The 111,610-nt window shown below is 42.7% G+C and overlaps 6 protein-coding genes across 7 annotated transcripts; 3 read left to right on the forward strand and 3 right to left on the reverse strand.

The window, feature by feature from the left end:
• The first annotated feature begins 7,152 nt into the window (after positions 1-7,152).
• On the forward strand, positions 7,153-13,900 carry dhh (desert hedgehog signaling molecule). Its single transcript, XM_014993298.2, has 3 exons — positions 7,153-8,142; positions 11,527-11,788; positions 12,682-13,900. Exons 1-3 carry the CDS (start codon positions 7,834-7,836, stop codon positions 13,449-13,451), a joined length of 1,341 nt encoding a protein of 446 aa, XP_014848784.2. The 5' UTR covers positions 7,153-7,833; the 3' UTR covers positions 13,452-13,900.
• A 4,513-nt stretch (positions 13,901-18,413) lies between these two features.
• Positions 18,414-52,436, forward strand: kmt2d (lysine (K)-specific methyltransferase 2D). 2 transcript variants are annotated; one of them, XM_014993300.2, is made up of 55 exons: positions 18,414-19,151; positions 21,322-21,404; positions 21,850-21,958; positions 22,100-22,302; positions 22,412-22,521; positions 22,623-22,785; positions 23,209-23,380; positions 23,499-23,613; positions 24,008-24,186; positions 24,647-24,909; positions 25,006-25,125; positions 25,533-26,287; positions 26,411-26,527; positions 27,353-27,466; positions 27,576-27,680; positions 27,757-27,938; positions 28,230-28,394; positions 28,687-28,796; positions 28,923-28,964; positions 29,786-29,974; positions 30,063-30,236; positions 30,524-30,646; positions 31,020-31,141; positions 31,261-31,396; positions 31,505-31,585; positions 31,679-31,753; positions 32,091-32,249; positions 32,509-32,578; positions 32,751-32,986; positions 33,100-33,173; positions 33,827-33,877; positions 33,956-35,584; positions 35,674-35,850; positions 36,201-36,340; positions 37,332-39,091; positions 39,167-39,299; positions 39,952-40,033; positions 40,118-40,184; positions 40,279-40,511; positions 40,907-43,720; positions 44,114-44,263; positions 44,343-44,507; positions 44,586-44,733; positions 44,808-44,889; positions 44,988-45,160; positions 45,269-45,393; positions 45,488-45,623; positions 46,367-46,488; positions 46,575-47,952; positions 49,180-49,316; positions 49,485-49,615; positions 49,808-50,093; positions 51,197-51,270; positions 51,358-51,466; positions 51,560-52,436. In XM_014993300.2, the coding sequence occupies exons 2-55, from the start codon at positions 21,356-21,358 to the stop codon at positions 51,650-51,652; spliced, it is 14,907 nt and encodes a 4,968-aa protein (XP_014848786.2). In that variant the 5' UTR covers positions 18,414-19,151; positions 21,322-21,355; the 3' UTR covers positions 51,653-52,436. The 2 variants fall into 2 exon arrangements, with proteins under 2 accessions (XP_014848786.2, XP_014848788.2); XM_014993302.2 differs by having other exon boundaries at positions 21,853-21,958.
• A 3,666-nt stretch (positions 52,437-56,102) lies between these two features.
• acvr1ba (activin A receptor type 1Ba) lies at positions 56,103-76,572 on the reverse strand. The gene is made up of 9 exons (XM_014993304.2): positions 76,353-76,572; positions 61,939-62,160; positions 61,564-61,821; positions 61,257-61,487; positions 60,948-61,115; positions 60,696-60,852; positions 60,427-60,551; positions 60,207-60,337; positions 56,103-59,351 (listed from the first exon to the last, which is right to left on the reverse strand). Exons 1-9 carry the CDS (start codon positions 76,414-76,416, stop codon positions 59,226-59,228), a joined length of 1,482 nt encoding a protein of 493 aa, XP_014848790.1. The 5' UTR covers positions 76,417-76,572; the 3' UTR covers positions 56,103-59,225.
• Positions 76,573-80,142: 3,570 nt separating this feature from the next.
• Positions 80,143-94,499, reverse strand: acvrl1 (activin A receptor like type 1). The gene is made up of 10 exons (XM_014993305.2): positions 93,843-94,499; positions 88,105-88,176; positions 85,889-86,167; positions 85,115-85,320; positions 84,919-85,018; positions 84,691-84,837; positions 84,227-84,502; positions 83,919-84,116; positions 82,402-82,532; positions 80,143-80,964 (listed from the first exon to the last, which is right to left on the reverse strand). The coding sequence occupies exons 2-10, from the start codon at positions 88,172-88,174 to the stop codon at positions 80,818-80,820; spliced, it is 1,554 nt and encodes a 517-aa protein (XP_014848791.1). The 5' UTR covers positions 88,175-88,176; positions 93,843-94,499; the 3' UTR covers positions 80,143-80,817.
• Positions 94,500-99,704: 5,205 nt separating this feature from the next.
• Positions 99,705-105,337, reverse strand: ankrd33aa (ankyrin repeat domain 33Aa). Its single transcript, XM_014993307.2, has 5 exons — positions 105,278-105,337; positions 103,112-103,429; positions 102,899-103,028; positions 102,659-102,799; positions 99,705-101,315 (listed from the first exon to the last, which is right to left on the reverse strand). The coding sequence occupies exons 2-5, from the start codon at positions 103,367-103,369 to the stop codon at positions 100,492-100,494; spliced, it is 1,353 nt and encodes a 450-aa protein (XP_014848793.2). The 5' UTR covers positions 103,370-103,429; positions 105,278-105,337; the 3' UTR covers positions 99,705-100,491.
• Positions 105,338-105,543: 206 nt separating this feature from the next.
• On the forward strand, positions 105,544-107,044 carry LOC148158454 (uncharacterized). Its single transcript, XM_088007375.1, has one exon. The coding sequence runs from the start codon at positions 105,544-105,546 to the stop codon at positions 107,041-107,043; it is 1,500 nt and encodes a 499-aa protein (XP_087863501.1). The 3' UTR covers position 107,044.
• Positions 107,045-111,610: the final 4,566 nt, after the last annotated feature.

The raw sequence follows: 111,610 nt of genomic DNA on the forward strand, positions 1-111,610 counted from the left end.
TTGCCAGAGTCTAAAAGGAAAGGAGACAGACTGATGTCTTTAACAAAAGATGTTAACAAGTTCATTTAAAAAACCCTAAATAAAACCACTGAAAGAAAATGAAAAATGTGCTTGTCAATAAATTAGGGTACCATCAGAAAGCTCATTTATTTCCATATTGCAGCTGTGAAAATCATAGAATCATTACATTTAAATAGTTTTTTTTTTTGAGTATTTGCACACATGTAATCAAAACCCCCAATTTTGCTGCTTGGAAAATCAAGCCAATTAAATGTTTTCAATTCAGACATAGTGCTACCAGACAGCGATTTACACCCTGCGAGGAGGAGAACTGCCACAAGGTTATTGTTGAAGAAGCTGACTGCTTGTCGTGCATCTCAGTATATTATTAAGTGGAATAAAAAAAAATACTGTAGAAATTGCTTCACAAGTTACACAGCCCCATAAAGAGTTAAGGTGCTTCCAAGTGGCACAACCAAGGCACATTCAGGAGGACGTGAGCTGAAGCTCGACCTGAACAGTGTCTAAAATATCTTGCTGTTACTTTTGCTCGGTGGCCCTAAGTCCTCATTGCTGAAAGGACATGTGTATAAAGAGGCAAACCCAGACAGGCTGCTTGTCTGAGTAAATCTGTGTGTTGCGTTTTGCTACAGGCAGCAGAAATGTTGCCTAGTGTATGGCACTGGTGCTTCAACCCATCTTTCTGTTCAGCAAACAAACGTGTCATCTTTTTTTTTTTTTTTGTTTAGCTAGTTTGTACAATTCCCATTTCCACGGCATTCAGCTCAATTTAGCATCAAACTTCAAAAATATAAAATAACTGCTTGTAGACGGATGTTTTCATCAGTTGGGAACTGGGAATGCTGTCTGTTGCAGTTTTGCGAACAGAATCTGAATGTTCCGTTGCTGAATGAAATATTTCAGCCACCCTGGAACTTTGTGGTCGTCGTTTGATTCTCCTTTTTGTGATACACCATACATTTTTTTTTTTAAAGAATTATATCTGAACTGCAGGAAGGCCAGTCAGGCACTCGTATTATCTGTTGCTATGACTACATTGCGTCAATGTTAAAATTTGCATTGTGCACAGTAGCCCTACTGGGGACAATTTGGCACCTTCTTTCTGCCTAACAGAAGCTGTTTTTTTTGTTTGTTTTTTTAATCTTTTTAAACTTTGACTAATTTCCTGGATAATTTAACAAAACATAAAACCTGATTTTCTTGAGATTTCTGGATTGTGAACCATGACTGTTCTTTGAAAATAAGCTTATTTTATTTGAAATCTAGAGTGCTTCTAGTTAGTTGTATTTTTATTAGTGATTCTTAGGACATAGTTTATTCCTCTATTTGAAATTATACACTTGAAGCTAAGCCAAAATACAGATCATGGCCCTTTCTAAATCAGTGGATATTTTTAAAGTAAACAAAATTATATAATGTTGAACAAAAGGCCTCATACATACAGATGTACTATGGCTTTAGCTAAAAGGATGTGAATTATTATTATTATTACTGTTTAAAGCTGATCAAATTACATGTTATTGATGGCAGGTGTGAACTCACAAAGACTAAATGCTGAAACTGAATTAGAAAGCGTTTCAAGATTTAGTTTAAACACATGCGTGACCAGATTATTGCACGTTTTCACACTTGTATCTTCCTATTTTTCTTCTTCGACTTAATACTTAATGATTACGTTTGATAAAAATAGGCAAAGTCAAGACAAAAGTCTTTTTTATTATTATTATTTCTCAAGTCTCCACAAACCAGACTTGCTGCATAAACTTTCAGAGGCCATTGTAATTTAGAAATGATCCTAGAGTTGAAATGAAATGCATTCTTCCAAAGCAGGTGAGTCTGACTGCAGTGGAGTAAAACTCACTGTGTTTTCATGTGGTTTAAATACTGTGTGATCTGACACAGACGTCCATTTCTCTTAGCCACTCTTCAAAATGAGAAACACAAGAGAACATTTAAGTGAAGCACATGTGTGTTGACCTTCACCGGTCAGGAAAAGTCTCTGAGAAAATAACCGCTGGCCCAAAACTCGGTCATACAGACAGAGCCGATAATTAAAAAGTTTTAAAACGCTGGCGTGTGGTGGGCACAGCATATTACAACCTACCACAAATCAAAACCTTGGATTTATTCTTCCACGCAACACGAAGGTTACACACAGTTCAGTCGAAGCGTCCCAGCAGTCCCACTGGGCAACACAGTCCACAGGACCAGATTTCAGGCATATCGGGAACAAGGCGGGAAACTGGCAGCTTGTAATGGGATGAGATAGGCTATCTTTATTGTCAAAACATGGGAATGAAGGGGGGAAAAGAGGCTCAGATTAGCCTTCCTGACAGTCGCCCGTTTGATGTTTGTGCCAGAGTGCATTAGGGACTGTTGTTCCCTCTTTTCTGCACTTGCTAACACAAAAATCACTCAGGAAAAGGCGAGACTTGCTCGCTAATCAACAGATAATGGGCCACACTGTCCGTTTGCCGCAGCCGCCCGCCATCCTGTGTGCACGCTCACGGCACACTCACTTCACACAATCGGACGGCGCAGAAGCGCCTTTGTTTTGTTGGGGGGCGGGGGGGACTCTAGCGTGGCACAAAGGGTGGGACAGACGATATCGCAAATTCACTGGGATTCATTTCAGTGGAGAATCGAGAGCAAATCGTATGTTTTCTGTGCGGCTTCCACCGATTCATGGCCAGGGTTCACGCAGAACGGTATGTCTTATCCAAACTTTGACCTTCTTGTCTGCCGACAGGATGTTCCAGCCCTTATATTTCATTCTTCATGTCTGTGCAGCATCATCTCAGCTTCGGCTCACCGGTGCTATTTTTCATCAGAGCTGATAAAAAAAAAAACAATAAAAAAAAAAACAGAACTTGAACAGAATGGTAACCAGTAGCCACTGATAATTTGGACTTTTTAAATGCAAAACTCAACACATCACCAGAAATACCCACCCGGCTTTTATTGACGTAATACCCAATGCAAAACCACAGCACAGAAGCCAAGAATCATCCAGTGTGTACAGCCACATCAGAATGCACCACCCTGCCTCTTCCTGCACTGATAACATGGTGAGAGACAGTGGAGAGGGTGGTGTGGCTATGGGCTGAGAGCAAGGATGTGTGTGTGTGTGTGTGTGTGAGAGAGAGAAAGAGAGAGAGGGTAGGTGTGTGCGTGCGCGTGTGTGTGTGGAATATGGCAGCTCCTTGACTTTCCTCCTCCACAACCCATGAAACGGCCTCCATCGGAGGAAGTTGCTCCTGCAGAGTGTCCATTCAGCTCCCAGAGAAAGACAAACACTTGAAATGTCAAAGCCAGCAGTTTTTTTTTTTTTTTTTTTTTTTTGCAAATATAAGTTCTATTTTTCGATAAACGCGTCACGAAGGGTGGAAAGGTGGAAACGTCTAACGGAAGCTCTGGGTAGCGGGTTTGATTTCCCGCAAGTCGCCGAAAGCAAGCGGTTCAGGTGAACGCGTTTGGAAAAGAACAAAGCGGGGAAAGCTAACACAAGCAGGAAAGATCTCGTTTTCTGTGCTACGGCCGAGCAGGAAACAAATCTATTCACCGAGCCACGCACTCCCATCCTGAAATCTGGGGAGTGAAAAGTTAAGAGCAAGAGAGAGGCAGAGGGAGGGGGTACCAAAATAATAATAAAAAACGCATAATAATAATGACTTTATTTCCATCTCCAGCCCACAGATGTTTGCTTCCTTCCTTTCCCTTTCAAGCCTGATGGAAATCGTTCACCCTTCAAACGGCTTTGAAGAGGAAAAGTTGCAGTGGACGATTGTAGATACGAAAGTGTTTGTTGCCTTTATTGATTGGGTCATTCTCTGCGTTTGTTACGGAGGCCGATATCTCTCATCTGCATCGCTCGGGCCAGACTCGAGGCTTCCTCTGTGTTTACTGTAAGGACAGGAAGATGCAGCCTTGCCTTTCGCCACCCCTCCCCACAACATCCTGGGATCATCTGGAAACTTCTCCCAAACGTGGATGCCTTTCCACGATCCCCGTGGAACTCGGTGACCGCTGGATCAAACAATGTTCTTTCAATCAGTTATTTTAAGACCTCTGTTAGATAGTTGAGCCTCATGTTCAGTCAGAGTAAAGTGTTAGGAAATATAAAAGACTGCAAAAGAATTTAAACCTTTTCACATTTTATCGCGTTACAACCACAAGCCTTACCTTGAGGTTTCATGTGATATGATCTAGCAGGAAAAATTAGTGCATAATTACTGAAATGTAATAAAAATGATTTTGTGGCATGCATTTACAACGAGTCCCCTTTACTCTGACCCCCTATGAATAAGATCAAAAGAAACCAGTTGACGTTAGAAACAGCCTACGTGTGTATTTTGATCAAACGCAGCTGTCCTGTGATGGTTTCAGAGGTTTGTAAGTCAACATTAATGAATGCACAGAATCATGTGGGGTGTTATTCAGAAAAGCAGCCGAGAGGCTGATGGTTGCTCTGGAGGAGCTTCAGAGATCCGTGACTCAGGTAGCATAATTTTGTGGCCCAGTTATTTGTTTTGCTTCCCTCTGATCGGTCTTTTTAATGAAAGAGTGGCAAGAAGAAAAATGTTTTTGAGAGATTTGAAGTTTGTCTCAAGTCGTTCAGGGGACACAAGGACAAGTTGAAAGTGAACTGGTCAGATGAGTCCCAAAATTGTTTGTTTTAGTCTTCCTCCAAGACATGAGCGTCAAAAGACTAAGACAGGAATTTAACTGGAGCACACCATCTCCATTAGACTTTAGATCTAAATCCAGTTGAGAATCTGTAGTAAGGTTTTTATCTGAAGCCATTTTTCTTCGGCTCCACCACTTTGTGTTGATCTGTCACAAAAACAAAATAAAATACAAAGAAGTCTGTCAACAAAAAAAAAATGTCCAAAGGGTTTCAATACTATTGCAAGGTGTTGCACATGACCAAACCAAACCAAACCGGAGAAAAGGAAATTTAGTTCAAAAATGGAGCCTTGTGTGTCTCAGGAAACTAGAGATAGCGCTGTGAGAAACTCTGACCTTTAATCTGCCATTAATTTCAGCTTCCTCCTGTGATTGCAGATGTCTCACCCCTGGGACACAATGTTTGCTCTCTCGTCTGTCATTATCGGAGTCATTTTATGAGGCTCCCATCTATTGTCTCGAGGTGGATAAAAATAATAAGTTGGCAATCTGGCCGCGGGGCGTTCCAGTGATGAGGTCTTGGGGGGGTTATTGGGTGTCAGATGGGGTCAGGCCGGCTCCCCGAACACAGGAAGGCAACACTGTAAGTCACGGTCAGGGGTATCGAGGCAGGACACTTGTGCTCCTTCTTAGGTCCTCTCACCTTCAACTCAGTCTATTAATAAATTACTCCAGTGGGCGGGATGAGCAAGGAAAAGCAAGGTCATGTACGTTCAAATGACATGTCTCTTCAGGATGTATCTCAAAGATGATAATGCAAAGCTAGTGGGGAACCTTTGAGTTTATCGGGCACAGCTTTGCAGTTTCAGGAGTTTAAGTTTTTTTAATTCTTACAATTTTAAGTCTCTTGTGTCCAGTAAACACAGCAAAGGGGAACAACTTTTAAAAGCAGATTTATTTTACATGTGGAGGTGTTGATGATAGATTTGCATGTTTGAGCCATTTCACTGGATCAGTACACTGCCACCTACTGGGAAGGCAGAGAAAGCTTACAGAAACTTTTTATGACATCCACAACATTTTCCACGTAAATTGTAACAATCATCAATAATTAAGGACTTGCTTAATTGATTAAATTTAAAGTGCTGATACTACGTTTTGCAATTAATTATCTGTCCATTAAAGTGAACGTCATGCATCATTGTCAATAGTTCACTGAATTTTAAACCACTGCTAAAACTAAATTGTTCAGAAACAATTTAGTTTCAGAACAATTTCCTGAGATTGTTTTCACTCTTTCTAAAATTTCTTTCAGAACAATTTAGTTTTAGCAGTGGTTTAAAACTAAACCACTTTTTTGTTTTTTTTGCAGATATTTTCTATAATGGGAATGTATTTTTAGCTTATAATTGAGAAGTTGTATTCAGGTTCTACTCACCACAAATCTGGATTAAACTTCCAGAAAACCCCCCACCTGTTCAGAGTTGTTTTTGAACTATAATAAATTAAACATTAATTAACATTCGGATGTGTAACAATGGCACCTGACAAAATGTAATACTTCAACTGTTGACTATGTGTTCTTTGACTTTGTATTTTTGTGTTTTTATGATGTAAAGCACTTTGAACTGCCTTGTTGCTGAAATGTGCAATGCAAATAAACTTGATAAACTTGACTTCAGTGAGCCTTAGAAAAGGAGCTGCAGTCCGTTTCTCGTGACGTTCAGCAAATTATTAAAAGTGGTTTGCTTCACAAACCTCTCAAGGCACTTTTTCCTTCTACTCAACTTTCCATTAATCTGTCAACAGCCAGCTTGTTAATATATGAGCTTTTATGACTGATCCTCCTTGTGGACATCTACTACTACTTCCTACTGGATAATTGCTTTGCGTGCTTTTTTATTCTCCTTTATGTTTTGTTTTTCTCTTACGGTTGTGTTAATGTGAAGCACCTTGTGGTTTTATCCTGTGAAAGACGCTACATAAATAAAGTTTACCGTACCTTACCTAACTGTCAGTTCAACAGACTCCCCATAATGTTTGTTTTTTTTCTGAACAAGATGTTGAAAATGAAAAGTTGTTCTCAGTCAAATTACCTGCTAAAATAAATCAAATCAAATAAATAAATGAGCAATGTCATACCATTTCCGTTGAGAAAAAAATATTTTATTGATCTTATATAATGTTCATAGAAACAAAGTTTCACCTTTTCATAACAAAAGTAAATGTCTACACTTCTCTGTGGCGTTAATCTATATTATAAATAATAATGTTTTAATTTTGACGCGCAATTAGTGAACTAAGCTAACTTTTGAAACATATTCAAATTAAAACACGCAGCTGAACTTGAAAAATCACCTGCTTTAAAAATCCCGACTGAAATCACAAATCCCTAGTGAGGCTATCATAACTCATCCATGAAAGGGTTAACCCTCCCGAGACGGTAATTGACGTGGACGGGGTTGGGGTCATTGTGTTAACATCATATGTTCTTTGTATGGCTGAATTGGAGGCGTGTGCTGTGGCGCGCAGAGGAAGGGAGGGCAATCTTGTCCGGATGCTAATAAGACCCAATGGCTGGCGCAAGGTGGACAGGAGCGCTGAGAACAGAAGGGGGTGGACGAAGGAGAGAGAAGATCTCAAAAGACGCGAGAAATTAGGACGCAAAAAGAGGATGACAGCGCCAGAGGAGGGATTTGTAGTCTGGGGAAGCGTCGGGCTTTAGGTGTGTGCGCCTCCTAAAGGGGAGCTGGAGAGGAGAGAGGAGAGGAGCGGTAAGTGAGCAGAAAAACCCTTCAAAACACCTGCGTCAAGACAGGCACCTGTGGAGGAATCGAGAGTAGCACAGGAACGCAGCGCCTCTACTGAGAAACTTCTTCAGAAACCCTCATGCTGCATCACTTTAAATACCTGATGTCAAACTTTTTAGATACTTCGACCAGTCGGAACACTTTTTGGGACTGTTAAAAGCAATATCCACTTTGTAGTTTAACTTCTAATTTATTATTATTATTTTTTTTTTTAACAATCCAAATACCTCAAATGGGCACACTTTAAGTTTATTTTAAAATACCAGCACCAGTTATCCATGATTGGGTATGGACCAAGATCTGACCCTCATTCAGTTGCTGTCACACACCTGGAACAGGGCTGTCATCCTGAGCCTCTGAGCTCCAACCCTCCCCAATGAAGCAGTTCTGGTGGGCCCGCCTGGCACCGCTCGGCCTGCTTGCTGCTTGTACCTGCCTAGGCGTGGTCCAGGGATGCGGACCCGGTCCTGGGTACGGCACGCGTTCCAGGCCCAGGAAGCTCACACCTATGCGCTACAAGCAGTTCTTCCCCAACTTCTCTGAGAACACCCTGGGGGCCAGTGGCAGGGCCGAGGGCAAGATCTTGCGCAACTCCGAGCGCTTCAACCAGCTGGTGTGCAACTACAACCCAGACATTGTCTTCAAGGATGAGGAGAACACGAGCGCAGATCGAGTCATGACTAAGGTGAGGTTGGTGTGTTGTGGATTTACATTTATCACTTGGTCTCAGTTGGGTTACACTTCCACTCCAGGAAAATGAACAGTGTGGCCTGACAGATGGATGTTTTTTGTGTCTTTGTACTATCAATTAATAGAGTTGCACTGATCAGGCTTTACCTGGTCGATATCTGAGAGTATTTAAATCAGATATTCAGATTTGACTATAAAGTTTTTATAGTCAAATCTGATTTTGGCTGACTTTAACATTTCTGGCACAAGCGTTCTTTTATTGACCGCAATCTGACAGAAAATGGGCCAGGAGGTCGGGATTCGAACCCCAGATGACTTCTTTGCATGCGGATTCCCTCCTATGGGGCCTCTGCATTGCCATTAAACAAAGCCCCACAACACTGATTTTTGGATGTTGTTATTTCAAGGAATATAACACAAAGATGTGCTGCTTGCTCTTTGAGGTGGATTTGAATGAAAAATAAATTGAAAGAGAACGTGTTTCCTCGTCTTTAACAACGAGAGCAGAACATAAAAATAATAAATTACAAGATTATCTATAGGCATTGAAGAATACTCCCTAAACTTTCTCAATCAAAAAAAAAAAAAAGAAAGAAAAAGTCAAATCTGTGGGAGTTTTGATCGGGTCACTCAAAAATCTGATTCTATTTAGTATTTGATCAACCGCTTGCCAATCAAGGACAAATTAGTCAATTTTTTTATGTGTGGACAATTGATCAGCGTGTTGCTGTCGATTTAAAAAAAAAATCTTTTGTATTTAAACGCTGGCTGAGATTTGTAGCTCATATACTTTCTGCTATGTTTGTTACGTTCAGCTCAAATCAAAGGACGTCACTCAATGTTTGCTAAAACTCTGTACTCCCTCCTCCATCTTTTATAGATTACACAATCGGGACGTAATGCTGTGCACCAGCTCCTCCACAGAAACTCCTTTTTAATCTTTAGCCAAAGATGTTGACACTGAAAACTAAATATTTAAATTGCAGATTTTGTTCTCTTAATACAGGGGTGCCCAAAGTCGGTCCTCGAGGGCTGGCATCCTGCATGTTTTAGTTCTCTCCCTGGTTTAATGCACCTGGATCAAGTAATGGCTCGTTAGAAGGCCTAAGAGGAACATTGACAAGCTGAAAAGGTTGTTACTACCACCAGGGAGAGAACTAAAACGTGCAGGAAGCCGGCCCTCGAGGACCGACTTTGGGCACCCCTGTCTTAATAGAACAAAAATCCACTTGTGTGCCAGTAAGTTTTTGCGTTTGTATTTGCTTACTAGGGATAGAACCCCAAATGTATTGATCTTTGGGGGGAAAAAAAAAAAAGGACAATTGCGGGTATTGAAAAAAACACATTTTCAGCCGAACTCTTTCTGAATCGGATGTAGCTCTATCCATCATACGGAGGATTCTGGTAAATGTTTGGGATGTAGGTCTGTGTTGCTTCGTCCTCCCAGAGTGATTGTACGTGATGAAAATCTTTAATTGTATGTGCATACCCTCTGTGTACCCAATCAGAATGTGTGCATATGACCCCCCCTACACGTGAAAGACGCTCTTTGTGCGTCACTTCAAGAACTCCGAAGAAGTCGCCTATACTAAAATTCCCGCCTGCTGAAGTAATGGCACCGTCGGAAAAGCGACTATTGTGGTTGTGACAATGAAACGCCTCTCTTCAATGGCATTGCGAGAGAAATGTACCCAGTTTGTTTTCTGCCCCTCACTCTTTCTCACTCTTTCTGTCACATTCCCAAGTCCAAGCCCATACATTCTTCCCCTCTGGCCTCCTCGTTCGCCTCAACCTCGACCCTCCTCTGCATTGCTTTCTTCTCACAGAGCTCCTGAACTTGCTCTCATCCTCTATTTTTTATTTATTTTTTTGCCTTTCATCATTTTGCTGCACAAATATATTTTAAAATTACTTGTAAAGGCCACAAGATGACTAAAGTGATCATGCACTGAAGAAGTAGTGAGTGTATCATCCCAGATGCTGCTGCTGTCATCATATTTTTGTTCCACTCCCCCCCCCCAACTCTCTATTTTGCGACAATGCTGACACAGACTGCAACATTATGGCCCATGGGGGTGTTAAGAGTCACTGTGCACACATTTGATCAAATGTCTCAGGGGTGAAAGTGTCTAACTCGAGCCTGGAACAATCTGGAAAGGCAGAGAATGGCCTTGATTATTCTGCCACCCTGTTGAAAAGACCAAAGAATGTGCTAAACTGGCTACAGTAGGTTGCAGTCTGATTGTTTGCACAAAGCTGAGATGGCCTTTAGCAGAGCGAGGGAGGAACTGTGTTTTATCGGTCTCTATACTTAGGTGTAGATTTGGATACATGGCTCTGGTAACTGTAGCAGTTCCTTTGCTGTTTAAGGAAGCTTGCAAACGTCTGCTGCATGAGCATGAGTTCGGCTCGGACGCCATAGAAAGCTCATTCAAATTTGCAAATGGAGACGCAAGACATCCGAGAGCTCCCTGCGAGAGACGTTTCTCAATCGATCGATAAGAGATTGGAATCGGCAAGATTTCCCTTGCTCTTTTTCATTAAATGTATCATAGCTAGGTTTGCTTGATTAAAAACATCAGCCAACAGCATGTACTTTTACTCGCTTTTTAGTTTAGTAAAAACGGGGTGTGTGCCTATATAAATGCAGACCATCTTTAACCTTCTTGTCAAGGAAAATACTGATTTCTAGAGCCAGTAAGTGCCTGATCGGTGCATCTTGAGTTTAAAACTACGACCTCTAGCCAAGAACATCACGATGCACCAAATGAAAACCCATGCAAACGACTAAATATTACAGGGCGTGAATGCATGGAGCTTTAAAAGTTACAGACCACCAAATAGTACATTCAAGCAGTCCTTGCAAGTTTGTTTCCCTATGTGAGTCGATATTTTGTGCAGTTCTAGTTTTTAAAAACATGGAAACTTAACCAAAATCATATCAATTCCGTAAGATCTTTAGTCTAAGATGTTTATAAAGAGAAATATATAGTTCTTAAGATATGTCAAGACATATAATGGGCAGTTCTGGCACTCTGCCTGTTAAACTAATGCAGTGTTGGAGCATGTGCTTGCTAATGTAAAACTATAAAAAGCTCATATTGTCCTCTACACCAGCGGTCCTCAACAACGTACCTCAAACCCACTGACCTTTACGAGGTCAGTGGGTTTGAGGTACGTCTTTAGATGTGTTCCTGCTCTAATACACTTCATTCAAAATCCTGCATTTCTCCTCAGCACACTGGTTACCAATCCTTTTAATTTAAACAAGGAAGTGTCTAAAACATGAACAGTTGCTTGTGGCTCTGTACCTGCCTGAAAACAGTCTGCATTTCTCCTATTCTTAAACCTTCCACCCGTGTGTTTTATTCTCCTGCAGCGATGTAAGGACTGTTTAAACAGGTTGGCCATTGCCGTGATGAACCAGTGGCCAGGGGTGCACCTGCGCGTGACAGAGGCCTGGGATGAAGACGGCCACCACCCTCAGGGCTCTCTGCACTACGAAGGCCGGGCCGTGGATATAACCACAGACGACAGAGAAACAAAGAAGTACGGCATCCTGGCCCAGCTGGCTGTAGAAGCAGGATTTGACTGGGTCCATTATGAGTCTAGGTATCACATCCACTGTTCGGTCAAAGCAGGTAAGTTAGATTTTTTTTTTTTTTTTTTTTTTTACTTACAAGTGCATCTCAGTGAATTAGAATATTATGAAAAGTTTATTTCAGTAATTCATTTCAAAAAGTGAACTTCATTACGTTCAATATTCTGTTAATTTTGACAATTGTGACTTACTAAGCAGTGTCTGCATTCAGTCGTTGGTTATGGCTCTGTGTATTTGGAGCATATATCCGAGGGATTCTACCTGCTGCTCTGCTGGGCCGTCTCTGAGTCAATGTTGCACTAATAGAGGCCGTAAACTCATGAAGTGTACGACCCATGTGTAACTTTATGCGGCCGCAGCAGGTTCGAGTCCTGGTCTGTTGACCTTTGCCGAATGTCTTTTCCTCTCTCACAACTCACTTTCATGTCCAATCACTGTCAAAGAAAGGCCACTAGAGAAGAGAAAATATAAATGTATATAAAAAAAAATATCTCGGAATTGCATTTGTGTGCACACACTTTTTCCTTTCACCAAGCTTTCCATTTAAATGCTTGGAAACAGCACTATGAACAGACGGCTTCTTTAGCAATGAGTTTTAGTATCTTTCTTCCCTGTGGAGGATGTCAATGACTCCTGAATCGTGGACAGTCTTTCATCCTAATGTTCTTAGAAACAACATTTTGGGAGGTTGATATTATTTTTACGACACATTAAGTGAAGTTTACAGAAACAAATGTTTGAATTGCAGACCTTTGTGTAAAATGCATTTACAATAGTCTTAGTTTTTGATTTTAAAAAGCTTGAAACAAACTTTTAATTATTCTAATTTACTGAGTCGCCCCTTCTGCATGAAGAATAAAATGTATCGCCTTTGAAATATTTTTTTAATGCTAAGGACAGTAAGGATCACTTTCTGTTTCATCCTCTCTGCAGATAAATCTGAAGCAGTGGAGAGGGGTGGCTGTTTCCCAGGCTGGGCCCGGGTGACGGTTGCTGGAGGGAGGCAGAAGACTCTGTCATCACTGGCCTCTGGCGACCGGATCCTGGCTCTGTCTGGGACAGGTCAGGTCGTGTACAGCCAAGTCCTCTTGTTTCTGCACCGGGACCAGGAAAGCCGGTCTGTCTTTCTGTCTCTGGAGGCGGACGGTGGCAACCGACTGGTCGTGACTCCACATCATTTAGTGTTTTTAGACCCCGACTGTGGACGTGACGCGAATGAGTATCGGGCCGTGTTCGCGAGCAGAGCCAGAGCCGGGGACTGCGTCCTCATCGGCACACCGGGGGGTCAAACGGAAACATCCCGAATTGTATCCGTCTCTCTTACTGAAAGTGTGGGAGTGTTTGCGCCCCTCACTGAAGCTGGAACTATGTTTGTTGACGGGGTGCTTGTGTCCAGCTACGCGCTGCTGGAGGACCACGACCTTGCACACTGGGCATTTGGACCTTTACGGCTTCTCCGTTCCCTGAAGCGCTCATTTTGGGGGGAAGACGTAAAAGGGCAGCAAAAAGCTGGCATTGAGACTGCAACACAGTTTGGCACAACAGAAAAAGTAAGTATTCACAAGCAAGACAATCTCAGCGAACCTCTTAGAGTGAAAGATCAAGAGCAGTGCTCCTTGAAGACATCAGAAGTACACTGGTATGCTAGACTACTCTACAGATTTGCATGCATCTTCTTAGACTCCGACATTTTCCATGCTTAAAAGTTGAAACATACTGCAGGCCACACCTGAAGTAAAGCTGCTGTTTGTTTTCCTTCAGATAAGAAGGATGTGAGAATCTGAAATTGCTGGTTGGCTTTTTACACTACTGTCTGTATGCTAATCTACTGTCGATGCATAACATAAGCAGTCTGTAAGATATGTTGAATAATGAAATTATTGGTCAGAAAAGATTTAAACCAAATATTACTGTATATCAGTCAGTATTTGTACAGCTGTTATTTCGTTTTGCATTAAAAAGAAAAAAAGAAAAATATGATGGGATAGGAATGAATTCCCTGTACAACAGAATCTTTATTTTTGTACTTCATGAATCATAATATATAGAGGTTGCATTTTATTATTGCTATAATAATTCTACAACTTGTATTGTAAGCACTGACTTGGCATCGTATCACCAAACGAATAAAAATGTAATTCCATAAATGCAATATTTGTGTTTTCTTTAGCTTCTGCACATTTTACAGTGATTTCTCTTTGACTTGTTAAGCAAAATGTGGCTGGAGGATTAAGGTCCATGCAAGGTAAAGAAGTTAACAAAACGCTCAACTGTGCCACTCCTTGACTTTATCGCCTTGAGATTATTGGAGTAAAGGGTTTCCTCTGTGTGATGTGCAACAATTCCAGTTTGAATTATGCCAGTTTTATGACGTCTGAGTTACTGTTCTTTTACATTTAAACACTATGCTTGTTTGGAGGGCAACAAGTGTCTAAATCAAGTGGATTCAATATTTTTAGCTGTCGCAAAGTAGATAAGAAATGAAACAATTTAAACTTTTTCTTCAGCAAATGTCCTTAACTTGGAAAGTATGAAGGCGGAACGTGCTCCGCTGTGCAACCCGCCAGGAAATATGAAAACATTTTATTTTGACTATGAAATGTAATTTCATGCTTTTGTGTATATGATGAATTCTGATCTTAGTAGTTTTGTAATTACTCCCATTTTATATTTACAAAAGCATATTTGTGTGGTTTTTTTTTTTTCTTTTTGTTTCTAATATTTGAAAAGGTTTTGGGGATTTTTGGTCCTAAATATACACCTAAGGAGAAACTGTGACCCCCAACATGCACATTAAACACTTGATCTAAAATATTTTATTTGTTATCAAGACACATGCTTTAAATGTAAACAGAAATGGAAAAGGTAATGGACTTGCGTTAATAAAATGAGGATGAGGTTATACACCCCCTTGTGGAGGAATTGTGTATTGTCATCTGGATAACATAAAGTGGTTTCTCAAACGTAAAATAACAAAGTTGGTTTTTTTTCATAATACTAAATTAATTTACTACAAAAACATATTAATATATATATATACATAGCAAAATGTACCTTGTTAATCCCTGTAACTATACATCAGATGCATGCATTAGGCATTCTGTAGGATGTTACCAGAACCCAGTGACCTCAATAATAAAATATTAAGAGGATAAACCGCAGATAAACAAAACTCAGCTATGTGAAAGAGGCTTTTTATGACTTCTTTTTGCCATTTCTTTTTTTTTTTTATTGAGTGACCTTTAAATTTTAAGTGTAAAAAATAAAATAAAATTAGAAACATCCAACTAAAGACAAAAAATGCATTGTGCTTGCCAGGCTCATATTCCATTGTAAACATCTGTGGAGGTATTCCAGGGGATTATCCTTGAAGCGCAGGAGCCAGATGGGAAAGCATTGGCCTCATCGCCTGGCCAATAGGAGCACCTTGGCGTTTTAATACCACCCTCTGTTCAGATCTGTTGACCAATCAGTCAACCCGCTCTAACCAGTCTCAGCCCCCTCCAAAATCTGATCTAATTGTCTTAAAGCTGAATGGGGAGTTAAGTAATCCTGTCACTGGAACCAGTAATGCCTTATTTTCCAAATGAAAACATGTTCACCTCGCATTCAGACGAAGAGAAACTCAAACATTAGCTGACCAAACAGAACCAGAGGAAAACTGCTGGCGCAAATCTCCAACAATAAAATCTGTATGTGGGGACAGCTCTCTGAAAGAGTCAAAGGTGGCACATGCGGGGTTCATGAATGTAGGGGAAATTGAAGACATAGTATGTATTTCTACAATTTTTATGAGGCAGAAGCTGGCAAGCTGTTTTTATTCTCCTTAGACTTTGTGAAGAGCTTTAGTCATTTTCACGTTAAACCCCACAGAGGTTTAACATCTTCCACCGTACACTGACCTCCTAATTTAACAGCATCTCTGGTGTACAATAACCTAAAATAAATTGATATTTTATTGCAGAAACATAATCTCAAATAAGATAAGACTGCGGTTCTCTTGTCTTTCCCATTTTGAAGAGGGACAACTTGAAATTGAAATATGTACCCTCACATGTATGCCACTGGACGTCATGGAGAAAAATTGAGCTTCTCAATATATCAGCATAAAAAGGTAATGAAGGAAAGGTCACTTGTTTTCAATTTATAATTCATAGGTTGTTTTTTTTAACACCCTGATGTCCTTAAAAAAGAGCAGAGTACTAAACACTTCAGTTGCTTCTAGTTTATATGAATTATTAGTGTTACTTGCTACCAAGTGTTGTGCCAATGAAAATAAATGTAGAGGGTGTTGTAAATTATGTCATATTCGTTTAGTTTCGTGTTGAAAAGTTGACGTTGGAGCAACAATACCCATTAGGTTTAACTCAAACCAGAACATTTTGTTTCAGCTGTAACACTCTACATTATTTCTGTGCTCTGCTCTCAAAGTCTATCAGATTTCTTTTTTCTAGCACAACTGCAGATAATGCTCCAGCAGCCGTGAAAATTCTGTCATCTACAGTGAATGAAACTGAAGAATTCGATAAAAAACAAAAAAAACCTACTTTTACTGCGGCTCTTCGTTTTGAGCTGCTTCTAGATTGTACGTCCCCCTCTGAGACGTGTCAGGAGTGGCCGTGGATCAAACTTGTGACCTTCTTCCAGTGGGACAGGCTGTTCCCCATTTTCTGTAAGTTCACAGGGTCATTCCAAATGACATTAGAGCTTTAGTGTGTGTATTGCCTCAGGCCTTTTCACAATGGGATCAAGAAAGGAGGGTTGGGAGGAGGTTGGCGCCTTCATGAAAGGTTACCTACAAAACCAAGAGCTAACCTTGTACTATGCATGTGTGCATGTTCATAGATTATAGAAGGGCTTGGGAAATGGCTACAGTTTCCTGCTAAATGAAACGGCTTTGTAGGCAAACTGTTCTTGGATTTTAAGTGCTAAATGAGAAAGAGAGTGTTAGTCAAGATGAGAAGCAGATTAATTCTCAGAGCAGCTGTTTTGAACTTATTTTTCCCTGGCTATTTGTTTTATTTTTGAGTAATTTTCTGACATGGATAAGGCATCAGATGAAGAAAAGCAACAACTCAGACGGCGCCCTTTTGCTATTTGCGACCCTACACCTCTAGGATCTTATAGGCAACTAAAATTTACACCTACGTTTTCATACCACTCACAGTTATGGTAAACATGGACTACGATGGTGTTGAACCGAGAGAAGAACTGCCTATCACATTTATTAACTGCAGGCTATGCCCAAGCAAAAAACCTGAAGAAGTAAACAACTAATATGAGTTTTTTAGATTCCTAGTGTTACTTGGTCAAAAATATACTATACTGTGGACTAAGCATTATAAACACCATATGACCAAAGTAACCGCTCATTTTTTTTTGTTTACATATATATAAACTTGGATTATGGATTAAGAATATGGATGACTCTTCTTGAAAAGCTCTCCATGAGGTTTTGGAATTATGAAGGCTTTCCACTATTCTTCCACTAGGGCATTTGTTATGTCTTGCAGTGACGTTGGGCAGTAAGGACTGGGTTGCAATCTCTGATCTAATACATCAGGTTTAGGTCAGCACTTTGTGAAGGCCAGTTAGCTTCCTCCATAATAAACTCGCTCATCCGTCTCGTTTTGGAACGTGCTTTGAGATCTGGTGTGGAGTACTGGAGTAAAAAGGAATCATCCCTCAAGCTGTTCCCACAAAGTTGGAACATAATTTTAAAAAACAAACAAACAAACAAACAAACATCTAAAGCAGAAGAAATGTTTTCAAATTCAAAAAAGATTTGAAAAAGCGTTTCGGGTGCAGCAAAAGTATTCCTAGAAGTTGCCCCCCCCCCCCCTGTTCCCTCACTCCCCCCAAAAAGTTACTAAAGTAAATGTAACTACTTACTTCCAACTTCTGAAAATAGATAAAGAACTGTTTTTTCTTTTGCTACTTTCTCATTCCTTTTCTCATGACATTTCACAACAATACAAAAAGCCCTTTTGTTGAAGTAATAATCAGTGGTTTTTGGAGTTAATATAATAAGCCATACATATTATGGCTTATTACGGCAGTATATTTAGAGGAGACAAATTTTGTTTTCTGTATCAAATTAAATCAATTTAAACACATGACATATTTTTTTTAATTAAATCTTTGTACAAACACTGTAATTGTGTCATAGAGGGAGATGTTGAATTATTTTCCACTGATTACACCTAAGTTTCGTAATGATTCGGCAAAACGAAATGTTTCCCAACAAATTCTGGTCAGGATCAGATTTTTAAAAATCTTATTGTTTTACAACATGAAACGTTCAGTAAATCTAGTAAAAAAAAAAAAGTATAAAAATAAACTGTCGTAATACTATATTTACATTTGCTGTAATTGCTTACCAATATTAATTTGTATAAATAGGGAATTAACTCAGAAAGCGTTTTTTTCTTAACTGTGAAACCCAGCTAAATCACTCACAAACAGGGATACCAGTGTAGCTCTGCTGTTACAATCATAACAATCTAATGAAAAATGGCTTCCCTGGATCGAAAATCTAATGACCTAATATCTATTATCCACCATATTTCAGTGGCCGCGCTTTCGAAATTAAAATCCCATGTTGCGTGCTCAATGATCAACCTCCACAGGGTTTATCTCTTTAGCATCACCCCCAAGTTGTAACATATGCTCCGGTGAGGCATAATTACGAATCGCTCGTTTGGATGAATTAATTTTCGACGTAGTTGTTTATAACGTAGCACAGCTAGCATAGGCTAGCCACTTTAGTGGAACAGCCGTTTGGAGACGCAACGCAGTTTAGCGAAGGGAAAGAAGAGATGCTAGTGACCCAATACAAGGGTACCCATGCAAAGTTGAACTGCAAATTCAGTTAGATGAAAGTCAGCACTCGGCAAAAAAAAACAAAAAAAAACTTGAAGGAAACCATTTTTCCCTGGCTTGTCTACAAAGTTCAGCGCAGCACTTTCCGGATACAGACAATTTATGCAAACTTGCTGCAACGAACGACCTCTTCGAGTGAGATTCCAGAACATAACTGGAGCTTGCTAATGTTAGCCCTCAAGCTACGTTCACCATCGCTACGTGGAGCCAGGAAACATTTTTCTGGACTAGCCGGAGACTTGCTTTTGGATACAAAAGTTCCCCGACTGGTCATTACAGAAGTCCGGCCGTTGGTTAGCCGGGTAACGACGGTGTTGTCCGTGTAGTTAAACAGCTAGCAAAGCCTGCCTGCTGACTGACTTGCCTTCCGCCGACTTGCACTTCCCCCACTCTCACAACAGCCGGGGCTAGCCGCAGCGTTAGTCCGGGTACATAAAATGAAGCGAGCATCAGCATTTTCGGAAGCTTTGTGGCTCTTTAGATCTTGCTGATGCATGAGAAGAGGACATTATTTTTCTAAGGTAGGTAGGGACATGTGTGGCATGCTTTATTTCCTTGCAGCATACTGATCTAAACACACTAACCCTGACCTTAGACCGGTGTTAGCGCTGCTATCTGTAGCATTTAGCTGCCAGATGAATCTATCTAATTGCTGGAAAGCTAGCTGTGGTACCCTGTGTGTTCTCTTTCGGTTGTTCTGCACTGCTTGTATTCACATGGAGATCCAAGTAAAATCCAGTTGACATATTTCAAAACTACACGTCCCTGAGCGTAGTGTAGTTTCGGTTCTTGGGATTTCTTCGGGAAAGTTTGTAGCTGCGCCACAATAGGTAATTGTTAGCTTTGTAGAATTTTCGTCACTGACATGGATGCGTCTAATTGCTGGTTGGAACCAACCCTTTGAAGTCGGTGTTTACATTGAGAAAGTGCTTGGCTCTGCTATTATTCAGCTATAAACTCTTTATTGTAGTTCAGCAGCACACCCCAGTTTCTGATTATTACCATTTTATATCCAGATTTAATACTGTTCGCAGTTAGTTTGCAACACTAACTATAATGTGAAGTCTTGTGGACATCGTGTTTATTACTTTTGCTTCGATCAATTCTGTTTTTCCTTTATAGCAAAGCATATGGTATATCTTCGGAAACGTGTCGTCTTAAAGCGTGTTAGTGCTGGGGTATCGGATTGTGAAATGTGCGCCTTGTTTTGGAGTGTGTTTCGAGTGTTTCTCGCTCCCGATTGAGAACAGCGATGCAATGTTAAGACTGCTAAAGAGATTGTGTCCATTAGCTCAGTTGCATTCACACTCATTTTGATGCAGTTCGGGATGTTTTTACTGTGTATGTCTGTGGAGTCTTGTTTTGGTTGTAGTTGTAAAAAAAAAATTAAAAAAAAACCTGCTTTAAGATCGTCCAGGTTTTGATCGGGGAGCATATCTTTATTTGAATTCGAGTGATTTTCATTTAAGGCCCCAATACAGTATTTTGACCCCACACATCACTTCCCCTCTGTTCGTATTTCCTCCATGAAAATGAGGATATGTTTGTAATATATGCGTGATCATTCAAATAGATGTGGCAAAAATCTTTGCTTAACCTTAACTGTTATCCCCTGATGTTTATTCGTATTAATTACAATTTTTAATTTAAATATGATCTTTTTTGTTAACGTCGTTTGCTTTCAAACTGTTTAGGAGTGGTGCTTTTGAGTGAATTCGTAAAAAAAAAGACAGAGCAAAGAAATCAAAAACAAAACGATGTCATCTACTTCCATTTACTTTTATACAATGAAAAGGAAACATTACGAAATGCATGTACTCAGGGCTTATGACACAATTGTTTTGTAATACACGAAGAGCCACTTGGAAAATTAATTACTCGTGTATTTATATGCACACGAGTTGTCGCACTTATTGTTCTCTCCTTTCTCATCTATTATGTGGCTAAAACCGATTCGCATTCATTGTTTGTTTTACGGCGTTTCGTTGAGCGCTTCAATCCCATGGCGGAACTATTATTTCTCAGTGACCGTGTTCTGCACGAAAAGGGCTCCGCTGCAACAGGAAGCTCTTAATAAGGAAGTTGTATTTTCTTTGTGTATCCCGTTTTGTGGCTGTTTAATTAAATAATACACAGCTTAGTTGCGAGCTCGAGGGCTTTTTGTCCACGGAGGCTTCATCGACGTGGATTATGCATCGCTTGGTAAATAAGTTGGATCGTTAAAAAGCCATTTCTGAATGATCGCTCGTACGTAACCTTCGCGGTATTTTCATGAGTTGGCGTTAAATCTCGGTTGCATTAATAATAAAGCTACGAAATTAACACATGGGGATCACAGGAAAGTCTAAATGTGGCTGTCTTATTAAACTAGCTGTGTCGCTGATTTAGTATTTTTACGTTGAATTGCTTAATGCAGTGTTGTGCATCCGATGCTTGTTTTTATTCTAAATATTTGAGTTGTTTGGTTTTCAGATTGCAATCAGTGCCTTGCATTTTTGAGACGTGTGACTTTGTAACACTTTACTGTCAGTGTTTTATCCAAGTTGTTGGGTATTTCAAGTAAGCAGACTTAATCTCGATGGTTTTGCCCATTTCTGAAGTAAAGGAAATCATTCCAATAATTTTGATATGTGCTAAAAGTTTTCTCGTACCTGCCCTGTTTGTGATCCACAATTTTGTTTTGTTTTGTAGATCTCTGTTAAGGAGGTCAAAATTTGTACGTGGAATGGACGAGCAGAAATCGAACTGCGAAGAGAATGACTCTGAACCAACAGGTAAAGTTATCATGGTATTCCATTTCATACCTGCTCCAATTAAGCTTTTTCTAATTGATACTGATTTCCAACTTTCTTTCTGTTGAGTATTATTATTTCTTTAACCCTAGGGATAATCCTAAGGATTATACCAAATAATAGGAACAATGCTTGTTATGTTCTCGGATAGATGCACTGAATTTTAATCCAGCAGAAAATTGTTCTGTTGGTTGATGTGTTTATGATCCAAAATGAGTTGGGAGTTCTTGAATGTGATGCATTTAATATTTAAAAGAACAAGAAAAAAAATGCCTTTTTTTGTTATGTTTATTGATGCATCTTTATTTTGGATATAGTTTTTTTTTTATGGGGAGATGGATCTCTAATTTAATTTGAACTAAGCAGTAATAAATAATTTGATATCTCTATATATCTGTTTTATTTATTTATTTTTTGTATTTGCTAGCAGATGATAGCGCCTCTGGACACCAGCCCGTCTCCCTCCAGGAGTCGTCCAAAGTCTCTCCTTCCGCAGACGAGTCTGGTGTTGATGCAACCTCCTCCAGCACACCTGTGTAAGTTCCCTGTTTGCCTCAGAATTGCCTGTTTCTTTAATACAAGATTATGTTCATTTTTTTGTATCTTCTCATTAAAGTGATTAAAATGTTTGTTTTTTTTTATTATTATTATTATTTTTATCATTATTATGTGGACAGAGAATGCATTCGTGCCTGTGCCCTTTGTAATTGTGTGGAGCGGAGTTTGCTTGGACAGCGGGAACTGCGACACTTCAGGTCGTCGTTGGAGCGACCAACTCAAAAGCCATCAGCTTTCCCACTGCCACTGCCCGGAAATGATGACCTGTCTTCCATTGGTTTTTCTGACTCTTCTTGTCTGACGGCACTCTTTGACGACTCAGGTTAAGCTCAAAATGCGTTTCTGTGCCGTTTCGACATCGCAAGGCAGTCACGCTCTTCTTTTTTATTGACATTTGTGAGGTATTTTCTGTTTATTGTTGCGATGAGCAGGGGGTTGTTGGGTCCACCACTGGTGTGCGGTGTGGTCAGACGGGGTGAAGCAGACGAAAGACGAGGAGCTGGAGGATGTGGATAAAGCTGTTATCTCAGGGACTCAACGGGTGAGTCTGCGCTCCATCAACTTTACATGGAGTGTAAGAGAAATATTAAATGATCACTTTTGTCAGGAAATTGAGTGTTTTCTTCTCTTGGTTTATTTCAGCTTTGTGAGTATTGCAAAAGACTGGGTGCAACCATACAATGCCATGTAGAGGGCTGCTCGCGATTCTACCACTTCCCGTGCTCTGCGGCCAGTGGATCCTTCCAATCCATGAAGCAGTTGGTCCTCCTCTGTCCAGAGCATATAGACAAGGCTGAGGAGTTGGGTAAGAGACTTTCTCTTCATACCTTACTTATAACTTTGAGTGTGCTTGTAGTATAGGAGTTATGCTATCAGCTATCCGGCAGCTACTCTCCTTGCTCCTGTGTTTTGATTAGTGACTGTGTTATTACTGCCTGTTATTATTTTTAAGTATGTACAAGGTGGACATCCAATGAGATGTGAGCACAGTTAGCACTTAGCAGGTTCAGAATTGACTTCTTTTGACTAAATCTTAAAAGGATTTGACTGTAATTTTCCATTTAAAAACAGCTGAATTCTCTGACACTGTAGAAAATCTCGTTCCATTGTTCCAAACTGTCCCACTTAATAGATCAAGTAACTGAAATTCATTCAAAAAGCAAAAAAAAAACAAACTGATGATGCAATTTTCCCTTTGCAAATCTGTATTTGTATATTTTGCTTACAGCTGGTGAGGAGGCCTGGTGTGCAGTGTGCGATTCAGTTGGGGAGCTCACAGAGCTACTTTTCTGCACGGGTTGTGGCCTCCATTATCATGCGTCCTGCCTGGAAATCGGTGCCACGCCTGTCCAGCGGGCAGGATGGCAGTGCCCAGAGTGTAAAGTGTGCCAGACTTGCAGGTAAGTTCGACATGTGGACAAACTACATCCACACTTAAGATTTGGGCTGCATATCTTTGTTTGAAATGACATGTGTATTGTTTTCAAATAACACCAAGTTCTTTAATTTCACTTTTAGACAACCAGGAGAAGACTCCAAAATGTTGGTGTGTGATGCTTGTGATAAGGGATATCACACGTTCTGCCTCCAACCAGCCATGGATTCTCTTCCCTCTGACCCTTGGAAATGCAGAGTTAGTCACTTTTTGATTTTCATCTCTTATTAGCAGTAACACTATCTATTACTATTTATGGCATTTTTGCTATTTATAAGATTTTGTTGCGCTAATCATCCGGCAGTGAATTAAAAAAACAAAACAAAAACCTAGAAAACCTCTACTGACATCCTCTGATTAAGCATACACACATAAACAATCTAATGTTGTAAAAGTCTGAAAATTGTACATGCATCATGTTTACAAGAATAATGATCTGCTTTTAGACGGATTAAACAGTCGATTAATCCGTCTAATCGGATATTAAAACCATATTAAAGTGTTACCTGTTAGAATTTAGCTGATGGAATGAAATATGCTCTCCACTTTGAGGAATTGGTCCTTATTATCACCATGTCGTGTTTTTCCACAGAGGTGCCGCGTATGCATGGAGTGTGGCGTCCGTGGGTTGACGCTGCCAGGTTCGGCCCAGTGGTTTGAAAACTACAACGTGTGTGAAGAGTGCCAGCAACACCGCAGCTCAGTGTGTTGCGTTTGCAGCAAAGCTGCCAACCCGTCTGTTGGGCTTCAGTGTTGCGACGTGTGCCACAGGTCCGCTTAGCACACAGTGGAGATTTAAATTGTGTTCATTAGAGACGCACCACTTTTTGCTTTTCCTTTGCAGTTTCCTTTCAGTTCTCGCCCGTTCACTCAGATTTATCCAGGAGTATAATGCGCACGAAAAGTGTGGTGAATGTTTTCTTATTTATCAGATTTTGTATTTTTGAACCTAACTATAAATTAGGAATTTACAAGGTTATATATGTATTTGCTCATGTCTCTCACCTTTTATCTGTTGTTGTTGAACTCCAAAAATGTAACCAAAGAACACTGTTGTTTGTTTGACTGTTATAGATTGAAAATTAATGGAAACTTATGTTTTTGATGCATTTGAACAAACTTAATTTTTCAATATTTGACCTGCTGATCTACTCCAGCCTCAATCAACTGGTGCATCCTGGTGCGAGCTGATGTTCTTGTAATACAACTTTTTTTTTTTTGCTTTTCTCAGATGGATGCACATCGAGTGTTCTGCACTGGGAGAGCTTTCAGAAGCCAAGGACATCTGTCTTCTTTGCAAGGAGGATCAGCAGCAGCAACCTGCTGGTCAGACCTGCATGGACGACATTCAGTCTGGGGAGGAGATGACAATCCAAGCTGACCTGGTCACTGAAACGGCAGCAGATTCATCAGAAGCAACTCCCGGACAGAAAGGTGCAACCGGGATGGACGCCGTAAAAGATGAACCTCAGAAAGACGCCCCCATGGATTTGGGTATGTTAGAATTTCAAAGAACCTGAAAAGTTGAAGCTGAGGGAAAAAAAAAAAAAAGTTCTGGCTTTTTAATGAGCTCGTTTTTACTTGGTTTAGGTTTGGAGTCTGCAGTAGTTCACTCAGCAGATGTTAAGGGGAAGGAAATGAAGCAAGAACCGCAGGCGGCAGCAGAAGGATCCACCTGTCAGGAGTCATCTGCTTCAACTGTGTCTACAGGTGAATAAAAATAATTATTTTTGAAATAATTAGAATTTTTTTTTTTTTTGTGCACCCCAATAAATTAGAATAACTGAGAAACATTTATTTCAAGTGTCAATGTTAAAACAGCTTAGTAATGTTGTGCTTCTAAATATACAATGACAATAAAGGTAATCTAGAAATGAAACTCCTACATAAACATATAAATGAATTAAACACAAAGTGTTTAATTCATTTCTTCTCATTGGTGGTAGATAAACAGGTATAAACACTTGACATGTAGCACCATCTAATAAACCTAAATGTTTTTTTTGTTGTTTTTTTTAAGTTATCTAATATGCGAACGTAAATTGACTTTTTAAAATGTTTTTGTAGTTATGTGTGTATATATCTAATGCTGATAATGACGTATTTTTTAAATCCAGCTCGTGCTACGACGGAGCAAGGAGCCGCTTGTCTTCCTGCTGATGAACGGAGATCAGAGGAAATGCTCTGCGAGAAGTCTCAAAGCCCGCCCTCTCGGGTCTTCTCAGCAGAAACTCGGCGCGACATTAACCCTACGCCAGAGCCCACCGCATCATCACACCAAGCAACTGGAAGCGTGGAGGAGCACAAGCAAGAGTCCACCCTCTCTGGGACAGAAGCCCCGGAGGAGTCGTTACGGAGCGGCCGCGTCGTGGAACCGTTCAGAAAGGACGCGCAGAGACCAGCGGCCTTTTCTGTCTCTGTGGACAAACCCGAGCTGCCGTCCGTGGACGACAAACCCGAGAGGAGTCGGTGCCAAGACCTCCAGTCGCCTTCCGCCACCTCGCCGTCGGCAGACGCACAAGACGCGCTTTCTGCCATGGACGTGGAGGCGAGGCTGCTTCCTCAGTCCGAGGAGGAAGACGAAGAGGAGGACGACGAGCAAATGAAAGGACATCATTTGGACATAAAGCAGGAGCTGCAGGCAGCGAAGCCCGAGCTGCTGCTGGACGAGATGTCCAGCAGCAGCGGCTTCCTGGGCTCGCCCGGGGAACCGGACAATCAGCTGGCCATGGAGCTCGGACTGGTTCCCGCCGGCCGTTCCCACGGCGATAACCTCACAGAGACCGATGACTCGCTTCCCTTCGATGCCCTCCGGAGCGACAGGGAGAAGGCGAAACGGAGAGGGTCGCCGGGCCGTTCACGGGTCAAACAGGTGAGGTCACCATAACGTTGATTTTAATATCTGAAGGGTGAAAGTGTTTTTTTTTTTTTTTTTTTTTTTTAATGATAAAGTACCTTTTGGGTTGTTCATTTACCCTTTTATTTTAACTTGTAGGGGCGAAGCAGCAGCTTCCCTGGAAAGCGGAGACCTCGGGGTGGCGGCGGAGGAGGAAGAGGGCGTGGCGGGAGGTCACGCCTCAAAGCCATGGCGTCCTGCATCGATGCCTTTTTGGTGAGCTTTCCAATCACCTGGACTCGGAGCTCCTGTCCCAAAAAGTCCAAAACCTCTTTTGGGCATCTATGAAATTTACAAAAATGTCAACAGTCAGTTTGAGGAAGCCTGATCAATGCATTGCTTGATATGATCCGTCATAAAGCTGAATTGCAACCAAAGCATTTTCATACACAAAGTGAAACGGAATTAAAATGTGTTTGTTTTAGTTTTTCATGGCCTTTGGAAGATGTAAAGGAAGCACAGATATTGTATGCACATATCAGAAAAAAATAATAGTAAATACTCTCACTGGGGAGACAAAAATTAACTGAAGTAAGGACAACATTTTAAACCTCCAGATATATTTTGGGAATATTTGCAATCTGAAAGCCCAGCAGAAACACTGGGACAACATTATATGTCATTATAGTTGGTAACAAAGTGTAAATCAGCAACATCAGGTCTCAAGGGAAAGCCAATCAGAGAACAGATGAAGTGCTCCAAATGGCTTCAGCTAACTTTCTGTCTGCAATTATATTTAATGCTTAGACTGGAATGTTGTCACAGTCGGGATGAAGTGAGACGCATCCATGTCCTCGTAATAATATTTCACTATGATTAGTGAAAGCAATCATGGGTCATTCATTTTTGTTCACAAATGTTTGTGTTGTAGATGCTCAGAATTGAAAAGTCAAGTCAGGAAAGGTGTGAATGTGGAAACTGTGAGACTCTACAATTAATGCTAATTTTTTTTCTTTTACATTTGTTATTCCTCCCGAGTAACAAATGAATGAAAACAAATCCGTGCTTATAATCAAACACATCTGGTATCCCTCCTTGCAGCTAAGCATGGCCTCAGACACTGGACTAAGCAAGGAAGAAGACGACGAGGAAGACGACACCATGCAGAACACGGTGGTTCTCTTCTCAAACACAGACAAATTCGTCCTGCTCCAGGTGCAACACTTTTCAATTTGCTGCGGTTTGTCACAAAAAAAAAAAAAAAAAAAAAAATCCCAAGCGGCGCGTATCTCTCTATCTGACCCCATACTCTCGTCTGTTTCAGGACATGTGTGTGGTGTGCGGCAGTTTCGGAAAGGGCGCGGAGGGCCAGCTGCTAGCTTGCGCTCAGTGTGCCCAGTGTTACCACCCTTACTGTGTGAACAGCAAAGTAAGGAACTGCGTCAGTTACGTCTATAATACTCAACTTGCCAAGGCGTAGACTTGAGCGCGTTTGTCTTCTCCAGATCACCAAGACGAAGCTCCGTAAGGGCTGGCGTTGTTTGGAGTGCATCGTGTGCGAAAAGTGTGGGAAGGCGTCGGACCCGTCCCGCCTGCTGCTCTGCGACGACTGCGATGTCAGCTACCACACCTACTGCCTGGACCCTCCCCTGCACACCGTGCCGAAGGGGGGCTGGAAGTGCAAATGGTAAAATAAGAATGACTCTTGGTGTGCAGTAGTCTTTTCAGTGCTGTTCCTTTTGAACTAGGTCAAATGGAAATGAGTACATGCACATTTGCATATTATGTAAAACGCTGAAACACAGCATCTCAGCTCCGCATTAGCAATTTCAAGTCTCCTTGCTCTGTCTTTTTCTTTTGTAGCATTGAATAAATCAAAAAAATCTTCCATTGTCGCATTCGTTTTAATAATAATAATAGTAATAATAATACACTTTTACTGGATCGGTGTAAGTGTGACCCGACTCCTTCCGTGCAGGTGTGTGTGCTGTGTCCAGTGCGGCTCCAGCTCACCAGGCTTCCACTGCGAGTGGCAGAACAACTACACGCACTGCGGGCCGTGCGCCAGCCTCGTCACCTGTCCGGTCTGCAGGGAGAACTTCATGGAAGAGGAGCTGCTGCTGCAGTGTCAGTACTGCGACCGGTGCGTGCCGCGCTCCCTACATCCGCACATGCCAAGAGAAACTTAGGAATTCACAGGGATGCGGCTAATGACGACAAGAGGGAGATAGATTATTCATGGAGTTTTCTCGTCATAAATTATTCCATAACATCTTTTGATTTTGTTGGCATTTACGAAAGGTGTGTGTGTGTGTGTGTGTGTGTGTGTGTGTGTGTGTGTGTGTGTGTGTGTGTGTGTGTGTGTGTGTGTGTGTGTGTGTGTGTGTGTGTGTGTGTGTGTGTGTGTCGGCGTGTTTTCCTGTGTGCCTGTGCAGATGGGTCCATGCTGTTTGCGAGAGCCTGTACACGGAGGACGAGGTGGAGCAAGCCTCCGACGAAGGCTTCGCGTGCACATCCTGCACGCCGTATGTTCCAAAACCCGTGGGTGAGTCTCAGAATGACGAAGCCGACGGAACCGAAAGCGAATGTCGCGGTGTCAAGATTTTCATCAGTGCACTGATGTCATGATTTACTTTTGCTTTCTAATTCTCCTTCCTGTTGTCCTCTGTAGTAGAGTCGGCTATTATGGCTTCAATAAAGATCAAAGAGCCAGGTCAGTGGATTTTATCGAATTACCTGCAGGTGCACCTCGGTTGATTAGAATATTGAGAAGTTCATTTATTTTTGTAATTTAGTTCAAAACGTGTCATTTGTATATGATTTAAATTCATCGCAAACGGAGTGAAATATTTAAACTGTTTTTTTTTTTGTTTTTTTTTTTCCTGGTCATTTTAAGGTGATGAAACGAGAGCAATAGTAGTTAACTTTTTTTTAATTGGAAAATGTAGTGTCACAGCCTTAAGCAATCATTGGCTGTGTCCAAAAATATTAACGGAAAGTTGAGTGGAGGGAAAACATGTGGTAGAAAAAAGGTACACAACAAGAATAACTGCAGCCTGATGGTTTGTAAATGAATGCTCTTTCAAGAGTTGCCAACTTGAGCTGCTGCTGAGTCAGCGCCTCGTTGCTGTAGAGCTTCTGATTTCCTTTTCCAGTCGGACTTGGCATTTTATCACAGTGCAAAATAAAATACTAAAATTTGCTTGACTAATCAGAAGACAGGCTTATTACCTCCATGTCATGCTGCATAGGTGCAGTAATTCATGCAAAAGCAGCCCTAACCAAATGACGACGTGTAATGTGCAATACATTTATGTACTTTTCAGCAGGAAATTTCTCTATTAAAAATCTCTTATGATTGGTTTTATTTAATGCACAAACTTTCTGGGAAACTTAATTTTAGGTTTTCATTACTTGCAAACAATATTATTAAAAAAAATTGAAATGCAATGGCACGTCGTAGTTTTCTCTCTTTTTTTTTTTTTTTTTTTGTACCCAGTTGCTTAGATTTGAAAAAAAAAATTTTTTCCACAGAACCCCAGTTCTACCGTCTGGAGGGCGTGTGGCTGACCGAGTCAGGCATGTCCCTGCTGCGCAGCATCTCCATGTCTCCCCTACATAAGAGACGGCAGCGTCGCTCTCGTCTCGGCACTCTGTGCTGCGACGGCGGCCCCGATGGAATGGATATGAGGGAGGTCGAAGGAGACGGCGACGACGGGAAAGGTGGGCCCGGTTTCACCGCATCTGACGGCCGATAAAACATTCGTCCGTGTTGCGTTCGTTCTTCAAGCGTTGACTTTTGAATTATTAGGTTGTGGTGAGCCAATGGATTGTGAATCCAAGATGGAGGCGCCAGGGAGTCCTGACAGAGAAGGTGGTGAGAGGGACGCTGGCGCGGAAGGCATGGGGGACTGTGACGGCCTCAAAGGCGGAGCCGACGAGACGGAGGACAGTAAGAAGAGGAAACGAAAACCCTACAGACCAGGTAAGCCTCCTGGAATGTTATGCAGTTTAACTCTGACATCTTTTTTTTTTTTTTTTTTTTCTCAGCAGTTACAAGATCTGGAATAAGTGTAAACACACCTGTAACTTTCTCACATTTTATTATTGTTGTTCCATTGTGGCCCCGGTGGAAGGCTTACTGTGTAGTTCTGCTCCACTCCAGTCTTGCACTTGATTGAAAGGGAATAAATTCTTCTGGATGTCAGTCTTTTATTTTTTTTATTTTTTTTTTTCTCAAGATAAATTTAATTTCTTATTTGTGTGTTTTAGGGATTGGGGGCTTCATGGTGCGACAAAGGAAGTGTCACACACGCTTAAAGAAGGAGTTCTTTGCCCAGCTGGCTGGAGAGACCACGTTAGACGGTCAGCCTATTGAGCGAACCATTGAAGAAGGTTGGAGTCAACAGATTGCCCGATTTTATTGTTTAGTAGCTTTATCGTTAAGGACATCTTAATGCTGTGGGCTGTTGACAGTCAAACATGTTTGCATAATGTCTGCATAAACTACTTTATTACCATATATCTGCTTTAATATTGGTATCGGCTGACGTTAGCAATTTTCTTTCTCTTATGAAAAGGCTAGCAAAATACGTATAATGTTGGTAACTATAGGTTATCAGGAGTAATAGCATAATTTATATTGGATATTGATATCGATATTGGTGCATCCCAAGTTAAATCCCATCATCCTTTGTTGTGAACTAACTCTTAGCCTTTTATGTGCATATTGTTGAAGTGAATGCTATGCGTGTGTGTGTGTGTATAGGTCCTCACCCGGACACAGACAACATAATGGATCCCAAACCAGCAGAAGGTGAAGAACAGGCCAAGAAGCGCCGGGGCAGAAAAAAGAGCAAACTGGAGGACATGTTTCCAGCTTATCTCCAGGTTTGCACACTCTCTGTCTCTCCTGTGCTTAAAAAGGTTTTGTCATCTAAATTATTCAGTGATTTTTTTTATTTATTTTTTTTAACATTTACGTACAAAATCTGCTACTGCGTTTTCAGGAGGCCTTCTTTGGTAAGACACTAATAGACTTGAGTAAGAAAGCTGTGATGGTAGCTCCAGGCCAGAGGTCGGGTGCATGCCTTGTGCAGCCCGTGCTACTAAAGCCAGCAGGAGTCCAAGCTGCTGCCCCAGAAGGTAGGAACGCCTAAATGAAGCAGCGACACGGTCCTGAATGTTACACACCGAGCTTGGCAAATGTTCATAGACTCATCTTTGTGCTTCTCTCGCTCTCTCATGCTGAAGCCAAGGATCGGGCGGCGGACGGGAGTTTTCCTGTAAAGAGAGAGGGGGGTGAAGTTCCCCAGCCTCAGGGAGACGGCACAGGTAAGACTTTCTGGGGATGTCGAGGCCAACATATTCATTACAATTTTACTAAAGCTGTTTCAAGATTGGCTCAAAAATATTTTGTGATTTTAGGAATTCCCATTCCTTCCTCGGCAGTGAAGGAGCAGTCGGCTCATCTCAAAGACTCTGAGCCAGAAAAAAGTGAAGGTGATTACCTGATTCTAATTAATTAACATATTTTCTCTGACTTTTATATACTCTGCCTGTTTTTTTTGGGGGAAAGTTTCCATCTAGCGGAAACTCCTAACGCCGCATCGCCCAGGTTTCACTCAGCGGCTCACAGTGAAAGTGGGAGTCTATCCACCGCTGCTGTTCTCAGCATTAAACCTGTTATGAATGATTCGGTCAAAGTGACTTCACTTGATAACTTGTACAGCGTTATTAGAGACCCAGTGGAAAGGTGTAATATATATATAAAAATGAAGGGTCTAGTACTGGAAACTTTCCATATACTCAGTTTTTCATTCCTTTTTGCTTGTGACAGGTCTTCCACAGGGAGTGGAGAGTCAGGACTCTGAGCAGTTCTTCAGGAAGGTTCTGGGTGTGTCAGACGGTTCTTCTTTAGGGGGGATGAAGCCCATCTTGGAGGGCACTAAGGGAGAGTTAAATCGCAGTGCTGCACCACAAAGAGCCCTCCCCTCAGGTGTGTGAAATAGACCCCTGCATGTTATTACAGAAACTGCCATTCGTTCCTACACAGGATTTAAAAGTCTGTTGCTCTGGCGTCATTTGCAAACTCATTAAATACTTCACTTCATTTCTCTTTTTAAACTCATAACCGAGTTATCGACAAAGATTTTAATATTTTGGGTTTTATCAGCAGTTTCTGTCACATGTCTTATAATGTAATAACTGAAGTACAGATGAGTCGTGTGTGTATTTAATCTTGGTTTCCCTTGCAGGGCCGCTGCCCTCTGCTGGAATGATGGATGCTTTTCCTGGCCTCTCGCAGTCTCCCTTCTTTGAAATGCGGTAGGACCAATACCGAACTGCTTAGTGCTTATTAGTTTACTGAAATGCTTCTCGTATAGAAACGGCTGTTAAAAATTGCCGTTTTACATTTCCCAGTTGTCAGGTATACCTGCTATTTATACTCAGTTTAGCTCGTAGAGTTACAAAATCAATGTTTTTTCGTGACTTGCAGAGAAAGAGGACTGTTCAGTCCCGATGGGGGTGAGGAGAGCCCCTGGGCCACCCCCTCCACCCCGGTGACGCCCTCCTCTCCGCCCACTCCCACGGAGGCAGAAGGTGATGGTCTGTCCTACAACCAGCGAAGCCTCCAGCGCTGGGAAAAAGACGAGGAGCTCGGAGAGCTCTCCACCATTTCTCCGGTTCTTTATGCCAATACCAATTTCCCTTCGCTGAAGCAGGACTACCCAGGTTAGTGAGCTGGGAAATACCTCACAGCCTAGTTTGAGATCACTCTGTCAAAATTAGACTTTCTGTAGTCTTATGGAGCAACTGCTAAAATGTTTCCTTTTTTTTTTTTCCAGACTGGGCAAGTCGCTGTAAGCAGATTATGAAGATCTGGAGGAAGGTGTCTGCTGCTGACAAGGTTCCATACTTGGTAGGTTTATTCTTGGGTAGAAATGGCACAGGTAGCATTTAAATGGGCTTCAGTAGAAATCAGAAAAAGGGGGGCGTGGGGGGAGGGCTATTGAAATTCTTCAGTTCTTATAAAACTGAATGTAAGCAATGCTCATCCAACACTAAATAGACATAATCACTTACAGCTCTTGTTTGTGTAAAATGGTTTATATCCCATTTACTTAGATTGGAAATGTTAAAAGTTTAGAAAAACATGTTATAATGACAGTTTTTGGTATGTTTTCCACCAGCAGGGCTGCATGACACTTTGGCGATGACTATATCTGTTGTGATTTGTGTTTATTTCCTGCTTTCTTCTCCATCTCATCTGTGCTTCCATCACTGTGTGGCCTTTAGCATTATGGGCCGCTTTATGCATGATCTCTGTGAGCATCTGCTGTCCACTCAGCTAAATATTACATTAACGTGTAAAATGCAACTTCATGACACTTTATTTTATTCTGTATTCAGTCACTTGATGCTTGTGAACTCTTATTTTGAAAAGGGAAACCACATATTGACTTAAATAACCTCATTCAGAAATTGCAAATATTTTAATCTCTTGGCAATCTTGTTTAGTTTTACAAAGTAAATATTTAAAAAAAAAATTAACCGCAATATTTTCCATTGTAGCAAAAGGCCAAAGACAACCGAGCAGCACAGAGGATTAACAAGGCACAAAAGGCAAGTTACATTTTCATCATTCACCTTTATCGTGCTTAAATCCCTGCCTTCTTTAACTTCGTGTTGTTGAAATTACAGCAGGCAGAGAGTCAGGTGTGCCGCCCTGTCAAGACGGAGGCGGTGCGTCCTAAAAGCGAGCGGCCGACTCTACACCTCCAGATCCCGCCCCCCTCAGGCTCCGCTTCCATCTCTTCCCACCCGAGCTCTGCAGACAGCCCCTATTCCTTTCCTCCTGATTCGGGGTCATCTTCTGTATTTTTCTCAGACGGAGCTCTTAAGACCCCGTTGTCAGCTGAAAGCCGGACTGACCCCCTGGCTAAGCTTCCTCCGCAGTCGCCCCTCTCTCACTCGCATCCCAGCACACCCTTCTCCCATACCGGGGCCAGCCCTCTGCAGGCCTCTTCCTCAGGTTACCCCGCTTCCGGCCCACAGGGTCCTCCTCAGGGACGGCCAGACAGCCTCAGCATTTTTGACATGCAACCAGGAACTCCTGGAACCCCTAGACGGGCCCAGCACGTTGATCCATACTTCAAATCGCAGCTGCAGCAACAGCAGCAGCAACAACAGGGTCTCCTCCTACATTCACAGCAGGGCTCACAGGAGGCCTTAGGTCCTTCTGGAAGTCCCCATTCACGTGGCCCCAGCATTGGGGAGTCACCAGTCTTCTCACCACTCCACAACACTCAGCATGTAGACCCTTTCAGAGGCCAGCCAGGGATGGGACGGTCGGACTTTGGTTCATCTTCATCCCCCTCCGCCGTGGCTTCCTCGCCTGTCGGTGCAGGACAGCACAGAGCTGAGTTTAGTGCACCTTCTCCTCGATCTTCTGTTGCAGGAAGACTGGAGCTTTCCACTGGGTCTCCATCTGGGATGCTTGAGGCTGGGGACGGTCTATTCAAGGCCCCCATGACGCCTCGAATGCACCAGGGAGACGGTGGACCGCCTCATCCAGGAGCTTCCCCGAACCATCCTTCAGAGGGCTACCGCCAGTCTCCCTCCCATAGTTTCTCTGACCCTCACTCTCACCCGCAGGTTACCCCCAGACCACAGTCGGGTGACAACTGTGGTCTGGGAGCCCAGAGACACCCAGCTACCCAGCAGGATCAGGGCCATAGAGTCCCCTCCAGTCCACAGTCCCAGGGTAGTGTCCCGTCTCCCCACACTCCTGGTGGCATGTCCTCCGATCCGTATGCTGTCCAGTCTCCGGCTACTCCTCGTTTCCAGTCCCCAGACCCTTGCTCCAGGCCACCTTCTAGACCACAGTCCAGAGACCCCTTCGCTGCTCTCCACAAACCTCCTCGCACTCCCTCTCATTCCTCCGAGGGAACTGGAAACTACAAAACATCACCTCACCCCAACCAGCCCCCTCCCGGCCATCCCAACAGTAGTTCCACGGTGGACCCACTCTCTGGAAAACCTGCCTTTAATCGCAGCCCCAGCACGGGGTCTTATCTAAGCACCCAGCAGCAGAGCCCGGTGGTCCCAGGTCAGCCTCAGCAGACCCAGCCTCAGCTGACCCAAGGAGCAGACGCCCTCGGTTCCAGGGCACCGCCTGCTTCTGAATCCCAGGATCTATCTGCTGTTCACCCTCCAGAGCTGCCTCATCAGCCGGCTGTGCAAGGCGCACAAGAAATGCCGGACATCTCAAATGTGCAGGAACCTTCCTTAGTTGGACTGAGCCCATCTGAACTGGAGAAGTACAAGCAGGTACCAGAACTCTCAGAATCTGTTGTTTAAAAGTCAGTCGGTGCACGTCTTCTCTCTTGTAAACCACTGCTTGCATTTTGTTTCAACAGCGGCAAAAGCTGAGGGACTTTATAATCAGGCAGCAAAGGCAGAAGATTACAATCAAACAGGAGAAAGAGGCTGCAGCTGCTGCAGCTGCTGGAAACGCTTCCCCAGGCTGGTCTGGGGGGGAGATGGGAGCTTTTCAACAAGATAAGACCCTCAGAGCTCCTCCACCTTACCCACAGGTAAACCTTCTGCAGCAATTACACAAGAAAGACACATTTTGATGATATTGTATTGTTGCAGGAAGGCTACAATGACGCAGTCACTATGGTGTGAAGAATTGAAAGCATGTAGCACAGAGACAGCAGGGGCAGATCTGCCAGCTATTGTGTGGATAATATCAGATGGTTGTCTTGTTAATTGTTGAGAGAGAAATGGGAACTGATTGTTTTTTTTTTGTTTTTTTTTACTTTGACATGTGGCAAAAATTGTTATAACATAATGAAGTTAACCTAACCATTCACAGAAAGATTCGATAGTATAAACAAACAAGAATAAATAGTGTACATTTAACTAGCGTTGCTTCGTTTAGGACCGTGTTGCTCCTGTTCCCTCTGAGGCTCAAGTTTCTGTTCCTGGGAAGATGCCCGTGGTCGGAGGAGGCATGGATGATAAGCTCATTCGCCCACCGCCTACAGGAACAGCTGCCATTATGGATACAAGTGGACTCAGGCAAGCTCTGTTATAAAGTAGAATCTTCAGTAATGTTGCTGTTATGTAATAACATCAATGACAAATTGAAAGCTAACCTTCTAAAGCTTTGATTCTCAACCTCAGAAGTGGGCTACAGAAAGCTACGGTGGGCTTGAGTTTTGAATGCTAAAATCAAACTTGATAAGATCGAACATTAGTTAGAATAAACATTCATTTTATACAGAGAGCTTCATGTCAGATTTATATTGTAAGAAATACTTTTAAATAGTTTTTTGTGATCTCAAAAAGGAAAAAGTGGAAGAAATCTGGAGCTGATCTGTTTCCTTGGGTAGGGCCATAAAACAATAACGATATCTATTGCAATCAGTATCAATGGAAAATACGTTAGATAAAATTTTGGGACTGTACAGCATTCTGGGGGATGTAGGCGGACTCGATGCTTATATCTGTCGTACACCTCTGCAGTATGGTAAATTTGTACGACTGTGGATTCATACCCAGTGACACATTGAATTGCTCAGAAAACTGCTGTGTAGGAAACGGCATCCACATAGGTCTGTTTTGAACGCAACACCAGGGTGATGATTTTGAGTTGGCTTGACGCCCAACTAGCTCATCAAACTTGCCTGTAGCATTCAGATTGTGTGAAATGTAGGAATTTGTCATGAGAAATGTAGCCAATCTGTCCACTTGATTATGAAATCTCAACCATACTTGCTCAACCATACTTGCTTTACAATAGAAACAAAACTGCAACCAGTTGCTATAAAGATCCTGTAATAAAAGGTCTGAAAAATAAACTGCAACTACAAGGTTTCCCTCACTCATTATAAGCCTGGCGGGCCACCAGGCTTTACTTGTGCCCCCATCAGGCTTAGCATTGTGAATTTAAGTTTTTAGCAAGTTGCTTAGCAAGTTTTCCGGGGGAAACACTGAACTAAAAAGTTAGTTAACTATTGTAAATTTATCTCATGGTTTTCCAACTAAACTATATATTTGTCTCTTACAGGATTCCAGGGTCCATCAGACCTCCTGGTATGTTTAACCGTCCACCATTCCCTCCTCAATGGCAACCCCAGGGTCCAGGTCAAAGAAGATTACCCCAGCCTGGCCTGGAAGCGATGGGCATTAGACAGAACCTAAACCATGGTGTTAACATGCAAGGCATGGAGAACCCACACACCATGATGCCAGGACATGGAGGAGAAAACCTGCAGACACTGGGTCAAGGCCCCCCACCGCAATTCATTGAACTGAGACACAACTCACAAAGGCTCCCCCTACGGCCTCAGTTTATGCCCAGAGCACCCCAGCAAAGACCACGTCTCTTTGTCCAACAGCAGGATTTGGCTCCGTCTTATTTCCAACAGCATCCCATAGCTCAAGCCGGAGGGATGCAAGCAGATGGAAGTGGCGTCTCGCAGCTGGGAGTACCTCAGGGTGCTATGTCCGTCCCAGGTTTGCTGCCTTCACAGACCACTGGAACAGTATCCCAACAGCCCCACTTGCAGACTCAGGCAGCCGCTTCCAAATCCGGCATGCAAAGTTCCGAGCAACAGAGAGTTGGACATCAAGGATTGGTGACTGAGCCTCCGTCCGCGAGTGTAGGGCCCTGCGAGGAACTGCCAGAGCCGGACCTTGAGGGTCTCGGTGACGGATCGGGGGATGGCGGCGTGGAGGATGAAAACGATCTGACTCTCGACTTGGATCCTGACAAAGGAGACGATGACTTGGGTAACTTGGACAACTTGGAAACCAACGACCCTCATCTGGACGATTTGTTAAATGGCGACGAGTTCGACATCCTGGCTTACACAGACCCCGAACTGGATCAGGGAGATCCCAAAGATGTCTTTTCAGATCAGCTGCGGCTGGTAGAAGCAGAGAGCGAAACACCTTCATCGGTTGCAGGATCTGCTCGCTGTAAGGTTGAAGACAGAGGTAAAGATGAGCCAGGGCAGAAGTGTTTAACGCTTTCCCAGAAGGATTCTGCTACCTCAGTCCAACCTGCTGCAGAAAATGCTGATCCTTCTAAAGTCAAAGTAGAGGACAAATGTCTCACCCCTCAGCTGCAAGCGGGACAATCTGCGATCAAAAATGAAATGAGAGGGGCTGTGTCGATACTTCTCGGAGGGACCGGATCAGCAGCCAAAACGGAGCAAAAGGAAACCCAGCAAGCCTGTCTCAGTTCTGTACGGCTCGGTAGACTGCAGTACTCCATGTCTGGACAAGGGGATCCGTTTTCCCCTGGCACCCCACATGGGGACATTGGGGACGATCCGCTGGGGCTGCCAGATGTCGGGGGCCAGCACTCTCCTGCAGTAGACCTGGCAAAAGTTGAGAGCTCTTTAGATGGTGAATTGCCGCTTCTCATCCAAGACCTCCTGGAGCACGAAAAGAAAGAACAGCAGAAGCAGCAACAGTTGAGTTCCCTTCAACAGGGCAGCATCCCCGCACATTTTCCTGGCCTCTCAAGTCAACATCCAGACCCGCAGGGAACCGAGCAACTGATTCTGCAGCATCAACAGCCTCGTCCGACGGCGCAGGGAATGATGGAACAAGCGGGAATGGTGCCGCGTGCTCCTCACATGATACAGCAACAGCAGAGGATGATGGGGCCGGGAGTGGTGCCTCATCCTCACATGGCAATGGCTCACCAGCAAGCCATGATGAGGACGGGGCAGCCGGGAATCCACGCAGGCCTCGGCCATCAGCCTCAACCGGTGGTCAAGCAATCACCGCTGGCCAACAACTTCTTCCCAGATAAAGGTGAGGACAACGACTGGCACCGGCAGTCTGTTATGTAAAGTTTTGTTTTAGTTGATTGTGAAATTTATCACCTAGTTGCAGATTTGGATAAATTTCCCGCAGAAGACATCATTGATCCCATTGCCAAAGCAAAGATGGTGGCTCTGAAGGGGATTAAAAGAGTCTTGGCACAGGATCCGACTATTGTTGTTCCTCCTGGGATCAACAGGTATTTTTGACTTTCTTTGTGTTAGGAGCTTTTCACAGTAAGTACCACTTAAGGTAAAGTGAAAAAAACTTGTCCCAATAAATATACTACCTTTCAAGTATTAATAGTTCTTCATTATCTAAGTTAGGGTTGGGGTTCAGTTAAGTTCAGTCAGATTAGAAGAGACATAACTTTTTTTTTTCTTTTCTTTTTGCCTCTGATTCTCTGGACTTTGACTAGGCCATTCTAACTCATGAATATGCTTTGATATAAACTCCTCCATTGTAGCTCTGGCTGGATGTTTGGGGTTGCTGTCATTTTGCAGTCTCTGCTCTTCTTCCAGTATTCCACTGTATTTGGCAAAATCTCACTTCCCATCAGCACCAACCAGCTTCTCTGTCGCTGCTGATGAAAAACATCCCCATAGCATGATTCTGCCACCACCATGTTTCAACATGGGGCTTTTTTTTTCACCCCCTCACATTTGCTGGGTCTCCTACTTAGCTTTTAGCCAACTACAAGTGGGACTTCTTGTAGCTTTCTTCTAGTCTGGCCAGATTTGGGAAGTTCATGTCTCTGAATACCTGAATTTTCTGGATACAGCTGTGGTCAGAGGTAGCAGCTGGTAACTTGCAATGTTTTCATTTTATTTTATGTTTTTTTTTTTTTTAAGGCAACAAGTTTCTCTGCTTGCCCAGCGGCTGGCCTCTGCACCTGGCGCAGATCCTGCTCAGGCTGCACCCGGACCGCCAAAGGTATTCACTTTTCTGTAAAGACACATTATTTTGGACGATCATTTTTCATCCAAATTATCATTAACGATCTCTTCCTTTGTTCAGGAGGGAGAAACAAGTGATCCCGTCCAGACGAGACCCAATCCTCCTCAGTTTGTGCAAGGAATCATTAGTATGTTTTACATGCAGTCTTTCTCTGTAGAAATGTGCTTTTATTGAGTTTGAGTTATCTTGAGCGCGAGCTACAGTTTCCTCTTCTGTTGCAGACGACGCAGAGCAGCACCAGTACGAAGAGTGGCTCCTTCACACCCAACAGCTTCTCCAGATGCAGCTGAAAATTTTGGAAGAGCAAATCGGAGTTCACCGAAAGTCGCGCAAAGCGCTTTGCGCCAAGCAGCGCACGGCAAAGAAAGCAGGCAGGGAGTTCGCAGAGGCCGATGCTGAGAAACTGAAGTTGGTCACCGAAGAGCAAAGCAAAATTCAGAAACAGCTCGACCAGGTTTGCAGAATAAAATCCCTGGATTTCACATCGGACAGCTAAACTGTTGTAATATGTATGAATTAATTATTGAAATAATTGTCAACTTATCTAGTAATCGATTAATTATCAACTGGAGTAGTCAAAAAGACTATTTGATGAAAAATAAAACATATTCGGGGCAGTAATTAAACCAAAACATATTTACATTTTGCGTTTAAGATAAAAGTATATTTTTCTGTAAACAAATTTTAGCCAAAGCTGCACAGGCTGCAGTTTTAACTTCACCGAGTTCTAATTTACTAAAGGAATAGGCAATAAAAGTTTTGTTTTCTCATATAAAGAATAATCATTACTAAAATAATCTTCACTTTCAGCCCTCATATATAATAACATTTTTAAATATTCTGTTGTAGGTCCGCAAGCAGCAGAAGGAGCACACCAACCTTATTGCAGAGTACAGAAGCAAGCAGCAGCAGCATCAGCAGAGCTCTGGTCTGCTGAACCCAGCTCATCCTACTCAGGGCGGGCCCTCTCACATGTTTCCTAAGATCCCGGGGCAAATGATGATGGGCCAGCAGGGGGCAGCGGTAATGGGGCAACACCCTGGCATGATGCCTCTGCGGATGCCCCAGGCCCAGCCCTTCATGGGGGGTCCGCAGCAGCAGCAGCTTCCGGCGGCTCTCGGAGCTCCTGGTCCCAGGGTTCCGGGACCCTCTGGAACTCCGGCTGGGTTTTTCCCCCAGGGCGCCCCGGTACAAGGGGCGGACCCCCGGCTTCTTCAAGAAAGGCAGCTTCAGCATAGGATGCAGATGGCAAAGCTACAGCAGCAGCAGCAGCAGCAGCAGGCAATGATGTGTCAACAAGCGATGCCACATCCGAACCAACAACCTGGTCTCATCCCTCAGTCACAGCCGGGCATGATGGGAAGTCAACTCATGGCGCAGCATCAAGCAGGCACCCAGCAGGGAATAATCGCCACGCAGGCAAATCAGCAGAGCATGGTGCAGGTTCAGCAAGGCATGGTGGGAGGTCAGCCCGCTGCGCCACCAGGACAGCCCATCAACCAGCCTGCGGCCATGATGGCAGCTCAGCCGAGGCTGATGGTTAATCAGCAGCCGAGGCCCCAGCTGATGATGGGCCAGCAGGGCGTCACCGGGCCCCCGGGTCACCCTGGTCTCCGTGGAGCCCCGACTCAGATGACTCAACAGCATCAGAACATCCTCGCTCAGCGCATGCTTGTGTCTCAGCAGCAAATGGCCCAGCAGAGACAAGTGGCGCCAATGGTTAGCCAGTCCGGCCAGGACCAGGGTGGGCACTCGCAGCCCTCCACCCCGCAGATGGGCTCCTCGCCTTCAGCAGGGAGTAACACGCCGCAGCCGCAGGGACCTGCCGACGGCCAGAACTCGGCAGCCAAAGATGGAGGGATGTTGAGCCCTGATTCAAGAACCCCGCCACAGCAGAGCGGACCTCCCACTCCCAGTCAGATCTCACAGCAAGGCTCAGTGAATAACCCGCTGGACCAGGGCCGCCAGCAACAGCAACAGAATCAGATGTATTTAACTCAGCATCACCATTCAAATTCTCAATCAGTCCACGAACAACAAGCTGGTGGGACGGTGAACCAGCAAACCGGAGTTGTTCAACAGCAGCAGCAGCAGCATCAACTTCCTGTTGGTGTCCAGAGGCAAGGCTCCGTCGGCGCCGACAAACCCAGCTTGATGAGTGTAAAAGAGGAGGGCAAACCTGTTGATTTCCTCACCCAACAACAACAAAATGCTGCGCAGAAGCCACAGGAAGCAGGCATGCAACAGCAGATGATGGCTCCGAATAATCCCGGCCAGGCTCCGCCCACTGCGATGGGCCTGAACCCGCAGCAGCAAGCCCTGATGGCGCAGCAGCAGAAGCAGCAAGCCATGATGGGCATGCTGAGAGCTCATCAGCAAGGGATGATGCCACAGAGACCCGGAGTACCGCCAGCGCAGATCCGCACCACCATCAACATCCCAGCCATCATTGCCCAGAATCCTCAGCTGCGCAATCTTCCCCCGACTCAGCAGATCCAACACATCCAGGCTCTGATCGCGCAGAGGCAACTCCATCAGGGTCAGATGCTGCGGATGCCCGTTGGCCAACTGAGAGCTCAGGCGCCGCAGGGCGGGCAGCAAATGATGGGGATGGAAGCCAATCAGATGCCTTATGGAGGCAAACCCGGAGCTCTGGCCGGTCAGCAGCAGCCGGGCATGTTTGGCCAGCAGCCTGCGGTCGCATCTCAGGTGCAGCAAGGGATGATGGTCACAGGCCAGCAGCCGCAAGCAGGGGAGATGATGCAGCAGCAGCAGCAGCAGCACATCATGAGAGGTCATCTACCGATGCCACATTCCCCGATGGAGCAGAACCGCATGCTGAGGCCAAATTCACCACGGCAACCCCATGTCAACTCCCCAGGAGATCCGCAGCGGCACGTGTTCAACCAGCCCCTGCAGCCCCCCACTCCCACCCAAACGCAGCAGCAAGCGTTAATGGCCGCCGCAGCAGGACGCGTCCCGGGCTCCCCGTCGCACGCTTATTCTCCCAGAGGTCCGTTTGGGATGAGCCCCGCCCACCCAGCCTCGCCCTACTCCTCTCACGCCTCCTCGCCTTCGGTCACCGACAACAGAGCCGGGAGAGGCAGTCCGTTCAGCCAGGTCAAGGCCTCTCCACTCAGGTCACCTGGAGCCAGGAGTCCACTTGACTGTCCAGGAATGAAAGTAGAGAGTCAGACGTCGAGCGGTGAGCCGCCTCAGACGGCCCCAGGCACGCCCAACGGGCCACAGAGAGGCATGAGCGTCCAGCAGGAGTTGAAGCAGGTCACAGAAAGCTACACTCAGCAAGGGGAGCAATGTAGGATCCCGATACAGAACATAAAGCAGGAGCCGAGGGAGGTTCAGTGTGACGGCTCCTCTGAGGCGCATCCAGGGGCGATAAAGAGAGAAACCTCGGGCGAAACCGTTTCTGCTGGGAATAACACAAGCTTTATTAACACCGGAAACGTACCCAGAGACCCAGAGACCCAAGGTCCCAGATCCGAGACGGGACAGCAGCTGCTGCAGAAGCTGCTGAAAACCAAGAACCTCCAGCTGAATGCGCAGAGGCCCTCCGAAGGCATCCACAGTGAGATCAATGGCCACATCAACAGCAAATTGGCCATGCTGGAGCAGAAGCTTCAAGGGACACCACGTAATATGGAGGTAATATTTTATTTTATTTTTTTAAATATTTGTACAGTGAGCATTCAGATCCCCACTAACAAAAGTCAAAGGTGTCTAGTTGGACAATGGCAAATTAAAAAAGTAAAGCCCAATGTCAAATTAATACATTTGGTACCAAGTTCAGGTAGATGTTCCATTATTTATTGGGGGGGGCATTTCTTATATTTACCAGCAGCAAGATTTAATGAAAAAATCAGTCTCTCCATTGCATGCATTTCCTTGCATGTGCAGAGATAATGGTGCATCCACATGTAGCCAGTTATAGCTTTCTTTGCCCCAACTGATTTCCTCAGTCCGCACTTTAACGATTAAATTGTTTCTACTTCCTCGTTCGGAGCGAAATAAATCTCTTTGTCTTTTCAAACTTTGCAGGATCTGCAGTCTCTAACTAAAAGGGCTCCAGTACAGAAGCCAAAGCGCATCAACAAGCCGCCTGGAGGCGGAGGGCCGAACTCACGGAAGAAGAACAAAAAGGAGGATGTCGGGAAAAGCGCTGAAACCCTAATAAAACAACTCAAACAGGTGAACCCGGCTTGAAAACTGCGTCTCCTGAATGATGGACTCCTAACACGTGGAAACCTAACGAACGTTTTCCCACCAGGGTCTGTCTCTGCTGCCGTTGATGGAGCCCTCGATCAGTGCCAGCTTGGATCTCTTTGCTCCTTTCGGCAGTAGTCCAGCCGGCGGAAAGGACCAGCTGAAGGGATCGTTTGGAAACGCAGTTCTGGACAACATCCCAGACTACTACTCCCAGTTACTCACCAAGGTATTTACAAGGCCGCACTAAACTCGCGCTTTGCGACGTCAAGAAGAAAGTCCTAAACGTAATTGTTTGTACCTGCAGAGCAACCTCAGCAACCCTCCAACACCGCCCTCCTCCCTGCCGCCGACTCCACCTCCGTCGGTGCAGCACAAGCTGCTGAACGGGGTGACCGCTGGCGAGGAGCTCCCTGAGAGCCAGAAGGACGCAGACGCAGCAGAAGAGCCAATGGGTAATTGCCGTTCACGTTTTAGGAGGTTCATGCTGGATTCCACACGCGCTTCATTTCTGTACCGTCGTCTTCAGATTCTGCTGCAGAGGAGGTGAAAAGCGTAGACATCCTGGCGGCCCTCCCCACGCCGCCGCACAACCAGAACGAGGACATCAGGTACAGCCGTTCATTTTGCTCCTAGTTCTCCGTCAGGTTGAAGTGAAGTGGTGTTGTTTTGGAAAGAGCTGACGAAATGGAGTGTGTCGTACCGGTAGGATGGAAAGCGATGATGAGGACACTCCGGAAACCATCATTCCCGCGTCGTCGCCAGAGAGCAACTTGGGAGACGTAAATCCACGTTTTCCTCACCTGCTGGAGCCTAAAGAGGAGGAGACAGAGAGAGCAATATCTCCCATCATACCCCTCATACCTCGCACCGCCATTCCAGGTATCTAGCTGCGTCTTCTTTGTGACGTCACCCGTGAAGATTACCACCACAAAATTGTTTAGAGGCTTTGCAGGACTGCAGTACGGAAATTTTTCACATATTTTGCAGCATTCCCAGAAAACAAACCATTTGAAGCACCTGACGGCAAGACCGTTTCCATGGCCAACCACTGGGACAAGACCAAAAGCAATGAGGTGTCTGTTACCTTGACGATGTCATCCGCTGCAGCCAAGGTAATGGTTCACAACCACATTTTTTCCCCCTAGATTTCTTTTAAGTTGAGTTCAAATTTAGCTAAAACCTGACACTGACACTTTGTGCCATCAGAAACTTAATCATGTAATGATGGCGATGGCTCAGCTGCTCAGCATTAAAATGCCAGGTACTTATGAAGTCACGTACCCTCCGCAAATTCCTGAGCTGCCTGGAGTGGAAGGGACAGAGAAAGGACCTGGTCACTCAGGTGAGCGTTTTGTATCTTTCAGGAGAAAATGTTATTTATTTTTTTCCTCATTTCAGTCATCATATTCCAGGATGAGTTGCTTTCAGATTAAATTCTAGATTTGAATAGAGCTGCACAATACTGACAGGATTCAATAATTGGTGACTGTTACATTCCCTGCGCCACACATTCAAACTGTCCCTGCCAGTGATTTATCGGGCCAGATGGATAATCTTTCATTGTCTATTATGCCAGCATCTGAAATGGCTCTTGGTGTCTAAGATACTTAGAGAGAATAAAAGAGAAAGATGCTGCAACGCTGCCGCAGATTTAAGCACACTTTTCTCCTGCTCATGTCCAGCGTTGAAACGATAAACATTAATCGCAAATCGGCCTCGTTTTGAAATCGGTTTGGTAGATTTTCTTTGCTATTATGTTAAAGTAAAGAAATCCAGCTCATATTTTAATTAAATCTCTTCAGTCGCAGAGAGACTCATATTAACTCACCGTGCCATTATATTTGTTTGGCACACCTGAACGATGAATCCATAGGTTCACACATTTTTTGATTAAACGTATATTCCTTTGACCCATTTTAATGTTGAGCGAACTTCTTGACCGAGCTGATTTACGATTTAGATTTTGATAGAATGTTTTGTTCATAGAACGGTGCAACAACTGTGAGATTGTTTTCGGGCATGCCGCATTTGGTTAATCAGCTGACAGATTAGCACTGCTAATGTCAACATTGTTTTGTTTTCTAGGAGCATTGTGCACAAAGGATAGCACTTCCCTCAGTCAGGATGAGTGGCTGAGGCAGTTTGATGTTTCTCTCCCAGGCTGCACGCTGAAGAAACAAGTAGACATTTTGGCGCTTATCAAGCAGGTTTGGCACCGTCGTTCTCCTTCAACCTTTTCGTAGGACATTGTTCCTGAAAAGCTGCACATTTCACTTGTGCATCCTTCTTGCAGGAGTTCCAGGAGACGGACGACAAACCGGCACAGCACTGTTACACGACCAATGTCAGCGATCTGGACGTCCGCCATCTTCCCGTTATACCGCTGGAGGAATCGCCACCTCCTTCACCTTCTCCTCCTCAGCCTCCTCCAGCTCTACCAGCCATCGGCGAAGAGGCCGAATCACCCAAAAAGCCTGCGTCTCCGACTCCTCCGTCCTCCAGTCCAGTCTGTGTCCAAACCAAGACCGAGTCTGAACAGGACGCAGGTTTTGCCGTCGGCGCTCCTCCTCAGCCAGCGGATGTGCCAGAGTCCGAAGTTCTGGCTCCGGTGTTGAACACTGAACCGTCTTCGGATCAGTCTGATCCCACCGCGCCGCATGGGGATGGTAGAAGTCCCGTTGTGAAGGAGGAAGAGGAGGAGGACTGCGTTACTAAGCCGGCCCACTCTCCTAAAGACTCCCCCATCGCCATGGACTCGTCTCCTAAAGCCATGAAGCAGCGCAGGCCCCTGTCGCCTGACGAGGAAGTGACGCACCCCAAAGTGAAAAAATGGAGGGGCGTTCGCTGGAAGCGCCTTCAAATCGTCATCACCATACGCAAGGGCGGCTCCAAGAAGGAGACCAGCCGGGAAGTGTCGGAGCTGATGGACCGCCTGCGCATCACCCTCCGACCCGAAAAGCTGCCCCGGGACAAACGCAAATGCTGCTTCTGCCACGAGGAAGGCGACGGCGCCACGGACGGTCCGGCGCGGCTGCTCAACATCGACGTGGATCTGTGGGTGCACCTCAACTGCGCGCTGTGGTCCACGGAGGTGTACGAGACGCAGGGCGGCGCTCTGATCAACGTGGAGGTCGCCCTGCGCCGAGGGCTGCGGACGCTCTGCGCCTACTGCCAGAAGACCGGCGCCACCAACAGCTGCAACAGGCTGCGCTGTCCGAACGTCTACCACTTCGCCTGCGCCATCCGGGCGCGCTGCATGTTCTTCAAGGACAAGACCATGCTGTGCACCCAGCACAAGCTGAAGGGCCCCAGCGACGACGAGCTCAGCACCTTCGCCGTCCTGCGCCGTGTCTACATCGAGCGGGACGAGGTGAAGCAGATTGCCAGCATCCTGCAGCGCAGCGACCGCATCCACCTTTTTCGCGTCGGCGGGCTCATCTTTCACGCGATCGGCCAGCTGCTGCCCTCCCAAATGGCCAACTTCCACTCGCCCACCGCCATCTTCCCCGTCGGCTACGAGGCCACGCGCATCTACTGGAGCACGCGCGTGCCCAACAAGCGATGCCGCTACCGCTGTCGCATCGGTGAGGACGACGGCCGCCCGCTGTTTGAGGTGCGCGTCCTGGAGCACGGCATGGAGGACCTGCACTACCGCGACACTACTGCTGAGGGTAACGACCACGGTCTCATTCAGAGCGCTGCTAACGTATTCACACCACTCACGTTTTTAAATATTTTGTCATGTAACAAGAAAGGAGAATGTTCCTTTTTTGGGGGGGGGGGATTTTACCAAGACAAAGTAGTGCATAAGGTAAAAGGTAAGGAAAATTATTAAGTCTGAAAAGTGTGGTGGGCATTTATATTTAGCCACCCGAGTCAATATGTTGCCAAACCACCTTTTTGTACCATTAACCACTGCAAGTCATTTAGTCACATTTAGGCTTTATTCGTGTGATGGATTTCCAATAAGATGATCTGGACTTGGACTAGGCCATTATTAAGATTTGCATCCCACGGTATGATGCTGCCATGTTTCATTATAGGGACGGTGATCAGTGTTTTATTTTTTGAATGTACAGTTGCTCCCCAGTATTCATGAAGGTTAGAGACCACAGCCTTCCACAGAAAACTATAATCCGTAAATACCTCACCCTCCCTCTAAAAACACTTATAACTGCTTAGTTTAATTGTTAAAGCACTAAATATACTTTATTATGCTTTAATAAGTAGAAACTGTCCTGGCACTACCCCAGAAGCTAATAGTCATCCTAATCTCTGCTCTTTGGGGGAAACAGCCAATCAGTGCCAAGGACAATCAATGTCACTCCTGGATTGGTTTCTTTGCAAAAGCCAACCAATAGCATATTAATTGGCGTCATGTCCAGGTGTTTCAGCTTCCCGAGCTGCGTTTTCTCTTAGATATTCTTTACGAGACAATTCACAGACGGGCAGAAATTCAGTTTTTATTTTATTTAAGCAGAACATCTTCTTGACTGGTTTGCCTCGCTCTGCTTTAAGCCTTTGTGCAACCAGTGAGGCCTTCGTAGAACAACTGTTCTCATGCTGAGACAAAACCAACAGGTTAACTCTTTACCAAGAGAGCCCTGTAAAACAAATTGGTTATTGCTGATTTTTTATTTATTTATTTATTTTACTTTTTGGCTACGTGTCCTCCACATTTCTCTCGGTTTTTTGTGCGGTAAAACTTAAGAAAAAAACATCAATCACTCTCCTACTTTACAATGATGATGGTTTCCGTCGTGGCAAAATATGAAGAAGTGAATTCTTCTGCAAGGCTCTGGATATGCAATTTACTGACGTTAAGCTTGAGATACTTTGCTGTCATGGAAGTAAAATCGTCCTCTCTCCTCCCCTGACCCCCTCCCCTCGTTCTGCAGGAATCTGGGACCGCGTCGTTCAGCAGGTGGCTAAACTCCGAGATGATTCATCCATGTTGAAGCTGTTCACTGAACATGTGAAGGGAGAGGAGATGTATGGACTCACCGTCCACGCTGTCATGCGAATCACCGAGTCGGTAAGAATCTGTTCCCCCCCGCCCCCCGTTTTGATCCGACGGTGACTCATTGTTGATCTGAGGGCGACAGACAGCGCCAGACTAAATCCCAACACCGTAGCCGCCACTTTTCAGAGAACTGTTTTGTCAGATTTGACGTGACTGAAAGCTGCTTTCTTAACGCTTCAGCTGCCTGGAGTTGAGAGCTGCCAGAACTACCAGTTCCGATATGGCCGACACCCTCTGATGGAGCTCCCACTCATGATAAACCCCACAGGCAGCGCTCGCTCTGAGCCAAAGGTCGCCACACAGTGCAAAAGGTAAAAAAATTTTTTTAAAAAGCCTCATGAGCTGCTCTAAAATCATAACAGTGGAAGATGCGAGTTTCTTTTTCCCATTGTCATTAGTTTTCTTTCAGTCATGTTAAAGTCAGTCCTAAAATACCTCTTCTGTGTGAATCTGTGATCACACACGACTTAAATCGCTCATCGTTCTCTCTCTCCGTCCGCCAGGCCTCATACTCTAAACAGCACCAGCGTCTCCAAGGCATACCAGAGCACCTTCACCGGGGAGCTCAACACTCCGTACAGCAAGCAGTTCGTCCACTCCAAGTCCTCCCAGTATCGGCGTCTGAAGACGGAGTGGAAGAACAACGTCTACCTGGCGCGGTCTCGTATTCAGGGCCTGGGGCTGTACGCTGCCAAGGACCTGGAGAAGCACACCATGGTCATCGAGTACATCGGCACGGTCATACGCAACGAGGTGGCCAACCGCCGCGAGAAGATCTACGAGTCACAGGTAGCCCAAGGCTTTATGGGATTGAAGGTCATGGAACGGCTTTTGTTTAAGAGACGTACCAAGCAAATATCAATTGTTTCCAGTTTCTTAAAACAATCGTTTCCCCACTGTAAGCAGTCTTTAATTGCTCATATTAAGGTGTTATGGGCAAGAGGTGACGTCACACTGTGTGTGAGAGGAAATTTATTGTAAAATAGTTTTATCATTCTGAATGACTTTGAGCTGACATTTTAAACCGTCCTTTGCACGTTGTATAAAGGGATTTGTGAAGTTAGCATTAATAAATGTAAAAAAAAAAAAAGAATATCCTTACTTAGCTTAGGTCTGAATTACCCAAAAGACTTTCAACATGTTCCATAAGAGACAGAGTATACAACGAAACTCTGCGGCCTTTCTGTTCTCTGCTGGTGTTTTCTCCAATTTGTCCCCCAGGTTTTATTGACAGTGGGACCAGGGCTTCCCCCAAAAAACATGCGAAGCCTGGTGGTCGGGGGGCACCGAGGCGGTCCACTGGGGTTTTGTATTAAAAGATGTTTAGTTGACAGGAAATGTAAAATACTACATTGTTACTGGAAGACATTGCCGACAGTACTTTAACCCACAACGACACAATCTTAAAAAGAAAAAGAAAAATACAATCAAAATAAATATCAATGATTTGCACTTCTGTTAAATCCAAATTAAGTCATCAGTTAGTCGACTGAAAAACACAACATGATGCTGATCATCACATTTCGAACCGGCACCAGGCATAAATGAACTATGAGAATATCAGTGCTGTTACATTTGATTCCGCCTGGGGACATTTTCTACCTTTTTCAACACTTCATTTTTCCTCTTATAGATCCTGAGTCTATTTGTTTATCACATCGCTACTACTGGCATGTGCTGCGTTCACTGGTCGGGAACAGACAGGATTTTTAGGTTTTCAATCAATCTCTCGCTTTTCAAGGCCAAGAAAGAAGTTATTAGCTGAGTTATTGGTGCATATGGAATGTATTTGTATTAATGTCACTCCTTTTTGCTGTTAATTATATTATTTAACTGCATGGTGTAGTAGATTATTGTCCTGCTGGATCGGTAAAGCTTCGTTTTCTTCGTAGAACCGAGGGATCTACATGTTCCGCATCAACAACGAGCAGGTGATCGATGCCACCCTAACTGGCGGTCCGGCGCGGTGAGTATCGATCGAGTAAGAAGTAAAAAAAAAAACGTTTAAAGTTTTGTTACCAACTTCTATCTTTTTTTTTTTCCGGCCCCCTAGCTACGTGAACCATTCCTGCGCCCCCAACTGCGTTGCTGAGGTCGTGACCTTCGACAAAGAAGACAAGATCATCATCATTTCCAGCCGCAGGATCCCCAAAGGAGAAGAGGTGACCTGAGATGTGCCCGCTCCCATTCCCGTTGCTTGTTGTGTGAGAAATGGCAGCGTTTTTCACTTTCTCGTTCTCTCGTTTCCCTTTCAGCTGACGTACGACTACCAGTTCGACTTCGAAGACGATCAGCACAAGATCCCCTGCCACTGCGGGGCCTGGAATTGCCGAAAGTGGATGAACTAGCCAGGAGGAAGCGAAATCGGGAGAGTGGCCCTCTGCTGCTACCACAACACTCCTGCGCCAAAGCCTTTGAATCCTACATCGCCAGTGCATAAGCTGTTCTGAAAAGACACGGAGGAAGGCAGTCCTCTGCTAATAAAAGACTAAAGTGTTGACATCTTGTAGCCAAAGGTCTGAAGAGCATTAATCGTTAAAAAAAAAAAAAAAAAAAAGAAAAAAAAACAACCACCAATCACTTTACAGAAAACAGTTTGAGGGAAGGGGTGAGGGGGTCTAACTCTGATGCTTGGATAGCGACCCCACTCCTCCACCCTCCACCTCCACCCTAATCTACTGTCTACCTTCTATAAGCTTGCAGTGGCTGGAAAACAATCCTCAACCCCACCAAATGATTCTGACCCTCCGCTCTCTCTCAGCACCGGCAGACCGGAGCTCGTCGGAGCTTTTGACAAGAAGCCATGTTCAGATACCGAGAGTTGAACTTGCGGAAAGCATTTATTTTTTTTTTCACGCTTGTAGTCGGACCTATCTCCTGTCCTCCCCCTCCCCCCTCTAGACCTCCCAGGAAACGGCACTTTCCCCTTAAAGAAGTCCTCGTCGACAACACGGACATCGGCTCGCTAGACAATCCTTGACGTAAGAACTGTACACGGATCGACGGAATGAAAATTCAGATGCTGTTCGTCTGCGGCTCCAAGCGGCCCAAGGTCGGGGTTGGTTTGACACAGTCTACCTCACTGATTTAGCGGGAAATGACTGCTTTGTATAAAAAAAGAAAAAAGAAAAATACTGTTAACTGCTACTGTGGATTTACTTTGGGGGGCGGGGGAGGGGTGTGTTTTTAACGGGCGTAGCCCTTCTCGGACAAGCAGGGAATCTAAAAGCAGCAGATTTTGCTCTGTCTACTCTATGCTGATGTTGATTTACAATAATAAGGAGCCAACGTTGTTATTATTAAACATGGATTATTTATACAGAGGAATATATCAGTTTTGATAAGATATTTCGTTAGAAAAATCAAAATTGGAAGCGTAAAAGGGCGTCATTAATTCCACCAGCCCATATGGGGGGGATATTAACTTCCCCGTTTTTTTTTTTTTTTTTTTTTAATTTTGTAAATGCATCTCAAAAGTCATATTAGCTTTGTGAAAGCACAATAAATCCACCTCTTCACTCGCTAAAATGGTGTAAATGAATTTTGCGTAGTGGATCCGTATTAACCAAGTAACCCCCCCCCCCCCTCCACCTTCCAGTCGCCTTTAGCGCAGCCAGTGGATGCATGACTACTGTCCCATTCAGTGCTTTTTTTTTTTTTAATTCCCTCAAGACGACACAATCGCTTCACACACACCTCAACCAACCAACCGACGAATCATGTCTCTTCCTCTCTGTGTTATTTAATGGACTGTTTTTAAAAACTTTACTGTAAGTAAGTCTTCCTCTGCCTGAGTCCAGCCTGCAGTGTTTCTATGCCTCCTTCCCTCCTGCTCCTCTCTCAATAGTGTGCATACTTTTAACTTCCTCCCAGTGCTGGTACTGTCTTATTGAGGCTGAACTGGCGGCAGGGAAAGACTTATTGGAATAAAAAAAAGGGCATTTGTTTTCATTTCTGTGTAAAAAAAATAAAATAAAATAAAAATAAGTCTTTAAAGGGAGCTTTACTAAAACTCCACCTTCCTATATGACTTTGATCCCTCTTTACTCCCCCAACCTAAGACCTCACATGATTTTAAAAATGCAAAAGTTGTACAAAACTGTATATATCGTATATGCATTAGAGGGGGAGGGAGGAGAGCGGCTCTTTATTCGACCCCCCGCCCCCTTTTTGTAATCAATAAAGGCGAAAAGTGCCGAAAATAATAAAACGGAAAAAAAAAATCAACCACTGGATATCATTTTAACGAAGGTGTACATAAATATAAATATATGTAAAATTTGCAAACTTAATATCTTTATGTATATGAACCAGAGTGTTTTTTTTTTTTTTTGCATTTACCTGTTTTTCTATTAGTGGGTTTTTCTTTTTTTGTTGTTTTTGTTTTGCTATGAGCTCCCAGAGGCGAGTTTGTAGAGACGGAGGGAAAACGAAGCCGAGGCGATTTACTGAGCTGTGCTAAAGAAAAATCACTTTTTTTCCCTTTTTTTTTTTTCTTTTTTTGCATAAAGCAGTACAATGGTGCATAGCATTTGTATTTATGTATTGTTTTTTTTTAGGGGGGCATTGTCTTTTTTTTTTTTTTCCTTTGGTTTGTTTTTATTTATGCTACTGCTTGTTGACTACCAAAACCTTTCCAGTAAACAGTCAGAATTGGATCTATATAGTCTTGAATGGAAAAATCTTGAACTCCCTAGAATCTTGTTTGTGGTTTGCTTTTTTGAATATCTTCCCTATAGAAGTGAATGTGTTGGTAAACCTTGTGAAACGGTTCCTTGGCCTCATGTATGTTTATTGTAATACTCAAAAGTTAACCCCATACTTAACCTGGTAATGAATTGCACTCTCATTGTATAACAGAGACCTTCTCTAAAGTGGTAGATATTGATCAAGTATCTCAAACAGTGATACGTATATATATGGATATAAATATATATATATAAATATATTTTTTGGTATGTTTCTATTTCAAGGGAAGACCATGATGAGACGACACGTGCTCACTGGATTTTAGCCGAATTAATTTTTAACTTCTCTGAATTAATTTAAGTTCTCTGCAGATCTTTTAATTTAATAAAGTTTGCTCAAGTCGAAGGTTTTTTTTAAACCTCGCCTTTTTAAAAGTAAGAGAGAAAAAAAAAAAGATATTGCATCTGTACAGCAGAGATACTTTTAGGGAATACGAATAAATATAATGATCATTTTTATTGTATGTGGCATGTTTTGTATGGATATTCTTTCCAAAATGTACATATTTTTTTCAGGACGCCAGAGGTTGCATCTCTTTATATACTGGTTTCCCCACTTCCCCCTTTTGCCCTTCATCTTCTTTCTTTGTCTGCTTTTGTTTCTTGGAAAGGAAAATAAAATGCATTTTAAATACGTGTCTGTTTCTCTGTTGATTGCAGATGTTGGAAAATATATGTAGCGTCCTTTATAATTCATGTTATGCTGCAAAACAAAAGGTCTGACGGGAAATAATCAGAAGATATTCTTTGCTTTTTCCACATTTCATGTTGCAGCCTTATTTCAAATTGCATTCAATTTCCCCAAGATTCTAAACACAAATACACTTTCATGAAAATGCAGAAAAAATGGTTTTTGTAGATTTTTAATAAATAAAAAAATTTGTAAATTTGATATAAATTTATACATTTCTTAAACATTAAATTGTTTAAATTTATTAATTTATACATTAATGTAGTTTAATTTAACAAATTAAACATATTTATGTGAATATATATGTAAATATTCACAGTCGCAGTCCATCTTAAATTTCAGCTGTTTCCACTGTTTGGAGTCCAGCTGTGATAAATTCAGTTGAAATGGAAATGCAAGAGTTTCTTAAAGAGACAGGCCCAATTTCAAGGAGATAAATTACTAAATTGTACTTGATATTGACAGCATTTTTATCACAACTGAAGGTAACGCAACTTGATTGTGCTATAAAATGGCACCATGTGGCTGGAAAACATAATACCGTCCCTTTAAAGAGTCAGGAATAAGCGACAAGAAAATTAATAATCTCCAAAGCTCACTGGTGAAGAAGCTAATGGCATGTTGCTGTGGTGAGAAATGTGAAGCTGCTTTTTTTTTTTTTTCCCCTTTTCTCATGACCCGAGGAGACTGAGCATTTTCTGTTCTTGCCTCCAAACTCTGGAGCAATCTTTATCTGCTAATACTCACTTAGCTCCATCGTTTTTAACTTTTAATTCTGTTCTTTTAAGGCTAATTTTTATCCCGTTAGTTTTTTTTGTCAGTCTTCGTATTGGTCATGTTTTATTTTATGGACCTGTGCAACACTTTGGATGTATAAAGTGCCCCATTAAAAGTGTATTGATACCTTGTTAACTGGTAAATATTACAAACAGTAACTGCAAAACTCATAAGGATGCAGAGAAGTTCTTCATTAGGACTTCTGATCTAATGCATGTCATTTACAGCAGGATTCAATTTCTTGCTGCAGATCTCTTTTTAATAATCTCAATCTTTTTCCCAAGGCACAACTGATTGAAACAAGATACTACTTAAAAAAGCAAAGGGTAAACAAAAGGCTGAAATCAAAGGCTACAAAGTTAAAATTAAAAAAAAGGAAAGCATGTAAAGCTCTGCAAATCCCCTTGGAAAATTTGGCATTTCCCCATTTTTTAAAATATGTATCCATACATGGAAAAGCAAATTCCACTTTATCCAGACACTTCAAATATGTATTAGAATCCTTGATGTAACAAATACAAAAAAAAAAGAAACAAAAAAGGGAGCAAGACACTCCAGTAATAAGCACCAACTGAACACATGTAAGAAAAAGGAGGAATTTATTGTATATTGTCTATGTACATTTTGAACTAAATCATAAAAGATCAGCACAATATCATCACTGAATTTTGAAGTTTTCACCTATGAACATGATGATCAAATACCCATGGCAACACACCAAACATGGACAGGAGTGTTTTGACAATTTTGGTTCAACTTGACATCATCATCATCATCATCCTCCCACTTTCCATCTCTCTCTCTTTTTTCCGCTACACTTCTACCCATGTTAAATAGTAGCAGCAACATTTCTGGGGTGCACAGCCAATGACCCAAAAGAGAAAGAGAAAAAAAAAAGAAAATCAATCTGTAGGACAAAACGGGGGAGGGGGGATAAGTCGACCTCAGTGCAGAGGGCCCAGTGTTTGAGACGGCATGCAAAACGGACATGACACATGGTTCAAGGTGATGGCTTCGACAAACATTAACTAACGCCCTTGTGGACATAACAGTGCAGAGCCCATAGGTGACGAATATCAGTGTAATACTTTCATAGTCTTGTCCGCAGAAGTAGAATGAAAACATGCAGTTCCCCGCTTGCGGCACGTCGGTCCTCGAAGGTTCCCCGCGTCTACCTGCATGTTCGACGTGATCCGCCAAGAGTTTGTCTGTTTTCCTGTTTTTTTTTGTTTTTGTTTGTTTTGTTTTTTTTTTTAAAAAAGGAGCCAGTGGCAGTATTTAAGATCAACACCAGGTCCTTCTGTATTCCAGTGTCAAAATGAGGAGGAGATGGAGACGTCACCCCGGGTAGAAACGGGTATACGCAAGGAGAAAAAGGATCAGTAGTACCACCAGGCTGCCATGAAAGGAACAAGTGGAGGGAAAAAAAAACAACAACCATAAACTCCAGCAATTAATGTTTGTTAGCACAGTTAGAAACCATGCAGACAGGTTAAAAACAAGAGATCTGTTAAAGTACCGTCCAATCAAAAAAAAAAAAAAAATCAGCATCATTATGTCAATCTGGACCTGTGGCATATAGAGGAGGAGAAAAGAAAAACGCACGTTTTATATACAAATAAATCACATGTACCCATAATCAGTAGTGTCTAATGTCAAAAGAAGAAAAGCCATTACGACCTCTTTACACGAAAACATAAATCAAAATGTACTTTTCGTTGCCATTTCATCACGCCTCTCGGAGCGCACGAAGCCACCGCCAGGGTTAACGGCTACATTCATACTCACACTGAGCATCACACGAAATGAATGAAATAACCCCTTTAACCTCGGCGTCTACACTCTGGTTTGTCGCGTCTCATCTCACAGTGTTCATCAACATGAATTTTAAAAAGAAAAAACAAAAAAAAAAATCTATAAACAAATAAATAAAACAGTAAAACCATCCCACCAAACATAATCCCTGCCACTTTTTTTTTTCTTCTCCTGTCCTCCAAACTAAAATTCAGGGCTGGACCACATCTCATTAATGTGATTCCTGCAGGCGGTCGGGAAGCTACAGCGGAGTGCAACCACGGGTTAAACCAGATATTTTACACGGACTGTAGGCAGACGTACAACTGTTTTTATCCTGGTTAAAATCAGGATTACCAAAGCAACGACTGCTAACGGCCAGAATTATCCAAGAGCTCGACTTGGGTTAAACGGTCGGCGCATCTCTCCTCAAGCTTCCCACAACAGTCTGCTGGCCGTTTGGCTCTTTTCTTCTCTTGGAACCGATGAAGCTAAAGTTTGACATCTGTTCAGCTCTAATGCGCTCGAATCAGGGGTTGATGATAACCACTCCAAAACGTTGACTGCTGCCACTTTGTGGCTAATTTGGAGGCATGGTGGGGTCGCCGTCCATTTGGAAGACTTTACTTATTTTTTTTTCTTTTTTGTTGTGAAGTGCACCAGTCCCTCCCGCAGGAGAGTCTTAGTACCTGAAAGAAATTACTGTTAGCTAGCTCATCTTGAAACAATGGCTTCTTCCTCTCAGAGCGGCCTTTCAGCCCGTCTGGGTAACCGACTCGTTTCCCAGTGGAAAAAGACGCCTCTTCACAAGGTGCTTTATCTTTGTTCTGAGGTCCATTTGCACCGCTGGGGCCAAAACAGTCGTCTGTGGAAAACAAAACCTGGACATATTCTCATTGTGCTTTCTTGCCTGTAGTTGTTTAAACCGATGGAGATGCGGAGGTCCACAGTTTCTCTGCCTAAGATCTTTGCCGATTTCGTTTGGATTTTCAACAATGCCACAGGAGGAAGCGACGTGTCTGAAGCGTCGACGCCTTTCGAAGCTGCAGCGTCGTCTTCGTCATCCGGGTTTCTTAAATTTCAAGAAACTTTTGAATGTTCTAGCATTTTGCAAATAAAAATAAGTTTAGCATGACGGAGAGAAAAACAGTTGCGTTTTCCTACGGCGAATGCAAACATCTGGTTTCACCCTGCGGTTTCTTTTTGCATCATACTCCAGTGGGGTAGGTTAGAAAACAATCTGGCTGTTCATGCTTCATTTCAAACGACAGATTTCTTTGTTTCTGAATAAATCGTCTAATGAACTGCAGCCTGTTTTTAGAAGGCGCCATCCTGGAAACATGCTCGACGTCCAGCCACCTTTTACACACAAACGCATAAATAGAAACAGTACTTCAGCCCCTGTCCTCTCCTTCACTCACTCACTCACACGACGGCGAGATATTGCAAAAAGAAACACAGCCGGAGTGTTATTTCTGAAACGTTAAAACCCACAAGAGAAGCTCCTCTGGAAAACTTTTAAGATCCATCACTGAACCTAACGGGTAAAAAGAAAATGGGAAAAAAAAAAAAAAAAGTCACTGTACAGTAATTCCTGCCCTGGTAAATGAAAGGAGGTTGAGTGTATGTTATTAACAGTGGTAGTGTTGTAGAGTGGCCCGTGGGTTAGGAGGAGGAGGAGGAGGAAGGAGAGGGATGGGTGACTTTCAGTAGTTTTGGCTAAAAAGGTGAGGTAGGCCTTGTCACAACTTGGAGTGTGGCTTCAAAACTGGCAGGGTTGTTGGTTTCTTTTTTTTGTTTTGTTTTTTTGTTTTTTTCTCCATTTGCAGTCTGTCTTTAGTGTTTGTTTCCTATGGGAGTGTGGTCGGGTTGTGCGTCTGTAGCGCCCCTCGCTGGCCGCCGCCTGGACGCTCACATCTTCACGTCCTCCTCCACGCTGAGCTGAGACAGAGTCTTCTTGATGCGCAGTGCCGTCAGTCGCGCCGCGCCATTGGCGTACCAGCACTCCCGCATGATCTTCCCCATCACACGCAGCGACTGCAAGGCGAAACACACACACAGGTCAGTTTGAGAACAAAACGCTTAGAAACGCATCTAAAGTTACTTTTTGTACCTATATGTAGGAAATCCATTAGAGAGTAATTTTTTTAGATAATAGACACGCCTTTAAACTTTACTTACTTTAAGATGATTAAAAAAAAAAAAAAAAACTACTGCAATTTAACTTCTTGGTCTAAAACAAACTATTCCGCAGCTTCACCGTCTCACAAAACGTCCTAATGAAACTAAACAAGAATGTTGCAGAGATTTTATACATTAAACCAAAATAAAACGGTGGCTAACTGTGAAGTGGAAGGAAAATGATTTAAATCTAAGAAGTGTGGCAGACATCTTGTTTTTCACCCCCTGGAGGTTAATATTTTATACAACCGTCCTTTTTGCTGAAATTAAAACACCAAATCTTTTGAGGTAGGTCTGGACTTTGACTGGGCCACACCAACACAATGCTTTAAACCAGTGGTGTCCCAATCTTTTGGCAAAAATAATTACGTTTAAAGCATTTGGTGGCCACAAAACTAAATAAAAAAAAAATGGCTAACTTTCTTGAAGTATTTATTTTTTCTTTTTTAAATCACTAATAAACCAATCATGCAGGATTTTATTTTAGCAAACACAATAGTAAGGGTCTTGTACATTACTGTAGATCCAAAACTTAAGTTACTTTGTAGATTTTCTTAGCTTGTGTTTCCTACTGGGAACTTCGTGTAGCTTTTGGGTCAAAGAGTTGGCAGTAAACAAATACTCGTAAAGACGAGACATTTCATACAAGTTAACCAAACCGTCTTCCTATGTGGTCTGCAACTACTTTTAGACAACCTCGACGTGAAATACCTCGTAGCTCTGCCACCAGTTGGGAACGTTGGGCCTCAGTTTCTGGTCACAAACCACCTTCCTCATCTCCTCTATGGACGGGTCAGAGGGCACTAGGTCATAGTAGGGCAGCTGGTACTCCTCATGTATGCCTGTGGAACAGAGTGAAGAGGTGGACAGTCTCTTATTGAATGTTCCTGTCCAGGTTCCTTTACCATCCAGCCGCGGCTGCAGGTCTTACCTCCGGTGTTGCAGCGGCGCGCGATCTCCCAGTACACCAGGCCCAACGCATAAATGTCGGCGCACTTAAAGGAATCAAAATGTTTCATGTTGATGGTTTCGTCTAAGACTTCTGGAGCCATATACCTGGATGGGTTCAGAGAGAACAAAGGGGTTTGAGCTACAGAGAATCCTGACAAAAATCAGATATAAAGGATGTAGCAAACCCTGAGGTTTGTCGTTGTTGACCTTTGGGATCAACAACGAGCCGCTAAAAGTGGAAGCAGTTACCTCTTAGTGCCCACGCGCTGGTTCGGTGCTATATCGATTGTGTCTGTGATGGACTCGTGGCGGACAGCCAGGCCCAGGTCGGCTATAGCACAAGTGCCGTTCTTCTTAACCAGGATATTTTTAGACTTGAGGTCCCGATGAGCAATCCCTGGCTTACCTGCAGGAGAAGCGTCATGAAACGAGACGAAGACAGAGGAGGAGGGTGTGTCGCTTGGGAAAACTAAGCGAGTTACAGACAGAGTCAAGCCTCACCCTGAGTGCCGAGGATCTCCATGTGGAGGTGCGCCAGGCCGCTTGCAGCCGAGAGCGCCAGCTTGATCATGCCCTCGATGGTGACGGAGTAGCGGTTCAAGTAGTCAAACAGAGAGCCGTGCTCGTGATAGTCCGACACCAGCCACAGCTGCGTCCATGTGCCGTTGTCTAAAGGAAACCGAAATAGGTCAAACCGGATTAATGGGTCATTTCACTCAGCCTCATCTTCAACTTTTAGCTTCTTTCCGTTTGGTTGCGTCAGCCCTTACACAGAGCTGTAAGATGGGTTAGAAGTCTGATTATAACCACCTTTATTGTCTGCTGCGATGAATCCCAGGATGTTTTCGTGCCGAAGCATGATTGTCTGGTAGATCTCGGCCTCTCTGAACCAGGAGCGCTCCTCCCTGGACGAGAAGATCTTGACGGCAACGTCTCCGCCTCTCCACTTTCCTCGCCACACCTCTCCGAAACGCCCCTTCCCTATTATCTCCTGCAGCACGATCGTCCTGGCAACCGTCCGCTGCACAAACAGCGGCAGCCCTACAAGGAGCAGGCTGTGTGAGACACGTACGGAAGAACAGACACGGTGTTCTTTAAACAGGCGGTGCGTACTGACCAGAGCCAGATCCTGAGGTGGACATGTCATAGATGAGGTCCTGCAGGGTTTTGTCCTTGGCCAGGTACAGGTGGTCGCAGGAGGGGTCCTCCACCTCCAGCCGCTGTCTGTGGCTGTAGGCTCTCTGGTGATACTGGAAGAGGAACACTCCAACCATCAGCAGCACACAGAGCAGGAACACGGGCCCCGCTATGACCGCAACCAGCTCAACTGGCCCCCAGGAGCTCCCCGAGGTCACCCACTCTCCGGTCGTCGGGTCTTCACGCAAAAAAAAAAAAATAAAATAAAAAAAACAAGAAGAGGAGGCAGAAACAATTAAAAATTAAAAACCTTCAGCTCGGAAGCTGTTAGAAGTGCATCAACGACGGTTTTTACCTGGGACTTTCAAGTCAATACTGTTGCAGTAATCTACAAAGCAGCAGTGAACGTTCAAGTGCCCTTCGGCGCTCTTGCAGTAGATGGGGGGAGTCATCTTATCGGGGTCGAGGCAGTGCCGCAAGAGCACATCTTTCCCATCGGACTTGTACGTTGAAACGAGGCAGGCGCCTTCTGTCTTGCACTCGCCCTTGTTACAGTTTGTGCAGTTGCAGTATAAAGCTGCAGAAAGAGACACAGACGTGCATCACTTACTGAGACAAAGACGAGTTTCACCACACACAGAGCCTCGCAAGGATCGCAACACACCGTGGACTTTCCCACAAACTAAGCCGTGGGGGAACTCGATGGACGGTTTTCAAACTTTTTACAGATAAAAAAAATCTGAGACCTGTTGGCGCTCACTGGTATTCAAGTCTTTCTGAGTCGACACTGTAGGATTTTAAGCTGCAATTAAAATCGCAAGGCTCTTGGTGAACGTCTCCGCCGGCTTTGGACGTCTACAGACGGATTGTTCCACTCGGTCACAGGAGATCCACAGATTCTCCTGCTTGAGCTGTGGATTTCTACAGCTCCTCCAGAGCAACTGTGAGCCTCTTGGTTGATTCTCCGATAAACGCTCTACCTGCCCGGCCTCTCAGTTTAGGTCAGGGGTCTTCAACATGAGGCTCCGGAGCCACGCGTGGATCTTTAGCCCAGCTGCAGTGGAGTTTTGCTCTATAAAACCTTTCATGTACTATTTGAAAAGAAAAATGCAAACAAGAATTTAGATAGTGGCAAAAAGAGGATTGTTTTTGCTTCTAACTAGCTGCTTTGTGCATCATTAGGCTTTTTTTTTTTTAAAAAGGTACTTTGTTCACTGGTTTTAAGACTAGGTGGTCATTCTCTCATTTACTTTATTTTATTTAAAAGCTAAATAAAATAATTCACATTTAGTTGTGCAATACCTAAAATATCTAATAAAATATTGTAATTTTTAAATCTACAGTACCATCTCTTTCTAAAAGTTGTTTAGGTTTTGCAGCTCAAAAACATTTTATTTTGCAGAGCGAGGCAAAAACCCCTCCAAAAATGGCTCTCTGGATCGACTTGTGAATCTTTAAACGCTATCGGTTGACCAGTTTTATTTTTTTTTAGAGTTTTATTAGAGTAGAGAGGATGTGTTACTTTGAACGGCTACTGACTCAGCTAACAGCGAGTAGATCGTTGGAACAGACTAGAGACATTTAACTTGGCATTTGTGGTTAAAATGCAAATCTGATAATAAGCAGGATGTGATTCAGAACAGCGAGAAGCCAGCATAGAACCTGCATACGATCACCGCAGTAATTAACCTGTAATATGTTACAACAGAGGACAAGTAATAACGGCACCGGAGAAATGCATCAAATCCGAACGTTGGTGTGAAGCAGCCACACCATTAACCATGCTGCTACTTGCCACTCTTCAAGTCTCCATTCATTTGCACCAACAGGTGGCACCCTTGAGCCAAATTTTAGCTTAAAAAAATGGAACCTGACAACTAACAGTGTATTATCTCCAATCAAATGCTAATAAGCTTCAGGATTTTGGCAGGTGACCTACGCTCTACTCTGTCACATAAAGATGCATTAAAACGTGACAAAGTGAAGACTAGTAAGAGGGGTAACACTTTTCCTCAAATACTGTACACATCTTATCCAGCAGGTGGAGACCTCACCTCAGAATCTGAACACAAATTACCGAGTGGGGGCCGTTCAATTGTGGGTAGTTTATGATCATCATCATCATCACCATCAGCTGCAGGAGCAGCAGCAGCAGCCAGACGGCCCCGGCGGCCCTGAAATCAGATCTCTCACTGCAGATGAACCCAAACACGCAGAGTGGAGACAGACCCGCCCAGAGGGACACGCAAAGTGAAATCCAACAAGGGAAAAGGGCCTCTGCCAAATCCCCGATGCAGCAGCAGGTCTTTCTCATCGTGACACTTAAAGCGGACTCTGTTCGAGCTAATAAGACAAGACTTCTGTTAAATGCAACACACTCCTGCAGAGAGACCCCATTAACAGGAACCCAATGGACGTGCTACCGCAATAAAACTAAGGTGGTCCAATGAACATGCACACACAAACGCAGTTAAATTAGTTCAATGCCAGAAAGTCTGCAAAATCTAAAAACAATAAAAACAGCTTTCTTAGTTTCCCAACCGACCAACAGCCACAAACTTGATTAGATTTTCAGAGAAATGTGATTTTGAGTCATGGCACACATGCTTCTCATTTAGGTAAGGTCAGCACAAAGGGCTTCCTCCAACTTATTCTGCTCTCTCCATGCTTGCAGGACAGTATCAGTAGCTTTTCCCTTTAAAAAGTGGGGAAAACACAAATGACAGCCCCAGAAATGATCCCTGGTAGAAATAAAGGCTCAACTTTAATCCCTCCAGACTAAAAGAAAAAAAACCCACTATCCTAAAAACAACACAGGACAATCCTTATTCTCCAACAAAAACAGGACTCCGTATTGGTTGGATGGCTGACAATGTCTGGCCCACGGGGAGGGGAAATGGGTTTAAGGTGGCAAGACTCCAGTAATCCTGCATGTTTTCTACCGAGAGCTTCTTTGACTCCATGAGCTCATTGATGTTCCCTTTGAACCAACTTTAATGTCTGTATGTAGGGGGGGAAAAAAAGTGTTGGAAGATTTTAATCACTCTTCTGTAACATCATCATTATTATGCAGGCATGGACTAGTCTTTGGTGTAAAAGTATATTACAGTTAAAAAAAAACAAAAACAAAAAAAAAACTACTGTTTGAAAAAGGTTTTGAGGAAATTTCCCAGAAAGTTGAGCCTGGAAATTTGAGGAAATGTTCCAAATTAGAAACTTTTCATGAAAATTATTAAATTATTAATGAAAATTATAGGGATGTAAACAAACTGCACGACACGCAAAGACAAATGCAAATGTTTTATTGAAGGAAGCCTAGCGTTTCCTGGTTAAACATTAATATTTGCCCAATGATATAAATAAAGTTTGTTTCCCTTTGTGTAGCCCACAGACTCAGTCACAGCCCAGGCTGCTGGAAGCCCTGGTTGTCTTAAATAAACTTGCAACTGTTCCTGCATCAGCTCTGATTGCTCAAGATGGGATTAAGTTAAAATATATAATTTCCCCAACCATGCTTAAAAAGACCAATCTTCATATTCTCACAATTTTCCAGCTTTAGAAATGTCCTGGGATTTTGTAACCCCTAATCCTGCAGTTTAAACTTCTTTAAATGAGATCCTGAAGAGAGTGACGCATCACTGCCCCTCCCCCACACGTTGCTCTAAACTCAGGTTACTTGTCTGTTTTTTTTTTTGTTTTGTTTTTTTTTTAACCGTCTGAACTATTTCCAAAGTTCCCCATTCACTCTTGTTAAGAAACCCTGTTTCATCTAAGCAGCTGACTGCAGGCTCCATCGGAGCACATAGCCTGACTAATTAATCACACTGTTACAGCTTAATTTACATGTCTCACTCTATAAGGGGCAGAAGGATAAAGAGGTATATTCTCAATCTCAAACAAACTAGGCTCTAAAATGTACAATTAAAATGTAACCCGTATTACTTTAGCAGAAGAAGGAATAAATTGTTTCTTTAGGAACATCCTGAAGGGGAAAGCCGAGTTGGATCTTGTTTTTTGTTGTTGATGAAGTGCTTTTGCTGATGTGTTCATGCTTATTCAACAATAGTGACTGGAAATACGGTACGTTGGAAGATTTCGTAACGTTTCTCATCTGCTAAACATTGGTGTGTGCGTACGTGTGCGTGTGTGTGTGTGCGCATTTATGAGAATGAATCTTAATCAGTGGGAGAGATGCAGGAACTCCAGCCCAAGTGTGACCAGACTGGCTGAAGTTTGCATGTGGATGGAATTTCCTGCAGGATAAAGGGGGGGGTGGGGGACAGGAGGGGGGGTGAAAGCAGAAAAACAAGTCACGTCACTGATTTCCAGCATTAACGGAGCAAAGCAGTTTAGCTAAATAAAACCTATGACAGCAATACAAGCAGCAGGTTTAATACAGAGGGACTGGCAGCCTTTTTCCTCCGTTGTTTACTGCTTTTCTGTGGAATACATCAATTATTTACAACTGCGCTCACACAAGATGCATTTGATCAATCAATCCCCCAGAGCAATATTTAAAAAAAAAACAAAAAAAAAAAAAACTTAGCTTTATGAGTAAATGCTTCTCCTCAAACGACTCATTAAAGCCAACAGCTGTCTGTCAGTTTCACTGTGATGCAGCTCATCTCAAACATATGGCGCCCATGCACGGCAGTAAATCAAACTCGGAGGAGCGCCACGATCTCAACCCGGCCGGCCTGCACGTCGATCACGGAGCGGCGTTGCGGCGAGACGGATGCTTCCCACATGCAAAGACAGAAGCTCAGAAAGCAAACCGAACAAGGCTCAAAACATCCACATTCACTTCCTGAACAGGCCATGGATGGTTTGTGGTCTACCAAGATTTTGGTTTGTGGAAAACATTTTTCACTTCCTTCTCTCTCCCTCCCTCTAAGACCTACTGTGTGATTACAACACGTGGAGCCTGCTCCCAAACTGAAGCACGCCAACAGCCCTGTCGTTTGCCTCTCTGGGGGAACCAACTTCAAATGGTAAATACGGTTTAGTTTCTGACAAATCTAGCCAAGTGAAAAGTTTAAACTTAGAGGTATGAATTCCTGAAGCTAGTTTTCTACTGACCAAGAGTACAGACGCAACGAGAAGTGGTGAAGCAGGGGATTTTATTCCTACAATCTCCACTATCTGGCTAGTCTGAAACTAAAAATCGGATCTTTTTTTCCCCCCCCGTTTTCAGACCATGACGACACTCTTTGGTGTGGAAGCTGTTACTCAAGGAAGAAAACTCTGAGTTAAACATCTTCTCCATCAGTGAGGTCTCGGGGGGGGTGGGGGGGGGAAGAGAAAAACTAAAAATGCAAGAATGAGGCTCTTGTCATATAAATACAGGTGTCTATTTTATTGGTGTGTCCACTTTGACACCAGATGCAGTTTTGAATTAATAAAGTCAATCACCTGATCGTGACACCCTGTAAAACTGCTCTGGTGAACGTAGGCAACCATCTTTTCTATGTGGTACATTTGAAATGCATTGATCATTGTAATAGATATCCACACAGATGGGTATGTGTGTTATAACATTTTTTTTTTTTTTTTTAGAAAATATGCAAAATCACAATTATCTCGACTAAAAATGTCTTCCTGCAAATGTGTGTGCACAGAAGTCCCGTCTACGATTAGTGTTGAGGTGTTTGTGTGTCCCAGCTGACGCTCCGTCAGAGCTACATTTTAAAAACAAACATGGTGGATAGACAACAAAGACATCAACACTGTGTTGTTTGTGAGCAGCTAAATGGACAGACATATGGCTGATGAGGAGGCAGAAAAAATAAACACAATAGGAAAAATAAGAATCGAGACTCCTGAATGTCCTGTGAAATTAGGAAAGCTTTCTTTCTGCTGCGTTTTCCCCTCAAACATGAACTAGATGAACATTTAACTGCTTGGCTCTGTGCCCGACTGTGATCATCTGAAAACTGTTGAGAAGCCCTCATGCGTTTAACTTCTTTTTAATTACACGCAACTGTGAATTTAATGTCAACATGTGATTCAAAAATAAAAAATAAATATGATTATTGTAGTTTAGATCAAGGTTTAGGTAAAAGAAGCGCATTCTGACTCATGTGGGGTTGAACTGAGGCCTTTGTTTTCTTTCAGTTCAGTCTCATCAAATTGGTCCTTCTGAATAATTAAGAAGTTTTATTTCCAGATACATAAGTAATACGGGCTTATTAAATTTATGTATGAGGAGGTACTTCAAAAATATTTTGATATGATTTTGTGGTATGCAAAAAGGAAAAAGGTTGACTACAGAGATTATGCACAGACATTTACAGTTAAAAGGCATAACGATATAAAGGGCACTGAGCATGCTCATCACCAACATGATTCAAATTCAGTTCAAAAATACTTTGATTTATCTAATAAATTATGTCAACCCTGTAAAAGTTTTTGAAACAATGCCGAAATTATAATTTATTGTAGAGGTCACAAAAACAAATTATTAAAAAGGCTTCTAGAAAGGTGCTACTATATATATATATATATATATATATATATATATATATATATATATATATATATATATAATATTAATTAATAATTTATAGGGCTGTTGTAAACGAATATTTTAGTAATCGAGTAATCTATCGATTATTCTTACGATTAATCGAGTAATCGGATAAAAAAAATTATAAAATGAAATATTGGTAAATCTGGCATAATACCGGTGTTACTATCAGATATCAATGTCAGTCCAATTTTTCATATTTGAGCATCCCTAACAGTTGCTTTTTGTAGTTTAGAAAACTAACCTGTAACAATAATAGCTCACTTTCTAAGTTAACCAGAGGAAAAGTTATAGAAAAATCTGAAATTATATTGAGTTTAATAACAAAGAGGCAGGCTCACAAATATGCTTATAAAAAATGTCTACAATCCAGCTTTTAGTTTATGTATTCATCTTCAGTGAGTTTAATAGATTAATTAAACTCACCTTGCCACCTAACCTGTCACGCTTTGGGTTTGAAAATACGGGAAATGCCGCCTGGAGTGGGAGGAGAGGGCGAATGAACGAACGAACGTAAGATGGGGTGGAGGGAGGAAATAGTCCAGCGGACTGACGAACCGTTAGACCGGGGGACGAACACGGGGGGAAGCAATACGGGATATTTACGACACCTTCACTGGTCACTCAGAAACTCATCTACCAGCCATGTACGATGCGCTCCGCCACCCGTTTCTTCAGACCGGGATATGAAATTTATTGTGCGGTTCGTCGGTAAAGCTACATTTACACGGTAAGCATCAGCTACTCAGCCGCCCGCCCTGTTCAGGCTATCCGCTCACCTCAGCGCTCTTCCCGCCGTTCGCTTTCAACCAGCAGCCCCGGAGGAGAAATGCTGCCGTACTCCAGGCATTCCCCCAGTCATTTTAAGGATGCTTATTGGTTCCCCAAAAACGATAAAAAGTCGGGCATTATCATCAATCAATAAAATCCCCACGGGCCAATCTTGAAGATTGGACTTTATGCCGCTGAGACTTAGCTTTTGTCAACAACTCAGAGGCGGAAGTGAGAGCTCCGCGCAACGCAAATGAAGTCCCGGCCGGAACACGGTGCGCTAACTAATAAAACATAAATTAACGAAGCTTCGAGGCAGGTAAATTTTCCTCGAGGAATTTTAGTAATCGAGGTACTCGAATCATTCGAGGAATCGTTTCAGCCCTAATAATTTAGCAATTAAGCAAACAGCAATGAATTACAGCTTTTGTTCTCAATTAATTCGGAAACCAGTATTTTTATTTTATTTTTAATATTTTGTAGGAAAAAGGGTTATCTTGTAATATCCCTCTCAGAGTTTAGGACAGGAATTGAGTACATTTAAAACATTTTGTTCAAAGCGGGACGAGTTTTATTTGTCAGTAAATCTGTACCGTAACCTGGAACTGGAATATTGTAGATTTTCAGTAATACAGATGGAGCTTTATAACTCTGGCCTGTTTTTCTTTTATTATTTTAATACAAACATATTATTGGTAAGATTATAAATTTATTCAAAAAGTAGAAAAAAAACCAAACTATTTTACTCTTATGTATAGTTCATAAAGGAAAATCCCAACCAGGAGGAAAGAACTTAACGATAGTAAGAGATCAGACATGAAAATAAATCTGATCAGAGCATTTCTATTGAAAAGGTTAAGACTGTGGATGATAACAGAATCAAACAAGAGCCGCTGAGCCACAAGCATCCCTTCCTGAGCCACGCTGTTTGCACAGCGCCCTGCATATCTCACTGCATTGTGAGCAGAAGTGTTACAAAGCTGCGATTGAAAGCCCCATTTTAGGACCAAAACACACAGATCTGAGCCGACGCCGGGTCTGTGTGGTTTCAGGGAGCCCTGCTCTCGTATCCACATAACTGGTGGTCTTTCACACTGGTCCTTTGTGTGGAGATTAAGGCGACATGAGGAGGGATTGGACTGGCCCTACAGGAACAAAGCCCAGAGCGGAGGGGTGGAAGGGGGGACTGCACTCCAGCAGGAGGGCGGAGGGGGTGGAGCGCTGGGGACAGTCTGGGGTTACCAGCAACAAACCCCAATGTTTTGGTGGGGCCGGTCTGAGCGAGACAGGAGGGGAGTGGGGGGGTGGGGGTGGGGGTGGGGGGCTGGTGCCCATTTGGACTGGATAATATAGAGTAGGAGGGAGAAAAGGGGGAACAGTTTGGAGGACTCGCAGCCCCCCAGCTGCTATTGAGGTCTGCCCGAGTGACCAGCTGCGACTGTCATTAAAACCCAGTCTAGACTTTGACTTACGGGAGGGAGCAGGAACAGGGAACGGTGGAGGAAAACAAGGAGATCAGGAGCACAACAGCCATTCGTCTGAGCTGCTAGTGAGTGGAGTTCCTATCATTCCGTTCGTGTTGAGGCAGGAAACGGCAGACATGGCGAGGAAGGGATTTAATAAAACATCACTGACATAAACATATTTCTTGGTCCCGACAAAAAAAAAAAAAAAAGGAAAGATGGGAAAGAAAGAAGAAGAAGAAAAAAAGAAAAGCACAGCAGAGTCGCACTCCGAGCAGATTCACCCATTAACCTCGGCGATGGCGTTCCTCCGTTGCCCGGGGTTACTCATGCAGAACAATCCTGTCACAACAGATGAAGTTTTAGGGAAAGGGAACATCAGAGAGTCTGGTGAGGATGCACAGAACTTCCCTGGGCGACCGGCAGAAGGTTACACACACGCAGTGTGTTTTTCTGGGGGCCCCGGAGTCGGGAGACAGAAAGCATGCGCTTGTGTACAGGGAGGAGAGCGCCATTACCAAAATGCACTGGCTGAAATTAGATCCATACAGATACCAGACTGAGAGCTGATCAAGACATGCAGACGCCACCAGACAGTGCGAGTGCAACACACACACATGGCGGAGCACACGGGCACACACACACCGCAACTGTGCCCTAATCAATGCTAGGGGAAGGCAGAAAGTCATTACCTTTGTCTGCATCTCGGGGTCAGATTACCGATCTGATTCTAAAGTGAAGTCTCTGGGGCTGAGGCTGCATCTACCATCCCTACCAACCCACACCCCGCAGGCTGCGTCCCATCCTGTCTGCCGGTCCTCCTGGACGGGATCAAACGCTCGCTCTGGGTCAGCCACAGGCACTCACATTGGTCAAAGTTTCATCCATAAAAACCCAGGCATAATAAATCGATGTTTCTTCCACAAAATCGATGTTTCTTCCACAAAACTTAAAAAGAAATATCAAACCTTAATACTGCTTTGCTACACCCATCTAAAAAAAAAAAAAAAAAAAAAAGAGGATTGTTTAAAAAGTGATCTGGTTATATTTGAATGAGACAATTTATGTAATTTTTCTAATTGACACAGAGTTTCGGTTAGCTTTGAGATCAGACTTGTTGATTAACGTTTTTTTTCCCCTTTGGACTGTGATACACAAGAGAAAGCCCCAATGATCCAGGTTCTCAGGCACAAAAGAGAAAATGAAGCTTCATCATCATTCATGAATCACAGAATATGCCACTCTCCATTTATACCTCAGAATAAAAACTACATGGTTGACGTGTTTAGAAAAATTCGATGTATTTAATGATTTTTGATTTTAAAAAAGTAAAGAAAAGAAAAAGAAAAAAGGGTCATCTTTTAAAAATCTGTCTCAAAAACTCCCAACCACAATGATTAATGAAATATTGGTCGATTCCGACAGACAGAAAATTGATCATTTCGTCTCCAATTTAAGTGAAACTTAGAAACTTTTTCCATTCTAAACCACGAATAGAATCAGCTAAATAAATTGACAAAGTGGGATGCACTGATCAGGTTTTGTGTGGCTAATATTAATTTCAAGTGGTCCGTTTGATCTGCCCTGGATATTCAGATTTTTTCTAAGAAATGGAGAGAAATAAAAAAAAAAAAACATCTCAAACTCAGTGCTTTATTACAACTTGCATAAATCTCAAATCATTTACTCAAATGAATCCAGGATGGCCACAAAAACAATGCAATTTTGCACGTAAGCTACTTTCTGTTCTACATATTGAAAACACTTAAGCTATCGCTACTACAGAGCAGCTACTAGGTGTATGAAATGTGTGTCAAAGAGTAGCTAAATCCCATAACTTTATCAACAGGTCTGGCCTGAGTCACACCAATCAAAGCAAGTCCTTCACGGGAAAGAGAAGGAGCTGGAAACAGCCTTGTCAAGCAGACTGCTCACATTCCAGGAGAAAATTACACAGCAAAGGAGCGTCTAATCTTTATGCCAACAGCAGCTCAAAAAAAAAAAATAAATAAAAATAACATATCAAACGCAAAGACACGCTACACAAAACAGGTTTAAGGTTTTGCGTTAGCTCGCCAACATAAACTGCTACCAAATCCATCCATCAGCGACACATTACTTTTTTGTGTATGCAATATCGTTCTCTTGCAAACCTGTGTGTGCAGCCGCTAAAAACAAAGTAAAACACTGAAGTTGGCGTGCTCGGACTTGGTAGTAAAATCCCTTGTGGTCAAACATCAATAGTGGCAGAGCCGGGTCAGAAAGAGGCTACGCTGTCTGCTTTAGCAATTAGGGCTCTGTGCCTCCGGGCCAGTGGAGGTCATTAACAATACTGGTGATTATCGAGTGAAAAGTAGACCACCCCGGACCCGAGCGGACGCCAACTGGCTCCACGCCACGCTATAGGAAACTGTTGGTAAACAACCATCGCTATGGAGAACGTGTCTGAGCCAAGCAGAGGAAAACTTTACACAAGCTGCAAAAAATTCATTTGATTAAAAGTCAGCCACAGGTCGAAGGATGTTTGAGAAGGGCGCAGGGGGGAAAATACCAAACTGCTTTTTTGTCTCAAGCCAAGAGGCAATATAAATTTCCCCCTCACCTTTCCCATCTAAAGTTTATTTTCTTTTTCAATGCACACCTTTGAAACCAATAAGTCTCCCTCTTTCTTTGCACAGTCTCTTGGCTCTGACCTCATGGGCAGGTGAGCACATGTTTTATTTGACTACGATTCCACCACATGAACTCCCGCACATCATGTGCAGCATTAAATAGCACCTGTTCGCAAACTAGGAGCTCCCCAAGCTTGATTTACACAGAAGCACACACACGAATGACAAAACCCTGGCACAGTAGGGCCAACTGTGAGAACAAAGTTCAAGAGATAGCAGAAAATTAACACACCTTCCCTGCAGCGCTTAAGAGAAAGCAGCCCAGTTGTTACTTGGCACACCGGAGGGAGCCGGTAGATGAAAACAGAAGTTGGACTACAGTTAAAGTACAGATTAAAACCCAACAAAGCACAAGGCCTTCTTTCTTTCTTTCTCTCTTTTTTTTTTTTAAACAGACAAAAAAAAAAAAAGAGATAGGGAGGGACGCACCCTGCCTCAGAGCAACTCAGCCGACAGCACATATCACATTGCTACTGGGTTCGGTTCACACACACCGACTGTGTCACGCATCCGTTTAATGCCCATAACACCAGAGGTTGGTAATCTGTATAAAGTCAACAACACGTGACAAATTCACCAAACCTGAGAGGAGATAAAAATAAATAAATGAATAATAATAATAAAGTCCCTTTCGAGGACCTGATATATCTGCTCTCACTGCAGCAACTTTCAGGTTGGGCTGGTTTGGGGCCTTCGCACAAAACAATCCATTATGAGGTGTGAGACGGCTCTCTGCGAGTCTTTAAAAAAAAAAGAAAAAAAAAGAACTTGGCCATCATGGCCCTGCCTGATTTTCACTCTAAAAGTAACCACCCCCCCCCCCCACGAACAAACACACACACCATTACCCTCACCCAACACAGTGAAAGGTTTGGAGCAGGCAGGCAAACCGGCCATGTAGGTGTGATCATTTCCTTCAAGTCAAACCTTGCTGTGCTGCACCCTTATCTATCCGAGCGGGGGAGGAATAGTTTTCTAATTCTTGTTCGGATGACTCAACTAACATATGCTTTGAAAGATGACAACATAGCCTGACTATTCCTGACGGTTATTATTTTTATTTTTTTTCCCCAAATCGCTCTGCACAGTGGCAAGTCACAACCAAGCATGAGCCGGTTACCAACCTGTTCAGACCACGGTCAGAACAGGTTGTTTCAACAATGCTACATCCATTTAATGACACGCCAGAGAAAGTGCTAGCATGACTAGAACCTTGAGTTAAGTAAAGCCACTACATTTTTCGACATTTTTTTTGCCGGTTGCTGCACACTGCAGGTCAGCTGCCCTAAAGAAGATTCCTACACAATCCCAATTCTTGCAGGAAAAACTAATTCAGCTGCCTAAAAAAAAAAATATACAGTAGCAGTTTAAACTTAAAGAACGCCATTATTCTCATAAAGGTCATCCTGCTCTAAAATTAGAAATCCAACTACAGGTTGGCTATTAGAGGAGAAGATGACCAACTAATCAGCAAATATCAGCATGCGTATATGCATGCAATGATTCTACGGCTTTTGAAGCCATTTGTGCTGCAATTAGTTGATCAACAAATATAATGTACACATTTTATTTGTTAAAAGTTGAGGTCTTGAGAATTTCTAATGTTTTTGGTAGAAAAAAAAAACTGTTTCATTTACCTGAAGATTGGTAGAAAGTTTAAGAATCAAACTAATATGCTAGTAGTTAATGTTTTAGAAATCAACAGATTTAATGTGCGACCAGATGTTTAATTACTGCAAGAACCAGTTTTCATACAAGAAGACAGTTTATCCTTCTTGAAAATCACACAACTCATGCCATGAAAAAACCAGTAAAATGATAAAAAGATGAACATTTCTTTCACTCTAGAGTATTTTGTGTTGGAGCTTATCAAAACTGAAAATTTACGAGTAACAACATTTTGGCTCAATGAAAGAATTCCTGAAGGTACAATAACATTTTTGTTTCAACCACAAGCAGGGTATTAACCCAAGAGCTTTCTTTGTCAATGTTTCAAGGCAAAATTGGTTTTTAAAAGAAATAATAGCGAGTTTTGTCTTATTTTTTTACTGTGCAAGCCTAGGACCATTAATTAGAATTTTATAATGGATACTTTATGGCTTTCCCACATATGCGGTTTTGGCATTGCTAAAATAAAATAAAAATTCTTAATAACTCTTGAATATTGCAAATAATTCTGACTCAAAAATGATTAAATAAGTTGTCAACTGACTTACGTGCAACAGTAAAAGTCAACATGTCATACTGTTTCAGCGACAGCATTAGATCATGTTACAATGCCTTGTTTGTTCTGTGTGTGAATATTACTTTAACCCACTCTTTTCACACCAGCTCATGGGTAGTTGCAACGTGGCTCCACAAAGAAGGCAATTTGCTAATTATCTGCATAAAATTTCATGCGATTAGGCTGAATCGCAAAAATTCACATTTAAATCCAGCCTCTTCTGTAGTTGTGGTCCCGGGTTGGTAGGAATCAGCTGCTCCAGCATCTGCTGGGGGGCTTATTAGGGGGGAAATCAGAACCAGACCAGCGCCTGAAAAGACCCCCAGACTCTGCACATTTCCATCACAATGAACCCAGACTTCAACTCCGACTCATGTCTGAGTCTTTTCACTCATGCAGGAACCTCCAACTGCATCTATTTGTTGCATAAAACAGATTGACGCTTCAACCGGGGTCGTCTTATGCGAACTTTCTAGCGTGCAAAGCAGCACTTGACCATATCGCCTATATTTAACCAACACGCTATCATTTACCCAGTGTACCGAGCAACACACTGATAAGCAGGTATAATAGGCCACCAACAAGAAGGTGTTTAGTAAATAACTTCGCATATCAGAGGAGCAGGGATTAACTTGTGCTTTTAACACAAACTATAGTCTGATTATCTTTATTAACGCTTCATATCCCCAAAATACAAGATAAATCCTTGCATTAGTAACGCATCTGTCCAGAGGAGGATTTTTTTTTTATTAACATTAGTCAACTTCAAACATTGGGGCTAGCGAATGCTAGCTGGCGCCTCGAACACACACAGCTCCACCATGTTGTTGTTGTGGTTTATCCGGCCGCTGCGTGTTCGTTGCCGACTAATTTCCTTTCATTCGTCGCTGTAAATCCCAACAAACAGCGAAACTAACAAAACAGCGGGGCTGTCGGTCGCGGAGAACAGCGACCGCTGATTTAGAGGTCGGCGCTAGCCAGACGCGGCTACCGAGCTAGCTAAATCCCCCGATACACGGAGCGCCATGATGATCATCAGCGACAACAGGCAGTGCCCAGTCCAGGAAAAACACACCGAGACAAAAGCCGGAGAGGCGCTCCGGTTCCACTCACCGTCACCGACGGCCGCCAGCCCGAGCAGGGCCAGCAGCGTTAGGGCCGTTTGTCTTAGAGCCATGTCTTCTGAATTCCCATGTCTACGCGAGGAAAAGCGCCCGAAGTGTGTCGTTATCAACACGGTCAGAGCTGAAACACAACCACAGTCCGACCGCACACACCACACCACCAGATACCAGCCAGCCCGCCGGTGACGTGTTTAAAGGGGGAGGGCTCCCCCTGCCTCCCTTCACTCTGCCTCCGAGGTCACGGCTGCGTGTTTGTGTGTAGGGGGAGGTAAACACAACGATGGCTGAATTACAGACCTCCAGTCTCACATTATCAAGCGAGAGTGAGATTTTCGCAGATTTTCTTATAAATACACAAAACGGAACAGTTCAGCGTGGTGCTTAGCTTCCCTTGTCTGGGTTATGATTCAGCCTCAGACAGATGTCAGAGGAAACATCTTTTTCCTCTTTATAAGAAGCAGAACTTACTAAAATGTTAAGTGTATTTTTACAGGGCTTATTATTATTATTATTATTATTATTATTATTATTGGCCTCGTATTGTTCTATTAATTTAATCGAATATCTAAATCAATAGGCATTGTCACAAAAATTAAAATAATTGTTCTGACTTTTGTAGTTATTCATACTCGTAGATCAACTTGTCTATGTTCAATTTTTTTTTGTTTTGCAGTGTGACATGGCAAACAGGCCCAATTCATATCCAAATATAATTATATAACCAAAGCTATTCAGAGGTATAGACGGATTCAAATCCATTACACATGTGAATTTGATCCTAGTTATGATGCAGTGCAGTCAGACTCTTGGTATGATGGACATTGGTAAAAAGTTACATAAGGAAGCTGAGCCGATTGCGTAGAGTCGTTGACTATGCAGCAGTTCCTCCCCCTGAATATCTATTGGCGACAATGGAAAGAAACAACTTCCTTTTAACAGGGAGAGACCTCCAGCAGAGCAAGGCTCAGACTGAGAGGCTCTCCGCTATGACTGACTGGAGTTTGAGAGGACAAATCCACAATTGTCTTCTTGAGACGCTGGATTTGTTGTTTCATCCCAAGATCAGCAGTGACCCTCATCTAGCTGGCCTCTCATTCAAAGTCTGCCTGTCTGGTTGATGATTCAGTCTGATGTCATCTTCATCTATGTGCCACAGAAAAACAGTACTTGGGTATATGTTGTTTTATACTTGCCACATTTTGAATTATGAAAATTACATGTGGAAATTAAAATTGGATTTATCCCCATTAATCTTGAGTAAAATCCTGTTAATCTTGAGATGGTTATTTGTAAAAAAGAAAAAAAAATTCCTGGGTTTTTCCAGCATGTATCAGTTTCGTGCCTGTGTTGTTTTATTTTTCTGAGAGTATATTCTTTTGTAATTTTATGACAGTTTTAGGACATTTTATTCCCTTTTCTGGGATATGGCCCATTTTTAATGAATACAAAAAAACTCCATCTGTCCAGGGATGCATTGCCCTATTAAATGAAACAGTAGAAAACCAGAAAACAGAAAAGTTTGAAAAATACATGAAATACAAAAAAAGTGGTAAACTATATAAACATTTTTTTTTCAATTGTTTAAGAATAATTAAAATGCCTGCATATTATTACATCCCTTTGCTATGCTGCAACTTTTTAAACTGGGAAAATTTTGTCTGTAAATTTTAGTTAGATGTAAATTTTAACTGACTTTTGCGACCTTTTCATGAAAAGAAACGAATAATTAAAAAAATGAAACACGCGTAACTGCAGGAGCATTTATGAAACCACAGTGGCTGAAAAAGTGAGGTGTGACGAAGTTGTCTGATGCAAATGGAAATGCTCAGAGTGGGCTTGTGAGTGAAACATTTCCCCCATGTGGGATGAAGTTTAAAGGGCAGCAGGGCAAGAACTGAAACTGTCACATTTAATATGACTTCCTGTATTGACAAACAACTGCTGTAATAGATGCACAGCTATGAAAGAAATCTCTGAAATTGTTACAACTATGCACTGTTTAGTCTATCATCTAAAATCCTGATAAAGTAAAATGAAATTTTAGTTGTAACACACCAAAATCGGAAAAACGGAAGGAATATAAATAGTTTTGTCACTCACTGAGCCCCATAGTCCAGTTCTGACTCTAAACCCACCTGTTTAGAGATTCTTTTGAACCATTATAAATGAAGCATTTACTAAACATGCTAAATATGGCGAGTACTACACGTGCTAAATATGTTTCATACTAAACTCGTGTTTAGTACTAAACATGCTAAAAGTAGTACTAGGCATACTAAATATTTAGTATGTTTAGTACTAAATACGTTATCATGATTTAATGATGTGTATTCATCATCAACATCATGAATACACATGACGTATACTTATGATTTTGTTGATGGCCTTCATTAAAATGTAATGTTCATTACCGGTTTCATCAGTTGCTGACTGCATGGTGTCTTTTATGACTTTGTGTTTTTTACGATGTGAAGCACTTTGAACTGCCTCGTTGCTGAAATGTACTATACAAATAAACTTGATTGATTGAAAGTTTCAGACCACTCCATTATCAGTCCTTTTTTATCCCCACACTTCTTAAGTAAGAACGATATTCACAGCTCTCTACTGAGTCACAAACGATGACCCCAATGTGAAAAATACAACATCAATACAGGACTTAGATATAGGGGAGAGAGTCAGCCTTCTGTGAATTAGCATAGAGAGTTTGGACCCCCAGATATCTAACTGCTCCCCTCCTGCAGCATTAAAAATAACCCTCATCCGACTGAGCAGACAGAGTGGGAGTATTATCTCGCTGAGGTTTGTTTAACATGGACCAGACAACATAGACACGCACGCATGCACACACACGCACGCACGCACGCACGCACGCACGCACGCACGCACGCACACACACACACACACACACACACACACACACACACACACACACACACAAAGCCACAGATAAAGGAGAAACGGAGAACGTTGGACTGGGGCAGAAAGAAATCTTGCAGAAGCTGCACAGCTGATATCAATATCTTCATTACATCCGTTGCAACATCCTTTAGGTTCTGGAGAACTCAGCAGCGGTTCTGATTCTTCGTCGACTGCGAACTGTTGCTTCTGTAATTCATTTTGTGCACTATTTATCATCAGAGGCCATTATTTTTGTTTATGCACATATAAAAAAAAAAATAAGATAAGCAAATGGGATAAACCAAAGACCTAGTCAGACGTAGACTTTCTGTAAAAGAAACTCACTGAACATTTTTGTTTACTCTGAGAAGACATTAAATGTTTACTTTTTAAAAGTTTCTTTTTCCACGTGAGATCAAAGAAAACTTTTCAGTTTGCCTAAACATTTAATTTCATCCTTCATATTTAACGTATTGGGAAGTTGAGGATTTGATGTTAAATCCTAAAGGTTTAAGCATATGTAACAGTTCCATATTTATTATCACAAATAATAATAATCACATGTAATTATAATGCTGTTTAACAGAAAATATTTTCACAGAACAGTAGTTTTATTTATTGAGACTAGTTTGTTTTTATCCTATTTTAATAATACAGTTTAAAGTGGAATTTACAGATGTCGCAATGATTACTTAGACATTTGTATTTGAGAAAAGGCTTTTTCCTGTGCAACAACTGAGGTAGTGAAGAGAAAATTAAACACATTTATCAAAACAATTAAATGTAAAACGTTTCCATATTTCCATAGTCATAAGAAATGCTTGTATGTTGACTCTCTGATGCCCCCTTCTGGTTCAAAATAAGACAACAAGAACTGGTTTATTTGCAAAATACAAAACCTTTATTAAAGATCTGCAATATTTCATATCATTCTGTGGTTTACTTTCTTGACCATAGTGATTATGGTGGTGCATTTTAGGTCTATTTAAACAAACAAATAAAAAAAGGGATTAAAAAAGTGTATAAAATGTGCTTTAAAATGGAAAATAACATCTCTTGAAATATATTTACACTAATATAAAGATTGTAAATAACCATTGAACCCTTACAAGGTTCAATGCTTGTAGAATATGTACAACTAAATATTTCAGTCTGTCTTTGATACCTGTGATAAATGCTCCTTTAACTTAAGTTGAACATTTTTACATTATAGTCAATACTGCTTTGGTGAGAACTTCTGTTTGTTTTACATGGGTCCTGTAAATCATAGTGAAACAAACCAAGCTTTTGTGCTGCCTATGACTAAGTTTTTGTGAAAAACCCACTTTAGAAAAGTGTGAGTAATAAGCAACGATTTCCCGTCTTGGAATGGTGAGTTAACAAAAAAAAAAAAAAAAAAAAAAAAAAATTCCCTTATGACCCCTTGCTATAAATATGCAATTGCAAAATGGTCAAACACATACGGTTTTGGGAAGAGTTGACTATGCTGATGACGTTCAACATTCCTCCTGTTGGTTTTTGTAATTTTTCATGATATTTCTTGGTGTTCTCGCTTAGATGTCACGTTTGAGTTTCTCTATGCTGAAGTCGCTTTCGACGTCCAGTTTGGAAAGAGTTTTCTTCACCCTCAAGGCTGTGAGGCGGGCCGTTGGGTTCTGGTACCAACACTCCTTCATGATCTTGACAATGGTTGATAGGATCTGGACACACAAAGATGTAATTAGAGTTAATAGCCACTGGCGACATGTCCTTGTTTTAGTAAACTTCATAGTACAGTTTCAGTTTTGCTTCAAATGAGCCAGTCTTTCTTGTAACAATGCAATATACTATAAAATACAGCGTTTTCATACGCTGCAACCACAAACATCAATATATCATATCAAGATTTCATCCAATAAACCAGGAGAAAATAGCAAATAATTGTGAAATGGAAGTAAATAAATAGATACAAGGCTTTTAATATTTTCAAAAAAATCTCACAAGTAGGGTGTTTATTTGTATTCCTCCTCAACTTTAAATTCCCTCAAATATAATCCAACATAACCATTTGCCTTCATTTGTCGACTCATTTGTGACAAATGATATCTGTCTGCCTATGCTGACATGAAATGTATGGAGAAGACTAACCATAAAAGGAGCCAAAGGGAGAACAGTAACAAGACAACAAGCTGTGCACGCCAAATATCTGCCCTTCATAGCAGAATGCCAAGAAAGCCATTAGATATTACACCTAGAGTTTGCCATTTGGAAGACACAGTAGACATGGTGCTCTTGTCAGATGAAATTAATACAGTATGTTACTTTTTTCTTTTTTTTTTTGGCTTCCAGGCAAAACGCCATCAGTTATGCATTGGGGATTTTTTTTCTGATTTTCACAACTGATTTTCAGAAGAAAAGGGGAAAGTAAATTCAGGGTTTTTCTTCAAATGAGCCAGTCTAAAAGACAATCTGTTGGAGGCTGCAAAAGACTTGAGACGGGTTCTCCTTCCAGCTAGAAGTGTGGGTCAGTGGTGTGCTAATCTTATTCACATGGGACAAAATAAAATTACTCTACAAAAAAATGTTTTTAAAACTGAAAACACAAAAACTGTTATTTTTTATTCACCTGCTCAACAATCAGCTAAAATGTAAACATTTCATTGACACAAAAAGTTTGATATTTGTACAAAAAGGGAAATACTTGTAGAAATAAAACACAAGAGTCTTGCATGTTTGCCTCATTAAAAAAAAAAAAAAAAAAGAATGATTCCCAGCTATTTTTGGTCCATTGTTTTCTATGTTGCGGCTTTACAACTTTTTTTTGCCCACATTCAGCAACAAAGAACAGGACATGAGTGACTCTGTCTGTAAAACCGGCTACTCTATTTAGCCAAGTTCAGTGAATGGGTGTGTCCAAATCTGCTATTGAGGAAAAGTTGCTGAATGTCTTCGGTTCTGTTTACTACGAAATTAAAATGAAACATTTTCATTTTTGGGAAGATTACCATGTCAGTGTAAATTTCACCTGGAACGTCTTGTGCCAGCAAATTGATTCTTCAATATAGCTGCGTGTCTGGTTATGTGTGTGTGTGTGTGTGTGTGTGCGTGTGTGTGTGTGTGTGTGTGTGTGTGTGTGTGCGTGCACTGGAAGGACTTACTGGGTGGGAGTGGAGCCTGTTGTGCAGGCTGGGCTTCTGCTGGTCCACACACACCACCTTCTTCATCTCCTCAAAGCTTGGATCGGAGGGCACCAAGTCAAAGAAGGGCGGCCGATACTCCTCAACAATCCCTGAGAAAAGTGGGACAGGAATAAACAACAGAAACTTAGTCACACCTATTTAAAATAACAACCATGACAGAAAAAAAAAATGCAGTTTATGAAAGTAAATATTCTCCCTGTCAAACTGCAAGATCACATGTCATACCTCCTCAAATTTATATCAGCTTCTTATTTATTTATCCCCCCATAAATTTACAGCACATACATTTTTCCTCTCATAAAAGGCTTGAAACAGCAAGATAAGCTTGCTGGAGATAAGCTGCAGTGGGAGTTTTTGTAAAGTATGTTTGGCTGAACAGGACAGCGGGAGAGATATGGGTTCCCTGGTGACTGCATGAAGACCTTCCCCCACATATGTATTCATCTGCACATTGTGTCCGTGTGTGCAGCAGCAGTGTGTAACCGGGTTGCACATGGGAATGTGTTTGCAATGACAACTTGTGTGCATGGGCATCTGGGCCATGTAACAGTGAGTGCTGACAACAGATAAGACTGTTTATAATTACTGCAGTGCTAATCATGGGAGAGGAGAGGAGAGACAGACACAGACGAGGAAACAAAAAACAAAAATGCTCAACTGATGAGATGCAGCCTTTTGTGCGTGCATATATACTTCCCGAACCACAACATGGTGAGGAAAAGACACGTTTGGTTTTCCGATAAATAGGGGGGAAACTAATAATTTCGTTTTATTTTATTTGGCTCAGATTTTTAAAACAACAAATCTATTGCAACGCCTGACAAGTATACTCACACCCCTGGACTATTTTCACATCACTAGGAGAAAATCACATACCTCTGTGGATTTTATTGGGATTTTATGTGACAGACGGACAAAGTAAGGTGGCAGGAAAACGATGCAGCATATGGCATTTTTAGAAATAGAAATCCAAAAAGTGCTACATGTATTTCTTTTTAAGATCACCCTGTCTCCACTCCCATCTTCCTCTACCTCGACTATATATCATTCTCCACCCACTTTGCAGATGTAGAGACTGACATCTTTTCTATTTCCTCTCTGCAGCAAAGCAGAGAGTTGATCAAGTTTTGTTCCAACTTTTTAATTTGATTTGCTCTGAACTTTGACTATGCTGTTCTAACAAGTTGAAATGCTTTCATTGTATTGTAACTCTGGTTCTATGTCTAGGTCTATTTTCCAGCTTGAATGTGAACTCTCACCTCTTTTGCAGCTTCTAAGAAGTTTTTTATCCATTTTTGTCATGTAATGTGAACAGAGGTCCCCTAAAGGGTCCGTCAGATTTTGGCTGCAGATTGATCATTAAATACAGACATTTGAAGCACCTCATCTGCTTAAAATCCATAAAACAATTTGTTGTCGTGACATGACAAAATATGGGTACCGTTGCTAGGTTCAGGGTCTACCTGCCAGCTTACCATTGACGACAGTCCTGCGGGTTATTTCCCAGAAGACCAATCCGAGGGCCCAGATGTCTGTTTGCTTGTAAGACTCAAAGACATCGACACGAATCGTCTCATCCAGCACTTCAGGGGCCATGTAGCGCTTCGTCCCCACACGAGGGTTGTTGCCCACATCCAAGTAGTCATGAGACTGAGAGTGCATCACAGCCAAGCCTGAGGAGGAGGTGTGCGTAAAATACAGGTGAAATTATTCCATCCATCACTTTGGATGAGCGAGTGAAATCAGCACAAATTTGAAAGCAGATGCAACATGCACACTTTACCTAGATCGGCGATGCAGCACTGTCCGTTCCTCTTCACCAGGATGTTTCTGCTCTTGAGGTCTCGGTGGGCGATGGCCGGCTTCTCCTGGGAGCTGACTATCTCAGTGTGGAGGTGGACCAGGCCGCAGGCCACCGAGAGGCACATCCTCAAGCAGCTCTCTGGCTCCAGGCTGCGGTACTGCAGGAAGTCGTAGAGCGAACCCAGCTCATGGAAGTGAGTGACGAGCCACAACTGGGTGCTGGAGTTTTTGGACGTCATGTCCGAGGCGATGAAACCTGAAAGGACAAAACGAGAGATGTCGGGAAACGGACTTCTGGGTTTACTTTTAGTCTCGTCTCACATTTAATTTGATGGGTATCAAAGTTTTAGGTGGCCGTACAAATGGTGGAAGGCACATATTGTAGCTTTAAAAAAGTCTTTCTCGATGTAGAAAGGTTATTTCTCACAGCTTTCGCTGCCGTACCAAGGATATTCTCATGGCGCAGCTGCACTGTATTGTAGATCTCTGTCTCTCTGAACCAGGACTGCTCGTCCCTGGAGGAGAAAATCTTGACAGCCACATTCTCCCCCATCCATGTCCCCCTCCACACTTCACCATATCTGCCTTTACCTGGATGGGAAAAGACAGAGTTAATCAGGGTTACTGCAAAAGAGAGAAAGAGAACAAAAAATAAACTGAAACAAAACTGACCGACACATTCAACAAGGGAGATTTGTCTCGCCATAGTTCTTTGGACCAGATATGGAAGGCCTGTCCCACTTCCTGAAGTACAAAACTCATCAAAAATTTCCTAAAAAAAAAAAAAAAAACAAGAGACGCAGATATATTTAAGAGCTAAAATAGTCATTTTACTCTGTCTCATTGGAAAGTATGAGATGTTGCTTACGCCGTATGTGGGGTCATTTCCGGAGGGGACTTTGACCGCGAGGCCGTGATCTTCGGGGTCTTTCACCTTGCTGGGCGCACGTCGAAATCGCAGAAACAGCAGAAAACCACACACGCTTGAAGTCGTGAACAGCAGCAGCAGAGTCACAGCGATCCACAGCTTGGGATGTGGGTACTCTGGGGGAGGAACTGTTGTCGGGTCCCCATCTGGACAGACATAAATGATTCAGTCACGAATCCTCTGAAAAATTCATTTCAGTAATGTAGCTAAATAACTATTTCAAGCTTTTATTTTTGTTCCTTTTAATGATCACAGCTAATATAGAAAGATTCGTGCCTTTCCAAACGCAATCCAATCGGCGGTTTACCAGAGGTGGAGTCTATTCAAGTTGTAGAAACGTCACAGCAATGGCTGCAAATACTCAATAATATGTGAAATCGCATTTCTTTTTTATTCTTTACGTATTAGCAAAATTACTTTGCACATGCACAGTTTCCTTTTATAAAATGAAATAAATTAACCTTTCAGTGAAGTTCTAATGTGCTGAGATAACGACTACATAATCAGACTGGTGAGAGTCTCGAAGTACTAATTTTCCGTAACTGGCCACCAGGGGGAAGCAATTACAACCTCTAGAGAAGATGAAGGCTCGCCACCAACCCATGCAAGTTGACCAAAGTTACCTCAAGCAAGCTAACCACTCAGATCCATTAGGTTCATCAATACATTTCTACGATATATAAATATTGCAAAAGTATGACTAAAGGTACTGACTAATATTTGGAGGCGGTGTGATCAGGGTGTTGCACTTGTCCGTCTGGCAGCACTGGACAAAAAAGCCGGGGAAGGATCCGAAGCACTGCTCTCTGTAGTGTTTTGCTGTGAAACATCCCCATGTCTCAGTGACGGGGCTTTCTGCTCCTGGGTCCTTGTTTAGCACCCAGGTGTAGAAACAGTAGTCTCCTCTGCACGTCTCATTGCTGCAAATGCGTGTGTTCCTTGGGTTCTCACATTTGCACAGCTGCTTCCCTTCTTCACCGCCATCCTGGTTCTCTGAGGCACAAGAACAAAATAGAAAATAGAAAACAAAATTAAATCTAAATCTTCTCACGTAACGGTGAGGTAAGAAAAATGGCTTACCTGGAGAGAAATTACCCTTCTTTTGTGAGGGGGAAAAAAAGCTATTTTTCTGAAATCATAGGCGGGAGGTCAGAAATGATTTCCTTTTAGGAGAACACAAATTATAAGTTAGCCCCATTTCCTGTGATGCCGCATGATGGCATGTCAACAGCCAGCTTGCCGTCGTTCATTGGGAGCGACCATTTTGGTTTCAAATGACAATATTGTCAAAAATGAGACAACACAATCCAAGATGTAAGCCTGAGTTTGCTATTGGGCCTTTAAAGATTCCATTTAATACCTGAACACATGGGATAAAGTGTTCAAAACTTAAAAGTTGAAGTTCTCCACAGGTACATTAGGGAAATCATCAAAAATTACTTTTTTCAGAAATGCAATTTAAAAGTGAAACTTATATATCATTCACACAAAGTAATGCATTCTAAATTTTCCATTTCTGTTTAGTTTGATGATTATGACACGAGTAAAGAAAAACCAACATTTTCCATGTGGAATATAGAATATTTTGTATCACTGCATCAGTGCAGCGTGGCATGTTGGAGATCAGTTTGTGGCTTTGCTGAAGCAAATTCAAAGCCCCAGGCTGCCCTGATAGCAGTCTGCATCGTGTTGGTGTCTCTCGTCTTCCTCTGGACATTTTGCTTTGGGGTTCAGGTCAGGCCAGTGGCCTCATTCAGTGTCATCATCTCCAGGTACTTTGGAAGTGTGAGTAGGTGCCAAGAACCGAAGGACACTGAAATTAGCGTAATCATAAAGCTTATCAGCAGAGTGAAGTGGTCTAAAGTTTCTTGTTTGGAGGCTGCACTGACTTTGGAATCAACAACACTACATGGACCAACACCAGGAGATGATGTGGCCCAAATAACACCGGACCTCAGGCAACTAGGAGTCTGTGGCTTCCCACTCTTCCTCCAGACTCGGGGACCTTAACTTCCAAATTGAACGAAACATTTACTCTCAACTAAAAATAAGTTTTTAAAATACTCAGCCACGGTCCGGTCTTTGTTCTTTTTGGCCAATACAGGAAGCTACTGAAATTGTCCTGGTTCCGGAGTGACTTATTGCAAGAAACGCGACCTTTGCCTGAATGAATCTCATCTTTCTAGGGTGGTTCTTGAAGTACCGACTCCAGCCACTCCCCTAATCTCTTGTCTCTGCTGCTTATGCACTTTTTCCTGCAGTGCTTTTTTCCTTCCACTCAACCTTCCATTAACACGTTTGTATGCAGACCTCTGGGAACAGACAGCTGGACTGTTCTTGGCTGCTACTCCTTGTTGACAGTGTCAGTGACTCTCCGCTTGGCAACTGTGAAGTCAATGGTGCTCTCTGTCTATAATAGCTGATATTTTTATAAAAACTTCTGACAAAAAAATTATATCTTCATGAGCTGCAAGCTACGATCAGATATATCCTTCAGTGTTTAGTTAATATTTTATATCAGTTTCATGTTTTGAAATAAATTAATTTTTTTTTTTTACTTCTTGATAATATTACATTAAAATACACCCATGTTGTGCACAGAGTGACACACATACCCTCTTATGAGTTGCAAAGCTCTGCAGGAATGCAACTTTGTTTAAACTGCCAGAGGCGATTTAAAAATAAAAGCAAAACAGTCGAGCATATAAGACACTTTCCTCTTGAAGTGGGTGGAGGAAATCTTCTGCCTCTCATTTACTTTGAGTGCTCATCATGTCACGAAGCCAGTAAACACTGGTCCTGTTTAAGCTTGTTGGCTGGACACATGCGGTTTCGTTTCAGGGGATTGAGCAGAACTTCGGCAGAATAAAACAAGTGAACGCTTCATGAGAAAAGCAAAAAGAAAAACAACAACTTTATATTTAACTCACCTGCATGAATGGTGGAAGTCAAGAGAAAAACTCCTGCTAACAGAACCGTGAGCAGAGCAGATCTTCCCATCACTGAGGAAATAAAAGAGAAACTGTGTTAGCAGAAGTTTTTTTTTTTTTCCCCCTTTTACTTAGAAAGGGAGAAGTGACCCAGAAGAAGCAAGAGATCTCGGCTGCGGCTTGATTTCAGTTTACAGATGGTAACTTAATAGTTGTGTCCATGAGGAGCAGAGCGGTGGCTGAAGTCGAGGCCCTAAAGGAAGCTATGAGGTCAAAAACAACAACCAGAGGATCCAGCCTGTCTGACTGTGTTTAATTGCACTGGGTGGGAAAAAAAAAGGGGGCTTAAGGGGAAGCGGACTGAAAAGGCCCTTGAGTGTGTTTGTGTTTGTGTGTTCTCGGACTGCTTGTGGCGCTGTGCTACACGGGCTCCAGGCCTGACGACTCCTCAGCTAGCCTGCTCACAGAGTAAATATTGATGGCTATGCTTCCTGCCATTGAGTGGCCCCACCCGGCTGGCAGGCGAGACTCGGGTCTGCTCATTGTTTAGGGCCATGGCGCTGGCAGTCACGCACAGTGAGAGGACTGCGATACACACACTCGTAACTTAAGAGAGCTCGGAACGGAGCTTTTACTAAAAAGTGAAGCAACGTCTTTCAACAGCACCAACTTTAATTCACTTGTATTTTGTTTTCAGCTATTTTCATTTAGATCAACTAAATGACTTTAGCTCAATTCCAATTGGGTTGTTTTTTTTTTTTTTTTTACATTATGCCAACCATAAAACAGAATGTTGCAACAATATTTGTTTCTTTTCTACAAAATGATCCACAGATGTTTGTGTTTTGGTTTTCTTTTGTCTTTTATTTTTCTAGACCTTTGGCTAGAAAATCTCTTGCCAAAATTCATTTGTTCATTATTGTGTTGGGGTTTTGTCATATAGCTTAAATCCGTTGTGTTTAGTTTCTTAATTTATTATTAATATTTATTTCCTACTTTCATCTATGCATTTAGATTTACTCTCTTTCGTTAGCTTCAGGCCTTTTCCCTTTTGGTTTGTTAATTCTTTTGAGTTCAGCTTCCTTTGTTCTAATTAGTCTCTTCTAATTAACCAAACTCTTTCCTTTGTCATGTTCCACCCATGCCTCAGTATTTAAGCTTCTGGTTTTTCATTGTTCCTCACTGGATTCTCAAATTACTCTGCCTGCCTTACTTTGCCTTACTTTTCCCATTATAATGTCTTCTGTTTATTACTATACACCCTGGATCTAAAGACTAGAGAAGAAGTTCACATTGCCGGGGGTCGAAGATCCTAAACATATAGCAATAGCTCCAATGAAAGGGCTTAGACGAAAGCACATTGGTGTCCAAGAACATCTAACATAAAAGTGTCTTTTAACCAGTTCAACAAGTTAATGTCAGCGGCACTCTGTTTCGTAAACTCTAAAAAAGGAAGGAGCTCAAAGGTGAAAGGTGTAAAAGAGAACGGACGCAGATCACCGCCACTAGACCAGTGCATTTTGATGAATGAAGCAGGTGTTTGTTATCTAGTTTATAGAATTGATAAATTAATTAAAAAAAGGCTTGTTCACTTCTACAATTTTAATCTCATTGCTGGTTATTTTGTGTTGAAATCGGCCCGTTTTCAAAACACTTGAAAATCAACAAGTTCTCAAGTGGTTCTTCATGCTTTAAAGAAGATTTAAAGCAAGTTTTTTTTTTTTTTTTACACTAAATGTAGATGTAGCAAACAAAGAGTTACAAATACCTCCTTAAGGAGGAAGGTTTTGATTGAAGAAATTAGTGTAAATGGTCCACTGGCTCTCTGGCGCCTCTGCTTCAGTCAGCATTTATTTAGGAATAATGGGTTTAAGCGTGACCTTTTTAAATCTCAAACCCAAGTTAATAAAGGCCAACATACCGAGAAGCATTTTAGCACCTGCCAAGATATACAAACCTGCCTTTGTGGTGGTTTGGTTAACAAGATGTGGCGTCAATTCCTTTCTGTCTCCAGTTTGCGTGATTTCCATGTGCTTTCACGGATTTCCTTGCGGTCTCACAACACGCCTGTTAGCTGTTAGTTTTATTGCTAAATTTAAAAAGTGTCCTTTTGATGTGTGTGCGGATGATTGTTTGTGTCTGTGTTCCCTGCCACCGGCCCGTTGACCACTAGCATATGAGCGGCAGCTTTTAGCTGACCTTTAACGGCATTACGTGAGTACAGAAAGAGGAGCTGTGGAGCTACACGCATGAATGTAACAGAACCATTGTGTTTTTTTTGTTTTATTTATATTCTTCCCATATGTGGAAAATAGCAAATGAGTTCAAGTCTTGTCCCAGTTAACTGATGTTTTAAGGATATTTTCTGTGACGAGTCATATTGTGAATTTTAGTCGCACTAATCAGAGCGGCATCCAGGAGGTGACTCTGGAGGAGCCGCAGAGATCCGCCGCTCATGTGGGAGAATCCGCTGACTGGACAGCTATTAGTTGTGTTGTCTAAATATCCGGACTTTGCAGAAGAATGGCAAGAACAAAACAATTGTTGGTAGGAAGCCATAAGAGATCTCAAAGTTTGCAACCAGTCGGACAGGAGATCCGGTAAACACTCTGGCTAGATGACACCAAAACTGATCTTTGTGGCGTTCATGTGTTGGGAAACTAATGAAGCACCTCACACTGGAAGTCTATCCTGGAAAACATCATGTTAAATCCAGCAAAAACTTGAAATCGGGAAGGAGGATTACCTTCCAGGTTAACAAGACAAACACTACAATGGAATGGCTTGAATCACACTCATGGTTTAGGATGATCCAGTCAGAGTCCAGACATCAATCCAAATGAGAATCTGTGCAAAGATTTGAAAATGGCTCTTTATATTCAGTTCAACAATGCTGGACTCTAGATGTACAGCAAAATGTGTTTTTTCAAAGAATTGTCTCAGAGAGGCTGGTTGTAAATGCATGCCACATCTCTTAGATTTTTATTTGGACAAAAAGTTGAGGAATCTTTTATCCTTTTTCTGCTTCAAGGTATATCCTTATAATACACTAATATTGTTAATCTATCAAATAACAAAACTGCACACATCTTGCAGTCGAACCAGCGAACTTCAGCCCAGGGCTTTCGATATCCTCTTTTAGATGCATCTGCTTTAAAAAAAATATCTAAGTGACAACTACAGGAAGCCATCTCGTTGCATTTCAAAGGCAGCGTGAGTTGTGACAGAACAGAAACCAGACAAACACCTGGTGTCATTGAAACTTATTTGTTTGATGCTCTGAAATTTCTAATTGTTCTTTTCCCCCCCTCCTCTCTTAAATTGCACAGTTCCTGCAAGTCGAGCTGCACTTCCTGACGAAAGCAGGCCATAAAAGGAGTTTCTTCTGGGAATCAAAGGGTGAACTGGTGTGTCACATCTCCTCCAAATCCAGAGCAATCTGATAGAAGTAAAGCAACCTCTAGCTTGAGACGTCGCTGCTCTCAGGGTTGAACTCGAAGTACATAACATGTTAAAACCACAGCCGCCTTGTCTTATCACCCGGCACAAAGTGCTTCCTGAATCATGCAGCTTTTTAAAAAATGTAACCTCAACCAAGAAAGTAAATCTGATGGTTGGCCTAAACACAAATGCCACACGCAAACTGGACTAATTCTTGATTTAAACAGTCCACTCGAAGAGCTAGCTATCGCTGAAATGTTTCAGAGATCTCAGTGAAGGGAAATCTCCCACCGCAGGCGTACAGACTTTATACTTAGCTCCTGTTTGTCTCCATTCTGTCCAAAGCTACACCCACGTGACCCAGGGGAAAACATCCACTGTCATCGCTTCCTCTCATCTGCGTGGCTCTAACGCAGGGAGGCAGATCTCTCATTCCATCTGAACGACTGTGCGGTTACAGTGGTCGGATGTGTCGGGCACCTCATCACACACAAGCTTTCCTCTTCTTTAGATTTAATGGTTTTTTTTGGGGTTTTATTCCCCCTGAGAATACATGCTGTTATATTACAACAGCATCTACCATGAGGCCTAAAGCACTAAAGCAGACGACGCTTTCCCCCCCTTAAATCAAACCTGAAATGAACGTTGGTCTGAGAGAGGAAATGGCAAATTCTTCAAACTCAGCTGCACACACAAACGCTGCTTCCCAAACAGAAGACGGAAAACAATGAAAGGAAATGCACGAAAAGAAAAATAACAAACACACAGATATTTTAGTGTGAACAGCATGCACCTGATGAGCGAACACCAGCGGTCACATGGAAAGATGACCTGAAGTGTGGAAGGTCAAATAGCTCCGGCATGTTTGTGCTGGTGTAAGTTCAGTGGGAGAAAAAGAGAACTTAAATGGAGGAGAAACACAACCACGAGGTCTTTGGGAAGTACCCAAAATATATGCCTAGATTGAATTTTTACCTATAATCACCGCAACTCGTTAAGATAAAACATGTATTCTTTTAAAACAAAGCAACAAACCAACCAACACAGATTTCCTTCAATTATAAAACTAAAGTCATATGATACACTCTTTGCACCGTCTTGTTTTTTGTTTTTACAAATTCACATTTGAAATCTGTATTTGAAATCAATGCCAGACATTTGCCTTCAAATGTCTCCTAATTAATAAATAGATTCCATCAGCATAAAATTTAATCTCAGCATGAATTCAATCATGTTCAGTGAAGATTTCAAAGATGGCCTATTTATGGTCAAATAAATAGGCTGTTACATAAAGTCTGGTTTGCAGTTTCTTACAAGCCACGAAGGGGAAGAAGATGCTCTGCTCAGTATTTGACCTTTTGACCTGCATTCAAAACACTATAAGGGAAGAAAAAAATGAGACTGCACATCATCCTGAACAAACCCCCTTTGCTGGTACACATTAGTGACTCTAAACATATAGCTAGCACTACAATAAAATGGCCCAGTCAAAGTCCAGATCTAAATATTGTTAACAGATGATCTCCTTCCAATCTGACTTCAAGTTCAGTCAATGCTTGACTGAACTTGAGCTTATAGCTAAGTTATAGCATCTTAAATTAGCTGTAAGATGTGCAGGGTTGGTAGATACTTATGCATTGTCTTGTTGCTGTAACTGCAGGAGAATACAAATACGCGCAACACTTCTCCTACTTTATTTGTGAAAAGAATAATAAAAATATAAACATGATCTGTGATCTTCTTTTTACAACGATACACTACTTTGTGTTTGCAAAGTTTGTGCTTACAGCAAAATGTGGAAAAGTTAAAAGGAAAGGCTAAAGGTTCTCTTTTAAAACAAATACACGGGAAAGGACTAAATGTACTTCTGTCTGAAGCAATTTTTAAAATTAATTTATGCATTTAAACTTGGGAATTCAATAAAAATCTGAATTGCTCTTGTTGTGAAAATTAAAATAGCTGAATATTTACCTAAAAATACAGCAAAGAAATAATGCAAATATCTTGATTAATCACCTACTTCTTCCCATGTGAGCAAAAGTCCCATTAAATCGGATAACAAATCAATTTGTGAAAAGTTGAGTTTCTGTGATCAATCACTGGACATTAGATCAAATATAGGCGCTCATAGATGGAAAACTAATAGTTTTCTGTCTACACGTGACACCTGTTCACATCTCTTAACATGTGACCAGCTTCGAAAAGTGACTTAAGGCAAATTACTTTGTGTTGTTACCTATCAGCACTAATTCGGTTATGAGGGAAGAGTTAAAAGAAAGTCAAAATGTGTTTATTACCTGATTCCTGCTCCCCTTTTAACTTGTCAGATGGAGCCGCCAGACGTAGCCCATATCACAAACAGGACGAATAAGAGTTTAAACCCGCGCAGGAGGTAAACCTGGCCTCATCGTGAGAGACTGAAATAAACCAGTTAAGAGTTGGAAGGCCCAGCTGCAGATGTTTCATCCGGAGAGATCTCACATCCTCTCCGCTGCTTCGACGACAAAACCAGCCGCGGCTTCGTGAACGCAGAAAAACGCTTCTGGTAAACCAGAGAGCGGTTTCAAACTTAAAACCGCGTCACTTCAGAGCACGCACGCGGAAAGATGAAAGTAGTGTTTCAAAAAGGGGGCGAGGTGGAGAGGGGGAAAAGCAAGAAGAGGACCTCAGAGCGGGTTGTCTGAGTCCACGGCGAGCTGAATGAAGCCTATCTCATCTGGGTCCAAATCTGCGCTGATAAAACCCACAACAGGAACATCGTCGTGGGGTTTCGGACCAGACTCCTTCCGCTTCGACTGGCTTCACAAGAGACGGCGGAGGGGACTCGGTTCCCATTAAGTAAGAATTCTTCAGCCGCCGTCCGTGTTCCCGATTAAAAGGCGAGATTAGAGATTTTTAAATAGTTGTAGGCATAGAGTTGTCCCACCCCTTATTGTTCCGTCCAGACTCTGAGCGCCTGGAATGTGTTCTCTTAGCGGTTTTCCTGTTGCTTGCTAAACCTCTCATTTTCCTTTCCCCCTGTGGACTTGTGTTTTTGCTGCCCTGACAGGAATGTGCGTCAAAGAGTTGCACCAAATTAAACCAAGAAGCAGAGACTGTCCGGCCAGATTTCCACCCTCAATGTTAGAAATGGTTAAAGTAGTGTTTATTGTGTGTGAGCCGTAACCTGCTTGCGGTGCTAGAATGCAAGCAAAAACAAAAAAACAAACAAAACAAGGACATATTTAATGGATGTAAAACAGGATCTGGAAGCAAGTATTTTCCATTTGAGGAAAATAAAGTATAGTAGTCCTTGCAGATTTCTGGCTGGAATTGATTGCTTCTGTACCCAGAAGTGATATCATTTTCAATGCAAGATCAGTGCAGACTCCACAAACTAAATTATTTCACATATTGCCAAAAGTTATCATTTGTGTGCCTTCACACACATATTTTCATGAATGACACCTCTTCTTAATCCATAGGGTTTACTATGATCCCACCCTAACCTAAAAGTCCTGGAAACATTTCCAAAACGATTAAGATTGTTTTTATAGGATTTTTGATGTTATCGTTGGTCCATATTTCTCGAGATCTGACACTGATGTTGGACGAGAAGCCTGGCTTGCAGTTTTTTCATCAGAAAAAGTGTCTCGACTTTTCAAATTATTCCACATAAAACTCACTCATCCTTGTCTTTGTAGCTCTTGAGCCAGCATGTTGAAACAGGAAGGGACCATTGCCCAAGAACTGTTCCCAGAAAATTGGGAGAATGGGATTGTCCAAAATTTCTTGGTGGGCCGAAGCATTAAGAGATTCTTTATCATGTCCTGTCCGACAGTGTAGCACTCAGAATTGTTGTCTGAACTTCCTATACCCAAATTGTCCAGTGGGAAACCGCCCCGGCTTGCATTCAAAAATCAAACACATGCCCTCGAACACAAATGCCATAAATTAAGCAGTTCTTTCACTGAAACCAAAGGAGCAACCCCATCTTTTGAAAAAAATAAAAACCTGCAGAAGACCCTAACTTTAACTTCAACATATTGCAGTCAGGTAAGTAAGTGCTATTCTCTTGGGCAATCATCAACAGACTCATCCATTGGATCTCCAAGCAGAGAAGTGTCTGCGTGCTCCACACCACTTCATGCAGCGGTTTGCACTGCACTAAGCGATGCCAGGCTTTGATGTAGTTCAAGTCATTTACCACTTAGTTGCATAGTTATTTTCTCTGGAAATATGCATGCATTGTTCCTACAGCTAGAGACCACAAGGTCTCTAGCTGTATTGACTCTGTAGAAAGTGGACAATCTGCGGTGCCCACTATTTGTGGTTTTATGTGACCCACCGCTTCAGGGTGGAGCTTCTGTTTTTTGTGAGCGTCTCAGTTGTTTATTGGAGAACACTAATGAACAAACAGCGACATGAAGACGTGAACAAAAAAAAAAAACAGAGTAAAACAAAAACACAAGCGATCCAGGGATAAAACTGTGGAGGAATTTAAAGCAGCTTGCTTATGTGACAAGATCCGAGGCTTTGAACATCTCACAGAGCACTTCTCAACCCATCACCTGAAGATAAAAGGTCCTTACCGCAACTGTAAATCTTCTGAGATATGGCCGTCAGCCTAAACTGACAGGCTGCACAAGGAGAGCATTAATCAGAGAAGCAGTCAAGAGGCCCACGATCGGAGCTGCAGAGATCTATCGCTCAGGTAGTTGGAAGAAAGAAAAGTCAGATCTAATTAAACATTTCTTAACTCATGTACACAAAAACTCATCACTCTGGATATGCCACATGAAACTACTTCAGTAAGTGCAAAAATAACAACCGGTCCTCCTTTGGTTCTTCCCAGTTCTTGTTTTACAGCTCATCATTCGACATAATTTACAAATGCACATATAAAATCAATTACATGCATTTGACGTAAAATAAAAGCCTACCAAAACACGAGAAAAAATGTGCACGCATAGCAACTGTGGGAAGACATGATGATGCTAAATTGACTTACTTTATTGCGTGCGTTTAGCGATTGTGGCAGCTAATGCCTATCATGAAGACAAATGCCAAAGGGAGTTCAGTGTGGGGCATTTCACTTAAAACAGCCTTGTGCAGATGTCTTCGTGTAATACAAATTTCCCTCCCTGTTCACAGGCTCTGTTTTGTCTCACGTTTGGCTCACGGCTGCAGACACCAGCTGGAAGCTTTCACATCGGTTGTCAAGTTGCAAAATGAGCAAATTGTTCTTTGCACTTTTGGGACTTATTTTTCTTAAACCATTAATCTCTGTAATTTGAAGAGCCATGTAATCTTGATGGTTTCCATTTGTAGCACAACTCCTTGGAGTAAATAAAATAACATTTCAGTCCAAAGGAAAAAAAAATAAATCAAAAATTAAACAGTTTGTATTTCAGCAATAAGCAGTTCACTTAAATGCTGACATGTCTTGTTCACCAAGGTGAAAATTTCAAGATATTTAAGTCACTTCTATATGCATGAACAGGTTTGAATCTTAACTTGAGAAATTGTTCAACTAAGATGTTTTTCCTTCTTAACTCTAGCGAGGAATTTATTTTAGGATTGACCCAAGGTCATCAAGTTCCCCTCTCGTGAAAGGAAGTGAGCTGCAGCTCTGAAAATAAAATAAGACAATGTTTTACACCATACCAGAAAAAGTACACGTTTTGCTTCTCCTTTTCCAACGGCCACTGTGAGCTCTTCTCACACAAGAAGCTTTATTGTGAAATATAGCGTCACTTAAGTCATGACAAGCTCAAAATGTGCTTAAGCAAAAGAGGTTGCCTTTGATCACATTTTATCACTAATAAAAGGTAATTGTTGTGTAATGATAATCTTGTGTGGATTAAAAGATTACTGGCAACCAGAGTTCAAAAGCCACCCCATGCCACAGCAGAGTCTTAAGTAGCTCAAAGAATCCTTATTTTAAAAGAGTAAATAAGGTTACAAGACTACTCAGTCACGTGTATTCTGCAGTAGAAAATACCTTATTTCTAGTGTTTCCACATATCTGGATAAAGGCATAAATGCAAGATTTTTACAGCAGTTGCAAATCTTTCTAATGTTTTTCATATGTTATTACCACATAACATACCCTTTGACCTACAATTCCCTTCAAAATGTCCCAGTGGAAGCGTGGCAGCTGAGCATTTCAAAATTACGAGAAGCATATATGACCTTGTTAAGTAAAATATTTTTTGCTATATTGATTCTGATGGTGTCAAAACCTGTTTGTGAATCTGCATTTTAGTTGACGAAATTATTAAGTTTGAAATGCTTGTATGTGCAGCTGATTCATAGGATTTTATGTCTAAAGCAGGGGTCCCCAAACTACGGCCCGCGGGCCGGATCCGGCCCGCCACGTCATTTGGTCCGGCCCCCTGAACAATGCCGGATCCGGCCCGCCTGCTCATACCAGAGAGCATTCAGTGTTTTTTTTCATATATTGTATTTTCCGGTTTATATGTGGATTTTTCTTCAACCACCAGGGGGCTTTTGAGCAAATGTGAAACTTACTTTCCCTCAATGGAATATATACTCGTCAGTCACCGTTTCACTCACGGTTTTTTCCATTTGCATTCTGGGTAAAAATCTATCCAAAAGCGCGAACGTGTCGTCGTCTTCCCCCCCCAACCCCCCCCCCCCCCCCCCCCCCCCCGTCGACAAGAATTTCTTTGTTTTTTTTTTACTGCAAAAACTAAGACCGGCCCCCGACCACAGAAAGGAACAGCTATGTGGCCCTCGCAGGAAAAAGTTTGGGGACCCCTGGTCTAAAGTAATAGCGCGTTAACATTTTGGAAGTCAAAGAGGTCTCCCTGAGTCCAAAGAATTAGTTTTAGAAATGAATAGTTGAGTCTGCTTTTCTTAGGCAGTCTAAGGTGATTTATTTAGCTCTAATGTTAGCTAAACTCAGCTTCCAATTGGCTGACCAGTCCCTCATGGCAGCTCCTCTCCAGGAAGTGCATGCTGCTGCATTGCTGTGCTCTGGGAAATAAAAAAAAACAAAACAAAAAAAACCCTTGGGACCCACCAACCAGATTTGGCCAATAGGACAGATATAAAGATTGAGATATGTTTCCTATAAATGTGTTTTTAGTTTGTTTTTGTATCTTATGTTATGTTTACATTTGTTTGGTTCTTTGCTCTATTAAATCATTGATTTTAGCTAAATAAATCCTAATCCTGAGAAAATTACTGAAATATCCTTATTCTTACCTGATTGTGTAAACCTACATAATAATAGATCATCTTTCAGATTAATTTCTTTGAAAGAGTAGGAGGCTGACTGATTTATGGAGATGAATAGTTTAATATGACTATACCACATCAAACATGATGCCTTAAAATAACTCACTCTGTGTTGCAATGGTCAAGAAAATTTATTACAAGCTTGCATTACAAACACTCGACATTGATTCCACACCTTAAATATGCCACAAAAAACCTGAGTGCTCAAAGTATTTTGTTTTTAAAGGAGTCTTCAAACTCTCTATCAAAGAAGAGATTGCCTAATTAGATTGATGTCGTATATAGATATAACCTGTTACAACTGGATATGTTTTTGGATTAATTTGCATTAATAACTGTGTTACTTTAGTCAGCAAACTGAATACAAAAATATAATATTAACACTTTTTTCCTAGTTTCCAAAAACAATCCGATTGTGAAAAGTCCATAATTTAATAACCCTGAGTAACATTTGGTGCAGGTAGTTCCTCTCAGAGGTTCCTTGGGTTCTTCTTTTATCAAGAAGCAAAGAATGTTCTGCTGACTTTGTCTAACAAAACACAAAACCTTGTTGCAGACCGACGACTTGCAAATGTACCATAAGTCCTTCATTCACCACAAGCCAAGCGTGCTGACTTAGCACTTTCAGTTGTAAATGTCTGTAATGTAATGAGGATCAAAAATGTTTTGGAGTGTCGGAAACGTGAAAAAGCCATAAAGACATTTGGTAGATGCTACATGTTTTCAGGAGAGGTGGGAACCAGGTGGGCAATTAGGAAACAAACATCAGTCAGGAATAACAATATGAACGCCAGCTTAATGTGTGTGTTGGTCCTAATATAGCTCACTGGGGCATGGACCCCTGAAGGTGTGTTGTGGTACCACAATGTTATTAGTAGACAGTACACGTTGTGAGGTGTACTGTCCATGGGCTCCATGGACAATTTGAAGTCAACACCTCATCTTGTCGTGCTTTTCTGTACACGGTCTGTGACAGTTGTTAAGTGGATGGATGAATGGTTGGTGGGGAACACCAGAACATTCCCCAAACCACCACACATAAGTTCCTTACGTAAGCCATCCACATGATGGAAATTAAGAGGTGATTCATCAGAGCAGGGCATCATCTTCCTTTTGTTCCTCTGTAGTCACACAACTGTTGTTGGCACCTTGTTTTGTCTCTTTTAGGTCCTTCGGATATAACAACTTATTTTAATTTAACGATGATGCTGATGAAATTTTTCAGAAGGCATTTGATCATATATGTCTCATTCACAGTACAGGCTATTGGCTCTTTATTTTGTATTCAGTTACCATAAAGCTTTTCACCAAGCATACATTGGTAAGATCCCCAAGAAAAAAGAAGCGTCTTTAAAACTGCAGCTCAAGCACACACACAGCAGTGCAAAAGCAAAAGTCTCCGATTCACCAGGCTTGAGATGTAGAAAGTCTAATGATGTTTAAATCCAAATGTCATTAGGAATAACATAATTTTGTGTCCAAGATGTCAAAAATTGTTTAGAAATATCCTGACCTTCAAGTGGATCACAGTTTCTGTTGGAGCCAAAGTTCAAATCCATTCATGGTATTTGTCAGATGCTCGCTCCCAAAGTTGTTTAGCACCGACTTTCTCTCATGTTACAGAAATCAGAGTCACCGTTATCTCACTGTTTTATTTATTTTGTGCGTGGCCATATCACAGTGAAATTTTATCTGGCTGACTCAGCGTTTGCTGGAGGATTTTTTGGACCCCTTGGATTGTTTCTCGTCTTCTTTTTCCTGCTCTAGTCTTTTCTTCTCTCTCTTTTTCTCCTCCTTGGCCTCCTTGTACTTCCAGATGGGCGGCTCCAGGTAGCCCTTCTGCCTCTTCTTCTTTTTCTCCTTTTTTGGTGTGGGCTCCCCAGACTTTGTCACTTCGATCTTAGGAATGCAGCCCGAGGGGAATATGCTGTTCCTGTGTGCCATGCTGCGAGGGATGAAACTTCTCATGCCGCCTGATGGCATGCTCTCCCTGCGCTCTGCCTCCTGGCAGCAGGATGTCAGAGAGACAGAGGTGGCGGACAAAGCTGTTGGAGACGCTGAGGTGATGGATCCGTTGCTGTGGGACACAGTGCTCTCCTCCAGCTCCTTGCTGCTGTGCTTTTCAAGCAGTTCTGGTACGGCGTACCGTCTCTTGCCGATCTCAGGGGGACTAGTGGGGCAAAGCGGCCGGGAACCGGTAACTACCAGCGGGCTGTGAATGCTCGTAGTTATCCGAACCATATGATCCATAACCCCGTTCTCTTGGGGGTCATGAGGGAAGCTGAAGGAAAGGCTTTCTTTTAAGCGCTGTCTCAACTTCTGACTGGTTGACTTTGAGGCAGTGGCCTTTTCCACCAGCTGTTTCAGTTCAGGCCACTCGGGCTTGTAGCTTTCACAGAACTGCCCGGCAACAGGGTGAGCCTGCAGGCGCCGTATCCTGTTCAGTGTCTCAAACCGTCCTGTCCGAAGGATCCAGTCCTTAAGCCCTCTGCCTTGGACCAGGTCCACAGCATGCATGTCTGCACCTGTGCAACAAAAAGGATGGAAAACAACGGAAAGCTGTTAAAACAGCAACATGAAAACGGGTCTACAGGATGTACTGAAACTAAACAGCTTTCATCAGTATAACAACACCACCATGTGGTTGTTTTAGTCGTGCAAAATGCTGTGTGGCATAACTTCACTTGGGACAAATCAGGTCATTTCACTGTGTGGGGGAAGTTTGTATACAACGGCTTGAAAAATGAGTCACAGCCTCTTAAGCTTTGTCGTAATTTCTCAGTTTACATCTCAAAATGGATAAAGTAGTAGTTCTACTTTTTTAAAACTTCAAAAGATGCAGTGTCCATTTGCATTCAGTCTTCCTCGAGTCAGTACTTTGCAGAGCAGCACTTTGGTTCGATCACTGATGCAAGTCATGGATTATTTCTCTACCAGATTTACCCGTCGTCTGACTTGTCATCTTTTTTTTTACTCTCAAACGGTTCAAGTTCAGTTGGACTGAACGGAGAGCATATGTGAATGATAATGTAGATCCAGAAGCATTCCAGTATTGCTCTGGCGTTATGTTTAAAGGGTTTCCTCCAGGGCCGCTCTATTTATCATGTTGCATGACAGCTAGAAAATTGTTGCACTGGATTTTGCTGATGGGCATCAGAATAAATGACACACCACAACTTTCAGATTTTCAGTTAAAAAGTATACTAAAACAATTTCCCTTCTGCTGTGTTTTGTTGAATTGGCCTGTCACATAAAATACCAATAAAGATGTTGTAATATGAAAAAAAATTATGAAAAAGTCAAAGTGGTATGAATACTTTTGTTATTGTTTGCAGACCAGAACAATGATATGTATTAATTGAGGTTAGTGGATTTCAATGGTTGTCACACATGAAAACAGTCAAAGGATTCATTTTTTTTAAGCGAGCTGATCCGTGATGTGACTGATCAGGAATTAAAATGGTCTTGGATTTGATTTGCATTTCTGTGGAATAATATTTTCTTTCTAAACTTTTCAGGCACTGTCATCTTAAATGGAATGCGAATGGAAATGTATTATTGTCCTACTCTAAATGTGTCCGTACAGGTCAGACTAATCTAATCCCTGCAGCCTGCAGAGGGTGCAGATTAGTTCCCAGATCAGGTAAACTGGTTTGACCTGTGTATCCCATGAAACACAGCATTTTAATCTTAGCCGTCTTTTATCGCACAGTGAACATTTTAAGCCTCCTACTATCATTTATTTTTTGTTTTGTTTTTGTACAATCAATTTAAAGTTAATTTTGTCTTTCCGTGTGCTCTCGGCTCGTCCTTTTTGGGCCGCACTCGTCGTTAGAGTCTAAATCAGGTAACGCATTGCTAAACTCACCGTGCATCAGAAGGGCAGTCACACAGTCCTCTCGCCCCTGCAGGCCTGCCTTGATGAGGGCCGTGAAGCCACGGGGGTCCCTGAGCTCAGTCTCCACACCAGGATAGTAGTTCAGGATGTAGTTGAGGATGGTGATGAATCCTGAGGTGAGAGACAAAAAAAGGATGATTTCGTTTGTATTCTCAACAGGATCGAAGCCGCCTCGGGTTAATCGTGTGTGGCTGGGATTTTCACCCGTACCGGCCTGTGCAGCTATCATGAGAGCAGTGTTGCCATCATTGTCTTGGTGGTTGATGTCTATGAATGGACATTTGTGCAGGAGGGTGACAATGTCTACAAAACCCTTGGACACAGCCAGCATCAGTCCATTCTGGTGCAGAGAAAACATAAATCAAAAATTGTACGCTAAAGTAATACATAATTCCTTTGTCGCTTGCTTGCTTGCTTACTCACCCTGCCATTGATGTCCAGCTCCATGGCCTCCTCCTTGGTGACCCCTCTCTCCAGGATGCTGCTCAGGGATAAGGGGTCGTTCCTGGCGCAGGCCTCGTACAGCGTTTTCGGCGGCTCCCTATAGACCGTATCTCGGTCGTAGTCGGGAAGCACCGAGTCATCAGAGAGTATGCTGCCTGAGTCGGAGTCGTCCAGGAGGATCTCTTCGTCACTCGATGGGCCCGGACCCAGGTGTGGGTCGTCGGCTGCAGCTGCCATCTTGGCCCCTTCAGTCGGGGATTACGCCTGGAGATCAGGCCCGCTGCACATCAGCCATACCTTAAAGAAAATTCTACATAAGCTGGATTTTTTTTTTCTCACCACAACCACATGCTACAAGAAAGACATGAGGTAGCTACAGTATGACTTCGTGCCCATAAGAGGAAATTTTCTTTGCAAAAACTAAATACACAACTGTTGTATGGCATATAGAATTACACCACCGATGTAAGACGTTTTTATCAAACAGCTTGACACCCAAAAGGAAGTGCATGACTATATCTTGTTGTTTTAATATGTTTTTTTTGTTTTGGTCACATCTTTTTTCATTTTTTGAGTTTAGATAATGCCACAGAGAAACGTAAAAAAGGATCAATTGGCTTTTTGTACCGAATTCCCAACCCAGGAGAAAAGACAAAGATATTTGAAAAGTCTTAAATAATAAAAAAAAAAAAGTCCCTCTAAAGGGAACTTGTTTCCATGCCCTCTGTTTGACTCATTTTCGCAGTTTTTCTAACTGTTTTTCAAACTGTTTTTCAGACTAGATATTGACAAATGTAGGACTTCATGCAGCATATGCTTCCTTCTCATTCCCTGTCAATGTAGGAAATGGGGGGGGTGGGGGGGGGGGCATGGGTGGCTGGGTTAAAATTTTATTTTTGGAAGCAAAAATACAAAAATCGCATAGTTTAAGGTTGATCAGAAAAGCATGACCAGCAGAACAGAATAAACTAGGACAAAACAGAAGCGAAATGCTGTGGAAATTCAACTAGTAAGAAATGCTAAAAGTCATGTTTCCCTAGAAAAGTTGTTTTCAGGACAGACGTCTATCTGCTTTTGGTTTGCAGAAAAAAAAAAGTGCGCTCCTCGAGTGGAAATGCACCAATAGATATGACAAGGAAGTTCTGGAGTGTAAATAAAATTGTCCTACTACATAATTATAACCAATAAAATGCTAAGAAATGATAGATGGCAGTAAAGATTAAAAATATGAGTTCTTACATGAGGGACAACAATTTCTGCACATCTCAAGTGTCGCTGATGTCGTTAAATAATAGTAATCATTCTACTTCCTCTTGCCTGGTGTTTGATGTTGATGTGCCGTACTAAGAATAGACATCTCACACTGTAAGACTCACACCTACTATGTTAAATAGATCTGTTGACCTGAAGATATGATGGCTAAAGAGGATGAGGAGCTTTACCTCACCTTAGCCCTCCTGTCACAGCGGCTGATCTGTAAGTCTCTGATTTACGCCGAGCATAGCATGAAATGCACATCTGATTATTTTCTATACAGCAAGGACAAACAAATCACTTGGTTTCTGTTCTTAGACATTAACTGAAGCATGAATGGAAAGAATAATGTAGGCCAGAGGACATTTTGCCCGTGAAACCAATGTGAATGAAGGCAGAGTGGGATGAGGGGACTGGGATGAGAAAGGCCATATGGAGCTGGAAGCAATGGGAGGCCAGTTTAGTAACAGCATGTGTCATTGTCTCTTAACAGAATCACACAGCTCTGCAGAACAAGGCATTGTGAGTCTTGCTTTTGTTTGTATGTGTGATCAATTCCAATTTGGAGTATTTTAAAGAAAAGACAAGACAAGTAAAGTCCCCATAAGTCAATGGTTCATCCATGAATAAACTTGCATTTCAACTGCTGGCTTATAAAGACCATGACTCGGCCTAAGTAGAGCTTCTCAGCGTCCAGTTTTCACGAGCGTACGTTCATGAAAATTATGGATGTACTTCAACTCTGACTCGACTTCCTGCTGAGCAACACAATCGGACCAAACTTGCATCTTAATAAACAGGAGATTCCTCAATCGCTTTCAAAATGCAAAATACTGCATAAACCAAACAAGAATTAAAACTTTATAAGACAATAAAAAATTAAGATCTCACCCAAAGGATTCCAGCCATGGTTCAGTCTTCTTCTTCTTCTTCTTCTTCTTCTTCTTCTTCTTCGTGTGAGAGGAGGGTGTGTGCGGAAGAGCGGGAGAAGAGTAAAAGAGCGAACGATTGTATATCTTTTCTATCTTTTTTTTCTTACTGTTTATTCACTGGGTGTTTGTGTTACTTGTTTAATTGTAATTTTGTGTTAGTTTGTCACGTTTTAAGGGGTTTTTGTGGGTTTGGGTGTGGCCGGCAGGCCGGCGTCTTAGGACGCCATGGTGGTTGGTGGTGGTTCTTTTTCCACGCTGACGCGGAAGAACGGCATCAAGGTGGGTGCTGGTTCTCCGTGCAGCGTGGAGGAAGTTTGTTTGGCTGTGGGTAAGGTGATCGGGCACGAGTCTATTAAGTCGGCAGCACGGATGAATGGAGCGGTGGTGTTGTTTGTGGAAAAAGTCGAACAAGCTCAACAGCTAGTGGAGGTGGGCGTTTCTGTCGGCGATTTGTTTTTACAAGTCTCGCCACTTACTTTACCTGCAACGAAGGTAACGCTGTCGAACGTCCCTCCATTTATAAGTGACGAGTTTTTGATAAAAGAGTTGTCGAGGCACGGCAAGGTGGTATCACCGCTCAAAAAAGTTCCAACAGGGTGCAAATCGCCTCTACTGAAACATGTTGTCTCCCACAGGAGACAACTGTTTATGATTCTTAATCGTAAAGATGAGGAGCTCAACTTACGGTTTCATGTAAGGATAGATGACTTTGATTATGTTCTGTTTGCAACGACTTCAAATATGAAATGTTTTGGTTGTGGTCAGGAGGGCCACATAATAAAATTGTGCCCAGGCAGGGCCGGGCCGGCCCCGCCGGTTTCGGCGAAGCAGCAGGTGGCCGCTGAGCAGGTAGGAGACCCGCCTAGCGAGAGTAGGGCAGCGGAGGAGCCCGCTGCCGCTGCGGGGAAACCCGCTGCCGCTGCGGAAGAACCCGCGGCTGCTGCAGGGGAACCCGCTCCCGTCGTGGGAGGACCCTCGGCTGCTGCGGAGGAGGCCGTGGCGGCTGTGGAAGAACCCGCTGTGGTGGTGGAGGAGCCCGCTGTAGAAGAGCTGGAGAGAGGTATGGTCGTGAGTGAGAGAGCTTTGGAAATGAGTGTGTGTGTAGGTATGGATGAGAACACGGTAGTGTGTGGTGATGGGGCGAATGGTGGGGAGGGGGTGAGAGATGGTGTGCAGGGAGAGCAGGAGGAGGTGAAGGGCGATGAGGAGCCTTTAGTGTGTAGAGGTCAGGGAGAGAGAGTAGAGGAGGAGGAGGTGGGTGGACAAAATGAAAGGAGGAACAGTGTGGAGTTGGTTGTTGGAGCAGGAGCGGAGGGAGAGACAGAGGAAGGGATGGAGCTGGAGGCTTCTGCCCCCATAAAAAGGCGTAGCAAAAGGAAGAACGTGGTGGCTGCTGTGCAAGCCAGTAAACAGGCCAGCAAGCTGGTTGCAGACAGGAGGGAGATGTCAGACAGCAGCGACGAGGACTGGTTCTCTGACACCAGTGAGGTGTCCATAACACAGAGTAACAGTAAAGAACCAAGATACCCAGTAGAGTCATATAGAACTTTTTTGCAACAAACCAAAGGATTGAGGGGAGTAAAGTTAGAAAGTTATTTTCCCAATTTGAGATTGTTTTACTTCTCCGCGAGATATCATATCAGAAATAAAGAGGCATCAGGTTTTACGGATACAGAAGTTTTTAGATTAAAGAAAATAATGTCAAAAGCTAGGAAACAACTTTGAGTAAAAATGAGGCACAGTAGTATTTTATTATTTTTTATAAGGTTTTTATGTTTTGGTTTTAGCTTCTTACCCAATATGGATTCTTTTAAGATTGCATCTTTGAATCTTAACGGGGCGAGGGGAGCTGAGAAACGTGCTCTAATTTACCAAACATTAAACCAAAAAAAAATTGACATCTTTTTTTTACAAGAAACTCACAGTGATTCTTTAATAGAAACAGACTGGGGCAGAGAGTGGAGGGGGGAGGTCATTTTAAGTCACGGCACCTCCCAGAGTGCAGGGGTGGGTTTTCTGTTTTCCAGAGCTTTCACCCCAAACTCCACAGAAGTCGAACATGTCGTTCAAGGGAGGTGTCTTTTGGTCAAAACCAAATTTGATCATTTTAGCCTGGTTTTTATCAATATTTATGCTCACAGTACCAATGCAGAGAAAAAGCGTTTTTTTGAGAAAATTGGGGAAAGGCTGGGTGATTGTGGGTCGGAAGATTATGTTTTTATTGGTGGGGATTTTAATTGTACAGAAAACGAGTTTTTAGATCGTAATCATGCAGAGCCACATCCGGCGGCCCAACATGCTCTGCGGCAGCTGGTCTCGTCTCATGGCCTGGTGGATGTATGGAGGAGGATGCATGCAGGCTCCAGGCAGTACACATGGTCCCACATTAAGGAAAACCGAATCTCTTTAGCTCGACTTGATCGTTTTTATTGTTTTAAACACCATTTTAATGTGTTTAAAACATGCCAGATTTTACCGGTGGCTTTTACCGATCATTCTTTGCTTTTAGGTAGTGTTTTTATAAGAAACATTTCACCTAGAAGCGCTTACTGGCATTTTAACTCGGCTTTAACTTATGATCGGGGTTTTAAAGAGATTTTAGGTTATTTTTGGATGGGTTTTAGACAGAGAAAGTCTGATTTTATTAGCCTGAGACAATGGTGGGACCATGGTAAAGTGCAGATAAAACTGCTGAGTCAGCAGCACACTCTCAATGTCACTCGTGACATCGCCGGATCTATTAGAGATCTGGAGATGAACATCGTGGAGTTAGAACGACTTAGTGAATCCACAGGAAGTCGAGAGCACATTGAAGCTCTCAAATCTAAAAGGCTAGTTTTAGCAAACCTGCTGGAGAATAAAGCCCAAGGCACATTGGTCAGGTCCCGGGTCCAGAACATCACGGAGATGGATGCTCCCTCTAGCTTCTTTTTCAGCTTGGAGAGGAGACACGGGCAGAGGAAGCAGATCCACTCTTTGCTGTCGGACACGGGGCAGCAATTGAGTGAACCGGAGCAGATCAGGAGGAGGGCTGTGGGTTTTTACCGTTCTCTGTTCCAGAGCGAATATAAAGAGAACGAGGGACTGCTGAAGGAGTTCTGTAGCGACTTGCCTCAGGTCTCCGAGGAGACCAACATCGAGCTGGAGCGCCCTCTGGAGCTACAGGAACTCCACGCAGCCCTCCTCGGCATGCAGGGCCAGAAGTCCCCAGGCGTTGACGGGCTCACTGTGGAGTTCTACAAGGCCTATTGGGATCTTCTGGCCCGAGACTTGCTGGACGTCTACAACGAGAGCATGCTTACTGGTTCACTCCCCTTGTCCTGCCGTAGGGCAGTGATCACCCTGCTGCCCAAAAAGGGGAACTTGCAGGACATTAGGAACTGGCGCCCCGTGTCCCTCCTCTGCACCGACTATAAAATCCTCTCCAAGGCCCTGGCCACGAGGCTGGGGAAGGCTATGGAGCAGGTTATCCACCGGGATCAGACCTATTGTGTTCCCAGCAGGTCTATGGTGGATAATATCTACCTAATTCGGGACGTTTTGGAGGTCTCCGGTTCATTGGGTTTGCAAATGGGCTTGATTTCACTAGATCAAGAAAAGGCATTCGACCGCGTCGAACACGGCTTCCTCTGGGAAACCATGAGGAGGTTTGGGTTCGGCGAGGGTCTTATCGCCAAGATCCAGGTACTGTACAGTGATATTGAGAGTGTGCTGAAGATCAACGGCAGCCTGTGTGCTCCTTTTAGGGTGCGTAGAGGCGTTCGACAGGGCTGCGCGCTCTCGGGGATGCTCTACGCACTCTCCCTGGAACCCCTCCTCCAGAAAATACGCTCGACTGTTCATGGTCTGGTTTTACCTGGTTTTAAGAGCAATATGGTTTTATCTGCCTATGCTGATGATGTCGTTGTTTTTACTAAAGATCAGCGGGATGTCACTGTTTTAACCGAGATCACGAAAAAGTTTTCAACTATGTCCGCTGCGAGGGTGAACTGGGGAAAGAGCGAAGCCCTGGCAGTCGGCGAGTGGTCCGACGGGCTCCCAGTTCTCCCTCAGGGCCTTTTATGGAAACAGGATGGTTTTAAGTATCTCGGTGTGTTTTTAGGAGATAAACATGTTGTGAACAAAAACTGGGAAAATATTGAAGGAAAAATTAAAAACAAGTTATCCAAGTGGAAATGGCTACACTCACAAATGTCCTACCGAGGCAGAGTGCTGGTTTTAAACAATTTAGTTGCTTCACAGCTGTGGCACAAACTTGCGGTGGTAGACCCACCATCTGGGCTACTTGCAAAAATCCAAACAGAGATGGTCAACTTTTTTTGGAATGGTCTACACTGGGTACCACAGTCTGTTTTGTTTTTACCGAGAGAGGAGGGAGGCCAGGGCCTCGTCCACCTGGCCAGTAGAACGGCTACTTTTAGATTACAGTTCGCCCAGAAGTATTTGACAGGTTCCCCTGTGTGGAGAGACGTGGCCAGTTGCATTCTTAGACGTGTTAATTTTCTGGGGCTGGATGCTGCTCTGTTTTTGACTGATTTTAGTTTTTTAAAGTTAAAGGGATTGCCTCAATTTTACCAGGGTGTTTTTAAATCCTGTGGCCTTTTTAAATTATGTCGTTCGCAGGCACAGAACTCTCTGCATTGGCTTTTAAACGAGCCTTTAGTCTGTGGGTCCAGACTGGACGTATGTCGTGGCACAATACCTGGACTATCAGAGGCGCTGTGCATGTCCAAGACGACAACGCTGTATCACCTGGTGGAGACGGCTGGACCGGACTTTGCCAACGCCCAGGCCGTTGCTCCTCTGCTCGGAGTCCGATCTGCTAGACTGGTGCAGCGCTTCTTGAGTCTGGTAAAAGAAAGACTGACAGCTGGGGAGAGGCATCTCTTGCAGCTGCTCAAAGAGGGAGAAGCTGCACCGGACCCGACAGACCCGATCCCTGAGTTGACCTTGGATACCGGCTTCACGAAAGATAGCGGTCCTCTCCTAGCCACAAAAAGTTCACGGATGAGCTTTCAGAGCACAAGCCCAAAAGTTATTTATAAAATCTGCGTTAAGGTCCTGAACGAAAGAACTCTGCGAAATCGAGCCATGAGCGTGTGGGCGGACCGGCTGCAAGGACAAATCCCTCAGTGGAGGACTTTTTACAAACCTCCTATAAGAAAACGAACTGGTGATCTCCAATGGCGAATTGTACATGGTGCTATCGCTACGAATTCGTATTTGTCAATTTTTAGTCCAGGGGTTTTAAACGAGTGTCCTTTCTGTGGTCTGTCGGAGAGTGTTTTTCACGTTTTTATCGATTGTAAGAGGCTGACGACATTTTTTAATTTATTGATGAGTGTTTTTAGCCACTTTGGCATTGTTTTTACCAGTTCCATTTTTATTAATGGACTGCGTTTTAACAAAGCCAATAAGTCAAAAGGTCAGATTTTAAATTTTTTAATTGCTGAAGCAAAAATGGCTATTTATTTATCTCGCAGAGACAGACTCCAGGCTGGACCTCAACTCGATGCAGTGACTCTGTGGAAGGTTAATATAAAGGCCAGAATAAGATTGGAGTTTTGTTTCCACAGAGCCACTGGAAATATGCAAAACTTTATACAGTTATGGGGTTTTAACGGGATATTGTGCAAGATATCAACTGCAGGAAAATTAAAGTTTAACCAGGATTTTTTTTAATTATTTTGAAAAAAAAAAAAAAAAAAAAAAAAAAAAAAAAAAAAACTTGTCCTGATGTGATTCCTTGGGTTTTTAATTGTATTTTGTGCGCTTCATGAATTGTAAATAAATGTATTGTTAAAAATCAAAAATCTTCTTCTTCTTCTTCTTCTTCTTCTTCTTCTTCTTCTTCTTCTTCTTCCTCTTCTTCTTCTTCTTCTTCTTCTTTTTCTTCTTTTGTTGTAGATTTTTTATCTTTTTTTCCCTTGGGTGTTAAACCATCTTCTGTCCACTCTTGTGGTTTGTGCACAGCAGCGACTGGTTAAGGTTACGTTCCCCAACCAGAACACAACTTCTGCCTCCTCCCTCCCTCCATTTCTCCTGCCGGCCACTTAGGTTGCCTCATCAGCCCGGTCCCAACATAGACTCCGCTGTCCTAAGTCAGGCAACGTGCTCTCTCCCTCTCATCCTGATTACAGAAGATTTGCGGATTAAGAGAAAGAAACAGACAGAAGCCAACCTTGCTCCCCCTGCTATCAGTTTGTTGAGTTATTCTGCTCTTTCTCTCATCTTCTTGACTCTCTCACACACTCTGCCCGTCCACAGCTCTGAGCTGCCCGTCTGTTGTGTG

The sequence above is a fragment of the Poecilia mexicana genome, unplaced genomic scaffold, assembly GCF_051168715.1.
Source record: "Poecilia mexicana isolate PSO_F unplaced genomic scaffold, ASM5116871v1 scaffold_7, whole genome shotgun sequence".
Classification (NCBI taxonomy): Eukaryota; Metazoa; Chordata; class Actinopteri; order Cyprinodontiformes; family Poeciliidae; genus Poecilia; species Poecilia mexicana.

Excerpts from the sequence above, each read along its gene's own strand:
- dhh (XM_014993298.2), top strand. The coding sequence starts at position 7,834 with ATGAAGCAGTTCTGGTGGGCCCGCCTGGCACCGCTCGGCCTGCTTGCT. Across the intron at positions 8,143-11,526 it reads CAGATCGAGTCATGACTAAG|CGATGTAAGGACTGTTTAAA; the intron begins GTGAGGTTGGTG and ends ATTCTCCTGCAG. Across the intron at positions 11,789-12,681 it reads CCACTGTTCGGTCAAAGCAG|ATAAATCTGAAGCAGTGGAG; the intron begins GTAAGTTAGATT and ends TCCTCTCTGCAG.
- acvr1ba (XM_014993304.2), bottom strand. The coding sequence starts at position 76,416 with ATGGCTCTAAGACAAACGGCCCTAACGCTGCTGGCCCTGCTCGGGCTG. Across the intron at positions 62,161-76,352 it reads GCTGGCGGCCGTCGGTGACG|CTTTATACTGCAACTGCACA; the intron begins GTGAGTGGAACC and ends CTCTTTCTGCAG. Across the intron at positions 61,822-61,938 it reads TATTGACTTGAAAGTCCCAG|ACCCGACGACCGGAGAGTGG; the intron begins GTAAAAACCGTC and ends TTTTGCGTGAAG.
- acvrl1 (XM_014993305.2), bottom strand. The coding sequence starts at position 88,174 with ATGGGAAGATCTGCTCTGCTCACGGTTCTGTTAGCAGGAGTTTTTCTC. Across the intron at positions 85,019-85,114 it reads GAAATGACCCCACATACGGC|GAAATTTTTGATGAGTTTTG; the intron begins GTAAGCAACATC and ends TTTTTTTTTTAG. Across the intron at positions 84,503-84,690 it reads GCGCCATGAGAATATCCTTG|GTTTCATCGCCTCGGACATG; the intron begins GTACGGCAGCGA and ends TTGTCCTTTCAG.
- ankrd33aa (XM_014993307.2), bottom strand. The coding sequence starts at position 103,369 with ATGGCAGCTGCAGCCGACGACCCACACCTGGGTCCGGGCCCATCGAGT. Across the intron at positions 103,029-103,111 it reads AGCTGGACATCAATGGCAGG|AATGGACTGATGCTGGCTGT; the intron begins GTGAGTAAGCAA and ends TCTCTGCACCAG. Across the intron at positions 102,800-102,898 it reads CATGATAGCTGCACAGGCCG|GATTCATCACCATCCTCAAC; the intron begins GTACGGGTGAAA and ends CTCTCACCTCAG.
- LOC148158454 (XM_088007375.1), top strand. The coding sequence starts at position 105,544 with ATGGTGGTTGGTGGTGGTTCTTTTTCCACGCTGACGCGGAAGAACGGC.
- kmt2d (XM_014993300.2), top strand. The coding sequence starts at position 21,356 with ATGGACGAGCAGAAATCGAACTGCGAAGAGAATGACTCTGAACCAACA. Across the intron at positions 22,522-22,622 it reads TTATCTCAGGGACTCAACGG|CTTTGTGAGTATTGCAAAAG; the intron begins GTGAGTCTGCGC and ends GGTTTATTTCAG. Across the intron at positions 45,624-46,366 it reads GAAAGGACCTGGTCACTCAG|GAGCATTGTGCACAAAGGAT; the intron begins GTGAGCGTTTTG and ends TTTGTTTTCTAG.